Source organism: Myxocyprinus asiaticus, chromosome 28 (assembly GCF_019703515.2).
Source record: "Myxocyprinus asiaticus isolate MX2 ecotype Aquarium Trade chromosome 28, UBuf_Myxa_2, whole genome shotgun sequence".
NCBI lineage: Eukaryota > Metazoa > Chordata > Actinopteri > Cypriniformes > Catostomidae > Myxocyprinus > Myxocyprinus asiaticus.
The window spans coordinates 29,800,873-29,922,768 of NC_059371.1; the positions used below are offsets into that span (position 1 = coordinate 29,800,873).

The following is a 121,896-nucleotide window of genomic DNA, read 5'->3' on the forward strand; positions in this document are numbered from 1 at the left end:
AAAGCAGATCTATGTGTATACTGTCAAGCTGCATGTTTCAATCACCTTTTGACCTTCATACAGCTGCCCAGATGGAGAAAAAAATAAAAATCCCCTGTAAGGGTTATCTCTCCTTGGAGCACAAATCTCTGCAGCTGCAGACTTTAGTCCTGGAAAGCACCTTCAATCTCTCTCCTCCTTCCTTCTGTATTAGATTCCTTAGGATCTTTATCCTTTTCCAGAGCTTACTAAAACTTGCCTTTTGTTAAGTTTTCTCAGTGTTGTGCCCCTACTATAATTCTTGGGTATGTTCAAAGGCTGGGTGATACTAAATTGGCCCAAAAACTGTTGAGGAAAATCAACTTGGCTCCATGTTCATTTCACGTACTGTAATTGACCTATTTCATCTTGGGCTGTATGACACGTGCAGAAAGTAATTAAACACTTCAGAGAGTTCTAGTAAATTTTGAATTAATTACCTGTTGAATAGTAAAGATATTGCATAATGTTTTAATATTCAGAAGCACAGTGATGATGTTGTGAATGAATTTGCTCTATTCACAGCAGGTGAGTACAGCTCTCATACTGTGTGTGTGAGAGACAGTGAGAAAGAGTTAACCACAGTCAATAATCTGATACTGTCTGCACTAAATATGTTTCATTCACATCTGCATGACATTTGGAACTTTGAGTATATGTCTATATTTAACTTAAAAACACACTCAAAACTTCAGATGCTTCATTGCATCATGCTGTCTTAAAGTGACCCATATATATATAGTCTACAGAGAGTGGGTTGCAAAGGCATTCAGTGGGAGGGGTTCTTCCATGTGCAGAAAAAGATTTAATGCACAACAAATATATGCATAATTAATAAGTGTTTTCTTGTTATTAACAACAATTGTTAAGGGATGGTTTATACAAATGTTCTCGGTTGGCCAACAAGTAGAAGACAAGACAGGAGATAAACATTTGAGTGCCCCTCAATTCACCTTCTGTGCGGTATGTGTGTGTGGTGAAGGGTTGTTTCATCCATTGCATCTTTCTAAAAAAAGTGTTACCCACAGGTTGTATCAGTGACTAGGTATCATGGGAGGAACAGATTTGCAAAGAGACAAACACAACACAAGGGAGAATTTTCACTGTGTTTATAGCAGTCTCATGCAACACAGTGTAGTCTGTGTGTGGTGTCCAGTTCCAAAGTGACTCAAAAATATTTTGAGCGCACAAAAGTGACAAAGATGCTGCAATGGAAAACTGTGCACTTTAACTTAATCACACACATACACGCATTTTAAGTGACGCTCCATGTACATCTGATGTTTCCAGACATGTTTTAGAAGCCTCAGACACTACAGTTTGAGTGGGGGGCAATAGGGTTAGTTGAGTCGTAGAGTCCAAGTAGTCATCCATTTTGGGCACTTCCAAAACCCAAACTTCCGAAACTGAGTTTACTCAGAAACAGTGGTGATGTCACAGGGCCTTACAGTTGAGCAATGCTCTTTATAAAGATATACTGTACTTTCACAGTTAATAACAGTAATACCATTATTAATTTTGTTCAGTTAGTGCACTGCCTACCTACTTCGCATTTTAACGCATCAGAAACATCATAAGGACAAGAAAGGCCAAAAGACCATCACTAACATTGATCATACTTAAAAATGAATGAATGCCACTGTATTAGATAACAAACTATCAAACAAAATTGAATTTATATTATACATGAAACATAGCACAAGCACCCTTTTCAAAGAAACATTTCCCAAAAATACGTTTGTTAGGTTCTAAATAATAAAACAACACACACACACACACACACACACACACACACACACACACACACACACATATATATATATATATACTGTTCAAAATGAACACAAAAAGTATTTGAACACTTCAGTTAATGGAACCTTTCACTGTGTATGGGTAACTGACCTCAAACATCCACCAAAAATGAACTTTTTTCTCCCAAAAATGGCTAGGACAAAGTGAAGTTAGTTCAGAGAAAAGGTCTAGCACAGGGGATCTTGATTGTCATGTATAAGGACCCATTTTTACTGTGTAAGAAAAATAGTAAATTATATATATAATCACTTGTCATTATATCAAACACAGTTGAAAGCTATTTGGTTCATTAAATGAAGCTTATCATTGTCTTTGTGTTTGTTTTTGAGTTGCCACAGTATGCAATAGACCGGCATGTCTTAAGGTCAATATTAGGTCAAAAATGGCAAAAAAGAAACTGCTTTCTCTAGAAACTCATCAGTTAATCATTGTTTTGAGGAATGAAGGCTATACAATGCTTGAAATTGCCAAAAAAAAGATTTCATACAAAGGTGTACACTACAGTCTTCAAAGACAAAGGACAACTGACTCTAACAAGGACAGAAAGAGATGTGAAAGGCCAGATGTACAACTAAACAAGAGGATAAGTACATCAGAGTCTCTAGTTTGAGAAATAGACACCTCACATGTCCTCAGCTGACAGCTTCATTGAATTCTACCCGCTCAACACCAGTTTCATGCACAACAGTAAAGAGAAGACACAGGGATGCAGGACTTATGGGAAGAATTGCAAAGAAAAAGACACTTTTGAAACAGAAAAACAAAAAGAAAAGGTAGGCAAAGAAACTCAAACATTGGGCAACAGATAATTGGAAAAGAGTGTTATGGATCTTAACCACATTGAGCTTTTGTGGGATCAGCTAGACTGTAAGGTGTGTGAGAAGTGCCCGACAAGACAGCCACATCTATGGCAAGTCCTACAGGAAGCGTGGGGTGAAATGTCACCTGAGTATCTGGACAAACTGACAGCTAGAATGCCAAGGATCTGCAAAGCTGTCATTGCTGCACGTGGAGAATTTTTTGATGTGAACTCTTTGAAGTAGTTTAAGAAGTTCTGAACATTTTGATCAAATTGTAATAGTAATTTTTCACGTTATTAATGTCCTGACTAAACATTGTGATCAGATGAATGCCACTTTGGTGTATAAAAGTAACAATTTCTTTCCATAAGAGCAAAATCTGTACATTATTCCAAACTTTTGGCCGCCAGTGTTTATATATATATATATATTTATATTTTTTTTACACTTTTTCTTGATATTTTCACGGATCCCCTAGCACCCCCTTCTCCTTTATCATTTACATCTCACACACTTTATCTGATAACACAACATACTATTATTAATAATTAGTATTATTATTGTGATTATTATTATAGGATAACTGAATGTCACCACAGCAAACAGTAGTAAAAATCAAGACATATTTGTGAGTTGTGTAATATGAATGAGCTATAAACCACACGTGCTTATTATTTCATATAGGGAAGTTGAAGTTGGCAACTTTAATAAAATGGCGACTATGTGTTTTCTCTGTTAATGAAGCACCCTCCATAACAACCCCTCCTTGTTCTGCAATGCATGGACGAGCGCTCTCAGTCAGCGCGCAGACACAACACAGGCGCGTTCCCGAGCACGTGAGCTCCAGTGGTCAGAGACAATTGCTCGCGCTGACCGATATGATAATGACTGCCACAATTTTCCAAACAGTAAGCGCAATGGGTAGACAAAAACAAAACATTTAGACCACAACCCTCAAGGGTTCTGTGATCAGATGTGGGTGTATGTGACACAAAGAGAGAGAGAGAGAGAGAGAGAGAGAGAGAGAGTTTGCTGGTTACAGCATGATTATGCAATTAGACACACTATCACATCATGGCAACAGGTTGGACATGTTAGTGAACTTAAAACAAGCTTCTCTACTTTTCAATCCAAACTAATAGCCCAACCTTGGCTTTCAACAACAAAATCTCAGTGATTTATTTATTGTGTATCTTTATTCCTAACGCAAAGTGAAATTATAAGCAACCCAGAGGTGGTGCATTTCTGACAAAGTAAAAGCGAAAGCATTGCAACCATATGGAAGTGAGAAAAGCAGGCAATATCAAATAATTAACAGGAAATTTAACAGCTTATTTTAACTAGGTGATTTTAGCGTTGTTTGAACAACCTCAGGACCGCAGAAACAGCGCCGGGAGAGGATCCCCGGACCCCTCACGCTCTGTTTGCCCCTCTGTTTGCCAAACTTTCACTCCCACTCACAATGCACATTGTCCTCTAAGAAATGCGCTGCTACCCCTCCCTGACAACTTTTTTTTTTTTTTTTTTTTTTACCTAGAAAAGCACAATATAATTGTTCCAAACACAGTGGAAGATTAGCGCGCAGCTCTGCCTCGAAAAGCGCTCTGATGAGTGAATCGTAAAAGAGTTACGCGCATGCGCAGGACCTGAGGCGCCAAATTTAGCGGGAGGGAGAGGCAGTCCCAGCTTTGTCTGATGGATCTGTTTACAGTGTCGCACACTCCGCTAGAGAGTTTAATATCGGCACTTCCTCCTCTAAGTGGAGCCTACCCTTGGAGCTGACAGCACTCCACACTTCAGCACCCTTGAGCCGCGCGCACTCATCATCACCTCTCTACCCACCGGGATGGCGAGGCGACCTAGACACAGGTGAGATTTAAGAGTTCAACATTATTTTGCTCGCATTAACAGATTGCGCTTCACAGACACATGTGGACATTCAGACTTGAGAATAGACAACTCTTGAGGGGCACGTTATTTTTTGAACTAAATGCAGCTCAAACGCATGCTCAAAACAGTTGCATATAGAAAACACATTCATCTTTTAGCGGAATGGTTATTATGAGACTCACTGTGCAGCGCGCGCCGTGTTGAACAGGTGGACATCTGGCATGTGCGCTTCTCGCTCGCGCCCGCGCGGTGGTCTCGAGCTCTTGTGCATTAAATTTTCATTCATTCACCGTGCGCACAGGTAGCGCGTGCGGGTCCGTTTGACTGGTCACGTTGAGATTCGGTACTTCCCCAAAAATTACACTCACACAATACGATTCGGAAACAATTGTGGAGAAGCGCAGTGACAGCTCGGCGACGTAGTGTGGTCGAAAAATAGCGGGCGAATGCAGAAAACATCTCGGCATGTTCACGTATGTAGTTTTCAAATTATTTAAGTGTTTTTAAATAAATCGAACGCGCGTTTAAGGCGGCACGCCAGCATTTTTGTGCTTGGATTATGTTTGAAATTAGCCAACATGTGAGCGGGATGGATGATATATTATGGATTATACCAAATTGTCCTGTCCTCGCGGCTGTCGGATTTGGAGTAATTAGTATTCTAGTGTTAAGTTCATGTTTAAAACGACAGAAGAATCGTGTAGATTATAAGAATTTGCTAATTTAGAGAGACCGCGGGGTTCTTCCGTACAGAAAAAGTCACGCAGCACGTCTGTCACTTGTGCACTTGTTACCCCAATCGCTATTACTACCCCGCAAAATGACTGCACGAGCGAACAAAAAGTTGTTGCGGTAGAGAAATACAGTCATACAGCCCACCAGCATTTGCATAAGAAGCCCCAAACTTAAACCATTTATACTTGTATATAAAGACAATACATTAGGCTCAGGTTACAGGTGCTCAAATTCGTGGATTTGTTTAATAAATTAATAAATTGCTCACATACGATTATGATAAACCATAGACTTTTTAAAAAGTCCTCTGAATAAACTTTCAGTTTCAGTGACACATCAACAAGTCAAATGCAAATTCCGAAGCATAAAAAAACATCTATTTGACTAATTGCATTTTATTTTAGTGAGCAAGGTGCGTTTTGAGTTTAAAATTTCCTGTGAAGTACTTTGTAGTCAAGGAAGTGCTTATCATCTTTATCTTTTGTTTAAAGCAATAGCAGGGAGGACAAACACTGAGTATAAAAGTACACACATACATACACACACACACACACATATACACCTGTGGCACAAAGGCCAGTGGAACATTGTTCCCCTGCTTATGCACCATTCTGATTGGCTAAGAGCCGGCCAGGTGAGATGGTTTTGACAGTACCTGTGCAGGTCTGAACATGCTTCCATCATGAAACAGTGCCAGTCCACGCACACGCTTGCTGTTTCTGTGGAAACCAAAAACATCAGAACAGGTTTCTCTGAGTGTGTCCCCCCCTGCACCCTAACCTGCCGGCTGTACTGGATCAGCCACTCTAGTTTTGTGTTGACGTGTTATCGCTTAATTTTTCTTTAATGCGTGATAGGAGTATGGGGGTGAAAGGGTGTTGTTTTATGTATGTCAACATAGATTCAACGCTTACATGTTAATGAGGATCTTCCTTCCTGTCCCCCATTCCCTTGTTGTTGTTTTTTCCATCCCTCGTCCTTCATGCTTGCACTTTTGCTTGACCTCAATTTACCCCCCCCCCATTTCCTCTGTCTCTCCACCCTAACTTTTCTTACCCTTTGCCACTTTATACTCTCTGTTGCCCCCTACTATCTTTATCTCTCAATCTATCATTTACAACCTCCTCCTACCTCCAGTGTTTACAGTAGTGACGAAGATGATGATGATGTGGAGATTTATGATCATGACTACGATGGTCCTCATGCCAAGACAGGAAAACGCCACCTCGGCAAGACACGCTGGACCCGTGAAGAGGTATGCAAAACTGTTGTCTGGATTTGTTTGGGTGTTTTTATTGTCTAACGTTCTGATCTGTGCTTCAAACACAGAATTAAGCTTTTATTTTAAGAGTTACAAAGTACTTTTTTCTGATTTCATATGATGCAATTTATTTTGTATTCTGAATGATGCATGTTTTAGGCTATTAATGTATGGTGTAAATCCAAGGACATAAGATACTTTTATGTTTTAAATTTAATTTCACCTGTTAACAAGTAATATGTCACCTTTTCGACACTATTCCGAAGTGAAGTAGTACTTTTGGTCCGTTTTTGCATTAATAATTTTATCGAAAGTCTTTATGTAGCTTTTTTGAGGTGAGTATATTTACTGAAGCAAGCATTACAGGTTCCATTTGTTAACATTGGTTAACAACGTTAGTTAACATGAACTAACAATAAACAATACTTTTACAGCATTTATTAATCTTAGTTAATGTTAATTTCAACATATACTAATACATTTTAAAAATCAAAAGTTGTATATGTTAACATTAGGTAATGCAGTATGAACAAACATGAAGTAACAACAAACAATTGTGTTTTATTAACAAACATAAACAAAGATTTATAAATGCTGTAAAAATATACTGTATATTGTTCATTGTTTGTTCATGATATCTAATGCATTAACTAATGTTAACAAATGGAACCTTATTGTAAAGTGTTACCTTTTATTAATTATGTATTCGCTGCTAAAATGTTTGGATTATTCTTTACAGGATGAGAAGCTGAAGAGGCTGGTAGAGCATCATGGTTCAGAAGACTGGAAAGTCATTGCCAGCTTTCTACCTGTGAGTGTGTGTGTTTATATATGATTGTTTAAGTGTGTGTGTCTGTGTATGTAGGTTGTGTATTAAGGCTTTAGGGGGTTAGGTTAGGTTATGTTAGGTGTGGTGTTTTAGATATGTGCATTTGCATGTGAATAACCAAAGGATCAGGTACTGCAGAAGTGTGTGTGGAGAATTTTGCATAATTGGGTATTCCTCATTGGTTGGCCTAGTTTGGAACAGAGTCAAATGGGGGGGGGGGGGGTTAGGCAGGGTTTCAGAATCCACTGTGCACCTGCATGCACACACGGATGTACAAACAAACACACACACACATAAAAATGTGCACTCAGGTAGAAGCACATGTTCACACACAGACACATATTAAAATTTCTCAGGCACGTACACACAATGCACACACTCTTAGACACATGGAGATACTGTGATCTTATTATAGCCGAAAATCAAAATCTAGATATAGATCGTTATGCGTAAATCTCGGCACCTGAACAAGAATCAGAAACTGCAGTTGTTTCATTTCTGAATCACTCTGTGGGGTTTCCAAAACACCTGGCAATCTCATGCAGACTAACTCCATCTAACTCCATTTAATTCAATGCAATTTACATGCCAGGTTAATATACCCCAAAATTAAGCTCATTTCTCTGTTATCTAATGTTATTTATCTATCAATTTATGTGTTCATAGAATCGCACAGATGTTCAGTGTCAGCATCGTTGGCAAAAAGTTCTCAACCCTGAACTAATCAAAGGCCCATGGACTAAAGAAGAGGACCAACGGGTAAGACTAACGGCATCTACAATAGGAAACAAAATAATTAGACAGTAAGCTAAAGGCCAACGTATTACCATAAGATGGGAGACCACAACCAAAATGTCACCTCAAAAAAACCCCAAACAACCAAAATACAACCACAAAATTGCTATTATGCCACCAACTAATCCTCATGCAACCAGGAGAGAATTGAGGGGGGAAATGAAGATCCATTGAGTGGGTGTTGTAATGATTAACTGTTGGTACCAGGTGCTTCTCTATTTATCATCATTTTTATGACCCTGCAGAAGTCATTAGCAGGTGTATTTTACAGATATTCAGTGTAATACCACTATCTGTATCTGTGTGCAATCCTAACACACTTATGCAATGCAAGTTCTCTTTCTTTCTGGGTTTTTGCAGGCTTCTAGAACTCCCCTTCTTTCAGTTCTATTTACGTACCCCTCCTTTTCCTTTTCCCATGCTCTAATTCAGTGTTTCCCAATCTTGTGTGTCTTATGTACACCTAAGGCTTAACTACCCCTTCATCGACATCAAATCTGAAATGTATTCCTTTTCACTGCTATTATACTGGATTTATTTGAATGAGGAACTGAATGTGTTAAGGTGTTCATAAAATCCTGAGAATAATTGCAATGAATTATTTGGATATTTTTTTACCTTTTTAGCCTTCTAAGTTGCAATTTCTATTTTAAATGTTTAACCAACCAAAAGCAAACTCTTTGCAAGTTATCCTTGGAACCTGCTTAAAAGGTCAGTTAACCCAGAAAATGATGTAATCAACCCTCATGTTGTTCCAAACCCGTTTGACTTTCTTTTCTCTGTGGAACACAAAAGGAAACTAGGCAAAATGTTAGCCTCAGTCACCATTTACTTTAAAGTGAAAGGTGACTGAGACTGATCTCCTTTTGTGCCCTAAAAAAGGTCTAAGTGAGATTTTTCATATATTTACCTGTGCATCTTCTTTCTTTGCCTTGCTGTCTTGTTCTCAGGTGATTGAGTTGGTTCAGAAGTACGGCCCTAAGCGTTGGTCTGTTATCGCAAAGCATTTGAAAGGTCGGATCGGTAAGCAATGTAGAGAGCGTTGGCACAACCACCTGAACCCAGAAGTGAAGAAGACTTCCTGGACTGAGGAAGAAGATCAGATTATTTACCAAGCTCATGAGAAACTTGGAAACCGTTGGGCAGAGATTGCCAAGCTACTTCCGGGCAGGTAAGAGAATGTCAAAAATATTATTTTAGGGTTCCCACGGTCATGGAAAACCTAAAACTATTAGGAAATACAATTTAGATATAAAAAAAATAAAACTGTATTGTGATTTCAAGGCCTGGCAATGGTACAGAAATTAATTAAATCTTAAAAAGTTGTGGAATTTTTCATAGTACATTTTTTTTAGTTATGTTCAGTTCTAAAATGTTTCATCGACTCGAAATTGCTGTATGTAAGTGCTGCTCTATAAAAACGATTTCTGAAAATCCTTATCCAGTAATCACAAACAAAAAGTTATTGAGATTCTTTGGTCAAAAAATGTATGGGAATCCTGTTATATGTTTGTGTTAATGAAGGTCTAATTATTATTCTTTTATTTTCAGAACTGATAATGCCATAAAGAACCACTGGAACTCCACTATGCGGCGGAAAGTTGAGCAGGAGGGCTACCTGCAGCACGCTGCCAAAGTGAGCCCCACTCCACTAAACAATGGCTACGCTAAACCTCCTCACCAACTAAACTACAATCACACAACAAGCAACACATCCATGCCTGCCTCCATGAGCAATCAGTATCCATACTACATGTCTGACTCGCAACGGGTATGGATAACGAATGTTATCTCACTCATATTTACCCATTTAAATTATGCTATTTTGGACAATGAGGACACACTCAAGTTAAATGTACAGTTTTGCATGAATGTTGTTCCCTATTTGCAATTGTTTCTTGTGTTTTCTTGTATCCAGGTGCCATTTCCACTTGCTCTTCAGTTGAACATCTTGAACATGCCTCAACATGGCACTGCTGCTATCCAGGTAACCCAAGAGTAATTTTGTTGAAGCTATTCTGAAATTGCTAATGTTAATTAACACAACACTACTTGAAAATGCAGAGCCTCAATAAAAGCTTAAATTATCATAATTGATCTTTAGTCAAGTAACTATATACTGTAAAGGATTTAGGACTAAGTGTATGTCAGTAGAAATGAAAGGTTGTTTCAAATTTTGAAAAAGATTATGAATACAAACATTCAAACTTCATCATGAACAAATAAGACCAGTAACATGCATTAAGAAAGTAAATAGGCTCAATTTTGCTTTCACACGTGGTCTTTAAATTAGAGGAATACATAAAGTTTTGTTCACTCTACACTGTCATTGTTCCTGTGTTTTAGAGACACTACAGCGAAGAGGACCCCGAGAAAGAAAAGAGGGTGAAGGAGATTGAGATGCTTTTGATGTCAACAGAAAACGAGCTGAAGGGGCAGCAAGCACTACCAGTAAGTGTTTGAATGTACTTAGCCATAGTTTAGGAACATACTGTATATGTACCCAAGGCCAGTAGTTAGCTAAATATGGAAAAACCTCTATTTGGGGACATTTGGACATGTCCTCATTTGGAAAAACATTTAATAAATAGAATAAACATTTAAAAAAATATATATATTTTTTATTTATTCTAAAAATGCAATTTTGGATTCTGTGTTTGTGTTCTTCTACATAATTTGTAATTAGCTTTATTTAAAACCAATTTAAGTTTGTGGTATCTCCCCATTTAGATAGCTACTGTAAGTAAAAGTATTTGCATGTGAGCAGGTTTAAGTGGTTTACGAGGACTTTTTTTAAAGTTACAAACTGGTAAGGGTACAAGGGTATTATGCTATAAATGTGGTTTATGAGGATATTTCTGGTGTCCCCATAATTCAAATAGCTTAAAAAAACAAACTAAACAATGTTTTATTGAAAATGTAAAAATGCAGTAAGTTTTTTGTGAGGGTTAGGTTTAGGGTTAGGGTTAGGGGATAGAATCTATAGTTCGTACAGTATAAAAATCATTATGTCTATGGAGTGTCCTCATAATGATAGCTGCACCAACATGTGTGTGTGTGTGTGTGTGTGTGGGCATGTTTATGTGGTTTACGAGGACAATTTTTTAGGTTACAAACTGGTAATTTAAGGGTATTATGCTATAAATGTGGTTTATGAGGACATATCTAGTGTCCCCATAATTTAAATAGCTTAAAAAACATACTAAATGATGTTTTTTTGAAAATGTAAAAATGCAAAAAGTTTTTTGTGAGGGTTAGGTTTAGGGTTAGGGCTAGGGGATAGAATCTATAGTTTGTACAGTATAAAAACAATTATGTCTGTGGAGAGTCCTCATAATGATAGCTGCACCAACATGTGTGTGTGTGTATGTGTGTGTGTGTGTGTGTGTGTGTGAATGTGATTAATTGGAGGAAGCATCTGGGGGTCTATTTCACATTCTAACTGCTTGGCTAAATGATGCAATTGTCCCTTATCACACCACAAGCTCTGTTTAACTCCTTGTGCAACTCTTACCCCCCTCCCAACACTTCACATCATTCAACTCGACAAGTTCCCTTTCTCTCTGATCGTTGTTCCTCCATCCATCCCTCTCTTTATTTTGCTCAATTTTTGCCTCTCACACCCTCCCATACACACAAACACACAGTTTCTCTCTCTGAAACTTTATTTTTTTCCCTCCCTCTCTCTTTAAGATCTCCATGGCTGTCTTCGGTGGGTGGAACCGTGGCTCTTTGACGGACAGCTCGGCCGGGGTGGCTGTTTCAGTCCCAGCACCATCCCTAGAGCAGGGCTGCCTTCCAGAAGAGAGCGCCCATGGAAACACAAACAGCCCAAACAATGACAACAACTCCACCTTGCCAGAGTTTATTGATGCCATTGATTCGGTAAGAGACAAAAAATGGATACTATACTACATGACAAACTATCTAAACAAATCTAAAAGGATTGGTGACCTTAGTTGTAATGTACACATCAGTCAGAATTTTGGACACACTAGACTTAATTTTGATTTGTTTAATATTTTGTGGTCACTACATACGTAGTTCTCATACTTCCATTTCTGCTATTTCATAGTTTACTGACTTTACTATTAAATAGTAACATGTATCCGAACTTTTGACTCTGGTATCTTAAATGATGGGATGTCAGGTGCTAGCAGCGTTCAGCCACCCCCAGTGTCCTCATGTAATCTCGTCTTTTCAGGCCCCTCCTATCTGGGCCAACATACACTCTGATAGGAAGTTGCTTAAAACAGACAAGGCACAGTCCAATCAGGGTTCAAGGGGCTGCATCTCGCCCGCCCACAGTGATGACGACAGTGTCCTCACATTTCTTTGCTCTACGCCAAAACATTCAGTCGTCAGAAACCTACCCTATTCTCCCTCTCAGGTACCAGAGTGATGCCTGAAACTGCCACTCCATAATCAAAACCCCATCCAATCAGTCACCCAATTATCAAGGAGTATTATACTGATTATCTGAACACCATGAGTCTAATCAATCACACTAATACAAATCAATCTGCATGTGTCAACATGCGTAGGATTCATAAAGGTCATAAATGTGCAAGTGAAAAGATATTAGATTGTATTACTTTAGCTCAATTTAGGTTGCTCATGTCATGTTTTTACACTTTTATGACACTCTTTTAACACTTTATATCTCTACAGAATAAGAGTTTAATCAGTGGTACTGTTGATTTTGCTTGCTTTTATTAGTTCCCTGGTCGAGTCAAGCACTATATAGCCAAGACAGCAATCAACTTCAGTGTCAGAAATTATCTTTTTAGGTTGAGTGTGTTGTGTGAATAAGGCACGTTGCCTTGCCTTTTTGAATGGCAGGGTCAGATTGAAAGGAACGCCCCATAAACACCCTGTTATCAGCATATAGTTTAAAGCATGCAATCATTTTTAATTCCCTTGACAGCTATTTATGTTATACTTGTTGATATTATGTTTAGCAAATATTTGCAGGTGTGTTTTGCATGGCATGCCAGTGTTTCTCTGATCTTAGACTATTGTAACCACTGCAACAAATGATTTTGAGCATTGCATAAGGATTTTAACATTTAAAGGGACAGTTCACCAAAAAATGTAAATTTAAATTCACCCTCATGTTGTTCCAAACCCATTAGACCTGTATGGAACACAAAAGAAAAAGTTTAGCACAATGCTACCCTCAGTCACCATTCACTTTCACTGTATGGAAAAAATTTGCAATGAAAGTGAACGGTGACCCTATTTAATAGAGACCCTAACATTTTAACATCTCCTTTTGCGCTCCAAGGAAGAAAGAAAGTCGTGCAGGTTTGGAACAAAATGAGGGATTTTAAGGTTTTTAATTTTGGGGTGCGAAACTACCCCTTTAAGTTTACAGACCCATTTGTAATGACTATATTTTATTTAATATTGTTAGTAATATAACATTATTAATATAATTATTTTGCTTTATTTATGGAGATTTTGTCCTCATCCAGAAGTCCTCTTAAAGCTCTGAATATTCAACATGTGGTTTGTGTGTTTAGTATGTACTGTAATTGTAGGGTTTTTCTCTTCCATTGCAGTTCTTCAATGTATCAGTGAGCCCAGAATCGGACAGTCAAAATGTACCTGTCACGCCCTCACCTGTCTGCTCCCAGAAAGCACTGCAACAGGACCTCTCTCTCCGACCTCAGAAAGAAAATGAGCTGTAAGGAGCCATTTGATTCTCTGCATTTGTAATTGTGTTAGAATTTACCATTCAACATTTTCTTTGAAGTTTAAAAAAAACATAAAAAAATGTCCTCATGCACATTTTCAGCAAAATCTCAGATTAAATTATGTGATTAAGATGTCATCTGTTGACATTTTAAAGGCTAATTAAAATGCAATTATAAACAGAATTCATAAGTGCCTGTATATGGCCGTCACATTTCAGATTCCGCACCCCCAATCTGAGGCGTTCCATCATGGAGTGCTCTCCTCGCACACCCACTCCGTTCAAATCCGGACTGACAATACAAGACGCCAAATACGGACCTCTGAAGCGGGTGAGTCTCTTTTGGTTGTGAGTTTACACATTTATATATGTTTTGATTTTTTTTGTTCTAAGATTCCATTCTGGTTCTGTTCCAGGTCCACAGTCCTTCACTGGACTCTGGAGTGGTTGGCGCTATCAAGCAGGAGCCCCAGGAGTGTGAGATCAGTGTAGGAGGGGTGCACCTGGACCAGCCCCCCCTGAAGAAGATCAAACAGGAGGTCGGTTTGCTCGTATAGGCTTATGTGGGCTCTTTGTGTTTCATCATTTGAATATGTCTCCATGTAATATTCAAATGAAAGAAATGTAAAAACGTCTTGTCTGTACGTTAATATTTGAATTTGTGAGTAATATCAGTATGCAGTCAAACTTGTCTCATCTGTCCACTCAAAGGTGATGAATAGGGAATAAATTGGATGTTAGACATTATATGCACTGGATTATGAAAGTCATTTATTGTAATATATAATACTGCATTTAGTTAATGTATCCGGATCTTATTTGTAGGTGGAGTTAACCTGTCTGCAGTGGGAGGGGCAAGATCTACACACCCAGCTCTTCCCTTCCAGTGACTCCGCCCATGACATGCCTGTGAGTACCCTCACATTGTACTTAACTTTATGCTGTTTTTCCCTCTGTTATGCAATCCGTTTTGATTCCCCAACATGTTTAGTACAATATTTGACGGTTCTGTTCTCTGGCTGTAGGATCTGTTGACTAGCTCTGTGCTGATGCTCCCCACAGCAGAAAAAACTGAGGATGGACACAAAGCCGCCCACCTGCCCCGCAGAGCCATGGGAAGCCCTCTGCAGGTACCATAGCTACCATTGTACCCTTATATACCCATCTACAATGGCCCTAAAAAGTATATGGACACTGAAGTCACTCATTGTTTACATTGAATGTCATTACATAGGTAATAATCAAACCAAAGTGCATGCATTAGATTAACTATGAACATGTTCCACAATGTTTGACAACCAGAAAATGTCCAAATACTGACTTTTACTAAATACATCTATTGTTTTATCATTATAACTCATTTGATATGTTGTTATATAATGTTTATAAGACATCTATACATTTTTATATGAAGTGTCCAGATACTTTTTGGGGCCGCTGCTTCTCACATCCACACAAATCCCCAAATTTTTGCTAAATATGGTCCACATTTCTGATTTATAAGCTGTATAGCTGGTGTTTATATAAAGGTATAGAGTCTTTTGTAGAGGTGAGTATTGACTTTATGACTGCAGGTGCTAAATTGCCCCATAAAATTGTAAAGTTAGGATTCATTAGATACAGGTGTTTTGGCTATGCAAAACCTGATCATCTTCCCTCTCTTCTCCACTTCTCTCCTGCAGCAGTTGAGCACATGGGAACAGGTGCTTTGTGGGAAGACAGAGGACCAGACGATGCCCTCTGAATCCTCACACAAATACCTCAGCAATTTTTCTTCACGAGCACTGGTCATGTAAAGAGACGACAGTAATATAGAAAGGGAAGTAGATAGAAGGAGAGTGAACAAGAAGACAATCATTCTTCAAGAAGAAATAAAAGAGGAACACTCCAACACTTGTGGTACTTAATTTGGGAGAGGCTCAAAGCCATTGTTTAGACTGCACAGTCAATGTTAGTTGGCAGTGTTTAAGCTGTGCCCGCATTCATTTGATTGAACCAACCAAAGACATTTTTCATGTTGTTTTTTCTACTTTTTTATTTCATTTTAATAATATTGTATTATATATTTTGTATTATATATGGGAAATGAATTCTCTATGTGGGTTTTAATTTTATGGATTTTAATATAAGGAACAATTTGCAGTAATTTATTATTTTGTATTAATAATAATTATCTACAGTGGGCACCTTTGCCAGTGTTTGATCCCAGTATTTGGGCTTCCTGCTCATGTCTTAATTGCTAAACGTGTGTTAATTGTAAGGAGCTTGTATTGTAAGTGTCCTCCAAGCATTATCAAAATCATATACCCAAAACTAAACAAAATGGAAATTACACAAAATTGACTAAATCTGTAGGTGTGGAACAGCACTGCCCTTGCAGAGATCATGTATTTCAAACAAATGCACTGCACTGTTATGTATTCCCGGTCGAAACAGGCATTAGGAAACTATTTACGCCCAATGTCTACAAAAATCACTTTGCCAAGTTTGAAAATTCTAGACGTTAGGTGATATATCTAGTGTACAAATGTACTCTGCCAGTTTAGTAGTGTTGCCATTTCAAAAGAGTTCAAGATTGAAACCACAACGTTGAGCTTTCATTGTATTAGCACTATTTCAGGTTTTAGATCAACTATGCAGAGATTTCAATAGAACAAATTTTTTTTTTTTTAAATAATTTTCTTTAATTTTTTTATTTAATTTTTTTCATTTTTGTATTTGCAAAAAAAAGAAAAAAAGTTTACCAATCATTTTCAAATCAAGGGTTTAAAGTTTGCCTTTGAAATTATAAAACATTTCTTTATCACTTTTTCATAAACACTTTTTTTTTTTTTTTTTACATCGATTTCTAATCAGATTTACATTGGTATTTGTAGTTTTTAAAACACTGAAATGATTGTTGCTTTTATACCTAGTCAGCTTGTTTTTGTTACAATCAGCCTTTGATACTACGATTGCAGAGTCCAATCAGAAGAAAAGCATTTAGCAATAACGTTTTTGTTATTCGCTGCCTTTTTTGTATTAGCTTCAAGTACAAACACTTTTTTACACTTTACATTGATTATGGACTTTTCGTACGTTTTTATACTTTTATAACTGCCTTGTAAATAAAGTGTGTTTTGAAAAAACATTTCTGGCCTTGTATGCTTTATTTTCCAATGTGGAAACTTAAAACTTTGTAAAGCTACGTTGTTCAAAGATTAACTGCCCCACTTTATATGTATGTGTTTATAATCTAAAAATGTTGTATATAGCCTAAACCTACTTTCTGAATTCCTTAATGCTTCATAACTACTATTCACTTGCTTGAGTGTGCATGAGATCAAAATGAAAACACTATATATATTACAAAGTTTCATATAAACCTGTTATTATTTAATTTATTTAATTTAATTAAGTGATGGCCTTGACTGCATATAAATAATGGTTTTGACCTTAATTTTCTTGTGTGACACAATAAAGAGACCCACAAAATAAAAGCAGTCATTTTTCATAAACCATTTAATTGTGCCCAGCAAGTGTGGTGCACAGTATTTACTTAGATACTTGCAGGCAGTGAGATAACTGCAATTGTGTAGTATTCAAATGGGTCCATGTGGGTTGTAACATGAGAAAGAAATGATAAAGGCTGGTAAAGGCTTGGTATGAATGAGGAGAATCAGGAATGACCCATAAACACTTTATCAGCAAACATAATGTAGTAAAGGACATGCAAATGTCACTAACAGTAAGACTATCTTAGGAATGCTTTCCCTGAATGCAGATACATACACAATTTGCTGTCCCCCAGGATAATTCTAAAGATTTTTTTCAAACAATCGTTCTGGTTTTAAAGGATCAATTATTTTAGCTTTAAACATTTTATTGTGTTTTTTCAGTTACTTTTTTCCCAGTTTTTAAAGGTTTTTCTACCCTAGAATTTCAGAATGTCTACCCTACCTAGACTTTCTCTCTATGAATGTATAAAAAGTTTTAAAATAAAGGGGAATTCTATATGCAGTTTTTCATTAAATCTTAAAATATTATTTTCAGATAAAATTTTTATTGGTTGCTCCTTCAGCATGACAAATAACACAACAAAACGTTCATGTACAGAGTCAATCTTTATCCTCCTTAAACCCCATTATATCCCTTCTCCCCTCCCAATCCCCAACCCCCAACAAACATCCCTGTGGCCAAGCCCGAGTACACATGCAGATAAAAATAAATATATATATATAGGCACACCCTTGCATCCCTAGATGTAGACTTGATATTTTTTAGAATCCTAGCCCACACTCCCTCCTCCAATACCAAGTTTAAATCTTTCTCCAATAATCTCTTTAGAGAAGTTGAAGCTCCGTCCCCCAGACCCTGAATTTGCAGGGAGTAATACGCTGATGCCTCATGACCTTTTCCAAAAGCATTAATCACCACTCCCAGAGTATCTACCACTTAAGGAGGGTGTATGCAACTCCCAAAAATAGTACAAAGCAGGTGGTGCAGCTGTAAATACCTAAAGAATTGAGACCTGGGAATCCCAAAATATTGAACCATATTTTCAAAGGATCTCAACACTCCACTCTCATATAGGTCACTGAGCGTATTAACCTCCCTCACAATCCACTCCGACCAGCAGAAAGGGGACTTATTAATACATAACTACCCTGCCGGTTGCCCCTATCCAGAGTAAAATAATCTGAAATTAATCAATTTTTTTTGTACCACCACTAACCGGGTGTCTATAACTTAATCCATCCAATAAAGTATTCTCGAACCCGTATATTTCCAAAATCTGAAAAAGATAATCCCATTCTACCATATCAAATGCCTTTTCGGTGTCAAGTGAAATGGCAGTGACTGGAGTCTGATCATTCGCCACTGACCACATGATACTGATGAAATGCCTAATGTTATCAGAAGAGCTACGGCCCCAAATAAACCCCACCTGATCTATATGTATAAGAGATGTCATAACTTTACTTAATCGGTTAGCCAAAATTTTTGACAATATTTTAATTTCTAGCTGGATCAGGGAAATTGGATGGTAACTCTTACACTTGTTTGGATCTTTGTCCTTTTTAAGAATCAGACTGATCTGGGCTTGTGTCATGGTTGGTGGAAGCTTTCCATTCTTTAATGATTCTGTATAAACTTCTAGCAAAATTAGAGCCAGTTCTGCAGCATAAAATCTAAAAAATTCAGTGGCAAAGCCATCTGGCCCAGGAGCCTTGCCTGTAGGCAAGGCCTTAATTACCTCGCCAAGCTCCTCCAAGGTTATCTCAGAATCAAGAGAATTTTTTTGCTCAGTCATCAGTTTAGGAAGTTCTAATGGTTCCACAAATTTTCTAATATCTTCATCAATAGATGAAGATGTGGAACTATAGAGATCAAGAAAGAATTCTTTAAAAGCATTATTAGTATCAATAGCCGAGGTAAATATTTCAGAGAATGGTAGCAAAAGACTCTCTCTACTTTATATATCTAGTCAAAAGCTTCCCTGCTTTGTCCCCCGACTCAAAGTATGACTTTCTTACCCTGAATAGCCAAAACTCCACCTTCGTGACAAAATAGTATTATATCTGTATTTCAATCGGGTCAATTCTCTGAGGCCATTAGACGACATTCGGTGCTTCAGCTCTGCCTCTGCCTTGGCCTTGTGCTTTGGATTTTTTGGTGAATGAGGCATACTGTATGATCCGGCCCCTAAAAACCACCTTAAGTGCCTCCCAAGCCACGCCCACAGAGGATACTGAGGACAAGTCGGTCTCCATATAGACACTGATTTCAGCCTTTAGCATTTGTTGTAATTCAGGATTTTGCAAAAGGGATATATTGAAGCACCAACTGTATGATTTTTTTCTTCGTATGTGGCAACACCTCTAAACACACCAGGGCATGATCTGAGACTAAAATGTTTCCAATTGAGCAATCAACAACAGATGAAATGAGGGACTTAGATAGATATATAAAATATAAAAATCTATTCTAGAGTAATCTTATGGACTGAAGAAAAAAATGTATAGTCCCTACCAGATGGATTCAAAAGTCTCCAAATATCTGTAAGACCAAGATTTTTACACATCCTGTGAAGCGTCAATGTTGCCCTAGGGGGCTTGCACACTTTTGCTTCACTATGATCAAGGACTGTGTCCATCAATAGATTAAAGTCTCCACCCAATATTATATCATGAGGGGTGCTAGCGGCTTGCAACATCCCTTCAAGACCTATAAAAAAGCCCTGATCATCAACATTAGGTGTAAATATTCACCAAATTGAGACTTTGTCCCTGAATTTCAGCTAAAACAATAATGACTCTTCCTAAATTATCTTTACTCTGTTTGAGATATTTGAATTGTAGATGTTTACTACTTATCAATGTAATGACTCCCCTGCTCTTACTCGAGCCAGCACTATAAAAAAAAAATGCCCACCCCATATCTTTCCAAATTTTTCAGCTTCCTGCAGGGAAAGGTGCATTTCTTGAAGAAACACTATATCATATTTCTTATGCTTAAGAAGAGAAATAACCTTCATTCTTTTTATGGGGTGCCCCAGACCATTCACATTCCACGTGGAGAGAGACAATCCACTCATATTAACATTTGACATTTTGACATGTAAGATAAAATAGATTGTGTGTCAAAAACAGGATATAAAGACCACATTCCAAGATTAGTGCAACAGTCACACCCCGAACATTCCCCAGAACCAAACAAACATTAAAAAAAACGTGAGCATTAATCCCTCCAAACAGTCTATGCACGCCCATAAGAACCTCCACGACAACTTTGAAGTCAGATTGCTCAAGTCCAGTGATTCTATACAAAATTTGTGAGACAGAATTACACAGCAAAAGATAATCTATAAAACAAACTCCAGCCAATAGGTAGAATAAAGTCAAAGAGCATGTAGCTTCATCCATAACACTGTCCTAAAGGTGTATTATTCTATTAAATAAACTCCAGCCACTAGGCGGAACCAGCACAAAAAGAGCGCGTGGATTCTTCAGACAGTCAAATGAATGTTCAGCGAGCCGGTCCATTCGGCTGCAACATGAGTACATGTAAATTACTTACTCACTCCAATGACTTTGCAAGAAATACTCCACAAAATAAACTCCAGCCGAGAGGCAGCACCAGCACAAAAAAAACTTGCAGGTTCCTCAAACTGTCAAACAGATGTTCAGTGAGCCGGCCCACTCGGTGTTGCTCTACAAAATAAACTCCAGCCGTTAGACGGAACCAGCACAAAATAAGCGTGCAGAATCTTCAAACAGTCAAGCGAATGTTCAATGAGTCGGTCCACCCGGCGGCAACATGAGTACAACAACATGACTCACTCACTCCATTGACTTTATGAAGGACATCGCTTGCTGTGGGCAAGTGAATGTTTTACGGCCATCCTTAGCATCTATTTTCAATTTGGCCGGGAATATCAGTGCAAAAGCGACCTTTCATTGATGTAAAAGTTTCTTGCATTCCTTGAATCGATCATGTTTCTCTCTTGTCGAATTCACAAAGTCTGGGAAAAAGAAAATGCTGTGGTTCTTCCAAGAAAGCCTTCCTTTACTCCTCGCCTCATGTAACACAAGATCTTTATCAGATGATCTCAGAAATTTGGCCAGAATTGATCGGGGCCTGTCTCACTCAGTGGATCAATGAGCTGGAACCCTGTGTGCTCACTCGATTTCCAGCTTATGGCCTGCTATGTCGAGCAGACTCGGAAAGAGCCCATCCAGGAATTCCACCATATTCTGTCCCTCTACTCCCTCTGGGACTCCCACGATACGGACGAGTGGTAGCGGGGGTGTGGTCAAGCATCTCTCCGGAGAGAGAGAAAGCGGTAAGGGCGCTTACACCTGAGCTAAATTATGTCTAACACCTGTCTCTAATTTCAGTGAGCACGGGGAGAGCGGCATAAAAGGAGCCACACCACCAGTAGAGAGAGAGAGAGAGAGACCAGCATAAGAAATACAATTCGAGCACGAAAGTGACTGTGAAATTGTGTGTAGCTAAAATCAACAAGTGTTCCTGCAAAGCTGTAAAAACTTTAAACTGGATAAATTAAAGCACCCACCTGAACTGGGAAACCTCGCTTCTCGCCTCCTCCTTTATCACAAAATCCCTTACAGGACGTTATTCTGCCGGCTACAGTTTTCCATTTCCTCCAACTTCTCCCAGACATGCTCCAAATCCACCTTGGTCGCTAGCGGATTAGCAGATAATACCCTCTCCGATGATAATCGATCCGTTTCTCGACATCCCGCACTCTTGTGACCACATGGGTAAATTTCGACTCAATGGAAGTGATCGATCGACGTATCACAGCAAGATCCTCCAAGTCAGCAACGACCTTCGTCAGCATTGCTGACATGTTCAGCATCTCGCCGCATTTTCCGAAACTCTCCGACCAAACTGACACCCTGGCCGCGGCCTTCTCAGGGGTGTCAGCCTGAGCATGTAAGTGTCTATTAATGTCTCCAGAGCCCGAGGATTTTGAATTCTTTGACATATTGTCCTCCTAGAAGAGTTATGGAACAGAGTGTATCGAATCTCACTGGTTTATATCATAAAAAGTATTAAAACTTGCAAAGTGTGCAGAGCTTGCCGTTTACACATCCGATCCTCGCATTGCGTCCAGAAAAAGCCGTAAAATATTATTTTCAATTGACTCTTTTGAAAGAGAAAAGAGTATATATATATATTTGGTTGTCATGGGAATGAGAGAAGTGACAGTTCGAGTATAAGAAATGGCATTACTTTTAGGTTTATAAAATGTAGATGTTACCAAATTTGAGAATTGTTTTTTCATGGTCAACTGACTATACTACCTAATAACACATCTAGCTAATTTGTTGTTAGCAAGTTCAACCTTTTTCCAAAAATCTAATTACCATCACATGTCATTGCCATTAATTATCATAAATCTTCATCATCACACATTATACCAGAAACCACTTAATCAAGGCCATGATCACATTTTAGGATATGTGATTAATGTTACAAAATAACAAAAATGAAACTGCCCTGCAAACCCTTACAAAAATCAAGAGTTATTGCAAACTCGCAAATTTGGCACTTTTTATTTTCACATGCAAATGAGCTCTGCGCCAAACTCTTCAAAGGTTTGCTGCAGGTTCACCACTACCAGTGAAGAGCTGCAAACTTCTGGCAAACATTTGCAGCGAATCGCAAGCTCAAATTATGAAATAATGAGTGGGATGCAAGTTTGCTGCAAATTTGCAGCAAGTTTTTCAGAACTTTTGATTAATTGCAGTAAATACATATTTTGTCAAAATTGAGTTATGACCGAAATTGGGTCTCTTACACATTGATCTGTACTATGACAGACGGCTTTAGGCTCAACTATATTCAAATTCAGATAAAACAGACTATTTTATAATCCACATTTAGCAAGACCAGGGGTTGGCAACCTATGGCACGCGTGCCACCATGGGCACATGGAGGGGTAATCTGGCATGCAGGCAACAGCAAGAGAGAGGAGTACGTACTGAATTTAAATGAAGTCCATCGCACCTGCATGCCAGTCTACCACTTGACTGGTGTTGACAGGGAATAACAAGGAAAGGTCGACCTCTGAGCTAGACAATCAAAAAACTTTGAAGCCATTTTTCTCAGTTTCAGTGTTGCCGTAGTTACTGGATTTTGGCTTTGTAGGGTAGTATAATTTGAAGAAGTTTTGTTTTACATGTACATTTATGCATTTGGCAGATGTTTTTATCCAAAGCGACTTACAGAGCATTTATTACAGGGACAATCCCCCTGGAGCAACCTGGAGTAAAGTGCCTTGCCCAAGGACACAATGGTGGTGGCTGTGGGGATCGAACCAGCAACCTTCTAGTTCTGTGCTTTAGCCCACTATGCCACCACCACTCTGTTTTAAAAGATTAACTGAAGAATTACCCTCATATGAGTGTGTGTTTGAGTGTGTGTGCAGTATTTGCACACTCTGTCCTGTTTTTGAGGGATATTTGGGGGGTAGATCTTTAAGCGAAGTGTTTTGTCAAGGGTTCTGAGTCCCCAAGGGCCTCACACTGATGGCAACACTTTCCAACTCGACCCTTAACAGATGCTCCCCCTCTGCATGTGTCCATGGGGGTGAGAAAATTAACATGAGAAAAAATTTCCCTCTATGGGTTGTATACCAGTGTTTGAACATGTATAAGTGTATTTGTGTGAGTGTTTGTGGTGTAGAAACTATGGTAGAGTCTCTTGAGGATATCACTTTTCCTGTGTGGCTGTTGGATGCGGAGGCCTGGCTCAGACCAGGGCCTAAATTTACAGCTGCCCATCTCTCACATCCCCCACCCTGACCACCTGCTTGCTGGCCTCCCCACACCCACATCCATCCTCAGAAACACAAGAGATGCCAAATATACACTGATACAGCACTACTGAGAAGCCTCTTCACTGTTTGGTGCTATTCATGGTTCAGTAAACTAATATAATATAACAACCCTTAACCACATGTAAGGTTGATTTACTATAACGAAGATCTAGATATGCATTAAGAATAGAGTTTTTGGATGCAGAGAGCTGAATACTATAGTTGTTTCTATCCTATAATAATAATCATATTATGGCGATACAATTTATGCTTCTCTATTTATGAATAGATGATCGGTTTTTTTTTTTGTTCTATTTAGGGCTGCAACGGTACACAAAATTCATGGTTCGGTACGTACCTTGGTTTTGGAGTCATGGTTCGATATGTTTTCGATACAGCAGGGAAAACAAAGAATCTTTCATGAAATTATTTATTTTGAAAACTGTCAGAGAGCGAGAGTGAGACAAAGAGACCCAAGAGCAGAGGAACAGTTCAAAGGATTTATTAACAATCTATATTCACTTCAACTGTGCTGGCGAAGACTGAGGATCCAGGCACTGGCTGCAGTAGCGGGGAGAAGTTTGTGGATGCACGCGTGCCATGAATAGTGTGTTCGTGGCAAGTGTGTGCATTGTGGAATTCAGGAGCAGATTCAAAGAAATACTCCGTTGAAGCGTAGTGAGGTGCAGAGAACAGCACCCAGCAGACTGGAAGGCAATCACTCTCCCGACACATGGGCAGAGACAAGGAATTCTCCATTGAAGACTCATGAGCACAGAGAACAAGCGTACAGCAAACTGGAAGGCAACTACACAACAGATACATGAGACAGGACCAACTAAGCAGAGAGAGTGAGGTAAGTACTTCACATCAAACAACAATCTAGCAAAGATACTGAGAACACAAGGGGCTTAAGTAGGGAGTGAATCAGTGGAGAACCAGGTGCTGCTAGCACGCTAATTAGTGGCATGATCAGAGTTCCCCTGGGAACAATCAATGTTCCCATGGAAACACTGATCACACTGATGCCGGCAGCACCTGCGAGAATAAGAAAACACACAGAGCAAACTGACAAACTCACCAGAGCCGTGACAGTAACAGGAGTTCCAGTCCATTTGAGGGCTTCTCTGGCGGCCTTCCAGGTGCGCCGGCACCTCTGAATAAAAGCGTGGGTGGACAGGACCTGATCGCCAGGTTCTTGTGTGGGGAACAGAGGGGGCTGATAATCGAGGCTGCACTGGAAGGGTGATAACCCCGTAGACGACAACTGCAAGGAGTTGTGGCCGTACTCGACCCAGACTAAATAATCGCTCCAAGAAGACGGATTACGGGAGGCCACACAGCGCAGGGTTTTTCTCCAGTTCCTGATTTGTCCGCTCTGCTTGCCCATTTGTCTGGGAGTGGAACCCAGAGGACAAACTCACCATAGCCCCCAGCTGTTGACAAAATTCTGCCCAAAAATGTGACACAAATTGGGGGCCTCTGTTATAAACCACGTCGACTGGGAGGCCATGAATGTGGAAGACGTGGTTTATGACTGCTACCGCTGTCTCCCTCGCTGTGGGTAATTTGGGGAGGGGAATGAATTAAGTCACCTTCGTGAACCGGTCCACTACATTCAAAACAACTGTGTTGCCATGGGAGGGGCAGACCAGTTACAAAATCTATGTGCTATGTGCGACCAGGGTCTCAAAGGGACAGACAGTGGTTGGAGGAGCAAGCCTGGGGGGGTTACAGGAGGTCTTATTTGTCACGCAAATTGGGCAAGCGGCTACGAACCGGCATACGTCATGCGCAAGCGATGGCCACCAAAATCATTGTCTAATGACATCTGGGAGCAAGTAGATGGTGCAGAGGGCACGGTGTTTCGTAGCGCAGCACATACTTTAGCCTCCACCTCCCAGGATACCATGCCCACCACTCGAGTGGCAGGTAGAATGGTATCCAGTGGGACGGTGGAGGTCTTGTCCTCAAAACATGAGACAAAGAGTCGAGCTTGATGTTCTTAGAGCCTGGGCGATATGAGAGGACAAAATTAAAATGTGTGAAAAATAGTGCCCAGAGAGTTACGGATGTACTTTAGGTTCTTATGATCAGTCCAGACCACGAAAGGTACCCCAAAACCCTCTAACCAATGATGCCACTCACCCAAAGCAAACCAGACAGCCAGCAATTCTCAGTTACTGACATCGTTGTTTCGTTATGCTGGTGTTAAGCGCTGTGAAAAAAAGCACACGGATGCATCTTTCCATCCAGGGAAGAGCGCTGCGACATGACTGTTTCATCACCAACCTCAGATGCATCCACCTCCACTACAAACTGACATGCAGGGTCGGGAGTAACAAGGATGGGTGCGGTAGAAAACTGCTCCTTAAATTTAGAGAATGCGGCCTCACCTGTGGGGACCAACAAAAGTCAGTGCGGGTGGAGGTGAGATCCATCAGAGGCGCGGGTGAGTTGGCTGAAATTCCTAATAAATCTCAGATAGAAATTAGCGAACCCAAGAAACCTCTGCAAAGCCTTGCTAAAATCTGGTGTTGGCCAATCAGAGACGGCTCTGACCTTAGCAGGGTCCATGCGCACTCCCTCGGATGAAATGCCGAACCCCAGGAACGGAATCCACTGTGCGTGAAAAGTGCACTTCTCCGCCTTGACAAACAGCTGATTCTCTAGCAGTCGCTGATGCAGCTGTCTGACGTGCTGAACATGGTTCTGGATATTCTGGGAGAAGATCAGAATATCATCTAGATAGACAAACACAAAACGATCAACCATGTCTCTAAGCATGTCATGTTGACCAATCTGAAAGGCATGACCAAATATTCAAAGTGCCTCATTTGGGTATTGAAATACGTCTTCCACTCATCCCCCTTCCTAGTCCGGACAAGGTGATAAGCGTTGCGTAAGTCCAGCTTCGTAAAGACAGACGATCCGTGCAAGAGTTCGAAAGCTGAGGACATCAACGGCAAAGGATAGCGATTCTTCACTGTGATGTCATTCAGCCCCTGATAATCTATACAGGGTCTAAGCGAGCCATCCTTCTTTTCCACGAAGAAGAACCCCGCCCCTGCCAGTGATGAGGAAGGGCGGATGAGAATGGCTGCCAGAGAATTATTGATATACCTGTTCTCGGGTGCTGAGAGAGAATACAGCCATCCCCGAGGAGGCGAGGTGCCAGGAAGCAATTAAATTGTTCGCGCAATGGGCAATCCAAGAATAATGTGTTTGTAGGCGAGTGTGTACATTGTGGAAGTTAGGAGCAGATTCGTAGGCCCAACACAGAGACAGAGACAGGCAACCAAACAGATACACGAGACAGGACCAACTAGGCAGAAAGAGTGAGGTAAATACTTCACATCAAACAACAATCTAGCAAAGATACTGAGAACACAAAGGGCTTAAGTAGGGAGTAAATCAATGTTCCCATGGAAACACTGATTATGCATGCTGGCAGTGCCTGCGAGACATGAGGGAGAGAAAATAACAAAACACACAGAGCAAACCAACAAATTCACCGTCACCATGAACCCTGACAGAAAACACAGTGGCTGATGGGCAACACTTCTGAAGGCTCATTTATACATGACTGCACTATTTCTTCAATGAAATTACAATACAAAACTTAAGAGCCTCTTATATGCACATTGTATAAAAACATAAATAATATTAAGAGTTAAAAAAGTGCAATTATAATAACTATAACAAAATTAAGACATGAGCAGTGCAGATTTCTGTGTCTTTGCCTTTCAGCTCACCACTTGTTCTTATCATTCGATTTTTTTTTCTTTTTTCAGGAAAATCAGAATATCCACATTATCAGAGGAGGGCGGATCTGTTAGCACTGACAATGTCTCCTGCTGGACAATTACAGCGCATGCTTTTTTATATAGAGTTGACACTACAGAACTGCTGAAATGCATTCTTGTAGGAACTTTATAATGGGGCTCAAGCACGTTAAGCAGATGCTTAAATTCTGTGTTCTCGATGACTGAGTATGGTCGCATATCTGCAGTAATGGCGTTCGTTATCACTTTAACCCTGTCTGAGCTTGCAGCGAGAGGCTGCTTGAACGCCATGGTGAGAATAACTTGCACAGGCTGTTTATGCTTTGCTCCTGTAAGCTCAAGAGACACATGTGGATGATGTCGCCGCAAATGAGTTATCATGTAAGATATGCTTCGCGAGACATATCGACTTCTTTGAAACAGAGCAGACAAACATCCTTCATCCTGTTCAGTATTCGCTGCCCAGAATTACTGTTGTCTACTGCAAAACCATAATGCTCACAAACAACAGATTTTAGAGATGGCAGTGAGTCTTCAGTCTCTGGCTTATTTAAGTCTGACATATTATTATATAATATGTCAGGGGCAGTGGTGGCTTGGTGGTTAAGGCTCTGGGTTACTGACTAGATGATCAGGGGTTCAAGCCCCAACACTGCCACGATGCCACTGTTGGGCCCTTGAGCAAGGCCCTTGACCCTATCTGCTCCAGGGGTGCTGTATCATGGCTGACCCTGCACTCTGACCCCAGCCTAGCTGGGATATGTGAAAAGAAGAATTTCACTGTATATGTGTGATAAATAAAGATAAATATTATTATATATATTTTTTTTGTTCCATCACAGTGGAATTCACAGTGGAATTCTCCATCTATCTATCTATCTTCTAAAATGTGCACATACAACTTAATATTGCCTAATAGTCTTATCATTTTTATTATACCATTCCATGTGAGAATGGAAAGTTATACTGACAGAGCAAATATGGGGGGGGGGGGGGGGGTATTCAACAAGAAATACAGAGAGAGAGTTGAGAGGAAGAAACAGAGAATTATAGTTTAAAAAGAGTTTTGCTCTGTGTCAGCTGATGCTCTTTTGTGTAAGCATCTGTTCACTAGATGTGTGTGTTCGTGTTTGTGTGTGTGTGAACGCTGTGGGTTATAGGAACGGAAAGGCCTGTCAATGAAGAGACACGAACAGACTTTCAGAACAGGAGCGCAGCCCCCCTAAAACCCCACACACCTGCACTCTGTCTGAGAGAGAGAAAGAGAGAGAGAGAGAGAGAAGTGAAGAAAAAGAAAGGAAAAAAGAAAGTATGATGGGGGGGGGGGGGGGGGTTACCACCCCAAAGTGACACCAAAAAAACAAAAACACAGGTGCAATGAGTTCCTCTCAACACAGAGACACACTCAAACTCAGACACACGCCCTCCTAGCATGACCTTTATATTGGAAACATGTGCCGAACTTTTCCGAGCCCAATCATTACATCACAAATGTCTCTAAAGGCAACCTCCAATCAGAACTCGGGTGTCAATTACAGCGGTGTTTGGGGGGTCCTCTGTTAATTACACATATTACACAAGCAACGTTTCAACAGTGTTCTCAAACGCTGTAACCTCAAAAATGTGATTATGTTAGCCAGAGTGCATATTTTCAACTGGGATCATCAGTAAGGACAAGACCTTAACAAACATGGAGCTGTCAATATTTATTCACTTTATAATAGATTTACAAAGTACACTGTAAAACGTGGTAACCAGCAATTGTTACCTTAAGGAGCTATTTCTTTCTGATTTAACCTTTAAAAATAGTTTTGTTGGTTTAACCTAATGTATTCAGGTTGATCTAAACACGTTAAAGAATATTTTGACTTGAAACAATTTATGTAGATGTTACTGCTTGAAGCACATTTTTGGGGGGTTAATTTTTCTTTTCAGTGTATTTCAGATGAGACTTCAGTGTTTTCTTTAAATATAAGAGTTGACTTTTGGCTAACTGTGCTAATGTCCTCAAAAAGCAGATAGTGCTTCAAAAATTACCTACCAAAATTCCTTTAAAGTAGTTGACCACCCTGAAAGTCAAAACTGATTTCTTTTACAGATTTAGTCTATCACAATAAATTCTTAAAAAAAAAAAAAAAAAAAGAAAAAGAAAATGCTTGCAGCTCCATCACAAATGTAACAAAATTTTAATTACTAATGACCCCAGCTGATGTTGACTCTTAGGGGTTTTAGGCCCAGTTGTAAAATCAAGGCAGTTTGTTAGATAATGTTGCAGAATGGTCATTGCTGTTAAAGTCATCTCCGACTAATTTAACTGTCAGTGGTTAGTTTACATAATGACACTATGAAATCAGACAAAAACATGTAGATGCCTCAATGCAAACTCCTCCTTCAGTGCAGCTGACATCCAACCCTATTAATCTTGTGCTTAACAATTATAAGCGTGCATTTGTTTATGTCTGCAATTTTAATTGATTTGTGTGCGAAAGAATAGCACATGTTGAGTCTATAGGATTTCCTTTATATTTCTACACTTAAAATGCTGCACATATGGTCTCTGCTTCAATAACATGAGGTGGCAAGAATTACTATTGTATGGTATTTTTTCATATCTCATGGTTGGGTCAGAGCTCTTTTTCCTCTGTGTGTAAAACAGGGCATCTCTCTGTCGCAAGCAGATTGGCACATAAATTCAGTTCGTTCGACCTGTCACAATAAATTATTAGCCGGATGTTGCAGCAGAACCATTTTTCCTTATTTTTTCACTGGGGTCCTCTCTCTTGTTCTCTGTCTTACTCTTTTTTGTCTCACACACCCATACAGATGAACACAAGCACACACACATGAAGATTACAATAGGCTGATTTCCTCTGTGGTCAGGCCTAGTAGCCACTCCCCGTTCCACTGGCAGGTACAGTTCCTCTGAGCTGCCATGATAAATGCGTATGTGTGTGTGTGTTTGTGTGAAGGAGCTACAAGGCTGTCACAAATGGGTTATTTTGTAACCCGAACATTACATTACATTACATTAATTTAATAACATGAAAAACTGCTCTATTGTTACATTAAGGTGCTCTTTCTTCTTGATCTGAACCTTTAAAATTACTTTCGTTGGTGTCACTAAATGTATTCGGGTTGATTTAGTCATGTTAAATAATTTTTTTCAACTTAAATAAAAGCAGTTAATTAAGATGTGAAGCACATTTTTTAAGTGTGCCCAAAGAAGCTTTGATTCATGCATTAATTGATATTAATTATCAAACACATAAATAACCCAAGAAGCAGTTAGATAGAACATGCTGTATAATTTCAACCCTCCAATAACAAATTTTCCAAACCACAGCACCCATTTATAAACATGGCATTTGACGCACACACAGCTGTGTTTAAATTGGAAAAATCTTATGATAGATCATGGAGATATTCTGAACAGTTACTGACTGTAAAAAATTTATATACAGTAAGCACATTTTTAAAAAATGAGATTGGTAGTGTTTAGCCTATATTTCCTTTCAGGCTGTTTCAATTTATTTATTTATTTATTTTCCTGGATATGGTTATGAAATTTTAACTAGGCCCTATATTTTAAGCATTATAGTGATGGCCTTGGATTCATATATATATATTTTTTATCACAAGCAAAATATAATCTACTAGATATCTGATGACACTATCTACACAGTTTTCAAAACAATAAGTTCAAATCTCTGAACAATTAGTTACTAGTTCACAACAGATTTGAATTTCTTATTGATTTAAACAAATTGCATGTGTTTTGGCACGTGTGCAAAAGACTAAGTACAATTGTCTACAATTTGCACAATAACTAAATACACATGGCTTGCTGATCAAAACTGATGAGCAGATTCTCAGTGAAATTGTCATACTCTTCACAACTTCTAAACATTCTTTCATCGTGTGAGCCATCACATGCAAAATGATCCATTCAATTATCCAAATCTGTCAGACATACATGTATATTCCATAAATATCTATGACATGGAATGTTTTTTTGTTTTTTTTTCCATTGTTGCGGGTTGCTGTTTTTTTTTTTTGTTTGTTTTTTTCATGGATGAAATTTTGAGGCAATTTTCTGTTCACTATATATGACTTTACATATAAGAAATGTGTGAAAAATGGACATGCAAATGTGAATTTTCTGTTTGCATGTAACACATTGCTACAAAAATAAAATGTACATACAAATGTGTATATTCTTTTTCTGTGTACTACAGTATTAATACAATATTGTAATATAATATTGACTTTTCCCAGTAAACTTTTACCTACTGTTGAAATCGGTATCTAAAAAGCTCAGTGTGATACACAGTAGCATTCAGCTAGACAAAACTGGTATTCTTGTATAGTACAGTAAGCAGTCAGTGTCAACAAAAAAGTCGAAAGTTTAGAGAATGTTAAGACTGTTTAAAAAATGAGCCAAAGCAATTGAGAAAAACTGTCATATGTAATCATATTTTTTTCTATAGGCATACGTTATAGATGCCTTATGAAAATATTGTGAAACTTTTACAAAGCGTTCCAGGCAATAAGCACAGCTGGGGTCTTTCTAAGGACAGGCATGACTCTAGTTTTGTGTTCTGAGTCAATTTAGTATGCAAAGTACATTTAGTATGCAAATCAGGCTGACAGATTCAACCTATTAAAGGGATAGTTCACACAAAAATGAAAATTCTCTCGTCATTTACTCCCTCATGCCATCCCAGATGTGTCTGACTTTCTTCTGTTGAACATAAACAAAGATTTTTAGAAAAAATATTTCAGCTTTATAGGTCCTTACAATGCAAGTGCAAGGTGACCAAAATCATGTTTTGATTTTTAGTTTAAAAAAACACATAAAGGCAGCTTAAAAGTAATCCATAAGACTCCAGAGGTTAAATACTTGTCTTCAGAAGCAATATGAGAAATGTGAGAAATAGATCAATATTTAAGTCCTTTTTTACTATCAATTACCACTTCACTTTCACTTTCACATCCTTCTTTTGTTTTTGGTGATTTCAATTATTCATGCATATGGCCACCTACTGGGCAGGGAGGAGAATTTAGAGTAAAAAAGGACTTAAATATTGATGTTTCTAACCCACACCTATCATATAGCTTCTGAAGACATGGATTTAGAGTGTTCTGGATTCATTTTATGTTGCCATAATGTGCTTTTTTGAGCTTCAAAATGTTGGTACCCATGCACTTGCATTGTGAAGACCCACAGAGCTGAAATATTTGGTAACACTTTAGAATAAGGTTTCATTTGTTAACATTAGTTAATAACATTAGTTAACATGAACTAACAATTAGCAATGCTTTTACAGTGTTTATTAATCTTAGTTCATGTTAATTTCAACATATACTAATACATTTTTTAAAATCAAAAGTTGTATTTGTTAACATTAGTTAATGCACTATGAACTAACATGAACTAACAATGAACAATTGTATTTATATTAACTAGCATTAACTAGATTAGTAAATGCTGTAAATACACTGTTAATAGTTTGTTCATGATACCTAATGCATGAACTAATGTTAACGAATAGAACATTATTGTAAAGTGTTACCAAATATTCTTCTAAAAATCTTTTTTGTGTTCAGCAGAAGAAAGAAAGTCATACACATCTGAGATGGCATGAGGGTGAGTAAATGATAAGATAATTTTTCAGTTTGGGGTCAACTATCCCTTTAACAGAAAACTTCGTTGAATCAGCCTGAAGTTGCACTGAGGTCATGGACACAATAAATTAAAGCCTAAATTTCACACATGCAAACATGAACTCTAATGAAACACAAAATTAATTTAGATTGAAATCGTTGGACTGCCTAAGGGGTAGTGATGAAGGGGAAAAACTGAGGTAGAAAAAAAAAAAAAAACACTTGGCATTCTATCGCAAAACATTTGCGATCCCCTTGAGAAACATTGCGTATTTTAAAGGTTAGATCAGGTCGAAATGGCTCCTTAATGTTACAGTTGCAGGTTACCACATCCACTTTTTAAAGTGCATTTATTTATTCATTTATTTCTTTTCCTTTCAACACATTTTTATTCCATCACCATGTTCCCTTATGGCTCTTTCACAAGGTCACTGGAACATACTGTATAGCCCTGGAGCACATTAATCTAAATGTATTTGGCATGCTGTCCATAGACGAGGGGCCTGAACACAGGACTAGGCTTGAGCCTTGAAAATCCAGGTACGGAAACTACAATAATTGTAATTCATAATGATTTTTATAACATTAGTTAAGACATAAAATTAGGAAGACAAGATGACAGACCTGAACAACTGAAATAACACTTTAATGAAATTACAAAAACATAATCAGTCTCTTTGACCGCATTACAAGAACAGCACAAGGAAGAAGAGGAAAAATGTGCTGTAGAGGTAAAAGTTGAAATGATGAGGCAACACCATGAGATAAAGAGAAAGTGTGCTGATGAAGTGTAAACAAAAGAAACCAAAGTCACAAATAAACACACATGAGCACACTGAGGGATTGAGGTGGCAGATGGTTTATTAGCGATACACAGCAACCCCCTGCCCAAACTGATCAGACTGCACACAGCCACATGAACACAAACACATGCACTCTCAAACTGAAAGCACACACAGATTGAGCAGATAAAGAGAAAGCGAGAGAGAGAGAGAGAGAGAGACGGGGAAAGTGCTGTGCTGAGGGCGATTAGCTAAAGAAACTGTCTCTGTCCTCAGATTTGGCCATATTTTGGCATTCGTTCATTTGACGGTTCGTTTTTGTGAGAGCTAAAAAATATATAGAACAGTGTGCCAGCAGCTGATAATCACAGAAAAAGTACATTAACTGTAATCACGAAAACAACAGTAGAACATTAAATAGATGAGAAGTAGGTCAGAGAGAAAGATGTACAGGGTAAAAGTGATGCAAGAACAATGAGACGCTTGAGACATTGAGACATTAAAAGAGAGTTAAAGATAGCAGGAAGAAAATCAGTTTGAAGAGTTTGTTCATACACACAAAAGAAGATGTAGTCGACTTCAAAGAAAATTCAAATAGCAGTTCTTTGTTTTGAACTTTTAGGGATATGGACAAAGGCCACATCCACACTCATCCGTTTTATTTGAAAACGGTTTCCGTTTATCGTTTTCCAAAGTATGCGCTAATAGAGTGCGTTTTCCAAAAGTCTCTGTTTTTTGGTCCCCCCCCCCCCCCAAAAAAAAAAAAAAAACAGTTCCAGTGTGGATGAGAATTGCATATGTAGCGAATTCAAAGCATTTTCTAACAAAAATGTTTTAGTGTGGACGGCCTAAATCCTCAGCCTGTAATTCTAGGCTAGTGATTAAAGCTTTGAGACTACATTCACATGAATTAGTTTTAGCGTTTATCCATTTTCCGTTTCCAAATGTCATTGTTTTCCAAAGTATGCGGTACTAGAAAGCTTTTTCAAAAGTCTTTCGGTAAAGGAAAACATTGTTACAGTGTCGTTGAAGTTTTGAGACTAAAGCCACAATCATATAAATTCACTTTACCATTAATACGTTTTACGATTCCTAATGTCATCATTTTCCAAATTATGCCTTACTAAAGAGAGTTTTTGAAAGTCTCTATTTTTAGTAAAAGAAATTGCTGGGTGACAGGCATATACATAGCAAAATTACTGCATATTCAATTGAAAACAAGGAACTATTTTGACTTGATCAAACATGTAAACATTACTTTTGGACAACATGATCACAGTCTGCATGTTGGACCGGCCACATCATGCCGACTCACCAACAAGGCATTTGTGCATGGGCTCCAGCATATTTACCTTTCCCTGTGGCGCAATCAAAAGCGTGTTGCATCAGCAGTGTGGGAAACCCAGGTTTGGATCCCTTGTTGAAACCAGGAATTAATTGTTTTCACTAAATAAAGTTTTTTCCTCTCACATTACATTTTTACAACACTGATGATTAGGTTTAGGTTTGGGGTTTTGGTTGGGGGGTACAGTTTATAAAATATGTATTCCTCTTACCTGAATTACAGCCTGTACAGATGAAAACAACTCGCATTTGGCACCCCTCTGTGGACATTTCACTTTTCACTTCACAAATTTAATTTGGAAGTTACAACATGAAGGAATTTTTTTTTTTTGGTGGCCTGAAAAACAGAATTACAGAACAAATTCTACTCTGAGTAATTGACATACATATACTCATAAATTATTTATACAAATTATTGTATTGTAATTAAAATTTATTTCATTCATAAATGTTGTAAAAGTATTGTTCATTGATAGTTCTTATTTTATCTTATATTATTCTTATTTTATTATGTTATTAATTAATTTTAACAAATGGAACCTTGGTGTAAAGTGTTGCCATTATTTCTTTCTATGGCAATGCTAACAACACCAAATGGTTCATGTGTAACTTTGTTTTTGTTGACAGCAAAAGACAACCTCTATATTCTTATGCAAAATCTTTTTGCAAAGAAGGCACACCAGGTAACATTGGCTAATCTGACTGTTTCAAGCATATGGAGCTGCCTTTCTATCATGAACTGTTAAAGCTGCTGCTATTTTAGTTGTTTTTATGATGTAACAGCAGGCAAGTAAATGCTTTTACTGATTGAAATTGAATAATTGCAGTACTTCTGATAAAAGTAAACTCAGATTAATTTAAAAAAATATAAAAGGTAACCTGGAATTGTTACCTTCAAGAGCTATTTCTACCTGATCAAACCCTTAAAATTAGTTTTGTGTGTGTGTGTGTGTGGGCAGGTTTAAGTGGTTTACGAGGACTTTTTTTTGGGTAAAATACTGGTCATTACAAGGGTATTATGCTATAAATGTGGTTTATGAGGACATTTCTAGTGTCCCCATAATTCAAATCACTTAAAAAACATGCTAAATTATGTTTTATTGAAAATGTAAAAATGCAGAAAGTGTTTTGTGAGAGTTAGGTTTAGGGGTAGGGTTAGGGGATCTATAGTTTGTACAGTATAAAAATCATTATGTCTATGAAGGGTCCTCATAATGATAGCTGCACCAACATATGTGTGTGTGTGTGTGTGTGTGTGTGTGTGTGTGTGAAATAATGTATTGATTCACTGATGTTAAATAATATTTTTTACTTTAATCAAACCAGTTCATTTAGATGTTACGACACAACATATTTTTAGGTAAACTGTTTTTTTGTTTTGTTTTGTTTTTTTTGTTGTTTTTTTTTTTTTTTTTCAGTGTAAGAATGATGTGAACTTATTCTTACTGCAAACAAATGAGATCTAAATAAAAAATTGGGATCTAAATAATTCCAATACTGAGTTGATGAATTTCAGGTTAGAATAAAAAAAAAAAAAAATAAGAAAAAAAAAAAAACAAGAATAAGCACAGTTCACCCAGCTGTACACACACTTAGACATAGAGGGGGCAAAACTAGAACTACAACTCTTGTCAAAGCTGAAAGCCAAGAGGGGCCTGTTTGGTGACTTTCCTGTTTAGGATAATTAAGAAGGATGACATATCCCTGTAGTGAACATTTGCCTATGGAAATGTGAAGTCTCCTTGTTTATTTGTCATCTTTTTATGCAGAATATATCACCAAAAATCCCATTTGGTAGGCCTCGCTACTCAAACACTACATCAGCCAGTATTTTCAAGAGGTTATTAAGGGGACTGTGAAAGTATAAATGAACAGGCACATGTGTGCATGTGTAAATGTGTGTGTTGTGTGGGGGTTGGTGTAGTTTTGTTGCCAAAAAAGTAAAAAGCAGCCTCTTGCTTCCCGCGCTACAAGAGTTTGTGTATGAGTGTGTTGTGCTCCATTCACCTGGTGAAATAGAGCAGAATGAAAAGACTAAATGGAGCTCATTATTCATCCTGATACACACTCCCGCCACACATACACACACACGCATGCATACCCCCTGCTCTGAACCCCAAACACCAGGCTGCTGTCCACTCTTTTGTTCCCTCCTAAATGATCCTGACAGCAAATGAAGCAGCACACACATAACGATTTAGGCCACTAGTCATTGGTCGCTGGACATCACCAGCTCTTAAATCTCCAAACATGTCCCTTAGTTACACTACTAAGACCATTTGAATTGTGGTTGTATCTCCAACATCACCGTGATGGGGCTGGTTTTGAATTCTGTGAAATGAAAGCGAAAGCTCGTCTTTCACTGATAGTTGGTCACAAGTCTTTCCGGTTTCCCTGTTTCTCTGGGGTTTGAAAGTGAACACTGATTTTTCCAAAGGACTTTGTCCATTTTTTAGTGTCATTTCAAACACATTTCCATTCATATTTTAGTATGTAAACTTTGCAACATGTAGCTTGACTCCAGCTTCATTAATGTGATGTAAACTCAATGGACTTTTTTTTATGAAACACATGCAGAATTAATTTCCACGTAAATCATTCATAAAACCATTCTTAGGTAAACTGTCAAATGTGACATAATACAGAATAATTGCAAGTTATAAGAATAATAGAGTGCAACAGTGCCCAGCTACTTTTTCAGCCATTTTGTTTCTAGGAGTATTTTTCCCATAACTTTTTTCCATAGGGATTTCACAAAAGAGTTCTAAAAATGAACCAAATGAACAAGTTCTAAGGTGAGTATTAGCAATAAAATTTTGATCTGAAGCAAAAAAGCATCTGAAAATCGACAAATACAAAGGTACAATAAGAGAATGAACTACAATGGCATGAAGCATTGCGAATAATTTTATCTAATTAAAAACGTTGGGAAAATATAAAACTGTTGATTTAAAGTTGTTGATTATAAGCATGTTAATGGCAAAATATTCAGATATACGTGGCATTCAACTGATCACAATGTATAGTCAGGACATTAATAACGTGAAAAATTACTATTACAATTTGAATAACTTCTTAAACTACTTCAAAGACTTCTTATTAAAAAAATCCTCCACGTGCAGCAATGACAGCTTTGCAGATCCTTGGCATTCTAACTGTCAGTTTGTCCAGATATTCAGGTGACATTTCACCCCACACTTCCTGTAGCACTTGCCATAGATGTGGCTGTCTTGTCGGGCACTTCTCACGCACCTTACAGTCTAGCTGATCCCACAAAAGCTCAATGGGGTTAAGATCCATAACACTCTTTTCCAATTATCTGTTGCCCAATGTCTGTGTTTCTTTGCCCACCTTTTCTTTTTGTTTTTCTGTTTCAAAAGTGGCTTTTTCTTTGTAATTCTTCCCATAAGGCCTGCACCCCTGAGTCTTCTCTTTACTGTTGTACATGGAACTGGTGTTGAGCGGGTAGAATTCAATGAAGCTGTCAGCTGAGGACATGTGAGGCGTGTATTTCTCAAACTAGAGACTCTGATGTACTTATCTTCTTGTTTAGTTGTACATCTGGCCTCCACATCTCTCTCTTGTTAGAGCCAGTTGTCCTTTGTCTTTGAAGACTGTAGTGTACACCGTTGTATGAAATCTTCAGTTTTTTGGCAGTTTCAAGCATTGTATAGACTTTATTCCTCAAAACAATGATTGACTGACGAGTTTCTAGAGAAAGCAGTTTCTTTTTTGCCGTTTTTGACCTAATATTGACTTTAAGACATGCCAGTCTATTGCATACTGTGGTAACTCAAAAACAAACACAAGGACAATGTTAAGCTTCATTTAACGAAGCAAATAGCTTTCAGCTGTGTTTGATATAATGGCAAGTGATTTTCTAGAACCAAATTAGCAATTAAGCATGATTACTCAAGGATAAGGTGTTGGAGTGATGGCTGCTGGACTTTTTTCAAAAAGTGATGGTGCTGTTTTTTACATCAGTAATGTCCTGACTATACTTTGTGATCAATTGAATGCCACTTTGGTGAATAAAAGTACCAATTTCCTTCTGAAACAGCAAAATCTGTACATTATTCCAAACTCTGGCTGCCATTATATACAAATAAGTAAGTTGTTTGAGAGTGTATGGAGGCCAATTCGATTGCTTCATTCAAAGTGTGTCATGGAAGTAGGCGGTCACTGCAAAGCTCTTTTGACATGCTTTGTTCGCCGCGATTCTCTGATTGGTGAAACTTTTCTCTTCAAGATTCATGGGTAATGTAGTTCTTCAACATGAATTCAGCAATTCAACATGAGTTTTATTAAATGGAGTTCAAATTACTTGAACTGATGGCTTCAGCAGTAGCATATTCCATCGATTAACGGCCTCGGAGCACACAGTAGGTCTGTCTTTAAAGGTTTATCAGTTACCATTAAACATCCCCTATGGATAAAATGAATGGGATTTTTACTTCTGGAACCAGACTGTTGCACACTATTGTCAGTTGTAATTGATTTAGACATCTACTTGTGCATCTGATTAACAAATGATGTAAGATAAAATTACAAATTTTGTAAGAATGAGCCATTTTTTCGTATGCAACAATTTCAAAATTTACAAATGTTTAAAAATTTTACAAATGACTTACTCAGAAATTATTTTTTTGCTTGTGTTTCATGTTAATTATAAATATTTGTTTATCACAATTATGTGTGTGTGTTGCAGGGTGGGGCATGCATGCAAGTCCCAATGAGTGTGTGTGTGGAAATGCAGTCAGGGGATTCCACAACACCTGCTCAAGCCTTATCACTCCTTTTATAGTGGCACTTATTAACTGCAGCACTGCTTCTATAAACACACACATATAAAATAAACAAACAGACACAACTTAAATTCATACACACTATCAGGGAATTATGATAATATAAGACAAAATAGCTTCTTGTGAGGTGGTTTCCAGATTGTGCATGTGATGTGTGTAGGGTTTGTGTATGTGTGCTTAGGTGTGCATGCATTTTAAAGAGTACCTATTATGGTTTTTAAACATGCCTAATTTTGTTTTAAAGGTCTCATACAATAGATTTACATGCATCCAAGGTCAAAAAACACATTCATTTGCTCATAATTTAAATTGCAGCATTACCTTTTTTTCCCAGTGTCAAAAATGACTCTTTCAATGATCCGTTCTTAAGGATTCATTCTAAATTCCTCCTTTCAGAGAGCCTACTCTGCTCTTATTGGTCAGATGTCCCTCTGTTGTGATTGGTCTACCACTTAGTATAGTGTTTGAGGGCAGGTCAAAGCTGTTTGCGAGCAGCCAGTGAAGACCAGAGACGGGTTTTTTGTTACCGAATTACGTAGGTTAGTACAGGAAGTAAGTCTGGAATTACTAATGACTCATTTCAGGTGTTCAGAATCGGTTCTTTCTTTTGGGAGTCAGTAACCTCATTTGTTGTGCTCTTTGATTTTTGAGACTTTTTTACATTCACAAACAGCTATATAACACACTACATGAAAGGTAATATTTGAAAAACCATAATAGGTGCTCTTTAAATCCTGTGCTGCAATTCAGGAGCTCTATATTAAAAAATAAGTGTTACAAAATGTATTAGACATGAGTGTATTTTCAATGAAAAAATGTGTCAAAAACACTTAAATAAGCATTAGCTTAGTGTTACACACACACACACACACACACACACACACACACACATACACCCACACACAACAGCCCCCCCCCCCCCCCCGACACACACACACACACACACACACACACACACACACACATGCAAGTACAAAATACACAAAAGGAAAAAAAGGAGAAGTAGCGTATGTGTGCGATTTGTTAGTTGTTAGCGTAAGAGAGCTGGAGTACAAAATGAAAACAGCTTGCCAAGTCACTTCCCCCCTACACACACACACACACACACACACACACACACCCAACAATGCCCCATGAGCATCACTGAAATATCTTTTAAGGAGAGTGGGGGAAGGGATTTGGAATTTTTGGCCATTCATTGTTTTTGTAATAAGATTTCATGGCTTATTACATTGTTATATGTGTGTAATAAACATGTTCTGTGATGTTATGTGTCATTAAATGGTGTATGTGCGTGCATGTGTGAAAAAGAGTGACAAAATATGCATGGATGTTGGGGAAAGTGTTAAAAAAAATTATGCTGATGATGTTTAGAAGAAACACATAAAAAAAAGAGAGAGATCAAGAAAGAATTTAGGCCAATTGTAAAACTTCAGGCTTACTGTTAACACATATTCCACTCTGCCGAAACTAAGATAATTAAATGTGCTGGGTGTGAAAAAAAGCAGACAATTTAAATCAGTTTCTTTTTATAAAGTTTCTTTTTATTTAACACATATTTAGCACATAAATCAATGGAGTCCTTGTTATTAGCTATCAGAGTGCAAATCATCAATGTCAAGAAACCTACAAAAGCTTCATTACAGGTGCAGGTGCTTGCTAATACTTGTTCTTGAAAACTTAAATACATCAAAAGAAATTAAAAAGAGTTAAAAGAAAGGCTTGTGAAACTTTTAAAAATGAAACAACACTGCCCAAGTCAGCACTGTTTTCCACACTGTTGTCACAAACACACATTTTCGCACATACACACAACACTGCAAGACAAAAGGTGGAAAATACATTCTGAGTTCTCTCCTATACACCCTAAACCACATCGCTATTAAACTGGAAAGCCACCACTCTGGGTTCCCCTTCACACACATGAACTACACATATATTCAGAGAGAGAGAGGGAGAGAGAGAGAGAGAGAAAGAGAGAGAGAGAATGCTTGGGCATTATCAGAGCACAGCACTTGGGTAATGTGTCATCAGAAGCACAAGGGTTTCAGACAGACCTAAGCAAAGATAAGAGCGACACAAACCACAAACAGAGAGAGAGAGTGAGAGAGAGAGAGAAAGAGAGAGAAAGTGGTGGATAGGATTGAAAATAGTTTAAGCACAGAAGGTCAGAGAGAGCAGACATGTTGTTTTTTTTTTTTGCTTGTTTAATGGATGGAAAGTGAGAATTAAAAATATTTCAATGAGGAGGAAATTATGACTTTACGAGCCATCTATTATCATCATGTCATAAATAGGCAGATAAAAGTTTAAATTGAAATGTTCAAACTGACTTTTAAAGTAATTCCATACAGTCATTTTTTTCTCAACTTTTAATCATTAAGTGCTGCATTAAACAGAATATTGTATATACAGTATATATTGTGGTATTATTACTATTAAAAATATAGTTGTTGCTGTTTTGAGCATCATTGTTAATGTATTTATACTCCATATTTATAATCCTGATCTTGTAGAATCACGTTACTATGCAAAATGATTTTTACGTGGCTCATTGTACGGATCCCAGCAGTTTCTTGGTGAAATGAACACCAGAGGCACATCGACAATGATTAATTTTATTCACTTTCACACAAATCACGAGTCAAACTGTAGATTATCAGTTCTGCCCTGTTTCTCACATAATGCTATCTTATAACGTCTAAACACTTTTACTATTGTGCTTGACTAGTAAGATGATAAATTTTAATGTTTGCATTACATAATGAACTTATAAGCTTGTTCAGTCGTGATCAAATTGATAGAGCTTGCTTTGCAAAATACCAGGATACGAGTCCTGTAGAGCACATGAGTCGACACGTGAGCTATTTTGAGCTAACACTATAACAAAAGCCATTAAGATTATGTTTTACGGTATTTTGTTAATCTCAGCATTTGCCTCAGAGTGCACTGTCCCACTCAGACAGCAAAAATGTAATTATAAAAGTAAACGAATCAAATGTCACAATGTCATTTCAGTTTCCTTTTAAAATTTGACAAATAATCTCAAGAGTTTGTTTTTATAGTAACTGATACGTCATCAAAATAAAGGTTTGGAGTTACACAGCATATTTAAAGGACAGTCTGAAATATTGTCCCATATACTTTCATTAGTTACTAAATATCTCACAAGCAAAAGAGAGGAAAGTACAGAAACAGAAAGATAAACGGATACTAACGGGAAAAGTTTATGGAGACTGAGAGAGATTTACCCATTTCATCTTCAACCAAGTCTCCAACACTGCCTCGATTTAACCTCAATTTTTATCCTTTAAAGTCCCTAATCTCTCTGTAGGCACACACCGTATTCTTACACACTACATCTGACACAGATACATTTTATCTATTGATATTTGCCGCATACTCACTTCATCCTTTGAAATGCGAAAAATTTGACCAAATAAAAATTACATGCAAAGAAACGCAGGAACGTGTGAGTTGATTGAGCAGAGTCACCGTCTGTTCATTTGATCGGAATGGGGAAGAGAGAGCCTTGGAGTTATGCAAAACACAAATAGATTCAGTGCCTCTTAGCACGGCTGACACATTACTCTGTTTTTAGATAAACTTTGGCAAAAGATTTGAGCTATGAAGGTGTGTATGGAATGTTTAAGGGCAGGTGATAGATTAAGAGGCATGACAGTCCTTCATATATATAAAAACCAACCCATTCACTTGCTTTTCAAGGTAAAGTAATTGTATTGGCTTTATACCACAAATATCACAACCATAGTCTACTTCCTAAATTCTCACATAGCCTATAAAAACAATTAGAGAACAAAGGAAAAGTCTAACAATGTGTTTCAGAGCACACCTAAACACTGAGGTGAGTTAAAATTCATCAATATAGCTTCATGTAAATGTAAAATGTTAGGCGTTCTTGTTTTGAACAATGGAGATTTTAATATATATATATATATATATATATATATATATATATATATATATATATATATATATATATATATATATACAGTACTGTGCAAAAGTCTTAGGCACATAAGATGTTTCACAAAAGCATTTGTTTTAAGATGGTTATTTATATCTTCAGCTTTAGTGTGTCAATAGGAAATATAAATGTTAGACTCCCAAACATTACTTTTGCAAATAGAAAAGATTAGAATAGAAGAACAGGGAGCCCTGCAACAGATGTCATGGCCCCCACAAAGCCCCCCACTGAACACTGAGTCAGACTGGGTTTACATGAAGAGACAGAAGAAATTGAGACTAAATAGATAGAAGAACTGTGGCAAATTCTCCAAGAAGCTTAGAACATCTTATCTGCCAACAACCAAGAAAAACTGTGTCCAGGTGTACCTAGGAGAATGATGCTGTTTTAAAGGCAAAAGTGGTCACACCAAATATTGATTTAGCTTTTTTATGTTTACTGGACTTTGTATGACATTAAGTGATAAATGAAAACTATTTATTTCATTATTTTTGATGACATCCTCACTATGCAACATTTTTCACAAGTACCTAAAACTTTTGCACAGTACTGTATATTTATATTCTTATATACATTTTATATATATACACTACCGGTCAAAAGTTTTGAAACACTTACACATTCTTTATTATAATTTTTTTTCATATTTTAGAATAATAGTAAAGTCATTAAAACTATGGAATAACATACATGGAAATATGGGAATTATGTTGTGACTAAACAAAATCCAAAATAAATCAAAACTGTGTTATATTTTAGCATCTTCAAAGTAGTCACCCTTTGCCTAGAATTTGCAGACATGTACTCTTGACATTTTCTCAACCAACTTCTTGAGGTATCACCCTGGGATGCTTTTTAAACAGTATTGAAGGAGTTCCCATCTATGTTGGGCACTTATTGGCTGCTTTTATTTATTATTTGGTCCAAGTCATCCATTTCAAAAAAAAAATTTTTTTTTATTAAAGTTTAGTTTTAAAATGAAATAAATTCATATGGTGGCACAATTATATTTTTTCTTACAAAACAAATTTCAAACATTTAAGCATACACCTTTAGATCAAAAGATTTTTAAGATCATGAGAAACAATTCAGTCAAGTGTTTCAAAACTTTTGACAGGTAGTGTATATAATTTGATTGAAAGTCAAAAGTGTTCAAAACATGAGGACAAGGTCAAATGAATACACACTAAAACACTAAAAAGTGTGACTTTAACTAACAGTAGTGCTGTAGTGCAGCTGCAGCACTGTGCCAATTGCTACCTATGCTAATTTACATTATGCTAATTTTGACATTGTATTTCAGAGCTCACAAATGTAAAACAGTGGATGTGAGCTCAAAGTCAAATGAAGATGGATGTGTATGTCTTTCTTTCTTCTGCTGAACACAAACAAAGATTTTTAGAAGAATATTTCAGCTCTGTATAGGCCCTCACAATCCAAGTCAATGGGTGCCATACCCATCTGGGATGGCATGAGGGTGAGTAAATTAATAGAGAATTTTCATTTTGGGGGGGACCTTTCCTGTAATTTTCACATCATTTAATTAATTTGATTTTAAAAAATTATCAATTGACAGACCTAATTATTATACTGTACTGTAACACTATACAGTAGTATACTCTGCATTACTGCATGATAGAACAGAAGTAAAATTTGTTTACTAGCACCAAAAGAGAAAATAAATGTGCTGTTGTACCTTACATGTATGGTCAATATGGTTACTCCAGGATAGGTGAGAGACAATATATACACCCAAATACTTGTAATATGAGACCTGTTTGATTTTCTTGTCATGGATGGAAACTGGAGGGGGACACCTGTCCTGCTGTGACAAACCAGAAACTATTTCCTCAGTCTTTTGTGTATTACAATAAAGAAGTTTATGTCACACCAATTAATAAGTGTCCACCTCCTCTTGATAAAGGTCTACACCACCATATAAGAGGGATATTAATGTTGTGTCATCTGTATAAAAAAATCATTAAGTGTACACAATCATTAATTTAAAGGAAACTGTAATGGTGAACTGACACAGCTATTAGGCAGAATGACAGCATCAGTCACCATTTACTTTCATTGGATGGAAAAAATCTAAATCCAATGGAAGTGAATGGTTACTGAGATTAACATACTGCTTAACATCTTTTATCCAAACAATGTTTGGGGGGTAAACTATCCCTTTAACTGCTTTCTGCACGTTGAAAGAAGCAACAGACATTACAGGCTGGTTTCAGGGGTTCCCAGATGGCGTAAATCCACCACAAACTGCTTTATCTGGCTGATTAAGCTGAAGATAGTTTTCCTTGCAACACAATACAAAGTCCTCCACCAGCTTCCTGTACTCTAAATCATCTCCAATGCTGATGCAGACAACATCTGAGTACATTTACAGGGGAAATCTCAGCATAAAAAGAACAGAAGATAAAAGAGTTTCCTGTGGTGCCCCAAAGATGCTTACTTCTATTTCAGACACCTCTGCCATTAGTCTTTGACCCATTTGCCCATTGGTAAGATGCACTATCCAGGACTGCAAGTGTCCCCCTGCCTTGCCATTTGCCAAAATACTGTAGAGTTTGATTGGATACCAGACATGTGAAGCATTTTCTCCTTTCTTTTAAATGTTGATGAGCCAATTATATTAACGATGCACAATTATATGATTACTTGACTTTTATTATTTGCATTTAACAATGTTTTCTCTGAAAAGAATCAGAACAGATCTGATCAGAATAGGCATTTTTAGGTTGCAACCCACCAATTAAGGACTACAGAGTATCCTCTACACCATTGTCAGAAATGATCTTGTTTATTTCTGTTTATTTCACCTTATTTCAAATATAAGGTGCATCTTTATATCTATTAGCCAGAGTTCTCAAATTCCTCATGGACAATAACTGACACAATAGTTCTGTTAGGACACAGTAGCAAACTACACACCCAGGTGACCCTGAACAAACATATTGTCTGACAGACCAAAACCCTCCCTCAACCACAGACACACCTTGCACACATACACACAAACAAACAAACTTTTGTACCACACATTAACGCCGCACAACCGCATGAAAAACACCAAAAACTAATATTTACTATATTTTATTCCTCTTCCATCCAAGTTTCAAACATCATGATTGAGATCTCTAAGACCTTGTCCCTTACAATTACAAAAACACTTTTCCAAGGAATGGATGTTTATCAGAGAAAATATTTAACATGGCAAGAGGGGGAAAATCCAGGCTATGATGCAGTCTTATTAGTTGTCATTATATAATATCACTACAATAACATGAGCATACAGGTATGTAAAGTGGCTTTGAGGTTGTCTGACATGTGAGTCATAAAGAACAGGTGCAAAGCCTTGAGACCTGATAAGACCTTGTCTACCTCACCCCCTCTTCCATGAATACACACACACACACACACTTTCTAACTCACACATTCAAAGGTGCAGTTGTGGTGATACAAACATTGGATGCCTGAACGCTTGGAGTACCTACACAACAGGAAGGAAGACCATGATAAAAAAGACAGAAAGGCAGGTTGTGGAAAGGGGCATGCATCCCATAAGCAAGGACCAATGTGATATTTATCTATAATGACACAAAAAGTATTTGGGCACTTGTGGATACTTACAAAAAGTTAATTTTATTGCATTAAATAAACACAATTTCAAACCAAGTGGCATAATCTGCAAACAAATGATGCTAGAACTTTTCTCAGAACTAACTTTTCTGAGCCACTTTTGCATTGACTTTTATCCAACTAGTCTAAAGGTCATTTTCCCTGGATCCATGAAGTCAGTTCCTCTCAAGGTCACACAGGTGTCCTTACAGAGTAACCACAGTAGTTTACCACATTATCTTTGGACATGTTCAACTAACGTTTGGTAACCAGAAATTGTCCAAATACTTTTGGTCTTCATTTTCAACAATGTATGTATTGCTTTGTAATTTAAAACCTAACAATCTTATTTTGTGAAATGAATAAATAAAATTCTACTATACTATACTGTACTGTACTATACAGTACTATACTATAATGTACTATACTATACTGTACTGTACTATACTGTACTATACATTACTATAATATACTGTACTGTACTATACTACTGTATATGTTACAATGCCATACCACGCTATGCTATGCTGTACTTTACTATACTATACAGCACTATATTATGCTATATACTGTTGTGTACTATACTTTAGTGTACTATACTACACTGCACTATACCGCACTCGACCATACAGTAGTGTATTGTAGTACCACATTATAGTATAATTGCACTATACTATACTTCTGTACAATATAATACACTACACTAGGCCATAATGCACTATATTATCCTATATGGTTCTATAATATAATATAGTGTACTGTACTTTAAGGCACTATACTGCACTCTACTATACTACTGTATACTAAACTGTACTATACCATACTGCACTATTCTATTCTATGTTATATGGTACTACTATACTTTATTGTGCTATACTACAATCAGTGTTGGGGAGTAATTGAATACATGTAACGGGATTACGTATTTAAAATACAAAATATAAGTAACTGTATTCCACTACAGTTACAATTTAAATAATTGGTATTTAGAATACAGTTACTTTCAAAAAGTATTTTGATTACTGAAGAGATTACTTTGCATTTTATTGTCATTTGTTTCATTTAATATTTAGTCCTTTCTGATGGAAAACATTTATACATATAAATGATGTGATCCAAAGTGCATTTGAACAGCGGTGAAACACTTTCTTATGATGTGTTACATTCATATGAGCAGAGAGAGAAGTTACTTTGAAATTTGGAGCAGAAGAAATAGAAATAAACCTTGTGTAAATTGTCAGCTTTACGCTAAGCTAAAATGCTATTTCTAGCCATTTTACATGCACGTTACCAGGCACGATCACATTTTTTATGAAGAAAATTCACATTGGATGATAATTTCTTTTTTTCTAGTAAGACCTTTGATATTAGGGCAAAAATTGTATTCTTGATAATAATTTTTGTATTGTTTTCCTGTAAGAATATCTAAAAATCCTTAAAACAAGATCAATTAGATTTATCTTGTTTTATAAACAACATTGCATAAGATATTTAGGTTTTTCAGAGAATGTATTTTTAACGTGTATTTTGTCTTACTGTACTAGCAGAGTTTTTATATTCAAAACAAGTGAAAAAATCTACCAGTGCTGAAGAAGTAATCCAAAGTATTTAGAATACATTACTGATCTTGAGTAATCTAATGAAATATGTTACAAATTACATTTTACAGCATGTATTCTGTAATCTGTAGTGGAATACATTTCTAAAGTAACCCTCCCAACCCTGACTACACTATACTGCACCATATATTACTATTGTATAACATACTACACAATAGTATACAATACTGCACTATACTACAGTATACTATACTCAGGGTTGGGAAGGTTACTTTTAAAAAGTATTCCACTACAGATTACAGAATACATGCTTTAAGGATTTTTTGATATTTTTACAGAAAAACAATATTTAAATTCTCATTAAGATTTTTGCAGTACATCTTTGCTCTAATATCAAAGATCTTTCTAGAGAAAAAAGTTATGCTCCAACATGCATTTTCATAATAGATATATTGGTTGTAGCTTTCTATATGATGTTAAAGGCTACATTGGTTAGCATTTCTTGTAAAAATACCCTAACCTCATAAAAAACACTGACAAGGTGTTTAATCGTGTATTTATTGGATTTATGTTTCATCTGTCAAAGCGTTTCTAACTGTTTTCTTGTTAAGCCGTAGAAACGTGATGTAGCTCCTCTATTAAGCTCCCAAGGGAAAATTCCTCAATGACGTCATATCCACCTTTTCACTCACAACAGTATGAACATATATGAATGTAACACATCGTAAGAAAGTGTTTCACTGCTGTTTGAAAACACGTTTATATGGATAAATGTTTTCCAACTGAATAGTCTAAACATTAAATGAAACAAATGACAATAAAATGCAAAGTAATCTCTTCAGTAATCAAAATACTTTTTGAATGTAACTGTATTCTGATTACCAATCATTTCAACTGTAACTGTAGTGGAATACAGTTCCCTGTCTGTCACTCACTCGACGTTGTGTCGATGTAGTGACACTAGCGATTCGATCTTGAGAGCCCCAATCACCTTTGCTTTAAAATAGAAAAGGCCAATGAAAATTGCCCCGGACATACAGGTATAAAAGGAGATGGCATGCATCACTTATTCAGATTTTTTCTTCAGAGCCAAATGCATGTGTGTGTGTGTTCGTCCTCTCACCTCTTGCTACGCTGCTGGATTTTTACGGCCCATATCAGCGGTCACCCTGGCACGGTTGAGTGCTATGCTTCCCCTGGGCGCTTCAGCAGCCTGAGTCTGTAGGTGCTAAAAGAGTATATTCAAGAAAGAGTATATTTTCTAGTTTGCGCTACTGGATGTGGCCGTTATCTCTCCCCTCTGGATACCCATAAAATCTGCCTCGAGTGTCTGGGGCGCCAGCCCGCCGAGGCTGCTTTCGTGGAAGGGTCGTGTTCTCATTGCGAGAACACGCCCAGGAGAACGTTGCGGTTGCGGCTCACTTCCTTCTTCGTGAAGCAAGGAGCCACCGTGGCTGCTCCCCAAACCTGAAGTGGAACCCTCCAACCTGCCCTGAGCATTCGCGGCTGGATGATTGGTTTCTGGGCTCGGAGCGCAACTCACGGCCACGCCCCGCCCCGGTGCCTTTCTTCCCGGAAGTGCACGAGGAGTTAACAAAGTCATTGAAGGCACATTTTACTGCCCGTACTCACTTCGCGGGCTCGTCCACTCTGACTACCCTCGACGGCGGAGCGGCTAAGGGATATGTCGAGCTCCCCCAGGTAGAGTGCGCTGTAGTGGTGCATTTATGCCATCAGGGCGCAGCCACCTGGCGTGACCGACCATGGCTCCTTTTCAAGGCCTGTAAGTTCTCTTCCTATTAAATGATGAAGGCTTACAAGGCCGCGGGTCAAACCGCTTCCGCCCTGCACGCCATGGCCATCCAGCAGGTCCTGCAGGTCCACCAGGCCATGGCGCTAAAAAATCTGCACGAGGGTAGGACCGACCCAAGGCTGATGCAGGAACTGCGCACGTCGACCGACCTCGCCTTACGTTTGACGAAGGTCACGGCGCGCGCCGTGGGCCAGACGATGTCCACGCATGTGGTCCAAGAGCAGCACCTGTGGCTCAACCTTGCGGAGATGCGAGATGCCAAGAAAGTCCACTTTCTTGATGCGGCATCTCCCAAGGGGGGCTTTTTGGCGACACTGTCGAGGATTTTGCCCATCAGTTCTCAATGGTAAGGAAGCAGACCGAGGCAATTAAACACATCCTGCCACGGTGCGACTCAGCTGCCTTCATGCCACCAAGGTCCCGCACCCTGTCTGGTTCTCGCCAGAGCTGTTCCCCTGCGGTGCTGGCCTCGGCTCCTGTACCATCAGAGCCCGCACGCCGGCCTCAGAGAAAAAGATCCTCCTGCGGGAAGTCGGCTCCACATGCCCGTCTTCGAGGCGGTCCTGACATGGCCCGCCCAGGGATGAGGCGACTACTCCTGACCGGTCTGGCCCAGGGCATCTCTCCAGCCCCATCATCGCCCCTGGGCCTTGGTTAGAGCTCTCCAGCCCCTCACGGTGGCTCATCAGGACGATTTGCCTACGCGATCCAGTTCGCCAAACGCCCACCCCGATTCAGTGGCATCCTCTCCACTATGGTGCAGGTTGAGCATCCTCCAGGTGGAAGGTGCCACCCTTCTGGCAAAGGGAGCATTAGTGCCCGTCCATGTAGCCGAGTTGCGCAAGGGCTTCTACAGCCCTTATTTTATGGTGCCTAAGAGGGGGAGGGTCGCGCCCAATCTTGGACCTGCGTGCCCTGAACAAGGCCTTACACAGACTTCCGTTCAGGATGTTAATGCAGAAGCGCATCCTGGCGTCAGTACGACATCAGGATTGGTTCGTGGCCATCGACCTGAAGGATGTGTACTTTCACGTATCGATCCTTCCTTGACACAGACCCTTTCTTCGGTTTGCCTTTGAGGGATGAGCATACCAGTACAAGGTCCTCCACTTTGGTCTGTCCCTGTCTCCTCGTGTCTTTACCAAGGTCACAGAAGCTGCTCTGGCCCCTCTGAGGGAGAAGGGCATTCGCATTCTCAATTATCTCAACGACTGGCTAATCCTAGCTCACTTGCAAGATCTGTTGTGTGCACACAGGGACCTTGTGCTTCAGCACCTCAACCGACTCGGACTTCAGGTCAACTGGGAGAAGAGCAAGCTTTCCCCTGTGCAGAGCATCTCTTTTCTCGGTATGGAGTTGGACTCAGTCATTCTCAGGGCCCGTCTTATGACCGAACGTGGCAGGCAGAAGGTAGCGGTGCCAGTGAAACAATTTCAGAGGCTCCTGGGGCATATGGCATCCTCAGCGGTGGTTCTCCCCCTCGGGTTGATGCATATGAGACCGCTTCAGCACTGGCTACAGACTCGAGTCCCGAGGTGGGCATGGCACCACGGCACCCGGCGTGTGACCATCAAGCCACTGTGCCATCAGACTTTCAGCCCTTGGTCGGACCTGGCATTTCTACGGGCAGGTGTTCCCCTAGAGCAGGTTGCAAGGTGCGTCGTTGTCATGAAAGACGCCTCGAACTCGGGCTGGGGTGTCGTGTGCAATGGGCTGGCAGTGTCGGAGCTCTGGACGGGACCCGACTCCAATGGCACATCAACTGCTTAGAGTTGCTGGCAGTATTGCTGGCCCTGAGGGGGCTCTGGCCGTTGATTCAGGGCAAGCATGTGTTGGTCCGAACCGACATCACAGCGACCGTAGCATACATAAACCGCCAAGGCGGTGTACGCTCACGTCGCATGTCGCAACTCACCCACCGCCTCTTCCTTTGGATTCAGCAGACCATGAAGTCTCTGCAGGCCACTCACCTTCTGGGCGTCCTCTACCATGCAGCAGATGCGCTCTCACGGCAGGTAATGCTCCGTGGGGAGTGGAGACTCCACCCCCATGTAGTCCAGCTGATTTGGGAGAGATTCTGGGAGGCGCAGGTAGACCTGTTCACCTCCCAAGACTCCTCACTGCCCCCTGTGGTACTCCCTGTCCGAGGCCCCCCTCGGCATGGATGCCTTGGTGCACAGCTGGCCTTGGAGGCTACGCAAGTATGCGTTTCCTTCTGTGAGCCTCATTGCATGGAACCTGTGCAAAGTCAGGGAGGAGGAGCAGCAAGTCCTGTTCGTTGCACCGTACTGGCCCAACCGGACTTGGTTCTCGGATCTGATGCTCCTGACAGTAGCACTAGCACCCGTGGCTGGACCTCTGGAATATTCACGTCTGGCTCCTGGATGGGACATGGAAGACCTAGCAGATCTTCCGCCAGCAGTGGTAGACACGATCCCCTAGGCCAGGGCCCCCTCTACGAGGCAGCCGTATGCCTTGAAGTGGCGTCTTTTCGCTAACTGGTATTCTTCCCGTGGGGAAGACCCACAGAGATGTGCCGTCGGGTCTGTGCTGTCTTTCCTTCAGGAAGGGCTGGAGAGACAGCTGTCTCCCTCTACCCTGAAAGTGTACGTAGCTGCCATAGCATCTCACCATGATACACTGGATGGGAGACCCTCACGACAGAGTGACCTGATCAACAGGTTCCTCAAAGGTGCAAGGAGGTTGAATCCTCCTAGACCGCGCCTGATCCCCTCTTGGGATCTCTCTGTGGTCCTACTTGCCCTACAGAGAGCTCCCTTTGAGCCCTGGAGCAGGCCGAGCTCAGCACTTTGTCCCTGAAGATGGCCCTCCTGGTGGCACTTACTTCCATCAAGAGGGTGGGGGACCTGCAGGTGCTCTCTGTTACCAGCAAATGCCTGGAGTTCGGGCTGACACACTCTCACGTGATCTTGAGACCCCGGCCCAGTTACGTGCCCAAAGTTCCCACCACTCCTTTTCAGGACCAGGTGGTGAACCTGCAAGCACTCCTTTCAGAGGAGGAAGACCCGGCCTTGTTGTTGCTGTGTCCAGTTTGCGCTCTGCGCATCTATCTGCAGCAGCTCTTTGTCTGTTTTGGAGGACAGCAGAAGGGGAAAGCTGTCTCCAAGCAGAGATTAGCCCATTGGATTGTGGATGCCATTTTCCTCGCATACCAGTCTCAGGACTTGCCGTGCCCCTTGGGAGTCTGGGTGCACTCCACTAGAGGTGTTGCATCCTCCTGGGCACTGGCAAGAGGGGCCTCTCTTGCAGACATATGCAGAGCTGCGGGTTGGGCTACACCCAATACCTTTGCAAGGTTTTATAACCTACGCATAGACCCGGTTTCGATCCGAGTGTTACGCGGTAACAGCAGGTAGACCAGGTGGCCGGACGCCTCTTTAATCTTTAGCACTGTTCAGGTGACGAACTCGGCAGAGGAGTGACACCACCAGGCCCAGTACTCATGGTATTCCCCTTTTCAGGTGAGCCCATGTGCTCGGACTCAGTGCTCCATGCGTGTTGATTCCGCCTTGGTAATCTCGTATGATGAGTTTCCACTGTTCGGTTCCCCTTAGGTGGACCCTGTGTTTCCCCTCGTCAGAGCTTTCTCTGCCTTGGCCAATGTGCTGCATACCCTCTCTATAGATAGGGTCCTCCTGTGGTATCATTCCATATGTGAATTTCCCCGTTGGTAAGTCCATGTGGGGTATTCTTCACATGCTAATTCCCTTTGGCAGGATGTGGTCTCCGTAGTGCTCTCCTTCCCGGAGAGGGAAGAGCACTTCCCAGCACTATTCTAGAAAAGTGCTCGGCGGGACATTGCTTAACAGCAATCAGTTAAGACACCGCCTGTAGCCTCCTTGGGTAAGTGCCTCCACCCCCCTTAACAGGACTAGGGAGACGCCTTACCTAACTCGCTGGAAGGTCATGATGTGGTTGAGCGCTCGCTGCGAGGCATGCAGCAGCTTGCCCGTGTCCACTCTTCCGTACCTTGTGACACAGTTCAGCACCTGCAGCATTTCCTATAGGAACCCCTAGTGTCACTACATCAACACAACGTCGAGTGAGTGACAGACAGGGAACGTCTTGGTTACTGATGTAACCTCTGTTCCCTGATAGAGGGAACAAGACGTTGTGTCCCTCCTACCGCGGCGCTGAACTGGCCACTGACATGGCCAGGACTCTCTATCAGCTCCTCATCATAAATCTGAATGAGTGATGCACGCCATCTCCTTTTATACCCGTATGTCCAGGGCAGAGAGTGACATGCAAATTCCACTCGCCACTTTTCATTGGCCTTTTCTATTTTAAGCAAAGGTGATAGGGGCTCTCAAGATCGAATCCCTAGTGTCACTACATCGACACAATGTCTCGTTCCCTCCATCAGGGAACAGAGGTTACATCAGAAACCAAGACGTTATTTATATTTTGTATTTTAAATATGTAATTCCGTTACATGTATTTCGTTACTCCCCAACCCTGACTATAATATACTATACTGCACTGGACTTTTTTATTATTTCACTATCTTATTTGGTTACACTTTACAATAAGGTACCTTTTTGTTAACATTAGTTAACAACATTAGTTAAAATGAACTAACACTGAACAATATTTTTACTTATTATTCTTTGTTAAATGTTATTTCATTAATTTTTAAAATGAAAACTTGTATTTGTTAACATTAGTTAATGCACTATGAACAAAGATGAACTAACAATGAACAATTGTATTTTTATTAAATAACGTTAACAAATATTAATAAATGCTGTTATAATGTTCATTATTTTTTTATGATACCTAATGCATTAACCAATGTTAACGAATGGAAACTTATTGTCAAATGCTACCCATCCCATTATTTTACTGTAAACTACATTGCAATAATATAGTGCATTGCATTTACTATATTATACTACACTACACTGCACTATACTCTACTACTGTACAATATACAACACTATACTAACCAGTACACTATACTGAGCCATGCTATACTACTGTACAATATACTAACTAAACTACACAGTACTATGCTACACTAAACTAAACTTTAGTTTACTATACTACACTACACTGTACTGCACTACACTGTACTACTGTATAATATACTACACTATGCTATACTTTATGGTACTCTATAATATGTTACTATACTATACCATACCATACCGTACAATACCACACCACACCATACTATACTATATTCTACTGTACTCTACTCTACTGTACTATACTATACTATATTATACTCTACTCTACTATACTATACTATACTATACTATACTATACATATGGCTTCATCAATACTACTCAGACTCTAGTTCTATACTGACCATCTGTGAAAAATAATGTTTGCGCTATATTTCTTCAAATTCAATGTCAAGCTCAATATTTTTTTCTCTGATACATTGCATCCTTTTTCCATGCAATGAAATTGAAGGGTGACTGAGGCTAACATTCAGCCTAGCATCTCCTTTTGTGTCACAAGGTAGAAAGGAAGTCACAACATGAAGATGAGTAAATTATGAATTTTCATCAGATACAAATATTTTTGGGGGGCCACTGTACCTCCTCAAAAGGTGCCCACCCATATAAACACACACACATACACACAAGCATACGCAGATGTAGACACAATGAAAAGGGAAGAACAACAAGAAAATATAGGACATGGTAGAAAAGGAGGATGTAAAAGTGAAGCTATGTGATCCTTCTTGCAGAACCAGATTGGGATAACAGTGAGTCACAGAAGGCTCAGCTCGTCCCTGCCCCTCACCCTCCCATCACACCCTGGACCTCCCCCCTGGGATCCGGGATCAGTCCAGACACGCTAACACACACATCACAACCCGGACATGCGTGACTAACCTGTACTGTCATCCTGTTCCTCATTCACTTCAATAACATCACAGAGAAAGAGAAGAGTGTGGGCCAAATGAATGAACGACAGATGCATGTCATGGGTGTGCTGAGTATTTTAGGGAGAGTTATTATTAGGAAAAGTCTCTACAAATTGGGTCTTTTATGCACTTTGTTTGTGTGAAAGCGTATGGGTAAGTGGCCAAAAGCCAAGTGTGCATGTCATCAAAATACATCAAAAGGCTCATAGTGAACAGAATTGCATTGCATTTACATATTGTATGTTCATTTGTCAGATGCTTTCAACCAAAACAACTTCAAGGTACACATTTTATTAGCATATGGGTACCCTGGGAAACCCACAGCTCAACAGAAAGTATAGTATACTAGTGGCTTTCAATTGGTTATGCTTCAAGACCCAGATTTTAAATTTCCCACCCAAAGGAGCAGCCACGTCTGTCCGCTGGGGGATAGAGGAGTCACTGCCAGCTGCCTGGATGCAGGGGAACGGCCGCCATCCACGAGGGGAGGAGGGGCTCACTGCCGGCCGCCTGGAACAGTGGAGCCGCTGCCAGGGGTGGAGGGACTCGCTACCGGCCGCCAGAACGCGGAGGCGTGTTCCATCCGCCAGGGGTCGGAGGACTCGCTCCGGTCCGTCCGGGGAGGAGTGGCTGTCGTCTGCCAGAGAGTGGAGGAGTGGTCGAGGACCAGGCGACGGCGTGTCTGGGAACCAGCAAGCAATTTTTTTCTCTCTCTCTCTCTCACTGTCGCTCTGCCTCTCTCTTTCCCTCTCACCTTTTCCCTCCCCTTGTCACACTCAGCTGCTGTGTGTGTTTATGTTTGTGTCTTTAAGTTTTCATTAAACATTATTTTGACTGTTCAGCCGGTTCCCGCCTACTCCTTGCCCATTTTAACCTTGTTACAGACATCAAGTGGTGACCAAACACAGTGTTTAATTGAACAACATTTTTATTAAAATCGCAAAGAAATTAATTCTTATTCATTGAGCACCTAAAAGGTGACGTATGTATTTCAGTTTCCAGCAACATACCCACACTATTACAAATGTACAAACTGCAGGAATTAGGCAAAAAAAATTTCAGTAACATAAATCATAATACAAAGTACCCATAGATATTACATTGACGGGGATAAAATCTATTCAAACTATAGATAAAAAGTTATATCGCTGTTACATTGCCAACTGTTTAACATAGTGGCAAACAAAATGGATATTCTCATTGACAATTAATAAACCGTATCATGATCCTTAACAAACAACATACTGTATGTCTCATAAATTGCACACATGACACTTATCCATACAGACTAAACACAAAGACCATTTTATACTCTTAAGCATATTTAAACATTTATAGGAACTCGAGGAGCATCCATGTGACACTTTATGAGATTCAACGGAAAATGCAACTTCACAGATCCAGTTTCTGTGACATATGCAACTAAAGAGAAACGTATTAAGTGTTAAGGCAGTATTAAGTATTAAGGTAAATTATAACAATCACTCCATGAATGACACCAGTGTACATAATGTAACTACTTCTCTAAAGTCCCTCTTTGAGAAAGAAATCCAAGAGACAATGCAGGTACAATAATACTTACAGATTTGGGACTAGAAGCAATGTGAATATTATCTCTTCTGTAAAAAATCAATTAGTAGATGTCTAAACCTGCTGGTCATTACTGCCTGTCACCTCCACCTGTGCTTTCAGTCATCCAGTTATGGGGTCATCAGCCACGATCCACCTATAATGAACGTTTCGCCCCATTAATCCAGGAACATCTCCTGGTGGTGGGGCAGATCCTCCAACAGATTAAGTAGGAGAGTGACGTGAAAGGTGAGCAACGAGACTGCGTCAGCCGTTCCTCCAACACCTAGCTTGGCATGGTTTCGCTCCCCCACTCAATCCCTCTCCAGAAACCCCCGGATAAGGACCGAGTGGGTCAGCGGACATAAATTCTCCCCACCCCTTTTCCTCTTCCATGGACTACTTCACCACATATCACAATTGTTCTCTATTCCTAATTTCTAGCGCCACACTTTTTATCTTTCCTTCTTAACCATAGCCAGAAGCTCCCTTTTTCTGCTTCCTCTGCCATTTCCTTCACAGACTTCTTCAGCGCTGATCTAAAGATACCATTGATGATTCCATAAACCCTCGACACCCGACCTCCACAGGTTAGTGGCCGTCCTCCATCCATTTTCCCTGCACTCAACAGTCAGACCAGCATATCTGAGCATCTTCCTCTCATAGGCTGCATCCAGTCCCTCTTCCCATGGGACAATAAGTTCAATCATTGTGACTTTTCATAGCGGATGCCAACCATAACACTATGTCCAGCCTCAAGGAGGTAATGGTGATCTCAGAAGGAAATTTTAGCTGTCAAAGTCGACCACCATTGATCAATCACTTCCATGTGCCAGCATTGACCTTGCCTCCCTCCATGCCGTGCCTTGTGCAGCACCTCCATTTTTAATAAACTCAATGTACTTCCTCTGAGGAGCATAATCGCTTTTGTTTGCATTTATTCTACACACCTCTGGGATCTCTGATCAGGACCTAGTAGCGGTTCTAGCTTTTATGGTTCCCTGGGCAAAACCTCATTCAGCTGTGGGTGGTTGGAGATATGAGATGGTTGGTGGACTTCAGGGCACCCACTTTTTTGTGTGGGCGACTTGTGCTGCCCCTGGCAAAATCCTGCCTCCGTGGGGGGTGCGGGTGCCCTCTGCCGCCCCCCAGAAAGATGCCGCCCAAGGCAGCTGCCCATATCGCCCGTGCCTAAATCTGCCCGTCAGGACCTGATCATGCCACCACCTGTACTGTCCTTGTGCCAAGGCGATCTTGCACCCAGCCAACATGTGCTGCATATTTGCTCTTGGGGCCTCACAGAGGGGACAACTATCCTCTTTACCATACCACAGAGAAAAAATGTCCAGGGCTTGAAAGAGTGTCAAAGGTGGATCATATTAGAAAACTTAGCCTGGCCTGGGGTTCAGTGATCTCACACATCTTTAGTGGCCACATCAGGTGATGATACAGTGTAAATTTGTAACACCAGACCTTGTATTTGCCTGGGAGATGTCAATTGTCTATCTTATCCAAGCCCTCTTTAAGCTGCTTCAGAACCAACCCTGCCATGTGTTTATCTGACAGATCTGCTGTGTATTCTCTCCCTAAACTTCGAATGGGCTGCTCTGTCAACCCTAAAATTCTTTCACCATCTACCTCAAATGATATCTGGTCACCTCTAATTCCCTTAAGAATAGAAAGGCTAAGCAATTTTGATGGCTTGATCTTCATCCTGGCCCAGGCCAAAAGCTCTTCCAGTGTTTTAAAGAGTTTGTTTGTACATGCAGCCGTCTGGAGGATGCTTGTGACATCATCCATATAGCTGCTCAGTGCTGGCAATCTCACCCCAGACTGTGAATGTATTCCTCGGGCCATCTGTCTGGCACCAATGAGGATGATCTCAAATGCAGCTGTGAACAGGATTGGAGAGATTGAACATCCCATTGCAATTCCTTTATCCAGTTGCTGCCAACCAGTTTACTAGTTTACTCCTGTGTTGCATAACATATTTTCAGGTCCCCATAGTAACTACAGTTGTGCTCAAAAGTTTGCATACCCTTGGAGAATTGGTAATATATCTACCATTTTTAAAGAAAACACGAGTGAACAGGCAAAACACATTTCTTTTATTTCTTATGGGATTCATATTCAACTGTAGGTTATAACAGAATGGCACAATCATAAAACAAAACATGGCAACAATGAAAAAAATGAAATTACCCCTGTTCAAAAGTCTGCATACCCTTAGTTCTTAATACTGTGTATTGCCCACTTTAGCATCAATGACAGCGTGCAGTCTTTTGTAATAGTTGTCTATGAGGCCCCAAATTCTTGCAGGTGGTATAGCTGCCCATTCGTCTTGGCAAAATGCCTCCAGGTCATGCAAAGTCTTTGGTCATCTTGCATGAACCGCACATTTGAGATCTCCCCAGAGTGGCTCGATGATATTTAGGTCAGGTGACTGTAATGGCCACTCCAGAAACTTCACCTTTTTCTGCTGTAACCACTGGAGGGTCAACTTGGCCTTGTACTTAGGGTCATTGTCGTGCTGGAAAGTCCAAGAGCGTCCCATGTGCAGCTTTCGTGCAGAAGAATGCAAACTGTCTGCCAGTATTGTCTGATAACATGGTGCATTCATCTTGCCATCAATTTTCACAAGATTCCCCGTGCCTTTAGAGCTCACACACCCCCAAAACATCAGTGAGCCACCACCATGCTTAACAGTGGGGATAGTATTCTTTTCACTATAAGCCTTGTTGATCCCTCTCCAAACATTGTGCTTATGGTTGTGACCATAAAGCTCTATTTTGGTCTCGTCACTCCAAATTACAGTGCGCCAGAAGCTGTGAGGTGTGTCAAGGTGTTGTCGGGCATATTGTATCCGGGCTTTTTTGTGGCATTGGTGCAGTAAAGGCTTCTTTCTGGCAACTCGACCATGCAGCTCATTTTTGTTCAAGTATCGTCATATTGTGCTCCTTGAAACAACCACACCATCTTTTTCCAGAGCAGCCTGTATTTCTCCTGAGGTTACCTGTGGGTTTTTCTTTGTATCCCAAACAATTCTTCTGGCAGTTGTGGCTGAAATCTTTCTTGGTCTACCTGACCTTGTCTTGGTATCAAGAGATCCACAAATACTCCACTTCTTAATAAGTGATTGAACAGTACTGACTGCCATTTTCATGGCTTTGGATATCTTTTTATATCCTTTTCCATCTTTATAAAGTTCCATTACCTTGTTACGCAGGTCTTTTGACAGTTTTTTTCTGCTCCCCATGGCTCAGTATCTAGCCTGCTCAGTGCATCCATGTGAGAGCTAACAAACTCATTGACTATTTATACACAGACACTAATTGCAATTTAAAAAGCCACAGGTGTGGGAAATGAACCTTTAATTGCCATTTAAACCTGTGTGTGTCACCTTGTGTCTGTAACAAGGCCAAACATTCAAGGGTATGTAAACTTTTGATCAGGGCCATCTGGGTGATTTCTGTTATAATTATGATTTAAAAAGGAGCCAGACAACTATGTGATGATAAATGGCTTCATATGATCCCTATCCTTAAATAAAAGACAGTTTTTTTTGCATGATCAGTCATATTTTCAAAATCAATGCCAAAATTTCACAATTTCTGCCAGGGTATGCAAACTTTTGAGCACAACTGTATGTACCAAGATCTTAATACACTTTGAAACATGGAAAAACTCCAGTGCAAAGCTGATGAGCTGATGTGGAACTGATCCATAGGCATCTGCCAGGTCCAGCCAGACTACATGGAGGTCTTTTTTGTCTCTCTTGGCAGATTGGATCTGCTCCCATATTATTGACGCCTGCGCCACACATCCAGGAAAACCTGGTACGCCTGCCTTCTGGCAACTTGTGTCTATGAATCCATTCTTCAGGAGGTAATCAGACATCCTCCTTGCTACCACTGAAAAGAAAATCTTTCCCTCCACATTCTTTGGGAATTAAGATGGCCACTGCCCTTTGCCATTCCAGGGGTATACACTGCTTCTTCCAGGGAACTCTCAGTAGCCTCCACAACAGTTTAAGAACTGTTGAGTACCTCTTATACAACCTATGAGGCATCCAGTTCGGGCCCGGGGCTGAAGTTGCCCTGGCTTTTTCTATCACTTGCCTGATCTCATTCAACTTGGGTGGAGCTACATCAAATCCCACTACTGACTCCACTAGTGGTGGGACATATCTGGGTGAGCCTAGCAGGCTGTCTTTATGGGGATCACCTTGTTGTTGTATAATGTTCTGCATCTTCTAGATCTTGCTTCAGCATCACCAGCTTTCCACTCCTCTTCTCTTCGAGAAGATTTCTGGCAAATTGAAAAAAGGATCCTTGATGAATTTCATCCTCTCATGCTCCTTCCTTGTTCTCCGCAGTCGAATTCTTTCTGCCCTCCCCAAAACTGACAACCTAGCACTTATGCCATTTCACAATACCTTCACGCCCTCCTTCTCATGCTCATCTGTTCTTCTCCATGCCTTGTGAAGCTGCCTCCGCTCTTTCACCAGCTGAAGTATTTCCTTTTCTCTCCTACCCATCACCCTGGGACAACTCTTCCTTTCTGATGCTTCCCCAAATCAACATAGGCTTTCTTCATAAACAATGTCATTAAACATTTTAAGCTTGACCTCCACTCTTCCGCTGAGGGCATTCTCCAAGGTGGAGCACAGGTCCTGTTCTAGTCTACTCCATGCTTCATTATCGTTAGATCTTGGTCAGTTAATTATTTTCCTTCTCCCTGGCTCTTTTTCATTGTCTTGTCTTCCCTGTCTTGTCTGTGGGTTGAAAGCTGTATCCTCCTGCAGCTCACCTCATGGGCATGACTTGTCCTGCTGGTGGTACTGGTCTTCTTGGTGCTCCTCCACAACAGTGGATTTAGAAGCGCTGTGGTGCTCAACTGGGCTCTGTATCCTTCTTGTCTGTCCTGCTGCTGCAGTGCAACATTGTTTCTGGCTGTTCCCACCACATTTCATCCTTCCTTGATGAATCCGCAGCCCCTTGTAAGTCGTTACCCTTGTCCACCCTTTGCTCATTATCCATGGCCATTCATATCATGTCCGTAGAGTCCGTCCTAATTGGTCCATTTTCCAACCCACTTCTTGGAGGACCACTGGGTTGTTTTTCTTGTAATGTGCTCATTTTTGTTTAGGTTATCCACGTTTGATGACCTGTGGGTAAGTTGACTAACCTGCCCACCCTTGTGCAGACTTTCCTGCTGTCAGTAAGTCTTTCCTGACAGTCTTCCAGTCTTCACTGGACTCCAACTGCCCAATTCACAGTTGTCACTGGTCTCCCAGAATATTAATCAGATGCGCAGGTGGATGTCTAATTACTGCCTGCCGAACCTCCGCCAGTACCTTCAGTCGTCCAGTTACAGGGTCATCAGCGGGAGCCACCTATTATGGATGTTTTGGCCCATTAATCCTGGAATATCTCCTGGTGGTGGGGCAGTGATCAGGGACGTCTCCCTTACACCCCCCGCAACTGGACACCGGATCCTTTCAAATGCCTCTCATTCTTGCTTTCCCATCAAGACATTCCTCCTTTTCCGTCGAGACATAACATGCAACCAGGGTTCAATAAACAACAAGCACTTTTTTATTATTGTTAGTTATTTGTCAATGCTGCTGAAATATGCAGTCTCTCAAAATACCATAACAGGATTTCCAGTACAACTAGGGAAAATGGTGCTTAAACCTTTAGACTTCAAAGTGTTTTACACCAGCATAGATTGAATGTGATTCAGCCGAGTGAAAATAATTCCTTCAGGACAAACTGCTTGCATTGGTTATTAATTAACAGAATTATTACAACATCATGATTTAAATTAAAGGAATAGCTCACCTAAAAATGAAAATTCTCTCATCCTTTACTGTGGGTCCATACAATGCAAGAGGATGGTGATCAGCACTTTAAAGCTCCAAAAAGCACTGACAGTTGTAGTAAAAGTAATCATTATGACTCCAGTGATCAAATAAATGTTTTCTAAAGAGATACGATCACTTTGGGTGAGAACCAGATCAACATTTAAGTCCTTTTCACTATAATTGTTTATTTCCAGTCACTCGCTGATGAGCGTCCATGAGGAGAATCAGTCATGCTGCATCTCACAAGCTTCATTGGTTTTGCTTTCATTTGAAAATGCCAACACGTTTACATCATGTGATAGGCAGCGTGAACTGGGTCCTCTCATGAACGCACACTGGAGAGCGACCGGTAGTTAAACAATTCAATGTTGATCTATTTCTCACCCAAAGCGATCATATCTCTTCTGAAGACAGTAATTGAACCACTGAAGCTGTATGGATTACTTTTACAATGACTGTCTGTGCTTTTTGGAGCTTTAAATTGATCACGATCCTCTTGCATTGTATGGACCTAAAGAGCTGAGATGTTCTTCTACAAATCTTCATTTGTGTTCTCCTGAAGAAAGTCATAAACATCTGGGATGGCATGAGGGTGAGTAAATGATGAGAGAATTTTCATTTTGGGGTAAACTATCCCTTTAAGTCCTTTTTACTATAAACTTTCCTCACTACCCAGTAGGTGTCGATATGCATCGAAGAATGTGAATCGCCCAAAACATAAGAAGAAGAACTCTAATGAGAGAAGAGCGCTTAGGAGGGCTGGTGAAAGTGGACATTTACATTAAAAGCGGACTTAAATATTGATCTGTTTTTCATCCACACTTATATCGCTCCTGAAGATGTAGATTTAAACAGTGGAGTCATATGGATTACTTTTATTCTGCCTTTATGTGCTTTTTTGAGCTTCAAGGTTTTGGACCCTCTTGACTTGCATTGTATGGACCAACAGAGCTGAAAAATTATTTTAAAAATCTTTGTTTGTGTTCAGCAGAAGAAAGTAACTTACACACATCTGGGATGGCATGAGGGTGATTAAATGATGACAGAATTTTCCTTGTCCTTGAACTAAACGGCAAAAGTAGGGTCAAATATTTGAATATACAAAAAGAACATTGCAGAGATATTTCAATGAATCTGAACATCTTAAGCTAATTTTCATGCACTGAAACAAACAGGGTTCAACAATGTCACAGAGACACATACTGCATAAATATATAACACACACCCTCATGTGCAAAGTACAACAATGTAGTGCACCTACAATGTCTTCTCTTAAATCCCTGTGGTACCCCCAGAGTCTCCTGGAAGGTTATGACTGTTCTCATGGGAAAGTGCTGGACCGATACTCCCACAGTCTGGAATCCCGTCAGGCCTGTTTCCACTTTCTCCCTATTCTCAGAGTTCCGATCCCAGCATGTCCAAACCCGTCTTGGGGCAGACTTGCCGAACGGGAAAATGTTGCCATGTTTTATTATATGCTGTCAGTGACCCATCTGACTTGGAGATCTTGACGTAAATGTAGTTCACCGGAAGGGTCGGGCATAATTCCATCCTTAATGAAAAAGTTTTCACTCATATATAATATACAGTTTATGTTAAAATTGTTAATGTTTGATCTAACTCAAATAAGGTAAAAGGTGAAGTGTGTAATTTTTGCACCAATAGCGTCACCAAACAGATTTTGCAAAAATGATGACCTCTTTTAAACAGGTTTCCCAAAATAGTCCCGCCCCAAACTCAAGCTATTGGTTAAGGCAAATATTGCTTTGTCTGTCTAGCCAAGATCCTCAAACAAATGTAGAAATTTTTTGAAATCACCACAAAGCCACTTTAGCACAAAATATACAGAACAGAATTATACAGTACAAGACCCCTTTGACCGTCTGACTGTACATAATGCCTTATATTTTGTATTTCTCTCTGCATTTTATACATTCATGCTTTAATAATGTACATACTTGCCAGATGTTCCCACCGTCAGGGTACCAGTTGCCATCGATGTTGTTAAAATAACTAGGATCACAATGGAATAAGTCACTTGTTTATTGTGTTATCCTTGACAAACAAGCTTCTATTGTCTAATAAATTTAAACTAATAAGACTTTCACTCAAATTGTTAGACAGATTTTAATTTCTCACATTAATTAGCTGAAATTAAGAAGTTTTCTTCTTATAGCCTTACAATACTTTTTTAAAGAAGCTGAATAATGATTAAAAATGTATTCAGAAAATACAGCATATTTCAATGTGGGACTTTTGTCAGGGCAGCACCAAACAACCACAGGATGCACAGAGGTTCAAATTCTCCTAAAGCACAGAACAGGCCTGGAAACATCCTGATGTACACAGATAAGCCCAACCCCTCCCTCTCGTCCTCTGTTCTGTCACTCCCCCCTCCTCCTCCAATTCTTCTTTCCTCTAAATACCAGAGATAGAGGAAAGTGGAGGCAAACAGGACAGACTGGATCTGACTAATATATAGCTATGCCAGCAGACAGAAATAAGGATTCGCCATCATAACATAGCAGGATAATCACACGCCTGAAGCTCTGACAGAAGGCTCCATCGTATGAGTTTCGCCTGAGAAGAATGAAGTAATTTTTCCCAAAAGTTGTCAGTGTGCCATGGACAGGTTTTACAGAGTTCTGAACTCTGATAAACCAGATTCCTAGTTATAAAGCATTATATGTGTAGTTTAATATTTATTATGATGAAATGGAAATAAAAATTCAGTCATCATTTACTCACCCTCATGTCGTTCCAAACCTGTATGACTTTGTTTATTCCATGGAAAACAAAAGCAGAAACTCTGAAGAATGGGTATTATTTTCCATACTTTCAAGCTTCAAAAAGGATGCAAAAGCATGATATCACAAAAGTGGGCCATATTCATGCACAAATTATCACCAAAGTGCTCTACGTACTTAACATCAATAAAAGGATGATAATTCATAATTTTAAAGCAAACTTAAAGGAATAGTTCCCCCCCCCCCCCAAAAAAAATCATCGTTTACTCACCCTCATGCCATTCCAGATGTGTATGACTTTCTTCTGCAGAACACAAGCGAAGATTTTTAGAAGAATATCTCAGCTCAGAAGGTCCATACAATGCAAGTGGATGGTGACCAAAATTTTGAAGATCTAAAAAGCATATAAAGGCAGCATGAAAGTAATCCATAGGACTCAAGTGATTTAATCCATGTTTTATGAAGTAATTAATATGGTTTTGGGTGAGAACAGACCAAAACTACTTTTTCACAATAAATCTTTACATCAACAGGCTCCTTGGCAATCATGATTTCAAGCTCGATTTCACTTCCTAACACCATCTAGCACTCAGCGCATGTGTGCATGCACTGTTTACATGCACACCAATGAGCTGATTACTTCCAAAAATTAACTTATTTAAAAATTCAGACATAGCAAGAAATCCATGTTTACATTACATTTGAAATAAATGTGTTATTCTCCACTTTTGATGAAGAGGCATGCACACAACACGTGCGAATATTGGATAAGCCGGTAAGAATACTGGTTGAGGTGTTTACATGCAATGTGAAAATGGCATAATGTGCAATAATCTACCCGTGTCGATCAGTTTATCCTTTCAGTGTTAATGACCTCACACCGATCAAAGAAAGATGTTTAATGCATGTGAATACAAGTATACAAGAATACAAATAGCTTATTAAGCGTAATCGGTGTAAGAATGTGCATGTGAATGTGTTCAATAATGAGAGGATTTTCATTTTTGGGTGAACTATTCCTTTAAGGGCAACTGTCTTAATAGGAGTATCTAAGTATTCTGAACCCATTATGATGTAACTCCCTCTCCTTCTCTTCCCCCCTCTGAAAAACAACTAGCAATGTTTTGATGGTCTTCTAGACACACCTTGTCACGGGTCTCCTTATTTGCATTATATTTGCAAGTCAAATGTCTGCCTGATATCAGGCCAGGGGTCTCAGCATCTGCAAACTCTACCACCCACACACATCTTAAACTGCCCCTAAAACATAGCCACCAGCACAGATACATACATCAATTTACATACCAAAACATGCAACACACAAAGTCAACTTCTAGAACTCCAGAGAACACGATGCACCTGTTAATGAAACACATGTAATAAAATATTAACTACGCCAAGTGATGAAGCTGTTTCACATAGACACCAGTGTGCTTACACATACATTATGTTTGCATTTTGATGTTTTGTGGTTGAAATACTGTACAGAAAATGATTTGAAATTCTGTTAATAAAAGTCCAAAAGTTCACAAAAGTTTGAAAGAAAAGTTTTAAAGTTTAGAAAACTAATTTGAAAGACTTTTAAGAAAGTCTAAAAGAATGTTTGAAAGAAAGTTTGTGAAAAAGTTTCTTCATTCAAAAGAAAGTTTGTGAGAAATGTCGAAAGCAAGTTCAAAAAAGAAGTACTAAAGAAATTTCAAAAGAATGTTTGAAAGTTTGTTTGTTTGTTGAAAAGAAAATTTGCAAAGAAAATTACAATTAAAGACAAAAGTAAGAAAAAATTGGAATCAAAGAAAAAAGAAAGTTCAAATAATGTTCGAAAGAAAGTTAGAATGTTCGAAATAAATTTTGAAAGCATGAAGGTTTGAAAATGTTTTCGAAAGTTTAAGAAAGAAAGAAAGAAAGAAAAACTGCTGCAGACAATCTCTCTTCAGAAATTCTTGAGATGGTAGTTAGAACATAATGTCTCAAGAACACTTTGGACCACTGCACTTATTGTGTAGGCAGAGAACTTGATTCTACATGTGTAAAATGCAATCAATACTCCCACACATATCCCCATCTTGGCATTTATGAACCCTGCATGCTTACCCTTCCTCTGTCTCATGGTGACCCCCACACATATGTACACAACTGGCAGACACATGACCACCTCCTTGACACACCCTTACTCAGGTCGCTCATTTGCATACAGATTTGCAAGTCAAATGACACTGTATTCCCTGCGTCAATCCAGGACTAAAAGTCTCCAAGTTTATGTTTCACCAACATGACACAATTACACACACATTCCAGCCCATGCACTTCAAATCTCACACAAACTGTAGTCCTGATACATATGCAAAATATTCCTGGTGCTCGTAATTTCTATACACACAAACAACAAATTTCTTAGTCCCAAATACATGTAATAAAGGCACTACATCCATACCTTAAACATACCTTAAAAGTTGTCCGACCATGACAAATGACATACAGAAAGGCCCAAAAGTCTGAGACCACTAGTGAAATCCTTCTATTTTGCATTTGAAAAGGCTTAATTGAAAAATTTTCATGAATTCATTTGAAACACGTACCCCTTTTGTTTTAATGACAATTCACTTGAGCTAGCATGGACTTCACAATTTGCACAAAATCTGATGATCCACATTATTCCCACATGATCTGAGAATATTCCAAAGGGCATCTTCTGTGCTTCAATGGAAGCAAAGAAATCATTAACATGGTCACTGTCACAAATTTGCTTATCTGATGAGTGACCAAGAAACAGTGCAGAAATATTTCTATTCAATAACGTTTTACATAATTGCTTTTATTAAACTCCTACAACTTGCTGCTCATTTTTATTAAATTAGATTTTGAATCCCCGATTTTCAATGTGATCTCAAACTTTTAGACCCCAGTACACAACCAGAAACATATGACTACTCACTGTAAAGACAGAAATGTAGTCATAAACTTCAGAGTAACAAATGTATTGAAACATGAAATGTGAGAGCACAATGTTTTTATCATCTTGATAATTTTTCACTCATCACAGTGAAAGTCACTGTGAGTCAGAGTGCATTCACAGAATGACAGCTTATTGTTTGTGACTTAATATTTGACTTTAATTAAACCCTAAAATATAATAATTAAAGCAGACAGCTGAAAAGAAGATAAACTAGCTCAACTCAACGCACAGGTTTAGCCTATAGAAACACCTTTTTCCTATTTATTGTCTCTTTGCCTGTGTGGTAATCACACACACTTGTACACACAAACAGCAGCCGACTCATGACACTAAGCAGCCTGCTAACATAGAAAAAGTCTCTCTCTCTCTCTCTCATACACACACCTACTTGTATTGTTTATGATTGCAATAAGAGCAGGTGAGAGACAGGTGTGTTTTCCCTCTGTTTATGGGGGCTAATAAAAAAAACAAGAGACTGTGGAAAGCACAAAAGTAGTATTCAAACACATAAGCGCTATCCACAAATAAAATGTGTGTATTTGTCAGATTTGTTCTGTATGCAAGATGAATTTTATAGTGTGTGTAGTATAAATGTCTACATCAGGGATGTCAAAGACATGGCCTGCAGTCCGGATACAGCCCATGACAGAGTCAAATCTAGCTCATGGGATGATTTGACAGGAAAAAACAAAGCAAAACCTTTAAAAAAAAGAAAGATAAACATATACATTTGTGTGAAGAACAGGCCAAAATTTAAGTCATTATTCATTGATAATCTATCCCTTGTTAACTGCTCCAAATCTGAATGCGCAAAGTGGACCTAGGGTGGATGTCAATATTTTCAGATTTAGACTAATACGTTTTCTCACAAAAAGCTAACTTTAGCTTCAGAAGACTTGGAATATAGTTCACAAGTCATTTTGACCACTTTTATGATACTTCTATGGTGCTTTTGCATCCTTTTTGAAGCTTGAAAGCTTTAGTCCCAATTCATCGTAATTGCATGGAAAAGAGCGACCAGCACAGTTTTCAGAATTTCTCCTTTTGTGTTTCAGAAGGTCATACGGGTTTGGAACAACATTTATTTTAATGTTGTTGCTTTTTTTTACTTTTCTTTGCTCCAGAAGAGTATATGTTGTCTCAATGGGTACACAAAGGTTCAACAAATAAAATAATCACCCTGCATAAGGTCCTCAACCTAAAATGAGTTTGGTCAAATGAAGCCACTTACACACTAACGAAACAGAAAGAGTAGGAGAGCAGGAAGAGAAAAGAGGAGACGGTGACAGGAAGAAAGAGAGAGGGAAGACAGAGGGGAAAAAGAGAGACAGAAAGCTGGGGCAGTGAAACATTAACCCTTTCCTTCCCAGAATCACATGCTTACTCATTTAAAAACTCAAGTGACTCTCACTGGGAAAGTACCAACTCAGAAACAGAACAGATTTTCGCATTTTGCGAAAGCAAAAAAATAACTAGATTATTTTTAATTCAAGAGAAATGCAATTATCATGCAGGTGTTGTGCATACAAACGTCAATACAGATCTGATCATCCCAGTCACAATGGCCTCATGGGGCTTTGTGTTGGGTGTAAATAGCTCTTGTGTAACATGCACACATAAAAACATATTATATTCAATTCAACTTAAACATGTAATCTGCACCTCTTGCTAAAACTTGCATGTTATCTGAGCTCTTTTACTTTATAACAAGTCAAAGTGCACATGAAACTGGTGTAAATATCATGGCAATGTGAAATTTACCATTGGTTTACTAATACAGAGGATTAAATATTAAATCTATTTACACCATGGTCTCAGGTTCAAGTGCTTTGTTGTGTTGTAAAATCCTAATCTGACCCCTGACCTTCAGTTGTTTAGCTTCCTATCTAGTTTTGCTCCTGCTTTTCAAAAACACAAAATGCCTCTAGTGAGTGTCTACACACACACACACACACACACACACACGCTGGTGCGGCTATCCTTATGAGGACTCTTCATAGACATAATGATTTTTATACAGTATGAACTACAGTTTTTTTTCCCCAATCCTAACCCTAAACCTAACCCTCACAAAAAACTTTCTGCATTTTTAAATTTTCAATAAAACATAGTTTAGTATGTTTTTTTTAAGCAATTTGAATTATGGGGACACTAGAAATGTCCTCATAATCCACATTTATAGCATAATACCCTTGTAATTACTAGTTTGTAACCTAAAAAAATGTCCTCGTAAACCACCCAAACCCGCCCACACACACACACACACACGAACGGCAAACTGATATGTAGGAACCCCCTAAGACGAATTCTATTCCAAGGTAAATGCTCAGAAAAATGAACAAAGAGTGCATCAGGTGCCCAAAATGAGAAGCCAATGGCTTTACAGCGCTCCTTTAAATCTTTGGCTTCACTTTGCATTGCAAATGAGCTCATACAGCTAAGCAAATTCAAACACATGAACTCTCATGGCCTCACCCTCGTTTTATTTTTCCACTGTTATCGCATCTTTGCAATGTAGCTCTATTTCTCTGTCTTTTTAAAGTGCCACAGTTCATCAGTTAGATATCTTTTTGTTTGTCAGGGGTAGAGTATTTCTAATGGCATGTGGACAAACCTTAAGCGCCCTCTTGTGGTGTTTTAATTTATTTTGTTCAAAAAGGACACCCTTGTTTAACCGTGTTGGGAAGTCTGATTCATTTTTGCGAATCGGTTCGTTTCATTAAAACTGTTCAAGAACGATCCGCACTGCATTTTTCAACGTTTCGTTTGCCGTTTATTAAATTATATTCACAATAATTTGATATGCAGTAGATATATTCCAACATCATTGTTAACAATAGTGTTAAAACATCACTATAGTGCTGTCCATCTTATTATAGTTATCAATAACATTGATTATTCCCATTTTGTTAACAACACTGTTTGTTAACATCTCACAGTTCCTAAACAAATCCATCCCTTACATTTGGGTGATCTTCCGAAACTTTGCGAATTGGTTCTCTAGTCATTCAAAAGGAATAATTTTTATAACACTATTGTTTTTGATGTGAATGACATTGCATGGTTTGTTGTAGAGATGGATAAACAGACTTTAAAAGCATCTTCATATATTTAGTCAGAAAATATAAATCAGAAAATAAAATCAGAAAAATCCTAAATCAGAAAATATAAACTTAAAAGGATTGTTCACCCAAAAATGAAAATTCTCTCATCATTTACTCACCCTCATGCCATCCTAGATGTGTATGACTTTCTTCTGCAGAACACAAATCAATATATTTAGAAGAATATTTCAGCTCTGTTAGTCCTCACAATGGAAGTGAATGGGTGCCAAAATTTTGAAACTCCAAAATCCACATAAAGGGAGCATAAAAGTAATCCATAAGACTCCAGTGGTTAAATCTATGTGTTCAGACACGATATGATAAGTGTCGGTGAGAAACAGATTAATATTTACTTAATTTTTGTCAAATTCTCCTCCCTGCCCATTAGGGGGCGATATGCAAGAAGGACGTGAATCACCAAACAGAAGAAGAAGAATGAGAAAGTGAAAGGAGCAGGGAGGAGAATTTATAGTAAAAAAAAAAAAAAAGACTTAAATATTGATCTGTTTCTCACCCACACCTAGCAAACTGCTTCATAATATATGGATTTAACCACCATGGAGTCATCTGGAGTACTTTCATTTTGCCCTTATGTGGATTTTGGAGCTTTAACATTTTGGCACCCATTCACTTGCATTGTACAGACACACAAAGCAGAAATATTCTTCTAAAAATCTTCGATTGTGTTCAGCAGAAGAAAGTCATACACATCTGGGGTGGCATGAGGGTGAGTGAATGATGAGAGAATTTTCATTTTTGTGTGAACTAACCCTTTAAGCTCTTGACTCTGAATAGACCCTGTTTACAGCAGCGCCATCTTTGATTTTTAACAGGAACGACAACGAGGCTCTGAGGAATAGACGTTCTCTTCAATGCATTGTACTGTAATTTGAAGTGTTTTTGGAACGTCCTGCTGGCAAAACATTGAAACTAAATATTTTTCCAACAACATTCAGTAGACCCCACATGACCTTCTTTCTTCCGTGAAACGCAAAAGAAGATGTTAGGTAGAATGTTAGGGACATCTCCTTTTGTGTTGCATTGAAAAATTCAAATGGGTTTGGAACAACACGAGGGTGAGTAAAAGATGACAGGTTTTTTTTTTTTTTTTTCACATTTGGGAGAACTATTCCATAGTAATTCAACAGAATTACTAAAAAAAGTTATTTATGGTTTTAGTTTTACATTTACTTGCATTCAAAGCAGAGAAGCTTTAATTGTTAATGTAGCAATACACACTTTAACAGGTGGTAGAAACAACACATTTCAAAAGCTTAGAGCTTGTTTATTGCTTTTGAGAGCAAAACTGCATTAGTACATTGTAGAAGAGGATGAAAGTACAGCAGAAGATGGATTTAGAAATGAAGAGCAGAACAGGTCCCATTTTTCTGATGTTAAACGTTGAAGTTTAGAGAACCTTTGTTAGTCCAACTAGGTCTCAACATTCATATGAAGACATCAGTGTATAAAAACTAAAAGAGGCATTCCATAGTTCTGGCATACCGTATTCTGAAAGAAACTGCCATCACAAGTATCACTACTCATAATTGCATCACTTTTTAGCCATTCACATTCACAATTAACAAGTCCTTATCAAAGAATATTTATGAATGTAAAAAAAAATTAAATGTACAAACACTGATGCCTGCACAAAAATCTGATGGAAGCCTATGGTATACATTTAGAGAGAAAAGGGGAAGGGAAAGAGTGTGCAACCAACATAGAAATAAAATCTGTCATCAGTCCATGACACAACTTTGTTCCTGGTACTATAAGGTCAAGGGTCAAAGGTGAATGCGTCCCTGGCTGCGTCTGGTGTGATGGAAGATCTGTAAACCAACACAACACTAAAGTCAAAACACCACTCAATGCCCTCAAGATAAACACAACACACAATGTCAAACTGCATTCTTAACTAAAATCATTCACAGTAATTGGGAAATGTCAAGGATTCTGGTCTTTCCGAGGATTATGTAATAACACTATGGCACAGATAAAGGTGTGGGAAGGATTTTAAAAGTGGGATGGACAATCCTATCCATTAGACATAAGACCACAAGTGTTATCACTAGTGTTATTATTATCTAAGCAATGATATATTATTATCATTTTGAAATATTGTTGTTTCAATTCTACCAACACACTAAATCTAGTCTGTTGAGGGAATCCATTTGTAGACGATTCAACTGGGTTTTAAACTCAAGTGGCAACTGCAAAGCGTGATTAAACATTGCCCTCTGCTGGTTTGAATTTTGCACTGTTTAAGGAATAGTGAAAAAAAATGTTGAAAATGAAAATTCTCTCATTTACTCACTCTCATACCATTCCAAATGTAGATTCTTCTGCAGAATACAAGGAAAGATTTTAAGAAAATCTCAGCTCTGTAGGTCCATACAATGCAAGTGAATGGTGACCAAAACTTTAAAGCTCAAAAAAGGACATAAAGGCAGCATAAAAGTAATCCATATGACTCCAGTGGTTTGTACGTGTCTTCTGATGTGTTCCAATCGATTTTGGGTGAGAACAGACTAACATATAAGTCCTTTTTCCACTACAAATCTTGACATCTGCATTAGTGATCATGATTTAAAGCTCGATTTCACATCCTAGCGCCATCTAGTGTTCTGCGCATGCGTAAAGCATTAGGAAGTGTAAGCGAGCTAGAAAATCACGTTCATGCTTAGAGACTGCAATGGCAAGATGTACAGTGAAAAAGGAGTTGCATTTTGGTCTGTTCTCACCCAATATCGATTAAATGACTTCAGAAGACAGAAAAACTTCAAAGTTTTTGACCCTGTTGACTTGCATTGTATGGACCTACAGAGCAGAGATATTTTTCTAAAAATCTTCATTTGTGTTCTGCAGAAGAAAGTCATACATATCTGGGATGGTATCAGGATGAGTAAATGATGAGAGAATTTTCATTTTTGGGTGAACTATCCTTTAAGTTATTGGACACTTGATCTAATCTAATAGTGGAAAAGAGAAATGCACAGCCAAATGCAGAGTCAAAAGGCCAAACCGAATCCCACTCATGCCATCCCAGCTAGTTTATTTTCCAGGTTTCCATATTATTTTTTTACGGATATGTAAATTGATATGGCCTGCTCACTTAAGCGTGACTTCAGAGTGCGTTTTTGCGCAGCTGCAGTACCTCGGCATGCTTGAAGTTATGTTATTGAAACTTTATTTATTAATATATTCATAATAAATCAAAATAATTCAAGATGCACTGTTGAAGTATGTGACAATTATGGTTTATTTAAACCGCAAAGGTGAAACATGAATTAAAACTTGTGTCAGATGTGAAGGGGGAGGAGAATTTAAGCATGCGTCAGGTGCTTTGACCAAAAAGGCTCTTGTACATCCTTGCTTAGCATCCTTAGTAAGCTTCCTCTGTCCTCGATCCTCGCGGTGCATTTAGAGAATTGATACATCCTTAATGATGGCAGACTTTGATCGGTTTCCGGGTCACAGGCTCGAGAACGGAAGAGCGAGGAAATGAGGATGGACAATTTTGTAAAATGAGAAGCACCCTATATCTTCACTTTAACATTTCAAAAGCACTATACGTTTCTTTGAAGCAGTGATTCTCAATCAGGGGGCCGGGACCCACTAGGGTTGCCTCAGCACACTTCCAAGGGGGCCTCAAGATGACTTAAAATTAATTTAAAATAAGAAATATTAAAATAATTAAAATAATCCAACTTAATTAAAATGCTAAAAATACTTTAAGATATATGCCCACACATTATAAACAGACTCTTTCTGAAACTTCTAGAATCAAAAATGATTCCATGATTAATTATTTTAATCAGACACATCTAGTTTCGGGTGAGGGGGCCTTCAAATATTGTCTTGGACAGTGGGGGGCCTTGGAGTCAAAAAGGTTGAGAACCACTGCTTTAAAGGTGCACTCAGCCATGTTTTATGTATGTTGTCTTGGACTCACATTGACACCTAGCGGCCTGGATGCAGCATCATACAAACACAAAAGTTTTCAGTTACCAATACCATTGTAGAAATTCACTATTCTCAGTCAGCCATGATTAATTTAATAAATGAGTGAAAGAGTCCAACAACAGGGTGGTTACTGAGATTAAGCGAGTAGCATTTGACTGGTCATGTGACTCTAACATAGCATTCCCCATGAGGGGACCCTCTCCATGTAGAATAAAACAACTTTAAAAGGTTACTGAAATGATTGCCGTCTTCATCTCATGTCATTATTTCATACATGTGTTTCAAAATTACAATTCATTTCTAGAGTAAAACTTGTTTTAATGAGGAAAAAAAATATACTCCTTTAACCTTTATCTTGAAATACAATCCTAAAAACATGACACCGCTCAAGATGCTGAAAAACAACATGATGCAATGGCCACAGACACCGATTTGGCTTTTGTAAATCTATAAAAAAATAAAATAAAATAGTGCAAACGGAACTAACTACACTACCCCCGTTTTTCACTATTGCACTGTCCTCGAACAGTCAAAATGCACATCCCTACTGGTTACAAATCTTTTGTTTTGCCACTGTCAATAGGCAGTAATGTCAAAAGAAAAAGAGAGGACCTACTCTGGGTGTGTCTGGGCTGCTGAATGGAGAGGGTTCAGAGGAGCGGTTCTCTTTACCAAACGAATCGTCTCTCTGTCTGTGTGCAAACTTTTGTTTCAGTGCTTCAGCAATAAGAGCTGCTGGGTCAGAAGAACATGCTACGCCTTTACTTCTCCGTCTCCTTACCGGAGTTCCACCTGGAGACCTAAAAGCACAAATACACACACACACACACACACACACGTTTTATTTCTTATTTCAATAAATTAAGCTTATTTCAAAATGCTCAGTTCAGTATTGCATTCATAAGTTCACAAAAATAATTGTATTTTCACTACCATTCAAAAGTTTGGACCCACTTTTGGGTTTCTTAAAAAATGTATGTAAAGCTTATGCTCAAATGCTTGAAATTAGGTTTGTATATAGATTTTTGTGATTTATTTTATTTTTTTTCCAAAACTAAATTTTAAGGTGGTTTTATGGGTGGCTTTGCTTGCGATCTTGCTGCTTCTCATTTGTACATGCATTTTCCATTCATGCAAGAAGCAGTGCGAAATACGTCAGTAAAAGTGCAATAATGCCACCAACTGCTATGAGGCGATTACTGTAAATATTGTATTAGTTTTCATGCAAGTGATTTCGCTTAAATAAAATGCCACTTATTTTTTCATAAAATGTTTTATAACTATAAATATTGTAATAAGCTATTTTTTTATATTAATGTAAAATTAGAATATCAAGGCTAAACAATGCATCTTGCCACCTGTCTCCACATTTGATGAGTTCCACATTTTTATTTTATGACTAAAGAAACAGACTGCATGTTACTTAATATTTTTATTGGCAAATTGGTATAGTATAAATAACATCACATCAATAATTAAAATGGGAAGGCTATAAATGAACATTCAAAATCCACAAAGCACTGGGAATTTCTATTTTCTGTTTATCTAAAGTTGATGTTTCAGACATCTGTTGCAGAAGAGAAAATTAAAGTATACGGTCCATGGCCCATTTATATTTGTACATTGCACAGTTGCCCATTTTCCAAACATAAGCTTTACATATTTCCGTGGTCTATTTTCACCTGGTACTCAGACAGTCGTCCACTCACAGCTTTCCATGAGGCTGTTTTCCTATTTATGTCTCTATAAACGCTCAAAGAAACGTTTAACGTTATATGTCAGGAGGAAATTCTTTTTTCAGGGCCGAGGTGGCAACCCCAGTAACCAGGCACGTAGATAGCCCTGGGCTTCCGTGGCTATAGCCCGAATAATTTTTCTCTAGCCCCGAACTCTTTCTCCCTCATTTTTGTACCATGCGTCTATATATTTTCCCAATGGTTGCAAGGAGCTGTGGCATCGCCCCATCCCCGCTTTAACATGAGCAGAAACTTGCCGGCGTGCGGACTCAGTGGCTGTGTTCACAATAGCATACAAACATACTACTCTTACCGTTTCTGCAATATACAGATACGGTCGAACTAGTAAGGGTTGTATTCTAGTATGCTGTTCCAAACAGCAAAAGAGACAATGCCACGTGCATCCATCGCTCTCGCATATTTGAATAAGAGAAGGAAAGCGGAAATTGGAGAAATAAGGCGATCAGAAATAGATATAAACAGTTTTGTGTTAAAAAACACACCAAACAATTCATCAGACGATTAAAATGATGAATAAGCAGTAAAAACCTCCTCATGGTTCAGGCAGCTGCAGCCCCAGCCCGAAGATTCATCTGACCCAGGTAGACTATTTGTGCTCGGGCATGTTGTTTCATAGCAGCTTTAGGCTGGAGACAGTAAACCAGAGGCATATACAGTTTATCATACACAGCTAACTTCCTTGAAACTTGTGAATGAATGAAGCTGTATTTACTTAATCTTTTTATAATGTCTTCTTTTAAAGCAGCCGTTTTAACACACAATATAAGCTGTTATCAATATCACTGTGGTCAGTTTCAAGTATTTAGATATATAATCATTAAAACAAAGAATACTATACAAGTGCTCGGGGAATTTGCAAACTTTAAGTCAAGACATTCGTTTTTTGCTAAACTCTTTTACTAAGACACGATGCCATGAACCTCGCAAACATTGCAAAATCTAGCAAATATTTTTCTTATGAGCACATAGGCTATTTTAGCATATTTACAGCCTGCTATTTTCTAAACCAAGTTAAAAAACACCAGACGAATTAATAATAAGCTATTAAACTGTCAACTGTACACAACGTGTGGTGAACTACGGAAAGGCAATAGGGACATAATAGTTTTTTTTAAACCACTGTTTGAAATACATAGTATTAAAAGCACGCAATTTCTTTGAGCAGCATATCTGAGACAAAACAGAGTAGGACATTTTATTTTTAGTTTCAGTAATATTTAAATACTAATTATATAAATGATACCTCACAGATGTAAAATTTTAAAAACATTTTATAAAGTGTTTTATATTTCTATATTTCATCAAAGGTGGCCTTACGTATCCACAGCAGTCTGGGCTAAGCCCCCAATATTTTGATTCAATATCAGTATCGGAAGTATTGATACTTTAGGATCGATCTGCCCATCACTATCTCTAATTGAAAATGAATAGGGAAAGCGCGGTGACCGCATCCCGTGTAAAACCGCCTTAAGAGTGCAACTTTTTCTATGTTAAAGCTGCACTATGGGAGATTTTTTGGTTAAAAATGAACAAAATGCCAATATTGATAGAGTAAATAAAAAAAAGTGTTCAAACAATGTCCTTACCTTACCCCGATTGACTACGGTAAGCCGGTATTTTGAGCTGTCGGGTCGGATCTGGCCTGAAATCACAGGCTTATGACGTTCATCCTTACGTCATTACCTCATGTCCGTAAACACAGAAAATAAGTACCGGCTGTCACGTGTTCCGGCTGGAGAAACTATGCTGTTCAGTACAGTCAGTCACTGTCACACAGTTCAGGACAGCATCGCTGCAGTCTGGATGGATGCTTATCTGTTAACTGTTTGGCGTAGTTCTTTACTTGTTTTAATGCTTGGAGATGTTGTCTGGAAGGGTTGTTGAAGCTAATATTGTTTGTCATGCTCATATGAATCGATCATATACAATACTTGCGTGTTAACTGATCGCGATGTATCTACATTGTCCGTAATGTTTACTAATATTCATGACTTCTGGGTATTTTATAACATTGCTGTAGTTTACAGGTTCCCTAAGAGTGTGTGTGTGCACTGCTGTTTTCGGATTTCTTTTGCCCCAGTCGCAGAAATGCACAAGCAATCACTTATTGTCCTTTTAGCACATAATCTGTCTGTTCTGTGCAGTGCATAGTTGTACTATTGCAGTATCACGATTTTACATGCATTATCAACGGAGGCTGTACAATATAGTCTAAAAAGTCTTCCGTTAAACTCATATTAACCATATCACGAGTTTCACCTCTTAAATTGATTAAAGTGTAGAACAATAAAAACATTAAAGGGATAGTATACACAAAAATGCAAATTCTCTCATCATTTATTCACCCTCATGCCATCCCAGATGTGTATGACTTTCTTCTGCTGAACACAAAGATTTTAGAAGAATATTTCAGCTCTTTAGATCCATTCCATGCAAGTGAACAGTGGCCAGAACACTGAAGGTCCAAAAAGCATAGAAAAGGCAGCATAAAAATAATCCATAAAACTCCAGTGGTTAAATCCATGTCTTCAGAAGTGATATGATTGGTGTGGGTGAGAAACAAATCAATATTTAAGTCCTTTTATACTACAAAACTTTACCTTTGACCAGCCCCAACCAGTAGGTGGCGACATGCACAAAGAATGCAAATCACCAAAAAAAAAAAAAAAAAAAAAAGAAGAATGTAGAAGTGGAGATTTAGAGTAAAAATTACTTATTTTTAGTAAAAAAGGACTTAAACATTGATCTGTTTTTTTTACCCACACCTTGCTTCTCAAGACATGGATTTAACCACTAGAGTCATATGGATTACTTTTATGCAGCCTTCATGTGCTTTTTGAGCTTAAACGTTTTGGACCCTATTGACTTGTATTCTGAGGACCAACAGAGCTGAGATATTCTTCTAAAATCTTCATTTGTGTTCTTCAGAAGAAAGTCACACATCTGGGATGGCATGAGTGTAAGTAAATAATGAAAACTGTATTTTGGGGGAACTATCCCAGCTTTAATTAAACATTTTTTAAATTAAAGAGTTGGTTCAGAGACTGAAGGTAAAATGGCCGACAAGTGCCCAATATATACAGGAACTCATTCAATATCGTTTAAAAAGCATCCAGTTTTTTTGTTTTTGTTTGTTTGTTTAACATTTTTCGGTCACTACATAATTCCATAATTTAAATGATTTTACTATTGTTTTAAAATGTGGGAAAAACGCATTAATAAAAAACTGGTTAAAGTGTCCAAACTTTTCACTGGTTGAGTAAATGGATCCAGAACATCCATACCTCTCCACAGAACGCAGTTTGACTTGATTCAGGTCTCTCAGCACATCTAGCATGGAGGGCAGAGCAGCAGGTGCTGAACCCACAGAGGGCTCACACTGTGCCGTCTTTTCTCTTTTTGCTGCTTGTCTCTGTCGAATCACCTCTGTCACTGACACCTCCTTGGAGCTGCCCACAGCAGGAGGTGGTGGTGGTGGAGGTGGCGGAACACAGATAGGAGTGGAAGTGAGGACAGGAGTTCGTAGAGTAGAACATGGAGTACCGGGATCACCTGGAAAACCAGATAGACAACAGATGAGCAACACATATACAGCAAAAAAACTGTATCAGAAAATGAAGCATTAAAGGGGTCATATAATGGTTTTCCCCCTCTTTTGTGCCAAAAACACTCACCATAACCATTTTTCTCCCTCTCTCTGAACTTTAAATATGAAACATACTATTTTTGTTGCTATGCCTTTAAAGAAACAACCTGCATTGTGACACGCGTAAATAGTATCTATTCTACTTATGACAGAAACAAGTTGTTTTTACAGCTTTGTTTCAATAAATGGTTATTTTGGACAGTATGTAAGGGTATGTAGTTACAGTATACTAGAACAGTATTAAATATGTATACCTCTAAAAGTACAATCTGATCTGTGGGAATTTGGTTTGTAGCAAATAGGAGTCGCTACAAAGAATATTATAAGAGATCTCTGCAGCATAAAAAAAAAAAACCTGCCAGTTACAGCACTGCCAGACAGACTGCAAACATTACCTGCTGGAGCTGTGACTATCATAGCAATCTGTGCTCGTAGTCTTTGGAGTTCCTCTTCCAGAGCAGAGATCTTCTGCAGGGCGTCTGGCTGGGTGCCCCGCCCTGGCAGCCAGCCTTCTCTATGAGCATGCGCAGACACGGACGTTGGGCATTCAGACCCTTCTGAGGCAATCTCGAAACCTTGCTGTGCACAGTGTTTCCTCAGAGGGATGACATTCCTGTTATGAACATGACGAGATGTGATAACACTGAATTTTCTAAAAAAAAAATAATAATAGTAAAAAAAATATATATACTATTTTGACTTAAAAAATTATGTATACGCCCTGCCGAGTACCCAGGGCATATTACAGAAACTTCTTACGTTAAAGGAATAGTTAAAGGGTTAGTTCACCCAAAAATGAAAATTCTCTCATCATTTACTCACCCTCATGCCATCCCAGATGTGTATGACTTTCTTTCTTCAGCAGAACAAAAACAAAGATTTTCAGTAGAATATCTCAGTTCTGCAGGTTCAGTTGCCTCCGTGTCCGAGACCGTCATTCCACGCATCTTATCATGTGGCTTGTTGAGTGCGTTACCACGGAGACTTCACGCTATTCTCCATGGCATCCACGCACAACTCACCACGTGCCCCACCGAAAGCGAGAACCACATTATAGAGACCATGAGGTTACCCCATGTGACTCTACCCTCCCAAGCAACCGGGCCAATTTGGTTGCTTAAGAGACCTGGCTGGAGTCAGCACGCCCTGGATTCGAACTCATGACTCCAGGAGTGGTAGTCAGCGTCTTTACTCGCTGAGCTACCCAGGCACCCGGTCTCTCCTAAATTACAAACGTTGAGTTACAAACGTATGCCATTTGGCTGGTCATTTTAAGACCTGGCGACTGGCACTCTTTATTGTTGTCTATGTATTTAAGTTTAAGGGTTTATTATTTTGTTTGAAGGGATTGAGGATTGCATAAGGTAAGGTAAAACTAGAAGTGTTCTTTGCTTATTGTAATGCTTAAAAAGGCTTGGAAGAACTTGGGGGAGGGTTGGGAATGGTCACTGGGGTATGTTTTGCTGACTTTGCACCTTTCATGTATGAACTTTTTTCTTTACTTTGTGACATTTTTATTACCCATATCTGTTTCTCTGGTTTGACGTTAAGGACGGACATTAAGTGCAGGTTGGTGCATTTTGGGAGGTTGGGCCAAGAACTTTCTTGTTACGCACAGAGTTTTTATACCTGTTCTAATGAGTAAAGAACTTAGATTTGTGAGTTGGAACGTTAAGGGTTTAAACCATCCAGTGAAGAGAAGTAGGTTTCTCTCTCACCTTAAACAGCTCTAGGCAGGGGTGGCTTTCCTGCAAGAAACACATTTACTGTGTACGGACCATCCACGTCTTCAACAAGGGTGGGCGGGGCAGTTTTTTCATTCATCCTTTCAGGCGAAGGCAAGAGGTGTGGCCATCTTGACTGATAAAAGCATACCCCTTTATATAATCGACATCATTTCAGATAAGAATGGCCATAATATAATTGTATTAGGCAAACTATGTAACACCAATGTTGCTTTGGCCAATTTTTATGCCCCAAATATAGACGATGTTAGCTTTTTTAAACACTCATTATCTTATCTTCCAGATTTGAATTCTTATTCTCTTATACTTGGGGAGGAATTCAACTGCTGCCTGGACCCATTGATGGATCACTCTTCCTCTAAACCTTGTACCGCTAGCAAATCTTCCATCTATCTAAAACACTTTTTTCTGAATATGGTATAACAGATGTGTGGCATTTTTTGAATCCTACAAATAGAGAATATTCATTCTTCTCAAATGTACATCACACTTATTCACATATCGATTACTTCTTTCTTGACAATACTTCGATTTCTAGGGTTCAGTCTTGTGCATACCAAAGCATTGTCATATCTGATCATGCCCCTTGAACTCTTGACATGGCATTTCCATATTTGTCTTGCTTCAGGAGAAATTGCCATTTCAATTCTTCCCTCTTAGCAGATGAGGACTTTTTTTCTTTCCTATCTAAACAAATTTCCCTTTTTTAAACACAAATAAATCAGAAGGTGTTTCAAACTCAACAGTGTGGGAGGCTCTTAAGGCATACTTAAGAGGCCAAGTTACCACTTATACCGCCAATAAAAGACAACAATCTAAAGCAAAAAACAAATCTTCCTTGGAAATGAAATATCTTGATTAGACAAACGATTCGCTAGGTCTCCTACACCAGACCTGTACAAAGAGCGCCTTAAACTTAAAACAGAGTATGATTTGCTTTCGACCAATGAAACAGAGTCTCTCTTAAGAAGTAATTTCTATGAATTTAGCAAAAAAGCAGGGAAGTTATTGGCCAATAAGCTATGTGGGATCAGAGCAAAACAGTGGGCTTTTTCTAGATAATGGGGAGATCACAACTAACCATGGCATGATTAAAGATATATTCAGAAAGTTTTACTCTACATTGTATGCATCAGACTTCACTCTTAACCAGGATGCCATGGGAAGATTATTTGGGAGCTTAACTACACCTACATTATCTTTACAATTTAGAACTGGTTTGGAAGAGCCAATATCTCAGGAGGAGGTGGCAGCTGCTATCTCTTCGTTACATTCAGGGAAGTCACCAGGACCTGATGGTTTTCCATCAGAGTTCAATAAAATAATTTCTGCACAGCTTATCTGACCTCAATCTTTTCTGAATCTCTTGAGAGAGGAGCTCTTCCCCCAACTTTGACCCAGGCTTGTATTTCCTTATTACTTAAAAAAGATAAAGATTCATAAGGCTGTGCCTCGTATAGGCCTATATCTCTGCTCAATTGCGACGTTAAAATTTTGGCCGTTTCCCCTGATCAAACTGGATTTATCAAAAATTGTCATTCTTTAAGATTACAATTTTTATTGATTCATAGAGATGAAAAAGAAAAACAAAACATATATACAATGAATCAACATTTAACTCCCACTACTACCCCTCCCCCTCCCCAATCAACAACCCCAACCCCCAACGAATATCACCGTGGTCTCACATAAGTACACACACACACACACACAAAAATTTATATTAATACATACACACACACACACACACACACACACACACACACACAAAATCATACACATCTAAAACTAAGGCTCTCCACAGTCCCTCCTCGAGAGTCCCCCAAAAACATCAAATAACTGCCCCATTTCACATCAAATGAATCCCAGATCCCCAAACTTCTACACAACACCTCCTCGAAAGCTGCCACCCTCCCCATCTCCTCACATCACACCCGAATTAAGGGCGCTCCAGCCGACTTCCATCCCCTTAACACAATCTGCCTGCCTGCCGTAACACTGGTCAGGACCCAATTGTTTATGTATTTATCTCCTATATCGATGACCATAGCCCAAAACACTGAGTCTGGGGCAAAACGAAACCCGAGTGCGCAACACATCACACACAAATCTCTGAACCTTCAACCAAAATTCCTGGATCTCAGCACACCACCAAAAAACATGGGCCATGACTCTATCCTCCGACTGGCATCACCAGCAGGTGGGTGCGCCTTTAAGAACAAGCCTATACAATCTATGTGGTCCAATAGAATCTATATAAAATCTTGAATTGCATAAGGCGCACCCTTGCATCTCTAGATACAGACTTGACGTTTTTTAGAATCCTAGCCCACACTCCCTCCTCCAAAACCAAGTTAAAATACTTCTCACATAATCTCTTGATAGAAGTTAAAGCTCCGTCCCCCAGACTCGGAATTAGCAGGGAGTAATACACTGATGCCTCATGACCTTTTCCAAAAGCAGTAATCACCACTCCCAGAGTGTCTGCCGCTTTAGGGGGGTGTATGCTACTCCCAAAAATAGTACAGAGCAGGTGGGACAGCTGTAAATACCTAAAAAAAAACAACTGAGATCTGGAAATCCCAAAATGTTGAACAAAATTTTCAAAGGATCTCAACACTCCACTCTCATATAGGTCACAAACCCCCTCACAATCCACTCTGACCAGCAGAAAGGGAACTTATTAATACATAATTTTGGGTTCAGCCATATGCTCAAGGCAACATTAAAATAAATCTCTGAATTAAACACTCTGGACACTTTTGTCCATACCGAGTGCAAACACGAGATAACAGGGTGTAACTTAACTTCTCTGGTTAGTTTGATAGAAAGGCTTTGCAATGGCGAAAAAGAGGCAAGAACTTCCTGTTCTATACAAAACCAGGGAGGGGCTCTCTCAGGTGGAAGCGACCAATGAGCCAAAGGTCTGAGACCGAATGCATAATAATTAAACAAAATCTTGAGTAGGCCTAGCCCACCTTTGTCAATCGGCCTATGTAATTTATTGAAACGTAATCTGGGACACTTACCATTCCATATGAATGACTTCGCTATGCTATCAAATTGCTTGAAATAAGAGAGGGGGACATCTAGAGGAAGAGATTGTAGCAGGTAGTTGAATTTTGGAATAGAATTCATTTTAATAACATTAACCTTCCCAATCATAGATAAATGTATTGAAGCCCACCTGCCCAGATCGCTCGAAAAACTTTTTATTAAGGGGTCAAAATTGACACTAAATCAATCACACAAATTTGCTGGGAATAAAATGCCCAAACACTGGAAGACACCCGGCTGAAAAGCCATCGCTGGCAGTACGCTGTCAGAGACAAAGCTTCGGATTTAGACCAATTGACTCTGTATCCTGAGAACTTAGAAAAGGAATTCATAATTCTGTGGAGGCAAAGCATAGACCTAGTGGGTTGGAGACGAATAATAAAATATCATCTGCGTGAAGCAAAAGCTTATGTGCCACCACCCCTGGAAAATCATCTTCCTTTCTTATCGCAGCTGCTAATGGTTCCAGGGCAAGACAGAACAATAATGGGGAAAGAGGGCAACCCTGCCGGATGCCCCTATCCAGAGTAAAATAATCTGAAATTAATTAATTTGTTTGTTCCGCCACTACCGGGTGTCTATAAAGTAACTTAATCCATCCAATAAAAGTATTCCCGAACCAGTATATTTCCAAAATCTTAAAAAGATAATCCCATTCTACCACATCAAATGCCTTTTCAGCGTCAAGTGAGATGGCAGAGACCGGAGTCTGATCATTCACCACTGACCACATAATATTGATGAAATGCCTAATGTTATCAGAAGAGCTGCGACCCCGAATAATCCCCACCTGATCTATAAGAGATGTCATAACTTTACTTAATCGGTTAGCCAAATTTTTTACAATATTTTTACATCTAGCTGGATCAGGGAAATTGGACGATAACTTTTACACTTGCTTGGATCTTTGTCTTTTTTAAAAATCAGACTGATCCGGGCTTGTGTCATGGTTGGCGGAAGCTTTCCATTCTTTAATGATTCCGTATAAACTTCTAACAAAAGTGGGGCCAATTCTGAAGCATAAGATCTAAAAAAATTCAGCGGCAAAGCCATCTGGCCCCGGAGCCTTGCCTGTAGGCAAGGCCTTAATTACCTTGCCAAGCTCATCCAAGGTTCTCTCAGAATCAAGATAATTTTTTTGCGCAGTCGTCAGTTTAGGGAGTTCTACTGGTTCCACAAAATTTCTAATATCTTCATCAGTAGACGAAGATGTGGAGCTATAGAGATCTAGATAGAATTCTTTAAAAGCATTATTAATGGCCGAGGTAAAAATGTCACCTGCAAATTTCACTGAGAGAATGGTAGAAAAAGACTCTCTCTGTTTTATATATCTAGCTAGAAGTTTTCCTGCTTTGTCCCCCGACTCAAAGTATGACTGTCTTGCCCTGAATAGCCAAAACTCCACCTTCCGTGACAAAATAGTGTTATATCTGTATTTCAATCGGGTCAATTCTGAGGCCATCAGATGACATTCGGCGCTTCAGCTCTGCCTTCGACACTTTTAATATTCCCTTCCAAATCCATGAGTTCTCGTGCTTTGGATTTTTTGATAAATGAGGCATACTGTATGATCTGACCCCTAATAACAGCTTTAAGTGCCTCCCAAGCCACACCCACAGAGGATACTGAGGACCAGTTTGTCTCCATATAAACATTGATTTCGGCCTTTAACATTTGTTGAAATTCAGGATTTTGCAAAAGGGATACATTAAAGCACCAACTATATGATTTCTTTTTCTCCGTATGTGGCAACACCTCTAAACTCACCAGGGCGTGATCTGAGACCAAGATGTTTCCAATTGAGCATTCAACAACAGATGAAATGAGGGACTTAGATATATATATAAAACAAAAAATCTATTCTAGAATAAATCTTATGGACTGATGAAAAGCATGTACAGTCCCTACCAGATGGGTTCAAAAGTCTCCAAATATCTGTAAGACCAAGATATTCACATCCTGTGAAGTGTCACTGTTGCTCTTGGGGACTTACACACTTTTGCTTCACTATGATCAAGGACTGAGTCCATCAAAAAATTAAAATCTCCTTCCAAAATTATATCATGAGGGGTGCCAGCGGCTTGCAACATCCCTTCAAGATCTATAAAAAACCCTGATCATCAGCATTAGGTGCATAAATATTAGCCACAATCAACCTTTGCCCCTCAATTCCTGCTAAAACAATAATGACTCTTCCTAATTTATCTTTAATCTGTTTGAGACATTTGAATTGTAGATGCTTACTTATCAATATAATGACTCCCCTGCTCTTACTTGAGCCAGCACTAAAGAAAACATGTCCACCCCATATCTTCCCAAATTTTTCAGCTTCCAGTGGGGAAATATGTGTTTCTTGAAGAAACACTATATCATATTTCTTACATTTAAGAAAATAAACAGCCTTCCTTCTTTTTATGGGGTGCCCCAACCCATTCCACATGGAGAGAGACACAATCTGGTCATACTAACATTTGACTGTTAAAAATAAAATTACAACAACCACATTCCAGCATTAGTGCAACAATCAAACCCCGAACATCCCCCAGAAAAAAAAAAAAAAACTTGCGCATTAACTCCTGCCAACTGGCGTCCATCCCTCTAAACTCAAACAGTCCACGTACGCCTACGAGAGCCCCCGCGTCAACTTTGCTGTCGGATTGCTCAAGTCCGGTGCTTCTATACAAATTTTGTGAGACAGAATTACACAACAGAAAATAATCTATAAAACAAACTCCAGCCAATAGGAGGCATAAGCACAAAAAGCATGTAGATTCATCCACATAACTGTCCCAAAGTTGTGTTCCTCCACAAAACAAACTCAAGCCTCTAGCGGAACCAGCACAAAAAAAAAAAAAAAACACAAAAAAAAGTGCATTCAGTTTCCTCGAATGAATGATCAGTGAGCCGGCTCATTCGGCTGTTACATGAGTGCAACAAATGACCTAATCACTCCAATGCCCTGCAAGAAATATTCCACAAAACAAACTCCGGCCAGTAGGAAGCATAAGCACAAAGAACGTGCCGATTCATCCACAAACTGTCCCGAGTGTTATTCCACAAAACAAACTCTAGCCACTAGGCAGAACCAGCACAAAAAGAAACAAAAAAGGCGCTCAGTTTCCTCGGACAGTCAAGTGAATGTTCAGTGAGTCAGGCTCACTTGGCTGCATCGAGAGTACCACAAAATGACTTACTCATTCCATTGACTTTATGAAGGACATTGTTTGCTGTGGGCATGTAAATATTTTGTGGCCATCCTTAGTATCCATTCTCAATTTGGCCGGGAATGTCTGTGCAAAATTGACCTTCCATTGATGTAAGTGTTTCTTGCATTCCTTGAATCGATCACGTTTCTCTCGTCAAATTCGCAAATTCTGGGAACAAGAAAATGCTGTGGTTCTTCCAAGAATGCCTTCCTTTACTCCTCACCTCACGTAACACGAGATCTTTATCAGGTGATCTCAGAAATTTGGCCAGAATTGATTGGGGCCCGTCTCTCTCAGCGGATCGCCGAGCTGGAACTCTGTGAGCTTGCTCGATTTCCAGCTTATGGCCTGTTATGTCGAGCAGACTCAGGAGGAGCCCGTCTCGGAATTTCACCATAACTCGGCCTTCTTCGTCCTCAGGAATTCCAACAATTCGGACATTGTTTCGCCGGTTACGAAGTCTTCCAACTTTTCCCAGATGCGCTCCAAATCTGCCTTGGTCGCTAGAGGGTTAGCAGCTAATTCCCTCTCCGATGACTCCAGATAATCTATCCATTTCTCGACATCCCCCACTCTTGTAACAATCTCAGTGAATTTCGTCTCCATGGCAGTGATCGATCGACGTATTACAGCAAGATCCTCCAAGTCAGCAACAACCTTCGTCAGCACTGCCGACACATTCATCAATTGATGCTGAATTTCCTTCACTTCACCGTCCAAACTGACTCCTGGCCTTTCGACCTGCTGCTCAGGGGCTTCAGCTTGAGCACGCAAGTATCTTTTAATATCTCCAGAGCCTGAGGATTTTGAATTCTTTGACATATTGTCTTCCTAGAACAGTTAAGAATCAGGGTGTATCAAATCTCATCGGTTTATGACACAAAAAGTATTCAAACTAGCAAAGTGTGCAGAGCTCGCCGTTCACACATCCAAACCTCGCATGGCGCCATGCGACTCCCCTCGTCATTCTTTTTTCAACATCTGTCGTTTGTTTAATATTATTTTCTCCCAACAACAGGCCATCCCAGAGAGTGTTGTTCCTTTAGATGCCGAAAAGGCATTTGACAGGGTGGAGTGGGAGTACCTATTTTTAGTACTTGAGAAATATGGATTTGGCCCAACTTTTATATCTTGGATTAAGTTATTGTATAGTGCTCCCTCTGCTGTAGTCTTAACCAATAATCAGTATTCAAAACCATTTAACCTACATCGAGGGACTAGACAGGGCTGCCCTTTAAGTCCTTTACTATTCGCTCTAGCCATTGAGCCACTGACAGTTGCCCTATGTGACTGCCATCAGATTACTGGGGTTCATCGTGGGGGTCTCGAACACAAGATGGCTCTGTATGCAAATGAACTGTTACTTTTCGTTTCCAGTCCTCAGGGTTCTCTGCCTACAGTTCTTTCCCTACTCGAAAACTTTGGTCAGTTTTCTGCATACAGGCTTAATTTGCACAAGAGTGAACTCTTTCCAATTAACAGTGCTGCTCTGCAATTACAATATAAATGTACATATCTTGGGATTTGCGTCATGCGCCACTACAAACACCTTCTCAAAAACAACCTTATTAAACTCTTTGAACAGACTAAAAAAGATCTTGCCAAGTGGTCCCCCCTCAAAATTTCACTAATTGGATGTAGTAAATGACAGTGCTTCCTAAATGTCTTTACTTTTTTCAGTGCCTACCTCTGTTTATTCCTCTGTCATTCTTTAAATCTCTGGACGCTACCATTTCTTTGTATATTTGAAATGGTAAGAATCTCCGCCTGCACAAAGCATTTCTTCAGAGATCTAAAAGCAATGGTGGCATGGCCCTTCCTAACATTAAATTTTACTACTGGGCAGCCAGCTTTCTGATGGTCCATCCTGGGTTGTCGTAGAGGCGTGTGCTTATAAGCAAATCTCTCTTTCAGCATTGCTTGGTGCGTTTCCACAGATATCCTACACACGTCAATTGCCCAGTTGTGAAACATTCGTTAAGGATCTGGGCTCAGTTCAGGAAAACTGTTTGGGGTTGCCCCAGAGGAATCATGGTTATCGACATCAAGGCGTGAGGTCCCAGCTTTTACCTCCTTGTTAACACGCAGAGCGGTACTGTTAAAGTGGAAGGAGACTGCCCTGCCCACTTATACACAGTGGTCCAGAAATATAATGTCTTGCCTCCACCTCAAAAAGATTAGATATTATTTACGAGGCTCTGAGAAAAAAAATTTTTAAGACCTGGCAACCTGTTTTGGATTATTTCCATGGATCTAAATAATGTCTAGTCAATGATCGAGCTTTTCATTGTCATTTTAAATGGATGTCAAACCGGTGATATTTTATTTTTATTTATTTTATATGTGTAGATGTGTATGTACATGTATATGTATATGAATGTGTGTGTGTGTGTGTGTATATATATATATATGGGTATTTGCGTATGCATTTGTACATGTATGTGTATATATGCTGTGACAAGGTCAGCACCGATGGGGTTTCTTTGGAACTGTTGTTGGTAAGGGATGGGAAATTGTCGATTGTAATTTTGTAGCAAAATAAAAAATTAAAAAAATCTTTGAAAGAAAAGTAATTCATACATCTACAGTGGTTAAATCCATATCTTCACAAGAAATATGATAGGTGTGGGTGAGACAAATCGGTGCCATATCACCTATAGTTTTTTACTATAAATCTTCACTTTCACATTCTTCTTTTTTTGGGGGGTGGGGGGGCGGAATTGCATCGACATCTACTGGGCAGAGAAGGAGAATGTATAGTAAAATAGGACTTAAATTTTGATCTGTTTCTCACCCACACCCATCATGTCGCTTCACAATACATGGATTAAACCACTCGAGTCATATGGATTACTTTTATGCTGCCTTTTTTGTCCTTTTGGAGCTTTAAAGTTCTGGCCACCATTCACCTGTGGACCAACAGAGCTGAGATATTCTTCTGAAAAATCTTCATTGGTTTTCAGCAGAAGAAAGAAAGTCATACATACTCATCTGGAATGGCATCAGGGTGGGTAAATGGTGAGAGAATTTTAATTTTACATACTTTAAAATAGGAAATTTAGCCCCTAAACTATATTTAGAACAGTAGACTTCCAGACACTGACGGTCTTCGGTGAGCTATTATTAAACTTGTATTCTGACAGCTTCTAATGTCTGACTACCTGAACTTAGTGTGGCTGTCTCCTTCATCTTCCACCAGCCACAACACATCAGCTAATGTAGGAATAACTGGTGTGTCCACCGAGACATCAATATGGCAATGTCTACTGAATGTTTGCAGAGGAATCTGGAAAGAATCGGAACTAATTAGTGATTGAGTATTTAAGACAGTCTTTCGAGTTCAGTCTTGTAAAGATTTTATATACAAAGAAACTAAAGTGCTTCCCAAATGCTTATTAATATTTTAAACATACTGTACATGCTATATAAAAGCTTACATGTTATATATGCAAGCAAACATGCAGTTTGAACATCTTTTAATTATAAAAGCACTGCATGTCAAAAAGCAAAGCATCTAATATGCAAAAACTGTCAATTTATTATTAGCAAAAAAGCTGCCCATCAAATGGGAAAGTTAAAATCAAAATAACACGAGTACACATCAAGATCTTAATAATAAGTTCTCTGATACCTGAAACCGCACTCGAGGGTACGGAGAGAGAGGTAGGTTTGTCCCAATCATACGGACTACGCTCCGGTACTGCCCACACAGGGTACTGTCCCATACTGGAACAAGCTGCAACAACATATTAGTGTTGGCAAACATATATTGTCCAAAAAGATGTATTTTCAAACTTAAACTTAAAAACCATCTGAATCTTCCTCCTAAAACACTTCTATAGTTTGTACAGTATAAAAATCATTATGTCTATGGAGGGTCCTCACAAGTATAAAACCAACGTGTGTGTGTGTGTGTGTGTGTGTGTAAATAGTCAAATGATATATGCACATCAAATTGACTTGCCCAAATCTTAATTCACTATACCATGTCAGCTGGCACTCCAAAGTATTCCAGGACACATCGCAGTAGATCAACAATGTCCTCCAACAGAGACATTGACAGTTTTCCAAGTAGTGTGTTATTCCACAGTGCAGCTGGAATTCTGCTGACAGATTCAACCAACACACACTGCACCAAACTGTCCTCTCCACGTGACCTGAGGGATCAAATCAACTGCATTACATTCAATTCTGTAACAAAAGCTCTATTGTAACATGCACCGTTACATTTAATTTTTTTTATTTTTTTATTTATATGTTCAAGAATCTAATGGCAAAAGCTCAGAAGTGTGATCGACTACGGATGTATCAGCATCACATAATCAAACAGCAGCCTCTGTCCTAACACGGAGTACTTGACAAAGTACACTTATTTCAATCCTAAGCGTTACTGTGTAATATATCTGTGGTCAATTCATACACATATACATTATAAAATTAATACAACTTTATAATCACAAACTGTTAAGAAAATAAAAGCGCATTTACCCTGTGTCACGCTTTCCGTGCAGGTAAACTCAAATAAAGCTGTTTGTGTGAGCTTGTTTGTGATTGGACCAGAGGAGTGCACAGGCGCATTTAGCCAATCAGTTTGAAGTATTTAGAACGTCGTCAGATGCCGTCGACCAATCATTTCATTTCGAACAAAAGCAGTGGGAAATTTTGTATTTTGTGTACGCGTTGTACAGGGTAACTAGTTTAATTTTGTATTTTAATCAACATATTTCCCAAAATGAGCTACAAACGTATTATTTGGAATGTACAAGAAGGCTTAAAGGAATAAAAGGGGGGTATCAGACTATTATAGGGATTTAAATCGCAAATACTGGAGAGCCAGGTCAAACCAACTAGCTAGCAAGCTAACAGACTCCAGTATAAGGAACTAATTGTCTCGAGGTGGTTTTATTGTCAAAAGCTTTTAGACTGCATTTCATTGTTTTTCCTTTAATTGTAATTAAACATGTAATGTTGAGAGTACGTATTATTAATGTAGTTTCATCTCTGTCTTAAAGTGCTGTTTTTTTTTTTTTTTTTTTGTAGACTAGTAGTTGTCATGATTATAAGCGTGTGTGTGTGTGTGTGTGTGTCATTTATAGACCTACATTACAAGGTGCTACACGAAAATAGGAGGACGTGTTTTTGAATATGGACTTATGTAATCGGATTTGTTTCTAGTATTATTTATTTTTTATTATTTTCTTGGTTTTTAGATCTCCACAAAAATGATGGACGCCTTATCAGTAGTCACACAGCTGCGGGACTTGGCATCAGAACCACAGAATCGGGAGGCGATTGTTCAAGACCAGGGCTGCCTTCCAGGACTAGTGCTGTTTCTAGACCACAAAGACCCCAAAGTGCTTTTTGCCACTCTCCAGGTACAATCCAGATTCTACAACTGCCTCGTCAATGCACACAGCTTTTAGAAAAAATAGTTATACACTGGCGGCCAAAAGTTTGGAATATTGTACAGATTTTGCTGTTTCGGAAGGAAATTGGTACTTTAATTCACCAAAGTGGCATTCAACTGATCACAAAGTATAATCAGGACATTATCATTATCAGGACTGATGTAAAAAAACAGCACCATCACTTTTTGAAAAAAGTCTTTTTTTTTTTTTTTTCTCCCCAATTTGGAATGCCCAATTCCCAATGTGCCCTAAGTCTTCTTGGTGGTGTAGTGATTCGTCTCAATCAGGGTGGCAGAGGACGAATCTCAGTTGCCTCTGCATCTGAGACCGTCAATCCGCGCATCTTATCACGTGACTTAACATGTTTGGTGGCTTCATACTGTTCTCTGCAGCATCCATGCACAGCTCACCACAGGCCCCACCAAGAGCAAGAACCACATTATAAGGACCAAGAGGAGATTAGCCCATGTGACTACCCTTCCTAGCAACCGGGCCAATTTGGTTGCTTAGGAGACCTGGCTGGAGTCACTCTGCACGCCCTGGATTCGAACTCAGGACTCCAGGGGTGGTAGTCAGTGTCTTTACTTGCTGAGCTACCCAGACCCCCGAAAAAAATTATTTTTGATCAAATCTAGACAGGCTCCATTTCCAGCAGCCATCACTCCAACACCTTATCCTTGAGTAATCATGCTAAATTGCTAATTTAGTACTAGAAAATCACTTGCCATTATATCAAACACAGTTTAAAGCTATTTGCTTCATTAAATGAAGCTTAACATTGTCTTTGTGTTTGTTTTTGAGTTGCCACAGTATGCAATAGACTGGCATGACTTAAGATCAATATTAGGTCAAAAATGGCAAAAAAGAAACAGCTTTCTCTAGAAACTCGTCAGTTTTTTTCGTCATTGTTTCGAGGAATGAAGGCTATACAATGCTTGAAATTGCCAAAAAAACTGAATATTTCATACAAAGGTGTACAATACAGTCTTCAAAGACAAAGGACAACTGGGTCTAACAAGGACAGAAAGAGATGTGGAAGGCCAGATGTACAACTAAACAAGAGGATAAGTACATCAGAGTCTCTAGTTTGAGAAATACACGCCTCACATGTCCTCAGCTGACAGCTTCATTGAATTCCACCCACTCAACACCAGTTTCATGTACAACAGTAAAGAGAAGACTCAGGGATGCAGGACTTATGGGAAGAATTGCAAAGAAAAAGACACTTTTGAAACTGAAAACAAAAAGAAAAGATTAGAGTGGGCAAAGAAACACAGACATTGGGCAACAGATAATTGGAAAAGAGTGTTATGGATCTTAACCCCATTGAGCTTTTGTGGGATCAGCTAGACTGTAAGGTGCGTGAGAAGTGCCCGACAAGACAGCCACATCTATGGCAAGTGCTACAGGAAGCGTGGGGTGAAATGTCACCTGAGTAACTGGACAAACTGACAGCTAGAATGCCAAGGACCTGCAAAGCTGTCATTGCTGCACGTGGAGGATTTTTTGATGAGAAATCTTTTGAAGTAGTTTAAGAAGTTCTGAACATTTTTATCAAATTGTAATAGTAATTTTTCATGTTATTAATGTCCTGACTATACATTGTGATCAGTTGAATGCCACTGGTGGTGAAAAGTAACAATTTCTTTCCATAAGAGCAAAATCTGTACATTATTCCAAACTTTTGGCCACCAGTGGATATCTAAAATGTTCGACCTACATTTCTAGAAGTATACTCACTTATAGGCTTAAAGGAATAGTTCACCCAAAAATTATAATTCTCTCATCATTTACTCACTCATTTACAGTCTCAAACTTCTACGGAAATCAAACAAAGATATTTTTATGGAGATATGAGATGTTTTTGTCCATGCAAAGCAATTCAGCGGGGTCCCATACTTTCAAACTCCATAAAGGTAAACCATATGACTTCTGAAGCAATATGATTGCTTATGGTTTTGGATGAGAAACAATCCAAAATGTAACTCCATTTTTTGCTATTAATCTCGACATCTGCCGTCTCCTTGATTTGAAGCGCGATTATACTTCCTCATGCTTTATGCATGTGCAGAGCATGTTTGTATGGATAACCTTTTATGCCCTTTTTGGAGCTTGAAATTGTTGGACAACATTGACTTGCATTGTATGGATATAAACATCATACTGTATCTCCATCAAAAAAAAATTGGTGTTCCGCGGAAAGTCATACAAATTTGACGAGTCATAAAGGCCCCTGCACACTTCATATGAAATCGAAGAATGAACAGGTGAGGCGTCATTTAGAACAAAATCCACCCAAAACTAATTTGTTTTTGAGTGCGTTTCGGTGGTTTGTAACAACTCGCCAGCTCGAAATTGCAGGAAAACTTCATACAAGCTGCTAAACACCTTCTTACTGCCACTGGTCCATGTCATCTGTAGGTGTGACCTATAGCTCCACTTTCTTTAAGGCCAATGACTCAATTCAGTCAGTTAAGATCAGTTGAGATGAACACAGCTTCGTGCAGAGTTATTAGCGAGCTGTTGCAAATTTCCCTATATCTGTACGATCGTTCGTGTAGAGACATTTTCCAAGAACGTATATATTAAGTCTATTTTTTTAAGTCTACAAAAGGAATCAAATCTACTCAAATATTCATAAGATATGCCTATCATCATGCTTTTGTCTGTATTCTACACATTTACACTCTTATACAGCCATTTTTGCAGTAGTATCAGTGTCATCATAAATGACAATAACAGACCATAATCTGCGCATATTGTGGCCATGTATAGCATGTTAGCACATTATTGCAATGAATGTAGTATGTAAACATGACAAATTACACATTATCTACTGCATATATGCAAAGTCATTCTAGCGATTCAGTCCACTGGCGGCCATCTTTGGAACGCTCTCGAGAGGCTATTTCCAGTCATGCCAGTGCAGCTCCTATCTACTTGAATGGTCAAGATTACAATCAAAGACGATATTTAAAATCAACAATCAAATCTGGTAATACTGGAAGCATAATCTTTTTTTTTTTTTTTACCTCATATTACGCTAAAAACTGCAATTTTCCTGGCTTGTATAGCTTACGTGCATTCCAAAGTTGATTGACAGGTGATGTCTGTATCTAAAAGGTGACTGGTTCTTTTAACTGTAAGGTGGGACCTCCTTTCCACGTCTGTTGACTGGTGGCCGCTTAAATCATCAAGTAATTAAAACCGCTTCTTTTACTGATCTCACGTGAATTCTACTGTCATATTAGTTGATGTTTTACATGTGGTCTTGAGGGTCCTCGTATTTAAATGTACCTCTGAACGCAGTGGGATGGCTGGTGTCTGAATGTTTGCAAACAGTATGATGTTTCAAACTCCTTTTTGGCTTTGAGCAAAGAACTAAGAAGCACTTCATCATTAGTGTACCGGGGCCTTAAGGGTGAACTATTCCTTCAAATGTACTATTTTTTTCCTCAGACTCTGCGGTACCTGGCTGAATTGCCCCAAAATATCAACACCATGAAAAATGAGCTTGGAATGATTGTGAGCCTGGAGACGCTCATGGAGAGGTGTGTGGCAATAGTTGTTGCTATGTTGCTAAATTGACAGACTTCTCATTGAACGTTTTGTTTATATTTATGAAGAAGTGTTTTTGAAAGCTAAAAGTCTAATATAAGAGCTTTTGTTGCCTTTTGTGCTTTGTTTAATTGGACCAAATGAAGGTGATCCTAGATCTAACCTTTGCACTTAATTTTTTTAAATCCCTTGAAGGACTGGTATGACAACAGATATTACAGACCTTGCTAAAGAGGTGTATGATGTGTTGAATGCTCGAACACAGAGACAGGCTTGTCAGACTCCTGAGCAACAGAGGAGGAAGAACAAACCTCAATTCTTCATCAACAGCACCAACAAGAAAGCAAAATCAGTTACTCTGCACATACAAGGCTTAAATGGGGCAGTATGTACCATGTGAAACTTTCACATAGGCATTATTTTGTTCCTACCAGGATCTATTAACCTTTTTACTGTAAGTGCACATTTTTCTCATATATAAGCAGATAAATCACATTTGTTATTGTGTTGACAGGATCAGAGAGGTGTGTGTGAAGAGGCACTTTTGAAGGTGAAAGGTGTGATCAGCTTCACATTTCAGATGGCTATGAAGAGATGCACTGTTCGCATCCGTGCAGACCTGCCCACTGAGGTACATACAGCCTCTGTTTATTTTTCTTTCTGTAAGGAGAGAGTTGAGTTTAATAAAAGGACAAAAACTTAGTTCTTAATACATGGAGGAAAAATTACTAAACAATTCTCTCTCTTATACAGAGTCTGGCCACTGCCATTGCTGCCACAAAAGTGCTTTCAGTCCAGCAGGTAGTGAAAAATGAAAGTGGAGAGGAGGTGGGTTTGGCTGTTTCTCTTGGTTTTAAGCATGTATATAAATGTGTCTCGGTGAGAATGATAATCTCTGATTCTATGTTTATACAGTTCTTCAACAGACTAAATAAAAATAAAAAAAAGAATACAATTTACGTGTGTGTGCTTTGTGTACCGATTAGGTCAGTCATCCATTATTTGATTTTTTTTATCTGTACCATTGTTACAGGTTCTCATCCCACTTTGCACCTCTGGTACAAAGGTAGAAGAGAATTCCCACCTGCCAGATTACCTGCCAGAGGAAGAGAGTCCTGAGAAAGAACTGGACCGTGCCGTGTCCCGTACTGGTGCCAAACAGGACACCAGTGGAAGCTGGCTGAACACAGCAGCCAGTTTCCTCACTAAAACCTTCTACTGGTAAAGCTTGGGTTTTCCAAAATGATGACAGCAGGCCCTTCCTGCCTGGTCCTCAAAGCAATGTTCAACAAGGCTAAAAGAGCAACTTGGATCACTATCAGAGCTTAAAGCTCTAAGTTCAATGCACTTGACAAAAATGTGCTTTTTACAAGCCACTGAAGGGGTCATTCAGTTCAATTGATAATAACCTGTCACGCAAAATATGTTTCTACATGATGCATGAGATCCCAACTGTACGAAAGCTGTTCATGTTGAACTCATGTTGTACATTTTATATATGTTCACCAAAACTAGACTTTCCTTTCCTCCCTCTCAATGATCAGAACTGTTCCTGTCTGTCTATGTGTTAAGTTTTTTCTGTGTTTCCACCTGATTTGTTGTAAATATTGCCATTTTGATGTATTTTTAGGTGGAAGGTTTAGCTCTTTAGTCACATCTCAAGAAAATGAAACAATTGAAGAACAAAATGCACATTTGATGCTAATTTTCTGAAAATAAAGGTTAGGAAGGAAGAAGCTTTATTGGTTGCGATGACTCGTATTTTTATTTTTTTAATTTAGTTTTTACTATATACCTGATTTATGTATTAAGATAAAATATGGCTAAAATAAATGGTGATTTTTGCATATATATTTTTTTTTTATATGCTGCATGACCATTATGATATAATTATGATTATTATATAATGTGATGCCCATACCAAATAACTATTTATAATAAATCAATATACAATCATTATTTTTTTCCATAATATAAGGTTTATTGCTACATGTGAACATTATTCAACTTAAGAGACTTAACAGGATAAAAGTTTGAAGAAAAAAAAAAGACAATTTTTTATTTTTATTTTTATTTTTTAATTAAATGGCAGATATGGAAACAGCATGCAACTCTAGATTTTAAAGTATTAAGAATTTATTAAACATACATTATAAAATGAATGTCAATTTAATGGTTAACGCTTTATGATCAGGTTAAATTAATTAACATTAGTTATTGCATGAAGTATTTTGTAGCAACAATTATTTTTCACAGCATTGGTTAATGTTAATTTAGCAAAATACTAAAATTAACTGTTTATTCATGCTAGTTCATATTGCATGAACTAATATTAAAGGGTTAGTTCACCCAAAAATAAAAATCATTCACTCACCATCATACCATCCCAAATGTGTATGATTTTGTCTTCAGCAGAACACAAATGAAGATTTTTGATGAATATTGATGGGTCAAAAAGGACATAAAGGCAGCATAAAAGTAATCCATAAGACTCCAGTGGTTAAATCCATATCTTCAGAAGAAATATGATAGGTGTGGGTGAGAAACAGATGAAGATTTAAGTCCTTTTTTCTGTAAATCTTTCACTTCCAAATTCTGGCGTGGAAGTGACTTTCACATTCAGCTACATAGTGGTTGGGGCTGGTAAAAGGTGAAGACTTTTAGTAAACAAATTACTTAAATACTGATCTGTTTCTCACCCACACCTATCATAGCGCTTCGGAAGATATGGATTTAACCACTGAAGTGGTTATCTATCTAATTGAGAGCATGAAATTATATTACCATGGATATGTAATGCTAGAATATAAGTATATCATAAATATAAGAACATATATGCTAGAATATAGGTACATAATAAATACAAGAATACATCATTACCAAAAATGATAACATCAAATAACAGTGGTTTTAAAAAATCATAAATCCAAATATGTCATATAATTGACCAACAAGAATAAGCAGTCTCTGAAGTCACAAGCCACCATTGATGAGTGGTTGAGTATGTCAAGCAATCTGAATTTTGTGCCGTGGTATCCACAGATCTGTTATTCAATACAAGCTGAAAACACAAGGGACAAGATGTATTAACAAAATCAACATCACCAATGAAGATGAAATGTTCAAGTTTTTGAGTATTTTGTGAGACACACTGTATTAGGCCAAATAAATGTAGAAGTTCAGTACCAGTGTTTAGTCACTGTAAACACCAACCCAGGTATGTCTACTTACTTCATTTTCTCTAGTTTACAGTCTGGATTGTCAAGTAGGACAGATAGGGGTCTCACAGCTGAGTCTGTCAGATTGTTTTCATTCAGGTCCATCTCTCTTAAAAGTGAGTGCTTAGACATAAGTGCTGAGGCTAAAATTGTGCAACCTTCCCCTGTGACACCACAATTAGACAGCCTATAAAGAAAAATATTTGTTACATATAGGGTTGCAACGGTATGAGATTTTCACAGTATGATAACCGTCTCAGAAAATATCACGGTATGACGGTATACGGTATTACACAATTATTATTATCAGTTACAATGACCCTTAAAGGAATGAAAACAGATTTTTTTTTTTGATTTTTTTGTTTTTATTTTTTGGATTGAGTAAACACTTTATTATAATTTAAACTTGAAACCATTTTTATTTAATTTTTTATGGTATGTATAAAAAAAAGTCTCCCTTTTGAAAATAAATAAAATAAATAGAATAAATAAGAAAGCTAACAGAATTATAATAATAAACCGAATTATAAACATGATAATAAAATAGCATGTAACTATAACATGTTATAACTAAAGCATGCTAGTGTACATGTTAGCATAGCATGTTAAATTAACTACTAAATGAAAAATAACATCAGCTGTGTGAGCTTTTAAAGTAATGTCCTATGATTATTAATAATTAACGTATACTGTAGGTATAGACTGCTCCTGTCTGCACCTTTAACATTGGTTCTCAAGTGGCGACCCACTATAGTAAAAAAACGTAACCTGTATTTAATGTATCCTGGTCGCATTTTCTCTTGTTGCATTTTGTTCATGGTTTTCAAGGACATGCATCAAGTGACATTATTTTTGTTGTTGACGTCAACAACAAAAGTGACTGGAAGTTTTCTCTCCGCCCTTTTAAAATTTGAAGAGCATATTTACTTATATGAGCCCATTTTTATCCCGTTTGTTTCTTAATTTCAAACATAATTCAAACAGGACATACATATTACACAGGAGGAAAGGCTCCTCATTACCATGGTTAGTTCAGTGTGGCTAGTCTTAAATAATAGTATTAATAATAATAAATTATAGTATTTATGAATAAATAAGTACTAGCTGAAACACATCTTGAAACTTTAACTACAAATGCCACTGTTGATATAGAATGAGGTCTAATAGATTCTACCTTTAGATTATTTCATATGAAACTATAACATTTTGTCCAAATATAACAGTTACCTTTACTCATGTAAAATCGTGAAACAATTTTGTAAAGGTGATGATGTGTAATGAAAAAAAAACATTTGCAAATAGCATAGTGTTGCTCTTTTCCTCCTTAGTGCTGTTTGGCATGTCAGGGCTGCCTAATGTTTGAGATGTTCGACTTGACTTTCTCCGTAAATCTTTAAACTAGAAAAGTCTCACTAGAACTGAAATTGGTCAATTCTATCACATCAGTTTTGAGGTCTGCACTCCGCAATATCGAGATGAGAAGCCTTTAGCTGATTACAAGATTAGCATTAAATCTGCCTCGGCAGTCCTAAATAGGCTATCACTTGGGCAGACGCCGAAATATCTTCAATGGGAGAACAATGATATTGTTCTTTCCCTGCTGTCCGTGACCCAGTCCGAATAGACCTGCGACTCACCAGTTGAGAAACACTGCTTTAACTCACACACACACTCAATTATGTCAGACCCCCTCTCCTCGCTTCTCTCTGACATTTTCTCCACTGCATGTGTGTGTGTGGGGCAAGTTGACGAGTCTGACAGGCAGTCGAGGAGGAAAGGAGATGCGCACGCGCAGGTGAAATTCTCCGTCCAGTTGCATTGTTTTTCTCAATACCGTAGATAAGCAAATGTACATGGTACAAAAACCGTTAATTTTCATACCATGGTATACCGTGAATACCGTGAAACCGGTATACCGCTGCAACCCTAGTTACATACCATATTATAGATTAATTTATGAAACCCTCTCTGTTTTTCAGGAAATGTCTTTTAACCCCTTAACTGGCACCATCCTAGATTTTCTGCTTTTTTGCATTTTTTAATGTTTATTGGACTATATTACCTTCAAATCCAACTTTAATATGACAAACCTTATATCGTTTGAAAGCTACAAGTCTCTAGCTTCGTAATATGGCCACTATCTTGCAATCTGAATTATGTCATTACAGTAATGCATTAAAATATTAAAAGAGTGGATTTTAAAACATGTGACGTTTTGCATTACTTTTATATCTTCTGGTTTTGATCTGATCTGATGATGGCAGGCAATTCCAGCATACAATCTATTTTAAGTGTCCACGATTGAAAATAGACTTGGCCATTTTATCCAAAACAGTGAAAATTTAGGGAAAAAACAACTGATCATCCTTTGCTTTCGTCATCACGAAATATATAATGTCTATTATCAATAAAATATTGATTATAAAGCTTATTTTATCAATCAGCACCAGGGTCTCTGCTATTCTGGTGAAACTTCCACGTTGTTTGAGACCACCCATGAGTCTCTCTGTGATTCCATGGCCTCTCCAAAATGCGCATTGGCTGTTTCAGTGAAAGGATCCAGCCAATGGATCACTAGTCATGATTTGATTGACAGGTCATGTAGCCATTGGTATGACGTTTCTGTGGTTACAGGGGTTGGCCTTGTTTATTCCAAAACAGTGATGTCACCCTAGTGTTCCTTTGGAGAGAAAACCCAAGGCCACCATTATGGCTCTGCGCTTTCTGCTGTTTCTGATGACCGATCAGAGCCGAAATGTAACCTTTTGCTGCTTCTTTCGATGGGTAAAAACACTATCATTTGGATAGATTTGAGTGCTTTGGAATAAGTTCCACACCGTTTGGATGAAGAACAAATGCTAAACCTCCTGGAGCACATATTCGGTGCTGGGACTGAGAGCAGCTATAGACTAAAGCTACATCCATGTGAATGAATGGGCTCATTGAATCATTTATGGTTCAATTTTGAGGTATAAAAAAAACTATTATAATTTTATGGCAGAAAAATATTATATGTTGTTAGAAATGTGAATAGTTACTGGCTTCCACTGCTAACAACACTTACATTGTAACCATGAATTGCAAAAGTAATTATAATACTTATAATCTGTAATGAATCTTTATAATGTTTTGCAATAATATAGTGTGTCATAGGTGGTTTGAGTGGTGTTTCTGAAATTAGTTTTTCTGAAATTTTCTGAAATTGGGTTTGTTCATTCTTACAACAGTGGAGCTTTAATGTCATCTTGTGCCCACTTCTGGAACTGCGCCTAGTCAATATGTGATATACAATTGTGCTCAAAAGTTTGCATACCCTGGCAGAAATTGTGAAATTTTGAAACAACCACACCATCTTTTTCCAGAGCAGCCTGTATTTCTCCTGAGGTTACCTGTGGGTTTTTCTTTGTATCCTGAACAATTCTTCTGGCAGTTGTGGCTGAAATCTTTCTTGATCTACCTGACCTTGTCTTGGTATCAAGAGATCCCCGAATTTTCCACTTCTTAATAAGTGATTGAACAGTACTGACTGGCATTTTCAAGGCTTTGGATATCTTTTTATATCCTTTTCCATCTTTATAAAGTTCCATTACCTTGTTACGCAGGTCTTTTGACAGTTCTTTTCTGCTCTCCATGGCTCAGTATCTAGCCTGCTCAGTGCATCCACGTGAGAGCTAACAAACTCATTGACTATTTATACACAGACACTAATTGCAATTTAAAAAGCCACAGGTGTGGGAAATTAACCTTTAATTGCCATTTAAACCTGTGTGTGTCACCTTGTGTGTCTGTAACAAGGCCAAATCATTCAAGGGTATGTAAACCTTTGATCAGGGCCATTTGGGTGATTTCTGTTATCCTTATGATTTAAAAAGGACCCAAACAACTATGTGATAATAAATGGCTTCATATGATCACTATCCTTAAATAAAAGACAGTTTTTTTGCATGATTAGTCATATTTTCAAAATCAATGCAAAAATTTCACAATTTCTGCCAGGGTATGCATACTTTTGAGCACAACTCTATATGCCATTTTATAACTTGTTTACTTCAAATTTTGGGATACAACTTGGTTTGACATATGGCTTTAATATTCTATAATGTTTTTGGTTGCCACATATATTTTTAATAAATATTTTTTAAAGGAAGAAAAAGTTTAGTGCGTTGCATTTTCATTGCAATAAACCTAAACTTCAATAACTTAAATCACTTTAAATAACCAAAACTAGGTCTGTAGACCCAAGCGTTCAGGAATTACAGGCATTTAAATCTGAGTATGTAATTTTCTGGTAAATGCTAAGGAGGGGTGCCAATTAAGGAGTTTGACCTTGAAGTTTAAAGTAGCTGCATTTTTTAAGGAAAATCACAATAAACAGTAAAACAGTGCAGTCCTTGGCAGGCTTCATGTCTGTGAAAGCAACCTTGAACATTTTAGAGATATTACCTCAAAGTCTCCAACTGACAGTGTGGATTTTCTAATCCGGCACAGAGGATTTTCACTCCCAGATCTTGCAGTTTGTTTACCCCCAGGTCCAGTTCTCTCAGACTTGAGGATTTTTCTTCAAGAATTGAAGCCAGTGAATCACAACAGTCCATAGTTAAGGCACACTGACTCAAACTAAGAAAACATGATGTTTAAATAAAGGCCATTTACATTTCATGAACATAGAGTATTTGATATGTTAGAACATATTATTATTATTATTATTTTTAATTTACAGAACCTACTCCAATTTCCTGATCTTGTTGCTGTTGTTCCTCAGCACAGGAGAGAGGAGCATCACCCCTGTGTCTGTGAGGTCATTATTACTCAGGTCCAGCTCTCTCAGATAAGAGGGGTTTGAGTTTAGAGCAGCTGCGAGGACAGCACAGCCATCCTTTGTGATGCCACTTTCCCCTAAACTATTGTGTGACAAATGAGTGAAAAAATAAGTTTTATTTAATAAAAAGATTTTTTAAAATACACTCAAGCTTTTAAAGGTATCATATCATACATTTGATATCTTTTACCCCTGAAGCCACTTCTAATGTTAGCAAAATGTTATGGTATTTATTTCTGTATTTCTTTATTTTTTGGCAATATTTTCCACCTTTTCTCTGGCTTATTCTGGCCATTTATTATGTTGCTGTGCTTTTAAAAGATGTAGGACCAAAGCTGCCTAAATTATGAATTAATTAAAACAAATTAATAAATATATTTGTAAAGAAATATAAAAAGAAAAATTTGACCAAATAAACTGTAAAAAAAAAAGTTTACAAAGAAATTAGTATTTATACTTATATTTCCTTACAGTATGTATTATTGTATTTATTTATTTCCACAATTATTTTATGCATTTATTTTTTTTTACATATTTATTTACGCATTTTATACATTTATTGTATTTATTTATTTCCACATTTTATGCATTATTTGTTAAAAAAAAAAAAAAAAAAAAAAGACTGTATGTTAATGAGGGGGCGTGTCTTTCTACTTCAGTCATGGTAATCGAGCTCCGAGTGCTAGCATAGGTATGGTCGAACAAAACTTTGTAAAGCTTTGAGGCTTTCTTCCGGGATGTGCTGAAAAATTATCCAAAGCACTTAATTTATTTTTAATTTAGGCAGCATATGGCCTCAATATTAAGACTTCTGTGTAAGCGCCCTTTTCACATGTAAAATGAAAAACATCCCTTGCTCTGCTCACACACAGGTTGCAGAGTGTTTATTTGTATACTAATCTAAAGGAGATTAGACAGTAACTGTTTTTAAGTTTTGTAGCCAACAACAAAGCACTTTAAATTAGAAGTCTCTAATGACATCAAAGTTCAAGTTCTTCTACTCACTGTAGTGTCTCCAGCCTACAGCTGGAATTCTCCAACACTTCAGAGAGTCTTGTTATACCAGAGTCTTTTATGTGGTTCTGTCTCAGGTCCAGTTCTCTCAGTGGATCAGGGTTGGAAACAAGAGCCAATGCCAAATCAGCCACACCTTCCTCTGTGATCTCACACAATGCCAACCTGAAAAGGCAGGATGTAATGTATAAAATCACAATATATGAGAGCATCTGACTTTGTTCAGGATCAAGATGGAGATTTTAAACTCTTACCTTAAAATTGCTAGTTTACAATGTGGGCTTCCAAGCCCATATTGAGAGCATTTTTATGCCTTTGTCATGTATTGTATTGCCGCTCAGGTCTAGAGCTTTCAGAGTAGAGAAGCTGGACCTCAGGGCTGAAGCCAAAGCCTCACAGGATTTATCAGTGAGCAAACCATAACTTAGCCTGAGGACAGAAAAATACCAGACAAAACCCATGTGGTAAAATGTAATATTTATAAACAAGTATGAATCTATATTTTCTGAATGTCACAATTCTACCAAATAAAAAGCAAAAAGATACCAAATGGTTTCAAGCTTGGAGAGTGGATCCTCTAAAATAGCCGAAAGCTTCTCCACTCCATTATCTCCTGGGTTATTCCAGTGCAGGTCAAGCTCTCTCAAGTGAGATGGGTTGGACTGCAGAGCTGATGCAATTGCAAAGCTGCCTGCAGGTGTGACTCTGCAGTCCTTGAGTCTATGAATAATGCAATAGCAAATGATCATGAAACTAAAACAAATGCTAAATTTGGATTTGTTGTTCTGTTTTTTTGGACTGCCGTAAGTTCGTTAAATTTGCCTTGCCTCAAATGATCTGAGGTGGTTTGTGGACTTTTATTCATGGCACTACCTACCTCAATTTTTCAAGCATACAGTGCTGATTTCTCAGGTAATTAGCCAAGATACTTATTCCTGCTTCTCTCAAACTGTTTTCACTCAGGTCCAATACCCTAAGGTTTGGAAGGTTTGGAAGAAGTCCCGATTCCAGAACAGAGCAGCCCTGCGTTGTGATTCTGCAGTACGAGAGCCTGAGGAAAGGGTAACATAGTTTTCCAGCATGTACAACCAAAGTGAACCAAAATAGTGAGCAAGAGCATTACCTCAGTTCCTCTAATTTACACTGAGTGTTTTTCATTCCAGCTGACAGAAGCTCCACTCCTTTGTCCCCAATGGAGTTATTGCACAGATCTAGCACTCGTACATTTGAAGAGCTGGAGCTGACAGTGGAGGCAAGAGCTCTACAGCATCTCATAGAGAGTCCGCAATTATCCAATCTGGAATAAAATGGTAACACTTTACAATAAGGATGGATGTTTAAATAACCATTAGTTAACACAGTTTTTAACATGAATTAACAATGAGCAATACCTGTTCAGCATCTATTTATCTTGGTTAAAGGAATATTCCGGGTTCAATACAAGTTTAGTCGGCAGCATTTGCGGCATAATGTTGTTTATGACAGACAAAAAAAGTTTTTTTTGACTCAAACCCCCACCCCCACCCCCTTAAGTAGTAACCTACATGTTAACATGATTTTTGTGTGATAAAATCGCTTACTAACCATATGGTTATATCCAATATACGAAATATCGCCAGTAACCCCTGTAAGCAATTTTATCACATTAAAATCATGTTAACAAGAATCTCCTAAGGCCCAAGTGTGACTGCTGTGTGCATTTTCCAATTCCCTTTTTGATTTGTAACTAGTAGCACCTAATAAATAAGGCAAAAAAAATAAATAAAAAAAAATCTAGAGTAAAACGTTTTCCTAAAAATTGATGTCCACATATATGGACAGCAGGACTATGTTGTGCTATAGAAAGTCAGATTATTTCATCAAATTATTTATTTTGTTTCCAGGAGTGTTGGTTATTCATGTTTTTGAGACGTTACAGACATTACAGCTGATTTTCTAAATAGCTGAATAAATAATTCTTATTCAAAGTAATGGCCAGCATCATCCAATCACAGCCAACCATGTTAAAATAAAATTTAGCATTATGAAATCCTGAATCTATGTACTGATTACAATTGTCCTATGTCTGCCAAACATGCTGAGTGGTCCAAACATCATCTGCAGCCTGAAACTGAACTTTTGATCGAATTTTAGGAGTGAATTGCACTTAGCTGCAGAAAGCTATAGGATGCTCCTTTGCTCCCCATTTAGTGAATGACTTAACCTCCAGTGTTCTGTCTGGCTGCACTGGTCTCAGAACAGTTTGAAATGCACCTTATTTTCATTCAAACTCCATGTAAAGCCTCTGAAAGCAACATTTTTCAGCTTTTTTTGGATTCTCAATGTGAAAATGCACTATAAATATAGGGTACAACGGGGCTAAAGACTCCCTGGCTAATAGGCTCCTTTGATTTTATTTTCTCCCAAAACACTAAATAGCAACAAAAAACTACCACAGGACTTTTCTAAACACCTGTTTGTCACTATAAACTGCAAACATTTTCCTGTTCCATGAGATCATTGTGTGCGATGTCTAAAGGTTGATTTTGAAGCAATTTCATCTACTATTTAAATTTTTTTTTTTTTTTAATATTGCACATTTATGTAGCTAATGAATATCCTGGATATTACCACATTTAATTTGGACAAAATGCTTTTTTGTCATTTTCACTTTTGCTCAAGGTGATTAAATCAAAGGTTTTTCAATAACTGTCCAATTAGTGAAAGGATAGTATTTGGGGTAAAAAGCCCCCTGTTGCAGGGGCTAAAGGCCCCTATTTAAAAAAAAAAAAATTCTCCCCAATTTGGAATGCCCAATTCCCAATGCGCTCTAAGTCCTCGTGGTGGCGTAGTGACTCGCCTCAATCCGGGTGGCGGAGGACGAATCTCAGTTGCCTCCGAGTCTGAGACCATCAATCTGCGTATCTTATCACGTGACATAAGGCATGTGGAGGCTTCACGCTATTCTCCGCAGCATCCACGCACAACTCACCACGCACCCCACCGAGAGCGAGAACCACATTATAGCAGCCACGAGGAGGTTACCCTATGTGACTCTACTCACCCTAGCAACCGGGCCAATTTGGTTGCTTAGGAGACCTGGCTGGAGTCACTCAGCATGCCCTGGATTTGAACTTGCGACTCCAGGGGTGGTAGTCAGGGTCAATACTCGCTGAGCTACCCCAGGCCCCTGCTAAAGGCCCCTATTAAACACACTGTTTTTTTTAAGTGGGGCAAATAGATGTGTTATGAAGAATATTTAAAGTGGGCTCACATTGACTGATCCAATCACATTGGAGATTCATTTGTTTATATATTACACAAAGGTGTAATGTCTGAAATGAACAAGAAATTATGCAAATTTTCTGAAGTGGTTATTTTGAATAAGTATTATCTCCATTTGTAACTCAAAAAAGCATCTTGCTCTCTTAAAAGTATTTGTCCAAGTTGACAAATTGTGCCTGTGATGAGGAGGAAGGCATGGCCAGGCCGTGAGGGTGCATGACCGGCGCTGAATCAGATGATCAGTTGGAGAGTGAGATAAAGTTCAAGAGAGAGAGAGAGACACACGCGGCTGCACTGCATGTATGTGTGTTTGTTTATGTTTGTTTTATATTGAGTTTGACATTAAACCTTACGTTTACTGTTCAGCCAGTTCCCACCTCCTTGCCCATCCTTTATCTGTTACAGTGGTGCGAAACCCGGGAGGGAGGAAGGATGCACTGTCGCGGAGTCCTCGCCGCTGCCATCCGCCAAGGGAGCAACCGTGGCCATCTGCCTGGGGACGGAGGGGTTGCTGCCGGCCGCTGAGAAGGGGAGGAGTGGTTCTGTCTGCCAGGGGTCAGAGGGCTCGCTGCCATCCGCCAGGGGAGAAGCGAGCTGTCGTCTGCCAGAGGGCGAAGGAGCGGATGAGGACCGGGTGACAGTGTGTCCAGGAACCGGCAAGCAAGTTTTCTCTCTCTCTCTGTGTGTGTCTCCCGCTCATCCTTTCCCTCTCCCCACGCCTCCCCTCGTCTCTCCCCCAGGCTCCCAGGAGGCGGGGTGGAGCACCGGCTGACAGAACGGCTGGAAGGGCAGCGTCTCCCATCCAGAGATGGGGGGGGTGGGGGGTGTAAGTCAGTAAGCCAGTCCGGTGGCGCCCTGGTCTGAATTGGGTGGGGGAGGAGTGTGACGAATCAGATGATAAGCATCAGACCGAGATAAAGGGGGGCCGGAGACGCCAGTTTGAGAGAGAGACAGAGACGCACGTGGCCGCGCTGCATGTGTGTGTTTGTTTATGTTTGTTTCATGTTGAGTTTGACATTAAACCTTACGTTTACTGTTCAGCGTGTTCCCTCTTCCTCCTTGCCTGTCCTTTATCTGTTACAGTGCCCTATAACTATTTCCCCATTATCTGCACTATATCAATATAAGCCCCCTCGCCACCTTTAAAAAAAAAAAAATATTCAAAACAACTTTCTATTGTTATTTCTTTTCACACAAATTATGTTGTTCCTTCAATATTCAATAAAAAGTAATGTATTTCTTTTTTTTTCTTTTTTTTTATCCCCTTTTCTCCCCAATTTGGAATGCCCAATTCCCACTACTTAGTAGGTCCTCGTGGTGGCGCGGTTACTCACCTCAATCCTAGTGGCGGAGGACAAGTCTCAGTTGCCTCCGCTTCTGAGACAGTCAATCCACACATCTTATCATGTGGCTGCTGTGCATGACACCGCAGAGACTCCCATCATGTGGAGGCTCATGCTACTCTCCGCGATCCACGCACAGTTTACCACACACACCCATTGAGTGCGAGAACCACTAATCGTGACCACGAGGAGGTTACCCCCATGTGACTCTACCCTCCCTAGCAACCGGGCCAATTTGCTTGCTTAGGAGACCTGGCTGGAGTCACTCAGCACACCCTGAATTCGAACTCATGACTCCAGGGTCAATACTCGCTGAGCTACCCAGGCCCCCAAGAAATGTATTTCTTGAATCTTGATACATTTTGTGTCCAGAAAAAAACTAATTTTCCTTAAGGTGTGCCTTTAACCCCATTGTACCCTATAAGAATGCATTTACTAATGAAAAGAACCGTATTGTAAAGTGATGACAAAATACAATATTAAAAAAATTATATTAAAATGAAGCGAAATGCCCCACAGATGTGTTAATGTTGAAAGTTATTCAAAATAACTAACATATTTTTCCAACTTCTGAGGGAATAAGGCCCCAATTTCCATATATGTGGCATCATGTTCATTAGTGGAAAAATTATGAACTTTTTAAAACTGCATATCAAACGAAACAAGAGATGCTGCTCTTTACAACCAAACAAGTTTCAATGAAGAAAACTTAAAGAGGTTTCTTACCAGAGGCACTTTTGTTTGCTCTGTGCCCGTAAAAGCGCTTCACCGAAACATCAACATCATTCTGTTGTGTCACGTGACTCGGTGCGTCAGAAGTTTAACACTTTAATGACAGTGTAGAGTGTTGTGAACAGTTTTTAATCGGTTTGTAGAGCCGAAGAGGGCGGGGCCAGGCTGGAATGAGACACACCCGGTCCCCAATCAGCCTGTTGGGGCGACGAGGGATAAAGGCGGCCGGGGACGACAGTTCGAGAGAGAGAGAATTGCAGGCAGCTGTACTGTGTGGTTTTGGTTGTGTGTTTAAGTTGTTTATTAAATTATTATTTATATTATTAAGCCGGTTCTCGCCTCCTCCTTTCCACTCAACCCCCTTACACGGTTTAAATTAATTTAAATTATCCGTTGCATATAGCGAAGCCAAAATACGTGATTCATTCACACATATGGACATGGGGTTGCAGGAGGACAATGTTGTTTACGTCTTGTGGCTATCCTTATATATTTGATTGTTAATAGACTGGCACTACATTCACCATTGTAAGTGCCTTACTGTAATAAAATGTTTTGCTTAAACAAGGAAAGAGTCGAAATTATTTTCTGTGGTAATCAAAGTTATGCTACAAATGTTTTCAATTTAGCTTGACTTTAGTTGAACCCGGAGCCTGAGGCGGACTGGGAAGAGAAATCGGCCCTGGATTTTACATAGAAACTGGCCCAAAAGTTGTTGAGTGGGAGGGGGGTGTCGCTGGTCCCAAAATTGTGTGTGTGTGTGTGGGGGGGGGGGGCGCCATTAATGTAGCAGGCCGTTTCAGCTTATCAACGCACGTTCGGCTCCGTTTCGCGGCTTCTCCCTATGGCCAGTCTGCCCCTGCCCGAAGCATTCCTTTAATGATAATTTCTGCATTTTCAAATACATTTGTAACATTAAAAAGGTACTTTAACATTAGTTAATGGGTTATGAATTAACATGGCCTAAAAATGAGCAATAGTATGTTTATAAATGAGCACCAATCAAGATTAATAATGCTGTAAAAATGATTGTTTATTGTTAGTTCATGATACCTAATGCAAACCATATTGTAAAGTTTATGTTTGCACAATAATGGGCAAGAACACACTCCACAAATATGACTTTGCTTAAGTTACTAGTAGAACTTTTTATAGTTACATTTGAAAAAAATAACTACCCTTGTGATGCACAGCATAAACTAGAGTGGAAAGAACCAGAATAAGCTGAAAAACAGTTAACATTTGAATAAAACTCACAGAGCAGATTCTGAAGCTTTCACCACAGGCAGCAATCTGGTAAGGCCTTCATCTGATCTGATGAACTTCTTTAGGTCAAACACATCCAGCTTCTCCTCTGATGTCAATAACACAAAGACTAGGGCAGACCACTGGGCAGGGGCGAGTTTACAAAAATGCCCTGAATTCAGGAAGCGTTGGACCTCTTTAACCAAAGAGAGTTCATTCAGTTCATTTAGACAGTAGAACAGATTGATGGACTTTTCCGCTGAGGAGGTCTCCTCGATCATCTTCTTGATATATTCAACTGTTTCCTCTATGCTCTGAGAGGCTCTGCTACCAGCTTGAGATAGTAAGCCTTGCAGAAGGCTCTGATTGGACTCCAACGAAACACCCAGAAGAAAACGGAGGAAAAGGTCCAGGTGTCCATTCTCTCTCTGTAGGGCCTTGTCAATGGCACTCTTGTGCAATTCAAACAAGGTGGTCTCATTAAGGTCTGTTACGTCATGTTGTTCCTGATTAAGAACGTTGCAGTGGTTGATCTTAAACATGAAATACACATACATGGCTGCCAAAAACTCCTGAATGCTTAAATGGACGAAGCAGTAGACTTTTTTCTGGGTCAGTGCAGACTCCTCTCTAAAGATTTGGGAGCAAACTCCAGAATAGACTACAGCTTCCTGTACATCAATGGCACAAGCCATCAGATCTTCCTCGTAGAATATCAGATTGCCATTTTCCAGCTGTTGGAAGGCGAGTTTACCTAGCTTCAAAATCATATCTTCATCCAGTGGACCTGGCTTATAATCTTTAGAGTATCTCATGTCTTTAGCTCTAGTTTGGTTGAGAAGGAAGTGTGTGTACATTTGAGTGAGCGTCTTGGGGATTTCTCCATCCTCTGCTTCATTGAACATTCTCTCTAGCACGGTAACTGACAGCCAACAGAAAACTGGTATGTGGCACATTATGTACAGACTTCTTGAAGACTTCAAATGTGTGATGATTTGGCCAGAGAGGCGTTTATCATTGATTCTCTTGTTGAGGTACTCCTCCTTCTGAGGGTCATTAAACCCTCGAACTTCAGTCACCAGGTCAATATATTCGGAAGGGATCTGATAGGCTGCTGCTGGTCGAGATGTTATCCAGAGGAGAGCACCAGGAAGCAGGGTCTTATTGATGAGATTTGTTAGCAGAACGTCAACAGAGGTTGGCACGGTTGGGTTGCACAGTTTTTCATTATTCTGGAAATTCAAAGGGAAGCGGCATTCATCTAGACCATCAAAAATAAAGAGGACGTTTTGATGGCCATCTTCAAAGCCTGCTTCCATTTTAAAGTGCTGAAGAAGTTCGACCAAGCTAAACTGTTTCCCTTTCATCAGGTTCAGCTCTCGAAATGGAAGAGGGTAAATAGACTCAATGTCTTGATTAGCTTTTCCCTCAGCCCAGTCCAGTATGAATTTCTGCACTGAGGCTGTTTTCCCAATTCCAGCAACTCCCTTTGTCAGCACACATTTGATGGTTTTGTTTTTATCATGTGAGCGTTTAAAAATGTCATTGCATTTAACTGGGATGTCAACTGTGGTTTGCCTCCTCAAAGCAGTCTCAATCTGTCTCACCTCATGCTCTTTGTTGACATTTTCGCTTTCCCCCTCAGTGATGTAAAGCTCTGTGAAGATGTCATTCAGTAATGTGGGATGTGTCTGGCTGGAAAAGTCATTGTGAAAGGATTGAAATTTTGTTTTCAGTCTTGATTTGTACTCCTGTTGACACTTCATATCTGAACTGGACTGGACTGGTGTGTCAAAAATGTTGTTTTTTTGATATCTTTAAAGAGACAGTGAAAAGTACATTTTTACTGACTAAACTCTCAAGCAGAGAACAACAATGGAAATGTCATGATGTTTTAATAAGCTTTGTGTTAGTATCTTACGGTCCCTCAGTGCCAAAGTCTTCAATGTTGAATGAAATTGGTTCAGTCATTGATGCTTCACTATTATTTGACAGATAATTTGGTTTGCTCTGCTTGCCGAACCATAAAAATGTATTAAGATATTTATGAGTTGCACAGCAAATAAACATATTCTCAAAGGGCTTTTAAAATCATGTTTTACTTTCAACATGAATTATTTAGACCTGATTTACTCATCTGAAAGTGGCCACTTCAAAATATTCCAGGCTGAATACTGTGGTAATACTGTGGTATTTTTTGCCCAAAAATGAAATTTCTCTCATCTTTTTGCCACCCTCATGACATCCCAGATATGTATGACTTTCTTTTTTTCTGGTGAACACAAATGAAGATTTTTAGAAAAATATTTCAGCTCTGTTGGTCCACTTAATGCAAGTGAATGGTGACCAGAACTTTGAAGGTCCAAGCATATAAAGGCAGCATTAAAGTAATCCATAATACTCGAGTTTAATCCATGTCTTCAGATGGGCTGTGCATGTTCAGACTTATATTATCAAAAATTATTCTTTTTGTTTTTCAACATACACAACCATTCAAACGTTTAGGGTCACTTACTCATTCTTTCTTTATTTTTTTATTATTATTATTCACATATTAGAATAATAGTAAAGTCATCACAACTATGGAATAATAGAAATGGAAATATGGGAATTATGTTGTGACTAAAAAAATCCAAAATAAATCAAAACTGTGTTATATTTGAGCATCTTCAAAGCAGTCACCCTTTGCCTAGAATTTGCAGACATGTACTCTTGACATTTTCTCAACCAACTTCTTGAGGTATCACCCTGGGATGCTTTTTAAACAGTATTGAAGGAGTTCCCATCTATGTTGGGCACTTAGTGGCTGCTTTTCTTAATTATTCGGTCCAAGTCATCCATTTCAAAAACTTTTTTTTTTTTTAAATAAAATTTTAGTTTTGTAATTAAATAAATTAATATACTGGCACAATTATATTTTTGTCTACAAAACTAATTTCAAACATTTAAGTGTACACCTTCAGATCAAAAGATTTTTAAGATCATGAGAAACATTTCAGGCAAGTGACCCCAAACTTTTGAACGGTAGTGTATATTAAAAATGCTATGAGCATTTAAATATATTAATGAGCAGATACATATGACTATACCTATGTACACTAATTCAATTGAATGACTTTGACACCATGTGATTTTGAGGCCTTTACATGGAAAATTCATCACCAGTCCTAACAAAAGCAGTATTGCATCAAACATCCGTCTTGAACTGCTTATAGCATGACCATGAGTAACAAGCATTACTAAGTTGTTATGGTGACTCATTCTCAAATCCCTTCTAAACTGATGATATATTCTCTGATGATATATAAACTGACACACCCAGTTTAAAATAAAGCATTTTTAACTTTGATTGTCAAATGTGTTATTGTCAGTTTAAAGCATTTTCAACAGACCAAATGACATAAGTCGTTTTAAGAAAACTGCATTAAATATCTAATCAAGCAACTTTTCACCTTTAACTTAAAGATGCACTACACCTTTTGTTTTTGTTTTCCTTTTATACACAACATTGATACTGATATTATTAATACAGGTTTTTGGACTGAGCAATAGAGATTAATAAATTGATTCTTCTAATACTAGAGACTATGAGAGAATGAATGAATGATAAACTGAACACAACCTGGTTAGATAAACACAGTCATCTATTTAGAAACTGAAACTGAAAGTAGGCAAGCATTAGAAATAAATAGCTTTGAGTAATTTCTTATCATTACTACAGCTACTGAAGTACAGTACGGAAAGTAAGTTAAGTTACTGTCTCAAAAATAAATATCTGTCAACTCTGAAGAAGACATCGATTGTGAATGCATAGTGTCCAATTATACCTCGTCATACAACCATTTTCAAACTCCAGCACCTTACTCCAGCTATTTAAGAAACTCTAACAACTTACAAGCAAGTCGAGTATAGATCCAAATCACCGCTTTCTTTCGCTTCAGTGATTTCACGCCTCAGTCAATGATCACGTGATCATGTTGGTCTCAAAAACATCTGCAAGTGACATACATATATATATATATATATAATTATTACTGCATTAAAATAATCGTTATCATAAAAGAATATCTTCTTTCTATCTTATACCAAGCATTTTGTCATGTCTCTGAGGCACTTCACTGAATTTGTACCTAGAAAATAATTAATCAAATGTACACCCTGACTTTTTTGTCAATAATGTAAACATTTATTTGTGTTCCTTTGCTGAGAATGACCTTTTACCAGAAAAATGCATTATTTATTTATTTATTTATTAAACCACGCGTCTTACTGAGGGTAAGACGCCTTTATGACGTCATGATCCAGTTTCCCTTTTCTTGTCATGCGCCAATAAAAAAAGGGTAAAAAAAATAATAATAAATTAATGTGTTTTCTTTATGATTTAAATTTACATGTGTTCATTTGGCAGACGCGTTTATCCAAAGCAACTTACAAAGAGGAATAATACAACATAAGCGATTCATCTTAAAGGTGCACTCAGTAACTTTTGTCTGTGTGTCATCTTGGACCTACAGTGACACCTAGCGGCGTGGATGCGGCATCATTCAAAATCAATAGATTTTAGTTACAGATGCCGTTGTAGAAATTCACTATACGCAGTCATCTATGATTAATTTAATACAAGAGTGAAAGTGTCCAATAACAAGAGGGTTACTGAGATTAACCCAGTAGTATTTGGCTGGTCATGCGTTTCTAACATGGCAGCCCCCATGTGTGGACCCTCTCCATGTAGAATAAAACTACTTTTATAAGGTTACTGATATGACTGGAGTAATCATTTTAATGTGAGTGCTCATGATTTTATACCTATGTTTCAAAATTACAATTAATTTCTTTAGGAGTAAAACTTTTTTAATGAGGAAAAAATTACTGAGTGCACCTTTAAGGAGACAGTAGTACAAATAATGCTGCATTACAAAGTTTTAATTGCATCAGAAAAATACTATCTACGACTGAATAGAGTGCAATAATAAACTTTATTTAATACTAATAACTATAATAATAATAACAATAATAATAATAATAATGAAATATATACAAATATTTAATGTATGGTATATTTACAGCTACTGTACAATTTATATTTGTACAGTATTATACCTCAGCATTACAGTAATTAGTAAATACTGTACACAACAATTGCAGTAGCCTGTTCTCAGGTTTTTACAGTAACAAGCTGGCAACAGTGTTGCAAGTATGTTACTGTAAAAAAATCTACATTAAGGTCTAACAGTGTTCAAAATTATATTTTAATCCATAAATATATATTGAATTAGTTAATTTCATGCATTCTATATGATCTTCTGTCCTACACCACACAAGGAACAGTGGCCATTTTGAGCCAAAATTTTTTTTTTTTAAAATATAAAAAAAAACACAACTCCATCACACATAACCCTGTCTCATTTCTTCACTGTCAGTCTGTGATGGGGTTGAATTATTCACTATTTATGAATATTGTAACAAAAATATGGAGTAGTCAATATATCACATTACAAATTCTATATATCTACTTGAATGAAACATGGGGTTTAAAATATGTGGGTGCAAGTAGCTTAGTACTCGGAGAACTGTGACAGGGTTGAGACCAACCAATAGAAGAGTGTTCAGAAAACCTGTCTGAAAACATTCCTAGTTTCATTTGAAACAAGTTGTGTATAAATTACACACTTCAGCTTTAATTAAAATATAATTTAAGGGTGTTTCTTCAACTTTGTCTACTTTCATATCCCAGGGGTTGATTTTTATTAAAACAAACATGTTTCACCTTTTTCCTTTTGTAATATGAAGGTCTCATCAAAACTGACTTTGGAAGTTTTTACTAGGCCTTCATCGTTTATTTTTGGTACCTTGTTGGAGCCTTGGTTTTGTTTTAGCCTTGCCCCAGACCCAGACTTTCAATATTAAACTATGAAAATCCAATATAATTTATTATAAAATAAATTATACATGTTTAAAACTATGATAATCTAAACCATTTCAGTATTTATTGTATGTACAAAAAAAGAAGAATAGGTGCGTACCTTTCCTATAAGGTGCGTAGAAAAACAACTGAGATAAGTAAACAAGATTCAAAATCCCGCACACTGCTGTTGCTTGCAAATAAACAATTTAATTAATTACTACAACGTTTTGATCATGCAACCTTCATCAGGTATTTATTTTACTATTTATTGTAGGAAAATGTTTGTTTTTGTTTTGTTTGTTTTTTTGTTTGTTTTGTTGTTGTTGTTGTTTTTCAAAAAATGAT

General features: G+C 38.7%; 4 protein-coding genes and 1 long non-coding RNA gene across 7 annotated transcripts; 3 read left to right on the top strand and 2 right to left on the bottom strand.

The window, feature by feature from the left end:
* Window positions 1-4,314: 4,314 nt before the first annotated feature.
* LOC127418672 (transcriptional activator Myb-like) lies at window positions 4,315-16,973 on the top strand. Of its 2 annotated transcripts, none has more exons than XM_051659379.1 (15): window positions 4,315-4,499; window positions 6,393-6,510; window positions 7,256-7,327; window positions 8,012-8,104; window positions 9,091-9,311; window positions 9,692-9,911; window positions 10,059-10,127; window positions 10,487-10,591; window positions 11,834-12,025; window positions 13,705-13,829; window positions 14,058-14,169; window positions 14,255-14,377; window positions 14,664-14,747; window positions 14,864-14,968; window positions 15,521-16,973. In XM_051659379.1, exons 1-15 carry the CDS (start codon window positions 4,477-4,479, stop codon window positions 15,632-15,634), a joined length of 1,776 nt encoding a protein of 591 aa, XP_051515339.1. In that variant the 5' UTR covers window positions 4,315-4,476; the 3' UTR covers window positions 15,635-16,973. The 2 variants fall into 2 exon arrangements, with proteins under 2 accessions (XP_051515339.1, XP_051515340.1); XM_051659380.1 differs by lacking the exon at window positions 4,315-4,499 and adding an exon at window positions 4,579-4,993.
* A 40,455-nt stretch (window positions 16,974-57,428) lies between these two features.
* LOC127418703 (uncharacterized) lies at window positions 57,429-58,271 on the top strand. The gene is made up of 2 exons (XR_007893534.1): window positions 57,429-57,585; window positions 57,836-58,271. It is a non-coding gene; the product is annotated as an uncharacterized LOC127418703 (long non-coding RNA).
* A 16,156-nt stretch (window positions 58,272-74,427) lies between these two features.
* LOC127418681 (mitochondrial fission regulator 2-like) lies at window positions 74,428-95,589 on the bottom strand. The gene is made up of 8 exons (XM_051659392.1): window positions 95,534-95,589; window positions 95,031-95,202; window positions 94,677-94,781; window positions 94,207-94,331; window positions 83,433-83,650; window positions 82,676-82,943; window positions 78,251-78,434; window positions 74,428-75,500 (listed from the first exon to the last, which is right to left on the bottom strand). Exons 2-8 carry the CDS (start codon window positions 95,100-95,102, stop codon window positions 75,456-75,458), a joined length of 1,017 nt encoding a protein of 338 aa, XP_051515352.1. The 5' UTR covers window positions 95,103-95,202; window positions 95,534-95,589; the 3' UTR covers window positions 74,428-75,455.
* A 99-nt stretch (window positions 95,590-95,688) lies between these two features.
* LOC127418684 (armadillo repeat-containing protein 1-like) lies at window positions 95,689-101,748 on the top strand. Of its 2 annotated transcripts, none has more exons than XM_051659396.1 (7): window positions 95,689-95,734; window positions 96,256-96,420; window positions 99,913-100,004; window positions 100,207-100,396; window positions 100,526-100,642; window positions 100,765-100,839; window positions 101,045-101,748. In XM_051659396.1, the coding sequence occupies exons 2-7, from the start codon at window positions 96,268-96,270 to the stop codon at window positions 101,234-101,236; spliced, it is 819 nt and encodes a 272-aa protein (XP_051515356.1). In that variant the 5' UTR covers window positions 95,689-95,734; window positions 96,256-96,267; the 3' UTR covers window positions 101,237-101,748. The 2 variants fall into 2 exon arrangements, with proteins under 2 accessions (XP_051515356.1, XP_051515355.1); XM_051659395.1 differs by lacking the exon at window positions 95,689-95,734 and adding an exon at window positions 95,758-95,941.
* Window positions 101,749-101,884: 136 nt separating this feature from the next.
* LOC127418661 (NACHT, LRR and PYD domains-containing protein 12-like) lies at window positions 101,885-119,528 on the bottom strand. Its single transcript, XM_051659337.1, is given in 12 exon segments — window positions 101,885-103,072; window positions 103,243-103,416; window positions 107,673-107,846; window positions 107,957-108,130; window positions 109,054-109,227; window positions 109,317-109,357; window positions 109,359-109,491; window positions 109,609-109,782; window positions 109,940-110,113; window positions 110,186-110,359; window positions 115,659-117,461; window positions 119,474-119,528. Coding segments are annotated over 12 exon segments (3,213 nt in total). The 5' UTR covers window positions 119,482-119,528; the 3' UTR covers window positions 101,885-103,062.
* Between the last annotated feature and the right edge of the window lie 2,368 nt (window positions 119,529-121,896).

What these genes read in the sequence shown, in the direction of transcription:
- LOC127418672 (XM_051659379.1), top strand. Translation starts at nt 4,477, where the DNA reads ATGGCGAGGCGACCTAGACACAG. An exon ending in CTAAAGAAGAGGACCAACGG is followed by an intron (nt 8,105 to 9,090) that starts GTAAGACTAACG and finishes TCTTGTTCTCAG; the next exon opens with GTGATTGAGTTGGTTCAGAA. An exon ending in TTATTGATGCCATTGATTCG is followed by an intron (nt 12,026 to 13,704) that starts GTAAGAGACAAA and finishes CTTCCATTGCAG; the next exon opens with TTCTTCAATGTATCAGTGAG.
- LOC127418681 (XM_051659392.1), bottom strand. Translation starts at nt 95,102, where the DNA reads ATGTCTCTGTTGGAGGACATTGTTGATCTACTGCGATGTGTCCTGGAA. An exon ending in TTGGAGTGCCAGCTGACATG is followed by an intron (nt 94,782 to 95,030) that starts GTATAGTGAATT and finishes ATGTTGTTGCAG; the next exon opens with CTTGTTCCAGTATGGGACAG. An exon ending in AAACTGCGTTCTGTGGAGAG is followed by an intron (nt 78,435 to 82,675) that starts GTATGGATGTTC and finishes TTGTGCTTTTAG; the next exon opens with GTCTCCAGGTGGAACTCCGG.
- LOC127418684 (XM_051659396.1), top strand. Translation starts at nt 96,268, where the DNA reads ATGATGGACGCCTTATCAGTAGTCACACAGCTGCGGGACTTGGCATCA. An exon ending in TGCTTTTTGCCACTCTCCAG is followed by an intron (nt 96,421 to 99,912) that starts GTACAATCCAGA and finishes TTTTTTCCTCAG; the next exon opens with ACTCTGCGGTACCTGGCTGA. An exon ending in CTGGAGACGCTCATGGAGAG is followed by an intron (nt 100,005 to 100,206) that starts GTGTGTGGCAAT and finishes AATCCCTTGAAG; the next exon opens with GACTGGTATGACAACAGATA.